We start from the raw sequence: 144,179 nt of genomic DNA, 5'->3' as shown, positions 1-144,179 counted from the left end.
TCAATCTTGTACCTGCCTTCCACTACATACTCCACCTCCATTTCCCTTTACTGCCTCGGGCCTCTGATCTAGTTCATGATTAAATAAAACATTCTTTCTATGGGGTCATGTAGTTTATTAAATTTCCTTCCCGTCTTCCACTGCTGTGTCACAATGTTTTCTAGATGTGCTATATTTCTTTAAACTGCCATTCATTTGTGCCGCTGCTCTGTCGCTTAGTTGAGCCAGCCAGCTCGCTGCAGACTATGGCCAATATTAGTGAACAATATTGTGACCTGTGAGATGGTCAAAATTGACTGAAAATTAACGTTATTGAGGTAAATAATACTGTAGGAACAAAAACAGGCCCAGATGACATTATTTTGGCTGTTTTCATAATTACAAAACAAAAAAAAATCCAATTCCAAAAACAAAACCAATGCACGATGATGATTTAGAACCAAAAACAAAACACGGGGGTCCGTGCACATCTCTAATATATTTCTGGCCTGTTATCCAGAGTCTAGTATGTTTGATCTTCTACTCGCCACCCGCGCCCCCTGGCCCCCTATGGACTGAGACAATATGAGGGGGACTCATGCATAGACAGCATGATTGTAGAATCAAGGAATTGTACAGGGGACCTCGGTAAGAGCAGAATGTTTTTGGTACAAGATCCCAAATGTTTGGATGCAGAGTAAAAAGCTGATGTTCCAGGCGATGTTGTTTATTTTGGAACCTGACATGTTTGAAAACACATAGAGGAATGTATTGAATCCGGAGCGCGCCCAGGGTTGGAAGTCGCTTTAGGAGGCTCAGGCTCACAAAGAGACTTTTATCCTGTATCAGCAGCAGAATGGGCCATCATGCCGAGATACAAGGGGACTTTATGCTGAAACTTTATTTATAGTGAATGCAGCATGCTGCACACAGCGGCCGACCATTGCAAATAGTTTTTCTTACTGAAGGAATCCTTCACAGACAAATTGCTATATTATAATTATTCTTTGGAAGTAAAAGTAGGTGGAAGAGAATGAATTAAGGAGGAGGGTTAGAAAGAGCTTTTATGTATCACTAAGGACATAGGAGGAGATGTATCAAGCCTTGGAAAGTGATAAAGTGGAGAATATGCACAAAGCAACCAATCAGCTTCTAACTGTCATTTATCTAGCACGGCAGTTGAAATGGCAGTTAGTCGCTGACTGGTTGCTTTGCCAACTACTCCACTTTATCTCTCTCCAAGGCTTGAAGCACCTCTCCTATGGACAAAGCTTTTATTGTGTGTGTGTGTATTATAACTGTGATGTCATCATTTTCTTCTGTCTTTTATTCTTAAGTCATTGGTGAACACAAAGACAGAATATAAGCTGCAACATCCAACTCATTTATTATATATTTTTAGTCTATTCTTATCTATAGAACTGACCTCGATGGACCGAGCTTTCCCGAGCTGTGGACTTCAATCAGAGGCATGAACTGGGAACTTCTCCTTTCGCTGGGTTAGATTGAATAGGCTGCAGCTTGATGTCCCCAAATCAAAGGGACCCCTACCACCAAAAAGCAGCAATGCATACTATTTTGCCATTGCAGGCTAATATTACATTACTTACACGATAGCTCCTGGCGGCACAAAGTTACACTTCCTTGCCGACATATCCTTGAGGGATCCAGCCAAAACACAGACCCACAATTTTATCTAGTGGCAATAATTGAAAAGGCAAAACTACACATGCTTTCCAATTTTGTTCACACAGAGTCACAGATAAAATGTAAATGCACAGCAGCAGAAATATAAGAGTCGTTTTTGAGCGGTGACTTGGAGGTAACGGGGGTGGCTAAAAAGATGCACGGAGACGCTTTCCATGGGCGTGTCGCGGGCGTTTTGCTGAAGGCGGTACTGTACATTGACACATAGCCGCTCACACAAAAAGCCATACTCAGCTGGTGATCCTGCACTGGGATACATTCAGTATCCCGACACATGGGATGCCAGTGCTTAGAGAATTAGCGCCGGAATCGCGACACCTGTCAGAAACCCGGCGCCGGCATCCCGCAGGTAAGTAGCAGGGTTGAGGGGAGGGTTACAGGTTAGGTACTAGGGGGGAGGTTAGGGTAAGGCAGCGGGGAGGGTTAGGGTAGGGATACCAACCAACAGGTGTCGGTATCCTAACGCTGTCGGGATCCTGGTGTCGGGATTTTGACTGCCGGGGTTCCAAGCATTCCGTACCCATCCCACTGCACCTGTTGCAGGTTTTAATGGTGCCAGAGATGCACCAGACAGTAATGCAGAGTCTTTGGACGCTAACAGTTGGCATCTCAGTCCTTGCACATTTGGACGCACAGATGCTTTGTGGCAGCATTGTCATTAAAGACCCAAGTATGGCTGCGACTTTGTCCAACTCCGAATCTGTCCCAAAGATTTAATGGTAAATTGCAGTGGCGGAAGATTTTGCTATCGCTTCAGTGAACAGTTTAACTATCGCTGATCTTTGTCAGGTAGACACCTAAGTTTCAAGCAGAGCGACCCTAGGCCGGAGGCTGTGGGGCCTTCCAGTAATTCAGGTCTGGGTGGTATCTGGGCCCTGCATGGACGTATGTGATATGATGTCTTCAACGTGTCAGGTGAACTTGTCCATTTCAGGCATTAATTTGCTGTTTGCTTTGAGTTAGTAGAAAGGCCCTTTTTGCAGACAGCCAGGCACCAATGCCATATGATTGCGATTACAATGATTGTGTGTCCGTGATCTCTCCCTGTCACCCCGGAGAGGGCAGGAAGTTCCTCCCGGTATGGAGAGATTTGTCTCAGGGGTTCAGCAAGATCAAAAGAAGAATAGGGCAACTGCCAACTAAACTGCACGATGCTGCTTAGCGGTGATAAATCACAGAAATCTAGTTATCTGTCTGGTGCAGTGAATGCTGGCCAGGTTATGCAATGAGGGAGCAGGGCTTAGGGAAGTGTTTAAAACTTTTCTTCTTTATCCCATGAAGGGAAGTTATATTACTGGAGCTGATAGCAACAGGAGACATGGTTACCAGTCACTTCAGTTTACTATTGAATAACATTGTTCATTATGCAGTTTCCACCAGTTTCTTTATGTCATCACTTGTAAACATATTTCTGTCATTCTTTCATACAACTGCTGGTGTCTTGTGCCTGTGGCGATAATTGTCCCACTTCTGTTCCTCACAATGCACTCTGTCGAATTGAACTCTGTAGCCTCCCTGCTCTAGGACACTGAAGATTTGTTCCAATTTCTGGTACATAAAATACTTTTAGGACTTCTGTGACTTTTGTTCTTGATCCAAGCCTCAAACACGCTTCAACTGACTCAACTTGTGTGGCTTTCAATGTTCGATTGCCAATTCCCTTGATGGTGATAGGGTCACACTCACTTCTGGTGAACCACTACTCATTGCAGCTGAAATGTTTTGTTGCACCCGAATCGATACACCAAGAATCTTTTCTTGTGGTTATCTGTGACACTTAGGGCCTACTGATCTCTGTTATCACATTTCTGTCTCTGCACAGGATTCACTCTTCATTGCAGAACTCGGATCTGCAATGCTGTCAGGTGTCTTTCCATAGCTCTGTCCACATATAAATTTAGCCTGCAGTTTACTGTCTGTTCCCAGGGACTACCGCTGTTAAGGGTGATGATACCATACTTACCAACTTCATGGCTGTCCCCTCCAGGTGGGGGCAGTCAGGCCAGCTATACGAGGGGCGCAAGGTGGCAAAGTGGGTGAAATGACAAAGTGGGCAGCACGTGGGGCGTGATGGTGCAAATGAACCATCATTGCCTCACCTTTCCACTTCACAGTGCCGCAATTACCTGCATTGCGAAGTGGGTGGTGGGGCCACAATGACGCTATTCAGGGCAATTGCATCATTGACCACCTGGACCACCCCATCACTCGGGAACTGGGTGGCTGCGAGCCGGAGGCCTCCGGGAGACTTGCCCACTCTTCTGGCTCCAGTAGAGCCACCTGAGATTTGGGAGCCTCCTGGACATTCCAGGAGAGTAGACAAGTGTGGAAAAACAATTTGTGGATGTGCATCAAAGTTGGGACCCTCTACCACCTTTACTCCTGATAGCTACAGGTAATAAACTTCTCAATGTATGTCTCAGTTAGGATAAAACATTGAAGCGGACAGTTAAACTGTTTATATGGTGCAGTAGGTGTACGTATTTAGCAGTAGCATGTTGTTTTTAGTGTGTGAACGTAGCATGTGGTGGTGTTATTGTGTGCAGACATAGTATACTGTAGTGATCATTATATTATTATTTGTGCAGTTGTTAGTAGTACATGGTGGTGGTGTCAGTCAATACGTGTGATGTGCAAGCGTTGCTGTTAGTGCAGAAGCGCAGTGTTTCCCATACTCGGTCCTCAAATACTGTAACAGTCCAGGGTTTAAGGATATCCATGCATAAGCAATTAGTACCACTGTCATTTTGTTTAACCACCTGTGCCAAAGGTCAGACTAAGCTAAACACTGCTGGACTGCATGATCAGAAAACTTCAAATGCCCTCCAGCAAATATCAATATTTTACCATTTCTAAAATGGGGGTGGTGAGACTGTAATGAGGGTGGTATTAAAAATAAATATGAGTAGGGGCAAAGAGTGTGGCAGATATATATGTGTTATGCTTTCATCAGAAGCACATACTGTATATGCAAACCCTTTTAGAAGTCCTGCCCGCTAGATTAATTTACCTAAACCTGAGATTGGAGGGTATTCCCCTGTGTCCAGTCCCAGAAGACTGTGGGGGGTATTTATCAAAGCTGAGAGAGAGATAAAATTGTGAGAGATAAAGTACTAACCAATCAGCTTCCAATTTACATTTTGCAGGCTGTATTTAAAAAATGATAGTTAGGAGCTGATTGGTTGGTAATTTATTTGTTACAATTTTATCTCTCTCCCAGCTTTGATAAATAACGCCCTGTGGCCTTGAATCCCTCCTAACTATGGGCCTGATTCAGCACGGATCTCAACTGCTAATACGCACGCAATTTGGCGATTGTTGAATACTGCACATGCGTATGCATCGCAGTGCCTACACAGACCCATCATCGAGTGTTTGACAGGAAGTGCCATTTCTGGGTGGTTACGGGGGGTGGTCGGCGAAACACAGGTGTCCCAGTGCGTTTGAACGCCATAGCATGGGCACGCATATATTATCCACTGCAAAGCCGTACTCAGTACTCACAGCGTGCGATGAAGTTAGCAATTTCTGAGTAAGGTCAGGGGCTTGTGCAACTATGCGTGAGGCTGCGATGGTACTCGATGTTACCGATGGTTTTGCAGTCTTCCTAAGATTACGGATGTGTGTAAGTAAAGTGGGCGTCTTGATTTTGTTCTGCGGCACCATAGCGATCGCAATGGATTAGCATACTACCGCAGTGAGACTGCGTGCGTAATCGCTATTGCAATAGCAGTTGCGATCCCTAGTGAATCAGGCCCTATGCCCCAGCCAATAATGCTATTTTTTTGGGGGTGGACGAATTTGGCAATTCCGTTTATTTGCAGCTGGGAAGAAGAAGCTCCGTTATCTAGTCACATGACACGCTCTTTAAAAAGTAGACAAAGCAGCCACATAAGTACAAATGTAGAACTCAATAAGGGGCACGTAATACAGTCTCACATAGGTGGTGATATCGTGCTAATTTACACATAGCTGAGCACAAATAAAAGGTTGTTGATTATGGCCCTCATTCAGAGCCACTCGCTATCGGCAGTACGCTCGTTCCGAGCGATGTTCGCACATCTGCGCATGCGTACGGTTTCTAGTACGCATGCGCGAACCAGTCAGTGCGGCCGAAAATCATTTGTATGCAATATAGCGAGGGCCTGCTATTTTGAGTGACAGAATGAGGCGTATGTGGGTGGTAACAGGGGAAGGTGCTTGAAAGCGGGGAGTGGAGATCCGAACGCAGGCGTGCTTAAAGGTCAAAACGGGCGTTTTATGGGTGTGCATAATTAATATAGCAGCGTCATTGACCACGTCACTTGGTTTTTTTAACTCAGAACTGCTCGCAAAATAGCGGTTGAAAAAACCAACCACAAGAATAGCGAGCAGTTCATATCCTGTTCGATGTACTCGATTAATCTAATAAATAGCGGACATGACGTATGGTGCGAGCGGCCAGGGGGCGTTTTTAAGAAATAAAAGAGCGTATGTTTTGCTCGCTCGTTCAGACTTAGAGGTGTGAACAGACTGCAATGTGCGAACGGATCATTTGCATAGCCACCCCTTGTTTTTGAACGAACGAACGCAAATAGCGAACGGCTCTGAATGAGGGCCAATGTCCCGAATAAAGAGTCTCTCTCCTCATTCAATAGCCCTTTATGCGGGAAACCTTGATCAACAACAGACTGGAACAAAATGCAGATTATATTATTGAAACCGTCAGACAAGTACGGATCATAAAACTGTTTAACTGCACAAAACAGATGTATTCTATTTGTTACATAAATTGCATCTTTCATTGACTCAATGGTTATAGTTGTGTTAAGAAAGCATTATAGACTTGTGACCTGAATGTAGCAATGAGGCTGGTGGTCATATGGGGCAGCTGTTTTTACGAAGAAAAAAAAATTAAATCAAGTTATTTTTATTGGCATTTTAAGAACAAAACCAAAAACAAAATATGTAGATAGGTGTGTACTATTTGTGGTGATATACAGGTTATAAATAGTAGGCACTTGCGGAATCCATACACAGCAGACAGTCCAGGTGTTTGGCTTATTGGAGTTCAGTAGAGGTGTTTGTACAGACGTACTCACTGTTATACACTCAGTGGATCTGGATGGAGTGGAGCTTGAACAGAACATACGGAGGAACAGCCGGTCATGTATGAGGGTAGTACAGTAATGTAGTTGCAGGATGGAGGATAATTGCAGGGTCACAGTGTAGGGGTAAGTGGAACACGTCCGTGTCTCACTGAGGGGCTCAAACACAGTAACAAAATGGTGCCGTGCTTGTGCAGAAGACCAAATGGTGGAAGCGGTGAAGGAGGATTCATGGAGACAGCGCAGTAGCACACTCCATGGGGTCTATTCATCATCACTTAATTTCTACAAAAGCAGGTGCAAATTAAAATTTTCACCTGCTTTTGTAGAAATTAAGTGTCCGGGCCATTTATCAAACAGGTAAAGCAGGAGATATCGCAGATATCTCCGGCTTACCTTTCTCGCCCGGAATGGCCCGCTGTCCCCATACACTAGTATCACAGATATCTCCTACTTACCTTCTTCTCCCGGAATGGCCCGCTGTCCCCATACACTAGTATCACAGATATCTCCTGCTTACCTTTCTCTCCCGGAATGGCCCGCTGTCCCCATACACTAGTATCACAGATATCTCCTGCTTACCTTTCTCTCCCGGAATGGCCCGCTGTCCACATACACTAGTATCACAGATATCTCCTACTTACCTTCTTCTCCCGGAATGGCCCGCTGTCCCCATACACTAGTATCACAGATATCTCCTGCTTACCTTTCTCTCCCGGAATGGCCCGCTGTCCCCATACACTAGTATCACAGATATCTCCTGCTTACCTTTCTCTCCCGGAATGGCCCGCTGTCCACATACACTAGTATCACAGATATCTCCTGCTTACCTTTCTCTCCCAGAATGGCCCTCTGTCCCCATACACTAGTATCACAGATATCTCCTGCTTACCTTTCTCTCCTGGAATGGCCCGCTGTCCCCATACACTAGTATCACAGATATCTCCTGCTTACCTTTCTCTCCCGGAATGGCCCGCTGTCCCCATACACTAGTATCACAGATATCTCCTGCTTACCTTCCTCTCCTGGAATGGCCCGCTGTCCCCATACACTAGTATCACAGATATCTCCTGCTTACCTTTCTCTCCCGGAATGGCCCGCTGTCCCCATACACTAGTATCGCAGATATCTTCTGCTTACCTTTCTCTCCCGGAATGGCCCGCTGTCCCCATACACTAGTATCACAGATATCTCCTGCTTACCTTCCTCTCCTGGAATGGCTCGCTTTCCCCATACACTAGTATCGCAGATATCTCCTGCTTACCTTTCTCTCCCGGAATGGCCCGCTGTCCCCATACACTAGTATCACAGATATCTCCTGCTTACCGTTCTCTCCCGGAAAGGCCCGCTGTCCCCATACACTAGTATCGCAGATATCTCCTGCTTACCTTTCTCTCCCGGAAAGGCCCGCTGTCCCCATACACTAGTATCACAGATATCTCCTGCTTACCTTCCTCTCCTGGAATGGCCCGCTGTCCCCATACACTAGTATCACAGATATCTCCTACTTGCCTTCTGTTTGCGGAATGGCCCGCTGTCCTCATATACTAGTATCACAGATATCTCCTGCTTACCTTTCTCTCCCGGAAAGGCCCGCTGTCCCCATACACTAGTATCGCAGATATCTCCTGCTTACCTTTCTCTCCAGGAATAGCCCGCAGTCCCCATACACTAGTATCACAGATATCTCCTGCTTACCTTCCTCTCCTGGAATGGCCCGCTGTCCCCATACACTAGTATCACAGATATCTCCTACTTGCCTTCTGTTTGCGGAATGGCCCGCTGTCCTCATATACTAGTATCACAGATATCTCCTGCTTACCTTTCTCTCCTGGGATGGCCCGCTGTCCCCATACACTAGTATCACAGATATCTCCTGCTTACCTTTCTCTCCTGTAATGGCCCGCTGTCCCCATACACTAGTATCACAGATATCTCCTGCTTACCTTTCTCTCCCGGAATGGCCCGCTGTCCCCATACACTAGTATCACAGATATGTCCTGCTTACCTTCCTCTCCTGGAATGGCCCGCTTTCCCCATACACTAGTATCACAGATATCTCCTGCTTACCTTTCTCTCCTGGAATGGCCCGCTGTCCCCATACACTAGTGTCACATATATCTCCTACTTACCTTCCTCTCCCGAAATGGCCCGCTGTCCCCATACACTAGTATCACAGATATCTCCTACTTACCTTCCTCTCCCAGAATGGCCCGCTGTCCCCATACACTAGTATCACAGATATCTCCTGCTTACCTTCCTCTCCCGAAATGGCCCGCTGTCCCCATACACTAGTATCACAGATATCTCCTACTTACCTTCCTCTCCTGGAATGGCCCGCTGTCCCCATACACTAGTATCACAGATATCTCCTGCTTACCTTTCTCTCCTGGAATGGCCCGCTGTCCCCATACACTAGTGTCACATATATCTCCTACTTACCTTCCTCTCCCGAAATGGCCCGCTGTCCCCATGCACTAGTATCACAGATATCTCCTACTTACCTTCCTCTACCGGAATGGCCCGCTGTCCCCATACACTAGTATCACAGATATCTCCTGCTTACCTTCCTCTCCCGAAATGGCCCGCTGTCCCCATACACCAGTATCACAGATATCTCCTACTTACCTTCCTCTCCTGGAATGGCCCGCTGTCCCCATACACTAGTATCACAGATATCTCCTGCTTACCTTTCTCTCCTTGAATGGCCCGCTGTCCCCATACACTAGTATCACAGATATCTCCTGCTTACCTTCCTCTCCCGGAATGGCCCGCTGTCCCCATACACTAGTATCACAGATAGCTCCTGCTTACCTTTCTCTCCCGAAATGGCCCGCTGTCCCTATACACTAGTATCACAGATATCTCCTGCTTACCTTTCTCTCCCGAATGGCCCGCTGTCCCCATACACTAGTATCACAGATATCTCCTGCTTACCTTTCTCTCCTGTAATGGCCCGCTGTCCCCATACACTAGTATCACAGATATCTCCTGCTTACCTTTCTCTCCCGGAATGGCCCGCTGTCCCCATACACTAGTATCACAGATATCTCCTGCTTACCTTCCTCTCCTGGAATGGCCCGCTTTCCCCATACACTAGTATCACAGATATCTCCTGCTTACCTTTCTCTCCTGGAATGGCCCGCTGTCCCCATACACTAGTGTCACATATATCTCCTACTTACCTTCCTCTCCCGAAATGGCCCGCTGTCCCCATACACTAGTATCACAGATATCTCCTACTTACCTTCCTCTCCCAGAATGGCCCGCTGTCCCCATACACTAGTATCACAGATATCTCCTGCTTACCTTCCTCTCCCGAAATGGCCCGCTGTCCCCATACACTAGTATCACAGATATCTCCTACTTACCTTCCTCTCCTGGAATGGCCCGCTGTCCCCATACACTAGTATCACAGATATCTCCTGCTTACCTTTCTCTCCTGGAATGGCCCGCTGTCCCCATACACTAGTGTCACATATATCTCCTACTTACCTTCCTCTCCCGAAATGGCCCGCTGTCCCCATACACTAGTATCACAGATATCTCCTACTTACCTTCCTCTACCGGAATGGCCCGCTGTCCCCATACACTAGTATCACAGATATCTCCTGCTTACCTTCCTCTCCCGAAATGGCCCGCTGTCCCCATACACCAGTATCACAGATATCTCCTACTTACCTTCCTCTCCTGGAATGGCCCGCTGTCCCCATACACTAGTATCACAGATATCTCCTGCTTACCTTTCTCTCCTTGAATGGCCCGCTGTCCCCATACACTAGTATCACAGATATCTCCTGCTTACCTTCCTCTCCCGGAATGGCCCGCTGTCCCCATACACTAGTATCACAGATAGCTCCTGCTTACCTTTCTCTCCCGAAATGGCCCGCTGTCCCTATACACTAGTATCACAGATATCTCCTGCTTACCTTTCTCTCCCGAATGGCCCGCTGTCCCCATACACTAGTATCACAGATATCTCCTGCTTACCTTTCTTTCCCGGAATGGCCCGCTGCCCCCATACACTAGTATCACAGATATCTCCTGCTTACCTTTCTCTCTCGATGTGGCCCACTGTCCCCATACACTGGTATGGGGACAGAAATTCAGATGGCATTTGCTCCCTCACACGACGTACACCCTGCTCCTTCCCTATGGATCCCTTCGCCCCTTTTGGATCCCTCCTCCCCTGTCCGGCTGATACTTTTACCCCTACACATGCAGTGTTCCTATGTATTTCCCTGTTGTCGCCAGTGTCTGTGCCCCCAACCCACAGTAGCAGCCCGTGTCTGTGCCCCCCGCTCTCTCCGCTGCTAGGTGTACCCCCTATCCTCTGTGTCCTCTCTCCTCCCCCTGCTGCTGTGTCCCGTCCCACCGCATCCTTTCACCGATGTTTGTTATATCTCCCCGTGTTCTCTCTCCTCCCCCTGCTATGGTCTCCCATCCCCACATACTTTCCCCGGTACAGTGGGCCTAATTCAGAGCTGGACGCTCTGACAGAGCGCTCGCTCTGAATCATTTTTTTTTTTTCAGAACGGCCTCCTGGCCGCTCGCACAGCTGTGGGTGACCACCCACAGCTATAGAGAGCGGCCATGATGATGGTCGCGATGGTCAAGACCATCACGACCATCGGGCTTGCGATGAGACCCTTGTGGTAGGGTCTCGTTGCCACAAGCCCCAGAGAGCTTTCAGCTCTAACAGAGCTGAAAGCTCTCCCACTGACATCACTTGTGATGTCAGTGGGGCCGGCCCCAGATGGTAGGCATTCCCATGGGAAGCCACACCCCCGGCCCGCCCACCAAAGGGGGCGTGCTGTCACTCAACATCGACAGCACGCCCCCTTTGGTACGACACCTGGAGTGACGGAGTGCCCGTCGCACTCCGGGTCTTGTGCATGCGCACTGGCCTACCATCGACCCGGTTACGAGCGCACAGCACTTGCGACTGGGTCTGAATCAGGCCCAGTGTCCACTCTGTCCCCCCATGTCATCTCCTTCACCTGCTACTATTCCTTCTCCCCCGCACTGTTCCCCCCGCAAAATGCACCCTAAAAAATGTTTTGGTTTTTGGTTTGGTAAAACCATCCTCAAATTGATAAAAACAGCTAAAATCATGTAATTTGGACCTATTTTTCATCCTACATAATTATTAACCTCAATAACATTCATTTCTAGTCAAATTTTGACCACCTCACAGCTCACAATATTGTTGTCGCCAATATTGGCCAAAGGCTGCAGTGAGCTGGCTGGCTAAACTAAGCGACAGAACAACAGCACAAACACACAGCAGTTTAAAAGTATACATGACATCTATGAAACAGAGTGGCACTGCAGTGGCAGACAGGATGGCAGTTTAATATAAATTATATGATGCTATAGAATGTTTTCATGTTTCAAAAAGTGGTGAACGATGGAATTGTTCTTGGGCCCTACTACTCACCCATTTGTTGTATATTAAAATGGACATGCACAGTTTAATAAACCAAGCACTTTGGCGACAGGGACTGCCATTTTTGTGACTGAAGTGCTTTGTTTGTTTGGGCCCCCACAAAACAAGCTACTAATGGGCTTAAGGCTGCTAACAGTGTTGTTAATCATCTCTAAAGTTGTAAGATATCATTGTCATCTTCATTCTCACTCTCTTCAGTGTTATTACCATCATCACACAATATTAGCTCATCCCTACTGGAATCCATAGTTACAGGAGTACTTTGTTGTAATTAGCGGCAAAGGTCTCCTCTACCCACTATATCATCCAATTTCTCCCCTGCTGTCTCCACTCCCTCCTCACTTCTCCTCTCTAACCTGCAGCACTTCTGGAATGATCCTTGCTTCTATCTCATACCCTGTCCCTTACAGGCCCGCCAAGAGCCGCGCCGGGCCCGGGTAAAAGGGGGGCATGGTCTAATCGCATGAGGCCCCCTCAGCCTGGCACATAACCAGTGGGGGTCACTATCAGCTTGATCGCTCTCCCCACAGGAATAGGAGACCGCTGTGGCTGCTTCTTAGCAGCCGTGAACAGTCTCCCAGTGCAGCCCAGCACACAGCAGCATGTGCTGGGCTGCTGTGATGTAAGAGGGGGGGGAGCTGTGCCAGACCCGGGCCTCCACCGAGCCCCTCCAGCAAGCCCGGGCCCGGGTAATTTGTACCCGCTCCCCCCCTCTCGACGCCCCTGGTCCCTTACTTACTCTCCCTCCTTACTCCCTACCCTACGCGTATCTACCTCTCTGCTTATGCTGCTCTTTGTGTTCCATTTTTGTTTCTTTTTACCATTGTCTGATTTCCTCTTCACTGCCCTATTTTAATTGTTTGAATTGCCGTTATACGCGTTATACCGGCGTTTAATTGAAGTGAAATGGAAGGGAAATGACCTATCTACACATTCAACAACATAATCTAGATTTGGACTAAATACCATCAACAAAGGTGATTCCACATCCTCACTGCTCAGGATCTTGCTGACTGCATAACCAGGACTTTCATCACTGGACTGTGTTTGGTTGCTACAAAAACTTTGCTCCTCACTTGCTACTATTTGTGCTGCCTCTGTGCTTAACAGATAATCTTAATGAATACGTTTAATGTTAGTTTACCTCTCTAATAATGTCTTTTTACCTTAGCTCTTTTGCATAGTCTTTTATCATCTAGCTACTACCATTGTCTACTCTCTACTCTAATATTCAATTTCAATGCCTTTCTAATCTCCACTTTACCTATACTGTACTCAATAATATATATATATATATATATATATATATATATATTTTTTTTTTTTTTCTAAACAATAATTTTTATTGAGGTTTTCTTTCTATTTTTTCCAAAAAATAAAGGGATACAGAAAAGGAAGAGGGGGAGAAAACACAGGGGAAGGGACAATTCAAAACATGCAAAAAAGAAATATAGTATCAATGTGCATTTACTGGAAGGCATGGGCCCTCCGCTATAAACTGATGCCAGCTAAACCACTTTATAATTGGTAGAAGAAGAATAAGAGCAGTTTAGAGTCTCCATCAAAAAACTATAATTAAGTGTGGACTTGGGGCCTGATTCAGAGCCGGATGCTATTTGCAGACGCTCGTTGAGAAAAAGGGGCTGGCTATTTAAATTGAGCGCTCGCTCTTTGCGGTCTGTTGACACCTCTATGTCTGAGCGAGCGAACGAAACATGCGCTCACTATTTTGTAAAGACGCCCCTTGGCCACTCGCATCATACGTCATCTCCGCTATTTATTAGATTAATCGAGTACATCGAAAGGCGTCTGAACTGCTCGCTATTCTTGTGGTAGCATTTTCCTACCGCAATCATGCGAGCAGTTCAGGCTAAAAGACAACCAAGTGACGTGGTCGATGACGCTGCTTTGTTAATTATGCACACCCTTAAAACGCCCGTTTTGACCGTTTGGCACGCCTGCGTTCGGATCTCCACTCCCCGTTTTCAAGCACCTTCCCCTGTTACCACCCACAAACGCCTCATTCTGTCACTCAAATTAGCAGGCATTCGCTATTTTGCGAGCACACGATTTCCGACTGCACTGACTGGTTGGCGCATGTGCATTGCAACCCATACACATGCGCAGATGTGCGAACATCGCTCGAGGCGAACGAGCAGCCGCTTACGAGCGGCTCTGAATCAGACCCTGAATCAACAGAAGGGGAGGGGGTTTATCCTGCTTCCAAAACTGAGCAAAATCGTTCCCGCATGTCAGATAACGATATCTGACATTGTCTGTGTTTGCAGTCAGATATTGACAATTTAAATCATTTTAATACTGTCTGAAATCGTTCAAATCGTTCAAATCGTTGGTAAAATCGTTCAAATCGTTAATCTTACAGATCTGACCGTGTGTATGCACCATAAGACTGGATAAAAGGTCTCCAAAAGTGGTTGGCGGTGAAAGGAGACACACAGGGGTAAGTTTACTAAAGCACCTTCTAGAAGATAATAGCTAGAATCTGATTGGTTGCTATGGGCAATATGGATACCTATTTAAGACCTCATGCGATTAGACCATGCCCCCCTTTTATCCTGCCTATAACCTCTAAACCTTATATGAGGCTAATTAGCGTTATGAATAGTCGCACACAGCAATAAACACTTTCAGACTTTGGTTGTGGTTCCGAAGCACAAAAAGTTATTATTCAGTATAAATGAAAAAGGTAGCTAAACGCACATGATCTAGACAATACATGCAAAGGTTACATTCAATATAGGTACAGTCGATATACATATACCAGTGCACCGGCTACTTACTGGGGCCGGGACGTAGGCTATATACCTTACAGATCATGATAACAACAATGTAGACAGACAAACATAGGCCCTGATTCAGAGCCGGTCGCTCGCTCTGAATCAGGGCCGGGCTATTTTTTTTTAGAGCGGCCTCATGGCCGCTCGCATAGCTGTGTGTCACCACCCACAGCTATAGCGAGCGGCCAGGAAGATGGTCGCGATGGTCAAGACCTTCGCGACCATCGGGCTTGCGACGAGACCCTTGTGGTAGGGACTCGTTGCCGCAAGCCCCAGAGAGATTTCGCAAGCCCCAGAGAGTGTCAGTGGGGCCGCCCCCAAACGGAGGCGTTCACATGGGAACGCCTCCGTTTGGGAAGCCATTCCCATGGCCCGCCCACCAAAGGGGGCGTGCTGTCACTCAACATCGACAGCACGCCCCCTTAGGTACGAGACCCGGAGCGAAAGCTTGCCCGTCGATATCCGGGTCTCGCGCATGCGCACGACGGAGCCGGCTCCATCGTGCGCATGCGCTCTGGGCCACCATCGACCCGGTTGCAAGCGCTCAGCGCTTGCGACCGGGTCTGAATCAGGCCCATAATTCCATTGGTTCTTCAAGGTGATCTTCTTATTGGGCAGTTCTAGGGGTATGTCCAATCTTCTCCAGATTGCATTGTCTTTCTTTAATTGATTTAAATTAACCACAGGCTCAGCATACAGAGTTTTATATTTCAACCAATAATTCACTATGGTCCACAGCTCCCGAACGCATGCTCCGATTCCCTTGCCAATATAACCGGAGATCTGCAAATAAACAGCGTATCAGAAACGCGCCAAACATGGTATGCTTATCATGTACTAAACCATAGATATCATATAACATGCACTTCACAACATTGCTGATATAAATAAAACCTTGAATATTAACCTACAATACTGCGGAACCTTTTAATGTAATTGTGTGTATGTTTATATCTGAAATAGCAACTGTATATATATATGCACGCATTGTGGGTACACATGCGATTGTCTATGTGCATGCATGTATTTATCATGAATTGATATATATATATATATTTATATATATATAATATATATAGATATATATTTATATATATATACATATATATATCTCTCTCTGGGCCTGATTCAGAGAAGGACGCTATTTGCGCTCGCTCGTTCTGAAAAAAGGGGTGGCTATTCAAATGAACCGTTCGCTCTTTGCGGTCTGTTCACGCCTCTAGGTCTGAACGAGTGAACAAAACTTGCGGTCGTTTTTTGGAAAACTACGCCCCCTGGCCGCTCGCATCCTACGTCATGTCCGCTATTTATTAGATTAATCGAGTACATTGACCAGCGTATGAACTGCTCGCTACTCTTGTGGTTGGTTTTTCCTACCGCAATCTTGCGAGCAGTTCTGACTATAAAATAACCCAGTGACGTGGTCAATGACGCTGCTGTATTAATTATGCACACTCATAAAACGCCCGTTTTGACCTTTAAGCACGCCTGCGTTCGAATCTCCACTCCCCGTTTTCAAGTACCTTCCCCTGTTACCACCCACATACGCCTCCTCATGTCACTCAAAATAGCAGGCATTCGCTATTTAGCGAACGATTTTTGGCAGCACTGACTGGTTTGCGCATGCGTATTACGATCCGTACGCATGCGCAGTTGTGCAAACATCGCTCGGAACGAACGAGCGGCCGCTTACGAGCGGCTCTGAATCAGGCCCACTATGCATTACTTGGTTTTGATATTACTGGGCTACAACAATGACAGGCAATGTGTTTACACATGTGATCAAAAGAGGCTTGATGAGATCACACAGGTAAGGCTAATTTGCTTAAGCCTCAGACTTAAATACAATGGTTTATTTAGCTTAACCCCATCAGATACCATTCCTACAATGGCTAACGATAGCTTAAATGCCTAACAATTGTTTTCAAATCACTCTGTCTGAGTATATCAGTGTTTTTGTGTATTCTTCAATTTTCATAGGCATACTGGGCCTGATTCAGACCCGCTCGCGAGTGCTGAGCGCTCGCAAGTGGGTCGATGTTGGCCAAGTGCGCATGCGCACGAGGGAGCCGGCTCCGTCATGTGCATGCGTGTGACCAGCATAGCGGCGGGCAAGCCGTCGCTATGGGTCTTGCTACAAAGGGGGCATGCTGTCGATGTTGAGTGACAGCACGCCCCCTTTGGTGGGCGTGCTGGGGGCGTTGCTGCCCAGATGGAGGCATTCCCATGGGAACGCCTACTGTCTGGGGCCGGCCCCACTGACATCACAAATGATGTCAGTGGGAGTGCTTTTGGCTCTGATAGAGCCAAAAGCACTCCAGGGCTTGCAGCAGATGAGACCCTACCACAAGGGTCTTGTCGCAAGCCCGATGGTCGCGATGGTCTTGACCATCACGACCATCTTTTTGGCCGCTCGCTGTAGCTGTGGGTGGTCACCCACAGCTATGCGAGCCGCCAGGAGGCCGCTCTAAAAAAAGAGAGGGAGGGCACTGATTCAGAGCGAGCGCTCTGAAAGAGCGTCCGGCTCTGAATCAGGCCCTCTGTTCTGTATGCAGAGCAAATGATTACCATACGTTTGTGTTTTCTTAATTATTTGTTGCAGACAAAACCTGTCTTGTCATCACTGATTATTTAATGTAATGGTTTTTTTTGGTTGTAGCTAAAATGGCGTTTTGCGACCAGTCACAAAATGGTGTTTTGCAGATCTTGATTTTAAACAGATTCTGTCTCAGCCAATCATCCGGCTTCGACAGTCCACCCTTTGATAGCCAATCAAACGCTATCACAACCTATTTTGAATCGATTTAATGAGAATGCATGAGAATATACAGCTTAATGTTATTATGGTATGACACAGGTTGGTCATTTGAACCATTTAGATAATGCGTCTCAAGGAGGGTATAACAACCCTTATACGCCATCTGCGGATCCTTAAGGGATCATTGGCAGGATGTGGGAATTCATCTAGCCTATAAAGGAAGTTTTGAGGGGGAATTGGGACAGTATAACCTAGGATGTTTTAAAATAACATTATCGATATATATTCATGCACAACCATACAAAATCTGGATCACATTATCATAGGGTACATTATAATTCAGGGTTGTAATACAGCTCTTCCTTAACCTTGGTATCCATATCTCCATCACTTACCACCACCATCTCAATTGCTTGGTTCGCCCTAGTACGTTTCCTGCACTTCAACACATTAGGAACACATCTGACACACAAGCCAATTACTAAGATGACAGTGATTATGAGGATCAGAAGTTTACCCACTGTAGCAACCAGTTTCTGGACCCACTCTCCTAGACCGGAGAACCATTTCACAGGGTTCAACCAAGTGAACCACTCTTCTACCTGTTCCTCAACTTCAGTCAATGAAGCATTATGGTTCTTTCGGAATTCCCACTTTAACTGCAGAATTTCGTCCATCTTCCAGTCTATCACCTCCTTGGGATCACTGGTGTTCATAATGTGTATGAAGATATGGAGATGGTGTGTTTTTATGGATACCAAGCATTTCACCATGTGTAAGGGTCATAATTTCTTGAAATATCCTTCCCAATAACATAATCCTTCAGAACTCGGGGAGAGCCACTTCACACTGTCTTCGAGTTCCAGGTATTACAAATCTCTTAACAATTACTGTACTAAGGCCCTCATTCAGAGCCGTACGCTCTGAGCAGAGCGCACGCTCTGCATGAGGGCCGGGCTCCTTTTTCATGGAGCGTCCTCCTGGACGCTCGTATAGCTGTGGGTCACCACCCACAGGCTATACGAGCGTGCATTTTGATGGCCGCGATGGTCGTGACCATCGCGACCATCGAAATTGCGAGCCGGAGCCTGCGGTTGAGGTTTTCAACCGCAAGCTCCGGAGTGATTTTGGCTCTATCAGAGTCAAAATCACTCCCACTGACATCACTAGTGATGTCAGTGGGCCGGCTTCTGACGGGAGGCGTTCCCGTGGGAACGCCCCCGTCAGGGAGGCACGCCCCCGGCACGCCCACCAAAGGGGGCGTGCTGTCAATCAACATTGACAGCACGCCCCCTTTGATCGGACACAACGAGCGAAGGAAAGTCCTTCGCTCGTCGTGTCTGGCGCATGCGCACGACGGAGCTCCCTCCGTCGTGCGCATGCTCAGTGCAGACCATCGACCCACTTGCGAGCGTACAGCCGCTCGCGAGTGGGTCTGAATCAGGCCCTAAGATTGTTCAGACACTCCCCTGATTGGCATAGCACTCCTCCTCTCGACTCCACTCCATCAATACTGCCATTAGCTCCCATCTCCTCTATCGGTCCCCCGTCACAGAAACCAGAAATCCCTGAACAAACCAGGATGATGGAAACTATTTTAATCCTCCTGGAACAGGTTCACAATGGACAGGTCCTCGTTATCTGCCTCGACTCCGCCCTGTATCTCCACCGGTTGGTTAACCTTCCTGCAGTGAGTGGAATGGACCCAGGTATCTCTCTCGGCCACCTTCAAGGATGTGGTACTCGTCAACAACACCTGATACGGACCTTCCCACCGGTCTATCAGACAACCTGAGCGTAAAAAAATTCTGATCATAACAAATTCTTCAGTTTTGACATCATTACAGTTTGCATCAGACATGTTAGATAATAACACTTTCAATTTCTGTTGTTCTTACTCATCTTCGTGAGACACTGCACAGTAACCTCATTATCATATTTTCACATGAGGCTGCCTGTCAAACAGTATCTCAAAGGGGGACAGATAAAAAGACAGTCTGGGGTGATCTTGATATTATTAATGCCCACCAACTTACACGTTTTTTTTAAAGACGTCACCTGTGAAATGAGTATCCCTATACTCTAGGGATACCGTATCTATATAGAACCTTCTGTACAATTAAACCCTGTTATTCATAGCTACTGCTCTAGGTAGTGTCTTAGCCCCTGGGTTTGGACAGTGGCCCTGATTCAGAGCCAAACGCTCTGAAAGAGCGCTCACTCTGAATCAGGGCAGACCCTTCTCCTTTTTGTCCCTCCTGTTTGTACCTAGGGATTCCCTGACCTACTTTACAAAACCTACTGATGTGACCCTCCCTGTTACATACCGTATCTGTATAGAACCTTCTGTACAATTAAACCCTGTTATTAATAGCTACTGCTCTAGGTAGTGTCTTAGCCCCTGAGTTTGGACAGTGGCCCTGATTCAGAGCCAGATGCTCTGACAGAGTGCTCACTCTGAATCAGGGCCGTCCTTTCTCCTTTTTGGAGCGGCCTCCTGGCCACTCGCATAGCTGTGGGTGACCACCCACAGCTATAGCGAGCGGCCAAAATGATGGTCGCGGTGGTCAAGACCATCGCTGCCATCGGGCTTGCGACGAGACCCTGCGGTAGGGTCTCGCTGCCGCAAGCCCTGGAGTGCTTTTGGCTCTATCAGAGCCAAAAGCACTCCCACTGACATCACTAGTCTGGGGCAGTCATGCCCCCGGCACGCCCACCAAAGAGGGCGTGCTGTCAATCACCATCGACAGCACGCCCCCTTTGGTGCGAGACCCATAACGACGGCTTGGCCTGGCCGTCGTTAGTCGCGGCTTGGCCGTCGTTATTCACGTCTCAGGCATGTGCACGACGGAGCTGCCTCCGTCGTGCGCATGAGCACTTGGGCAAAATCGACCAACTTGCAAGCGCTCAGCGCTTGCGAGCGGGTCTGAATCAGGCCCAGTATCCCAAGTACTTGACCTTAGCCTGGCATGGCTGCAATTTGTCCTTAGCAACCTTGTGTCCTGTGTGTGAGAGATGAAGCACAACAGTTTAGTATCATTTAAACATGGCATAAATTAATCAGGGCACAACAATAAATCGTCCACATATTGTATCAGAACAAATCCATTGGCAGGTTGAAAAGATTGTAAACAGTTGTATAAGGCCTGGGAGAAGATACTGGGGTTGTCTATGAAACCATTGGGTACTCGTGTCCATGTGTAGTGTACACCTCCCCCTATGTGAAAGCAAAGAGGTACTGACAGTCAGGGTGTTAAGGAACAGGGAAGAAGGCAGAACAGAGATTGGGTATCAGTTACATCAATTACCATTACCGGTTCTTCCCTAGTATCCCCAATTAACCTGGCTGACTGTAGACTACAGGTGTGACCTAACCCCTAGAGCTGACTGTCTTCTTCTAAGACAGCATTCATGGTCATGGTGTTAGCAGGTGACTGTTGTGGGTGTCCCTCCTGTTGGTACCTAGGGATTCCCTGACCTACTTTACAAAACCTACTTATGTGACCCTCCCTGTTACATCTAAAACACCTCCGTATGTGACGTGTGTTGACAGGTTGTTGTTGTGTGGGGGGAGAAGTATGAAAAGATTGAGGTTGAAAAGATTGAGGTTGAAAAGATTTAGGTTGAATATGAGGATATGAGTTTGGAGGTTGTGTGGGGTGTGTGTATTTGGCCGTGTGTGGTAGAAGCGTCGCGGTGGTTGTTGTATTACTTCTAGAGCTTGAATACTAACGGCCATTAGTTTCTCACTCTGGATTTCTCTCTTCTTAAGGATGTTTTTATCATGCTAAATTGCAGTCTTCCTGAGTGCATCCACAGTAATTCCCCTCCACCCAGGAAGTGAGGTCTGAACCCTGGTCTTAAGGATGTCTTTAGGACCGTCCATAAGCACTGTGACTGTCATTTCCCTGTAATGAGTGTTATCTTTTCTGCCTGTATATTGGGTAATATTTCCATACTTGCCTACTCTCCAGGAAATTGCGTTAGTCTTACAATTTTTCGGTTAGTCTACTGCACCCCCGGAAGAGTAGACGGATCTCCTGCATCCTGCCAGGATGGGGAGATTATACAGGGAATTCATGCAGAGGAATGGAGCTAACATGGCGCAAATTGCGTCATTTAGCCGCATCCCCTCATTGCACACCCGTAAATCACGGTACATTGCTGTGACGGGTCCTAATGATGATGGGAACCTGTCACCGCCCCCTGAAGCTGTCAGCTGCATCTCCTCTCCGGGCTTCTCTAGGAGAAGAATGAATTAAAAGTCGTCAAGTTTACCAATATCATGTGGATGTTGGATGTCTCCATCATTTTGGTCGTAGGAAAACCAAGAGGCGGCACCCTAGGCAGCTACCTAAAGTCTCAGACTATGGGAGCCGCTCCCCTTCCTCAGTAGCCACACTTTCTCCCTCCCACTCAGGTTGCGCACGTGCAGGAACCCAGAAGTGTATTCTTTCACTGCTGTGGTCAGCTGCTTATAGGAGGCATGGCCTACCCTCCAACATGACCCGTTCCATTAGGTACAAAATGCTCTGCTCCTGGACTTCCCACCTAATGTATGATTGCAGTCACCTGTGTTGAACTAGGTAATTGGTGAGAAAGGTGTTTCAGCACAGGTGACTGCAATCATACTTTAAGAGGAGAGTCCAGGAGCAGAGCATTTTGCACCTAATGGAATGGGTCATGTTGGAGGGTCTGAGCATGGTCTCAGCATATATATTCAGAGATGGGCTGGGTCGGAGGGCATGGTGCCATCTGCCAGTTTTAGTGATCCAGGGCCACATGGCTGCGGGAGGCAGACAGAGGATATGTAACTTCCTGGCACTACCGTCGTGCGCATGCGCGAGACCCGGATAGCGACAGGCACTCCGTCGCTCCAGGTCTCACACCAAAGGGGGCGTGCTGTCGATGTTGAGTGACTACACGCACCCTTTGGTGGGCGGGCCGGGGGAGTGGCTGCCCAAACGGAAGCGCTCCCATGTGAACACCTCCGTCTGCAGTGGCAAACGCAGGATTTCTAGAGGGGGGTTTCCAAATGCTTGATTCTAGAGTGAGTGTGGCCAGTCCATAAAGAGGGCAGAATTAGCACTTATCCAGCTTTAATATATTGTGTTGCATAATTCCAGCATATACAGGACCAGCGATCACAGTAAGCCATTAGATGCGGCAGTAAGGCCATCCTGCCTGAGCCAAATGTTTTTATTGAGATGTAGGCACCATTCCAGAGCATTGGAGCAAGTCCGGGAGTCTGGGGGAGCAGCAGAAGAACCTAGTACTGGCCTGTACATATGTACATATTGGTCTCATTATGTACTGGATAGTGTATTATTATACAATATTAATAATTAACCCTATTGATGGTCTATAGCAGTGCACCCCTAACAGTGCATGTTTTCCACATCTCCTAGTTGGTACAGAGGTATATTTATTACTGGCTGGCACATTTTAAAAGATCCACAGGTGGTGCTAATCATCTCATTTATGATACTGTGAAGAACATGCAGCACTAGTAACATTCTATTATATTACTATTTCTATTGGGGTCATGGTGTGTGCTGGGGAGGGGGGTTTCCAGGCAGATGGAAACCCCCCCTGCGTTTGCCTATGGTCTGGGGCCGGCCCCACTGACATCACGAGTGATGTCGGTGGGAGAGATTTCGGCTCTGTTAGAGCCGAAATCTCTCTGGGACTTGCGGCAACGAGACCCTACCACAAGGGTCTCGTCACAAGCCCAATGGTTGCGATGGTCTTGACCATCGCAACCATCTTCCTGGCCGCTCGCTATAGCTGTGCAAGCTATGCGACTAGCCAGGAGGCCGTTCCAAAAAAATAAATAGCCCGGCCCTGATTCAGAGCAAGTGCTCTGTCAGAGCGAGCGGCTCTGAATCAGGGATTCAGTTACAGACATGTCCCCTTCTGAGGCATGCCATAGACTATTATCTAGGCTACTTTCCCAAATATCACAATCTCAGTAACTACCTTGGTTCTGCCCCGCACACCATGCACCCATTATAGAAACGCCCCTGCTGCTCTATGACATAGTGGGCTGCTGGCAAATCAGAACCGAGGGGCGGGTCTTCACGGGTGCATCAGGGGGCGGAGCTAGTCTCCGAGCCCTGGCATTAAATTAAAAGAAAAAACATTTTGGGGCTCTCTGCCATTGATGGTTGGGAACCATTGGTTCTCTGCCACCAATAGCAAAACTATCAGACATCGGTTGTTTTGTAAACATCGATGGTCGACGGCAATTTCTAGGCTGGGGAGGTGCTGTGAGGTGGTTATAGTATATGGCTTCCTATATTTTATATCAGTCACTAGAATAGTCTCTGTAGGGGATGTAGGCATGTATGCTCTTGCGGCTTTTGCATATTTTAGCATGGCCGCTATGTACAAAGACAGACTGGCTCTGCTATAGCGTATATCTCTGAATCAGTGTTAGTTATTGGGGCAAACATGCGCTTTATTAATATATATGCTACTCAATATTTTTATTTTATTTTAAAACGTCAGTCATTGTAATGAAATGTACTGTCCATCCATAATACACTCGCTGACAACCAATCTGCAATCCAGAGATCATTATAACACAACTACCATGGTTTAACACCGTCTCCCAAGAATTTATTAAAAATATATATATTCTGGGACCAAAAAATGTGCCAGTCACATAGCTCCGTCCGATGCTCTCCTTTTTAGGAGAAATTTTATTGTCCCAGACTCTTACAAGACAGCGAGTCCCCCGGGATGTGATTTATATTTTGCTGAGGAGATATGACTGTGGAAAGAATGGAGACATCAAGTTCCGGATAATTAAATCAGAAATAATTACACTTATATAAAGAAAGCATTTTTATACAATTCAGATAGATGTGTAACGTTTTCCTCAGCTCAATAGGTGCGATTTATAAAGCGGCAATCATTTAAAAGCCAAAACCAACAAAGTTTTGCCTTTTAAATTATTGCCACTTTAAAAATGTGAGCTAACGTGCAGGACTCAGGGCCTGATTCAGAGCCGGACGCTCTGACCAGGGCCCTCCTACCTTTTTTTGGAGCGTCCTCATGGACGCTCGCATAGCTGTGGGTTACCACCCACAGCTTATGCGAGCGTCCATGATGATGGTCACGATGGTCTTGACCATCGCGACCATCGGGCTTGCGACGAGACCCTGCGGTAGGGTCTCGCTGCCGCAAGCCCTGGAGTGATTTTGGCTCTATCAGAGCCAAAATCACTCCCACTGACATCACTAGTGATGTTAGTGGGGCCGGCTTCAGACGGTAGGCGTTCCCATGGGAACGCCTCCGTCTGGCAGGCACGCCCCCGGCACGCCCACCAAAGGGGGCGTGCTGTCAATCAACATCAACAGCACGCCCCCTTTGGTGCGAGACCCGGAGCGATGGAGAGCCCGTTGCTCGCCGGGTCTCGCGCATGCGCAGTGGGGGAACATCGACACGCTTGCGAGCGTACTGCCGCTCACGAGCGCGTCTGAATGACCCCCTCAGTGCCGTTGATCGATTATCGGTGGTCTGCGCATGCGTCTGAGTTGCTCTGTGCATGCACCAACTTTCAATATCGATGGCGCTAGCAGTGAAGATTTATTCGCAAAGTGATTGACATTCAGGGACCGTTTTGTGAGTGGCAACGGGGGGTGGTGACTCAAACGCAGGCACGTCGTGAAAGGATGTGTCTCACCGGTATGCAATCGGGATGCCGGCTGACATTATACCGACAGCCGGCTTCCCGACTGTCATATCTCGGCGAGGGTGAAATGACCGGCGTCTAGATGTAGACGCCGCTCATTTTGCCGATGCCGGGAGACCGGTACCCCGATCGAAGTGATGCCGGGCGCCGCTGCGGAAAGCCGTGGGGGGGAGGGTAAGGTTTAGGGCTCCTGGGGGGGACTTAGGGTTAGGCACCCCCCTGGGAGGTTAGGGTTAGGCTAGCGGGAGGGAGGGTTAGGGTTAGGCACCCCCGGGGGGGACTTAGGGTTAGGCACCCCCGGGGGGGACTTAGGTTTAGGTGGCGGGGAAGGGGGGGTTAGGTTTAGGCACTTAGAGGGGCGATTAGGGTTAGGCACTGGGGGGAAGGTTAGGGCTAGGCACCCCTAAGGAGGGTTAGGGGGTTAGGTTAGGTTAGTTCATACTTACCTGGGGATGATTGGTATTTTCAGCCGTGTCGGCCTGCCGCTTTCTGGATTCGTATGTATTCCGTCTCAGCCTACGACTGATCCATACACAGTAAAAATGGCTCCAGGGTCATTGCATATCAGATCACCCCCCCCCCCAAAAAAAACAATGAAATGTCTACCATACATCACAGATTTTTTTTTAAAAAATTTAATGAGAGGATGTAAATAAAAACTATTTCTGTCAATATCTCGACTGTCTGACCGTTAGTTTCCGAAATATTGATTTTTCAATTTATTAAACTATTTACTCATTGCGGCTTATTCATTCAGTTTATTTGAAGTATTAAGGAATCACCACTAAATTTGGACCCCCTAAGGTCCTGTACCTTTTCCCCCCGAATCCAAAAATTCAAACAGAATGACTTCATCTGCCTTCCCTTTTGAGTTACAGCAAAATTTCAAGATTTTGGAACAGGATTAAAAAATGCATGGTTAAGTCAACATTAGATAATATGAGATATGGTAAGAACTTACCCTTGTTATCTCTATTTCTACGAAGTCCATAGGGTTCCACAGGATACCTTGGGGTATAGGTGTGACGTCAGTCGCTGGGCACCATAGAGTTAAGCTTTTCAGCCTCCCAGGATACACTAGGGTCCCCCTCCTATACCCCGCCCCCGAGCCAAGGCACCTCAGTTAGTTATCAAGCCATAGGCCGGAGGAGGAGAAGGAAGAGAGAGAAAAAAGATCTGGACACATACAAGAATCACATTCTCACCAGAGGGAGACGGAAAACCGGTGACCAGAGCAAAGCCCATCTGCAGCACAGGTGCGACAGGGTGGGAGTCCTGTGGAACCCTATGGACTTCGTAGAAATAGAGATAACAAGGGTAAGTTCTTACCATATCTCATATTTTCTACTTCAGGGTCCATAGGGTATCCACAGGATACCTTGGGGATGTCCCAAAGCAGTATCCTTTAAGGGTGGGGACGCTCCTGTGCAGAAAGAAGCATCCTGAGAGGCGAAGGTGTCAAACCTGTAATACCTCACGAAGGTATGGACAGAGGACCACGTAGCAGCCTTGCAGATCTGAACTGCCGAGGCACCACGTCGAGCTGCCCACGAAGGACCCACAGACCTAGTGGAATGAGCCTTCAGAGAAGGAGGGACCGGTAGGCCTTCATGAAGATAAGCTTCAGAAATAGCCATACGGATCCAGGCTGCCAAAGTTTGCTTTGAAGCAGGCCAACCCTTTTTACGGAAGCCATAGAGGACAAACAAAGCGTCCGACTTCCTAAACGAAGAAGTGCGGTCAACATAAGTCCTTAAGGCCCGCACAACATCCAAAGAGGCCCCACCCACGGAAAGACCCGGTGAGTTAAAGGCCGGAACAACTATTTCCTCGTTAACATGAAACTGGGAAACAACTTTGGGAAGAAACTCGGGCCGAGTGCGGAGCACTGCCCTGTTCCCATGAAAAACCAAGAAAGGGGGTCTACAAGAAAGAGCCCCTAACTCAGAAACACGTCTGGCCGAAGCAATGGCCAGAAGGAAAACAGTCTTAGCTGTTAGCCATTTAAGATCCACTGAGCCCAGTGGTTCAAACGGCGGTCCTTGGAGAGCCCTCAGGACCACAGCCAAATCCCAAGGCGCCACAGGTGGAACAAAGGGCGGCTGAATGCGGAGAACACCTTGCATAAAGGTGCGCACATCCGGGATTGTAGCAATCCTACGGTGAAACCAGACAGATAGGGCCGAAACCTGTACCTTCAAAGAAGCAAGGCGAAGCCCATGATCTAGTCCCGCTTGCAGGAAGGCGAGAATCCGAGACAGACGAAACGCCCGCGGTGCATAACCTCTCGGTCGACACCACTGGAAGAACGTATGCCACACGCGATGGTATATCCTCGCGGAAGACGGTTTCCGAGCTCGTAACATGGTACGCACCACAGAGCTGGAAAACCCCCGGGACCTCAGCATGGCCGTCTCAACAGCCACGCCGTCAAAGACAGCGGAGTCAGGTCCGGGTGAAGGCAAGGACCCTGAGACAGAAGGTCCGGTTGTAGCGGCAACCGCAGAGGACTGTCCACGGACAGACCCTGAAGGTCTGAGAACCAGTGCTGTCTGGGCCACGCGGGAGCTATCAACAGGAGCATCCCTCCTTCCTGTTTGAATTTCCGGATTACCCGTGGAAGAAGGGAGACCGGAGGGAACAGGTATGCGAACCGGAACGTCCACCGGACGGACAGAGCATCCACCAGAGACGCCCCTTCGTCTCTTGTGCGAGACCCGTACACCGGCAACTTGTTGTTGTGCCGGGACACCATGAGGTCGATTTCTGGAAGACCCCACCTGTCCACCAGTAGTTGAAAAACGTCCGGGTGCAGGGACCATTCCCCCGGATGAACGTCCTGGCAACTTAGAAAGTCCGCCTCCCAATTTAGCACTCCCGGGATGAAGACCGCTGATATGGCCGGAAGATTGCGCTCCGCCCAAACCAGGATCCGAGAGACCTCTACGAGAGCCGCCCGACTGCGAGTTCCTCCTTGCCTGTTTATGTAGGCCACGGTGGTAGCGTTGTCCGACTGGACCTGCACCGGGTGACCCTGGAGAAACCGCTGTGCCTGCTGGAGAGCATTGAAGACCGCACTGAGTTCCAAGATATTTATTGGAAGCTCCGCTTCTGTCGGCGTACACCTGCCCTGGAACAAGTGTGGACCCGAAACTGCTCCCCAGCCCCGAAGACTGGCGTCCGTTGTCAACAGGACCCAATTTGGAACCCAGAACGGACGTCCCTTGTTGAGGTGGGTCGTCTGTAACCACCACGCAAGTGACAGGCGAACCTCCGGGGTGAGCACAATCGTCTGGGACTTCAGAGACTGAGGCAGCCCGTTCCACTTGGACAGGATCAGGTGCTGCAGAGGTCTGGAGTGAAACTGGGCGTATTCCACCATGTCGAACACCGACACCATGGAGCCCAGTAACCTCATCGCCGAGTGTAAGGACACCCGGCGGCTGTGCAGACAACTGCGCACCCTTGACTGTAAAGCAGAGATCTTGTCCTCGGTCACGAAGATCCTTTGCTGTCCCGAGTCCAATAAGGCTCCAAGATGCAGAATCCTCCGAGACGGGATTAGAGTGGACTTCTGCCAGTTGATTAGCCAGCCGTGCCGTTGCAGCAGTGCAATGGTCAGGTCCAAAGTGGCGTAACAGGAGCTCTGGAGATCCTGCCACCAATAACAGGTCGTCCAAGTACGGCAACATGCGGACTCCCTGCAGCCGCAGAGAAGCCGCCATGACCGCTATCACCTTGGTGAAAACACGTGGTGCTGTCGCCAGGCCAAAAGGTAACGCCCGAAACTGGAAGTGGTCGCTGCGGATTGCAAACCTGAGGAACTGTTGATGGCGCAAAAGAATAGGGACATGCAGGTAAGCGTCCTGTATGGCCAATGACACCATGTAGTCCCCAGGTTCCAGCGCAAGAATGATGGACCGTAGGGTCTCCATCAAAAACTTCGGGACCCGCAAAGACTTGTTGAGTGCTTTGAGGTTGAGAATCGGACGATACGACCCATTGGGTTTCTGTACCAAAAATAGATTTGAATAGAAACCCTGGCCCCTCTGGGAGAATGGAACAGGCACTATAACTCCAGCCTGGAGCATAGTGTGCAATACCTTCCGCAGCTCCGTAGCCTTGTTCCGGTCTGATGGTAGACCCGTGGTGAAGAATCGAGCCGGGGGTCTGTGCCGGAAGGAGAGGGCGTATCCGTGGGAAACCACCTCCAGAACCCAAGTGTCTGTCGTAGTGGTCGACCAACACTGGGCGAACTGTAGCAGACGGCCTCCCACCCTGGGATCCCCCAAAGGGAGGCCCAGACCGTCAGGCCGCAGGCTTGTCATCTGGCTTGGGGGCCGGACGTCTGGTACTCCATGCCTGCTTCCGGGGCTTGGCCGATTTCTTAGGACCAGCCTGTCGAGGAAACGACAGGCTGGTCTTGGGCCTGGTTTGGGCCTGCCCTGGGCCCTAGATGACCGAAAGGACGATGGTCCAGAACCAGAAGGAGCAGCGGCCGACGGGAGACAAGCCGATTTGGCTGCCGCCAGCGTGGCCACAATCTTATCCAGATCCGGACCGAAGAGAACTTCTCCGGTAAACGGCAACGCCTCCAGACCCTTTTTGGAATCTGCGTCCGCCTTCCAGGATCGCAGCCACAAGGTGCGACGAGCAGCTACCGCTGCTGAAGAAATCCTAGACACCAGAGTGCTAATGTCTAGGGCTGCCTCGTTGATGTAGGTGGCCGAATCACGGAGATTGCCAATCAACTCCGCCTGTTCGGCCGGACAGTCGGAATCAAAAGAAGCCTCTAATGAATCCGCCCAGCGCTCCATCGCTCTGGCAACCCAGCAAATGGCCATAGCCGGCCGTGCTGCCCCCCCCGCAAGGGAATAAGCGGACTTCTGGCAGATTTCCACCTTGCGGTCCGTAGCATCCTTAAGGGAGGACATGGATGGCATCGACAATGTGGCACTACGGACAAGACGGGTCACGTGAGAATCCACCTGTGGAGGGGATTCCCACTTTGCAAAATAATTATCCGCGAATGGATAAGCCACCGCCAGGCGTCTCTGCGGCTGGTATCTTTTGCCAGGCTGTTTCCACGCCTCCTCTAAATGGTCCACCAACTGACCCGAAAGAGGAAAGACTGTGGCATCGCCCTTCACATCCTTGAAAAAGGCATACTTAGATTTAGCCACTGGGGGAACTTCGTCCTCAATCACCAAGGCTATGCGGACCGCCCGAATAAGTCCAGGAATATATACTTTGGACTTAGCATCAGCGTCCTTAGTATGGAGAGGTTCCTGATCGTAAGGATCCAGAATCTCCCCATCATCAGACGTCCCCTCGTCATCCTCATAAGGAGCCGACAGAGACGCCACCGGCCGTTTATGCGGCCGCATCACAGACTCCCCTTGCAACACATCCAACAAGTGCTGTACAGAACTCGTCAGGGAGTTAACCCACGCTGGCTCCTGAGAAACCGGGAGCGGGGAAATAGGGAGACTGTGGGGTACCACCAATTGTCGTGGGAAACCCTGCATGGGTGACGACACCACTGACTGCTGGGATAAACCCATCGGTGTAAACGCGGGCTGCGGAGCTAACTGGCCCACTAAGGCTGTAAGCGCCTGAGCGAAACAAGCCCAGGGCGGCTCCTGTACCGGTGCTGTAACCGTAAGAGGCCGCGCCATGGACAAACACTGCCGGCAAAGGCCCTCCGCGCTACCCTCCCCCTCCGCTAACGGTACTTTACACGTAGTACACTGTAGCCGGAGGGGAAAATCACTTTCGGACATGATGGCACCACGTATGTGACCTCTCTCACCAATTATAACTTAAATAGGCGAGAGACCACCCTGCAGCACCGCACCGCAAGGGCTTAGCAGAAAGAACAGGGACAGTAATAAAGCTGACAGTTTAGAGAAAAGTTACAGGCAGCAGCGCTAGCACAGTCACATACAATGCAAAGAAAATCAATTCCTGCACTAACAGCGCTGATCACTCAACTACGCAGACACAGGGCCTCGTAGGACACAGCGCTGCATACACAGACCTGACCACAGCGGAGGAGAGGTATGCGGGGGGACCCAGACCACGATGCTTCCGTCCAGCGCTTCCAGCAGCGTTCACCATGCGTTCTGGAGAAGATGGCAGCCGAGGAGCAGAGAGGAGGCTGGCCTGGGGGAGGAGCGCTGCCACAGGACCAGTCGGCAGCATGCAGAGAGGGCTGTGTGCAGCGGGGGAGGCGCCGGCTGTGAGACAGGGAAGGCGCGCTCCCCTGGCATGCATTTAACCCCTGGGACGCCGCAGCGACACGCTCTGCTGCGGTCCGCTGTCCCAGGGGGTAGTGGAAAGCGCAGGTTGGTCGCCTGGCTCCACGCTGCAGCCAGTCCCCAGGGAGCCCCCTGCCTGGGGACTTAGGACCATGTGACCAGCGGGGACCCACCGCGGGACCCCGCTGCTTACCTTTGTCCCCCTTGGATCCGGCCATAGTCCGGAACATCTGGGGTCACCGCTAGCTGTGACCCCAGATGCTCACCAGCATCACTGGATCGGTACCGGCGTTCTGGTACCGGCGGGGGTGTAGGGAAGACAGCATGGACGTCAGGACTGACTGTCCATGCTGTATATCCAGATGTGCAGCCACATTGCACTGAAGAAAGCTTCAGGGGCTCTTCTAGCCCCCACTCCGACAGGTGCACCCGACGCCGGCCGGGCACCAAACTAAACTGAGGTGCCTTGGCTCGGGGGCGGGGTATAGGAGGGGGACCCTAGTGCATCCTGGGAGGCTGAAAAGCTTAACTCTATGGTGCCCAGCGACTGACGTCACACCTATACCCCAAGGTATCCTGTGGATACCCTATGGACGCTGAAGTAGAAATCCCTTTTTTTTTTAGGTGTTTAACAAAGGTATACGTTACTACCACAAAAAAATCAGCATGGTACTGTGGAGCTGATTCAGACCTTCTCGCTAGGATGCGATCGCTCGTAGCTGGCCGATAGTCGCTTTCTGCGCATGTGTACGCATTGCAATGCGTGTGCGCAAACCAGTGCGATAGATCGGGATGCGTTCCGTCATTGCGCATACACTGCCCAGCAGAGGCAGGGGCTGACCACTGGAAACGGGGGCGTGGAGGCGCAACGCAGGCATGCCCGAGTGTCTCAACGCCGTTTCAGAGGCGTGCTTAATTAAAAGGCAGCGTCATAGTACACGTCACTTGGTGGGATTTCACTCTGAAGTGATCGCAGTGCTTGCGGCAGGGTATAGTCAACCTCAAGGGTTGCGATCGCATCCGAAGGTGCTCGATGTACCAATGTTTTCATGCACTTCCAGGAGATGACGTGCACAAGTGGGCGTCTTATGAATGGCTGGTGGGCGTCTGCATACACTAAGTGATCGCACGCCAGGATATAGTGGGCGTGCTAATGCCTTGCCGTGCGAGCGCCTGCCTTGATGGGCGTGTGCGCTGGATTTGCATACGCAGAGAGCGAGCGAATGCATCTAGCGAGCGGGTCTGAATGAGCTCCTCTGTTTCATAGTGGAGAAAAAAAAGTTGACGTTTGATTACTGTTGTACCGCATACATAATTTACACAAGAAACCATGAAATGTAAAAACTTTAAACATAACTGAAGTCAACAATAACATTATTTCCCCCTTGTTTGGACCCTGTTGTTGCGGTCTGTAATTTTCCGTAAAGTGACAGCAGACAGTGTATACTGCCTTCCAGTACTTCATTGGATAGTAGGCACTTCCGTCACACAAAGCACGTGATTAAAAGGAACAAAACACTTATCTCATGATGGCCAGAATAACACATTCGTTGATTGGTTTGGTGCTAGAGTTAATACTTGTATTCTTCTCGTGGTGCTTCTTTACGCTTTTCATACATGGGGTGATTCTAGTGATGGGCTTGGAAGAGACAATATTTCAGTAAGCTTCTCTTGTCTTAAAGCTTTTTTTAGTGCAGGCATATCAAACTCAAAAACCCAAGAGGGCCGAATTTTCAAGGTCTAAGAGTATGTGGGCCGCAAGGAAAAAAAAAAAGCTGTGTTATTCCCCCTCATATGTCACTGTACGGCCCCCCCTCCAGTCCAGCCATGTGCCGGTCCCCTCCACCACATATCAGTGTGTGCTGCCAAATCGGGTGGGATGAAGGGATGAAGACACTTTGTGAATAGTATCTTTGCAGATTGCCTTTTACCCCATAGAAGAGTGCAGGAAAATTGATAACGATTGTCTACCAAATATTGCAGTGATGTTCTCCTACGGCACATCTCCAGGAATTTAATGTGTCCGTGAAACATTGGAAGGAGCAGATACCCCGGCAACTCATATGGGGCCCATTTATCAAAGGGAATTTGAGGTAAATTCCCCGAAAACACCTGTTTTCGGGGGTTTACCTCAAATACTAAGTATCCCCCAGATGTATGAAGGAGGGACCGCAGCAGGTATCTCCGATACTTGCTGCGATCCCTCCATTGCCGCCGGCAGCCGCCTCCCCCATAGATTTCTATGAGGGATGCGATGCTGCAAAATGTATCAATATCGGGAATGCAAGCATTCCCGATATTGGCCCCAGCAGCTAACGCCACTGTAGCCTATGGGGACTTACCGCATATCAGCCGGCGGAGGGATCTGCCAGATCCCTCCGCCGGCAATGGGAGCCGCTCATGTGCAGTCCGCAGGACTGCGCATGCGCAAAAGCCCCGACTGCCCTCCGGAGACATCGCAGGGACGGGCTCTTTTCGGAGCCCGTCTCCCTACATGTCCCGGATAATACATCCGGCAGATAGGATCGCATTTTGCAATGTGATCAGGGGCGGTACTGCATGCCCTGATCGCATTGCAAAATGCGATCATTATGGACTGGGGGTCATGTGCCACTTGATCCAGACCCCTGTTTGAATGCTTTGGGCTGGTACCTGGCTGATCATCTATGACTATGTGAGCACACGTGAGCTGCCTGTGTGACACGTGTCATGTAGGAATTATATTAGTGTGAGCAGCGGCGAGGGGTGAGCAGTGGCCTGCCTGCAGTTGGCCTGTGGTCGCTAGATAGAGAACTTTATTGCACCTCGCCAGCCTATCGCCCCAGGGCCTTGCCACTACCGCCTCTTTGATGGCCCCTCCTCTTACTTCCTGGGTGAGTTGGGACCTGCATCCTGCACAGTAGCCATATTATGTGGGAGAAAGCAGATCAGCAATAGGTAAGTGACCCTCTGGGAGTGATGGGTAATGCTGGGGGATGGGAGTAAGGGGGTTAGTTACATTTACATTCGATTATGAGGGTGAATGGGAAGATGATCTCAATGGAAGTAATTAAGATCAAGGGGCTCTTTTGGTGAGACTGAGCAAGGCAATTAGGGGGTTAATGAATGTGAAGTGAAAAAATTAATGATATGGGTGTTAGTTACTGATGGAGTTTAAAGTAGTTTAATAATGGTAAATGGAGCTCTTTTAATGATGCTGAAGTTAATGATCTTTGAGGCGGGTTCATTAATGATGTATTATATGGTGGTCACTGGGATGTTCTCTGTATTACATGGTGGTCAATCTGAGTGTTTTTGGAGTCTAAGAATGTTAGATGTGGAAAGATGGGAATATACACAATTCTAAAATACATACAGTGTGCATTTCTGGTTGTACATACAGCGATTTGTGTTTCAGACACGATGTGTGTTAGGAAGCATGCACAATAGTCCAACTCAGGCTTATGAGTCCCTCATTTATTGTGGGCTCAGTAAGAAAGTGTAGCGTTCCCGCTAGGCTGTTTTAGTGGGTCGCGGCGCCCTGCCCTCCTTCTGGAAGGCAAAAAGCGCCCTGCCCTCCAGAAGGAGGGCAAAAAGCGCCCTGCCCTAACAGCCTGCGGGTGCCGTCTTGACTCGCGGGTCGCAGTTTCCCGCAGGTGAAAAAATGTGCGGTGACCCAGTCACCGCCGACGAATAGATGCCGGGCGCTATTCTCCCTGTCTGCAGCACTTGGCGGCTGCCCGGCGTGTCCGTAAGTGCCGGGCACGCCCCCAAGAGTGAAGAAAAGGGGACGCGTCTTATAGACACACCCCCTTTTCAATGGCCACGCCCCTTCTCGGTCGCGTGCGCGCACAAACGTGCCCTCTCTAGCTCCGGTGCCCTGCTTGCCGCCGGAGCTAGAGTGAACACTAAAAGTGTACTTGAGCCAAAACTGAAAATATAACAAAACATTATTAGGCCCTCGATGCAGTTTCTATGACCGTCTGGAGGTATTGTTGGGTTGTGGCCGTGTGGCACCAGCTGGATGTGTATCTTGGAGAGTGTGGTTGGTGTGTTCAACAGTTGAAGGTGCTAAAATATTTCTGGGCGCCATTATACGAATCGCGTTGTATCACATCAGCCCTTTGTCACTTCTTTCACACAAACCGTTCTCTTTAAACCTGGCTAGCTACAGTGGTGTCTGGTATATTTAACTTGTAGGGTTTTTTATACACAACTAAAAATGATTTAAATAGAACTACATTAAATAAAAGCGCTTTATATAAAGCATAAGGAATTTTCTCTTTCAGGAGCACCATCTGAATATGGGTAACCAGCTTGGTAAATAGGATCTGCCAATGGGGACTATCTGCAGCTTAGTTTATACTAATACCGCTACAAACTCAGGGCCTGATTCAGACCTGCTCGCGAGCGCTGAGCACTTGCAAGCGGGTCGATGTTGCCCAAGTGCGCATGCTCGAGAACCGAATAACAACGGCCAAGCCATCGTTATGGGTCTCGCACTAAAGGGGGCGTGCTGTCGATGGTGATTGACAGCACACCCCCTTTGGTGGGTGTGCCGGGGGCGTGGCTGCCCAGACGGAGGCGTTCCCATGGGGCCGGCCCCACTGACATCACTAGTGATGTCAGTGGGAGTGCTTTTGGCTCTGATAGAGCCAAAAGCACTCCAGGGCTTGCGGCAGCGAGACCCTACCACAAGGGTCTCGTCGCAAGCCCGATGGTCGCGATGGTCTTGACCATCGTGACCATCATTTTGGCCGCTCGCTATAGCTGTGGGTGGTCACCCACAGCTATGCGAGCGGCCGGGAGGCCGCTCCAAAAAGTAGGAGGGACGGCCCTGATTCAGAGCGAGCGCTCTGTCAGAGCGTCCGGCTCTGAATCAGGGCCTCATTCCCTTGTGTATATCCGTTCGGTCGAGGACTGAGACGCCCACATTTAGCGCCCGTGCACATTGTAATAACGATTTAGACGCCACCATTGCCTGCACTATAGACACTTGCATCAGCCCTATGATAGTTGCAGTTTCTCAGTCTGACCATGGCGTCTGTGGTTACGGCAATGCAACTGAGAACGCATCCGCTGTCACTGACACGCTCACCGCACTACCATAACACGCCCATGAGATGGATTCTTTTGCCTTCACTTCAGTCCACCTTCCAGTCACCGCCCAGAACAGCCAATACTCTGCTGCCACATTTCTGATACCGTCTGACCCGATCGCAACTGACGCCTTTGTGCGTACACTCTGGGTAACACATGTGCTCTAGGGTTTTTTTTAAAAAAATTTGCAAATGCGCAGTTGCTAAAAATCGCTCATCTATGTGAACATTGGCTTTGCGTGCAGATTGCGTACATATATATCAAATTGGCATCTAGTAAGCGCTATTGAAACCCCTAATCCCCTTATACTGCCCTGTATTGCTGCGCTGCGCACGTTGGACATACCGCCCAGCAACTGGACAGTCCATTTTCATTAATATTGTCCATTTGGGAGGTATGCACAATCGGAATCACCTCCTGTATATCCCAGCCACATGCAATAACAAATTAGGCCAGTATGGCGTTAGTCTAGACTCTAGACCAGTGGTTGCCAAACAGTGCGCTGTGGAACCCTGGGGTGCGTCGGGATACTTGCAGGGGTGACTCAGGTTAGTGGTCCAGCACCAAATCAAATTATTTATGGCCAATGGAATGTAAATATGTGGACAAACAGAAGCGCAAACCTGTCCCCACCACATAACTGACCCTAATGGTGCATACACACGTTCAGATCAGACAATGATAAAGATATTGTTGTCTGATTGTACTGCATGTGACGGATGATCGTTATCGAACATCCAGCACAGCACCAACCCCCAAACCACTAAACGACCCGCTATCAACGATGGCCGGTCCCTACAGTAACCTTCTCAATATCGATCAGGTTGGACTGCATGCACAGGCGATGGTCGTTATCGTTATCGACCATCCATGCCAGCGCATCGGCCGTCATATGGGGTTTGAAAGGCGCCAAAAACTGTACGATATTAACGATATAACGATAAACGATATTGTTATCGTTTATATTGTCCTACAAAATCTGACCATGTGTATGCACCCTTAGGATGACAGGTAAGCACATTGAATTTCTCAATAACAAACTTATACTTAGGGTGCCATGAAAACAATGCTGATACTCTAGGGCACCGTGATTCAAAAACGTTTGGGAACCACTTGTCTAGACTCTAGAGCTTGAACAATATCATCAGCTGCAACTTCACAGGTGGGTGATTTACCACAGGTGGGCGATTAACCACAGGTGCACATCCAGATGCCAATTAAGATAGGGAAAAAAATTCTTGTGAATTTTTTAAATTTTTACCAGCCTGATTTGTTTTGCTCACAGACACAGCAAGAGAAACATCAGGTAATTCACCCTCAGAGGGCAGAAGTAAAAATAAGGTCTATGGGCTCTATTTATTAACATTATTTTTACTAAAATAAAGTGAAATAGGGTGTTTTCACACCCTTTTCACATTATTTTAGTATCACCTATAGTTACTATAGGGCAATTGGAGTACAATTCATAAAATTCTACTCCAACCCCTAAGGGCTCTATTTATTATCCAGGCCTTATCCAGGGTCTCCCCCAGTTACCGGACTCCAGCCCTGCTCTAACGGGGAGAGCAGAGCTGGGAGTCGGTCCCTGTAATCAGCTGTGTGGTCTAAACAGACCGCAAGCTGATTACTGTAAAGAAAAAGAAAAAAAAAATTGTAAAAAAAAAAATTACTTACCTGACTCCAGGGACCAGTGATCGGGCCTCCGGTGATGACTCCCCTCCGGTCAGCTGGTCTCCCACAGTGCACTGCGGCCCGGTCATCAGGTGATCGGGCCCCAATGCAGTATGGGAGATCACCTGACCGGAGGAATGGAGAACATCACTGGAGGCCTGGAGCATGCAGGTAAGTGTAAGTAAGGGAGAGGAGGGTCGCGCGGGGGGGAGGGGGTGGTCGCGGGGGGTCCGCGATCGCGGGGGCGGGGCTTAGTGCCAGCGGCGGGGCTTAGTGCCGGAGGGGGGTTAGCAGCGGCGACCGGTCGGCGCATGCGCGGGCACTTAATCACGGTATTTTTTGCAAAAATACCGTGATAAGGCTCCGAAGGGGATTCGCAGGGACAGAGCTTTATCGCAAGCTCTGTCCCTGCAAGGGATTTGTAGTAAATCCCTGTGATATTGCCTGAATTCGCAATGCGAATTCAGTCGGTAATATCACACTACAATCTGCATTACCAATGCGGATTGTAGTAAATAGAGCCCTAAGGGTGGTGATTCAAATCTCCCCGAAGTGCCGCAGCGCACAGGAAGATGAGCAAAAGACCGCACACCATAATAAGCGCCAATGTGCGCAGATATCTGGAGGCACATCGCTGAGACCTGAATTTCACCCTAAGGGCCTGATTCACACATGCACACAGCTGCGACCACGGCTGCATCTGGTTCCGCAACAGTGTCTGCATCTTCATTCTAATGCCGCAACCGATTCTCATTCTACTGAGACGCCCACTGGCTGCAGCGCTATTCTAATTCACCATCCTTTGACTTGTGCAATTTTGGGCATCTCGACATGGCTTTCTATGTCAGCGCAACAGCGTTGCCACAGTTGCTGTCAACGATATACCTGCGTCACACCTGCGTCTGGCTGGTTACCCTTCTGTTACCTCCCAGAGAGACGTAACTGAAAATAAAACACTCTGCGCGCAATTTTCATCTGCGCCCTAGAGCGGTAACTATCAGGACTCATGTGCAGTGCAACACAGGAGCGTGCGCAGATGGCAAACATCGTCCGCTTGCGTGCGACATCGTCACTACATGCACCTCTGAATCAGTCCCAAAGACAAAACTTGAGAAAGAAAATGATTTAAAAAAAAAAAAACATTTTATATTTTTAGTTTTTCTCAAAACAAAATATTTTGTTTCAGCTTTTAGAATAAATTCTATAAAAATATAAAAACAAGTCAAACAAATTTACACTATACACAAACTATATACTTTTAAAAGAACTTTTTAAATGGCTATTTCTCTTTGAATCAATAATAAAAGAGTTGTTACTTAATTTGCCAAAAGCAGAACCGGTTTTGCCAATCATCTTCTTAACCAAACAACGGAGATTTGATCATCTTTAGTAATACCAACATTTGTTTCCGTATGCAGTGGCTAAGTGTTCAAGTAAAGTATGTAAAATGCGTAGGAAAAATGTTCTTTATTGCTTTCTTGGCACATTTTAAGGCACAAATAACAGTAAAAAAAATTAATTCTCATTATAACACCCGGGAATCGATAGTCATTATTGCCATATAAATACGAAATGATTGGAAAAGAGTCCTCCTAAAAAAAAAAACCATGTAGTTCACACGGCCAGGTCATCTGAGCGAGTTTTGCTGCTAGCACGGCTGGTCTTGCTCAAGCGACGACCATTATGGCAATACCCGTTGGGCATATGGTGGGAGGCAGAGTGGTTGCCCACTGGACCGTTCTGTGCATAGTTTATGTGGATGAATTGTCCTTGTCCGTCAATGTCCTCTTCACTTTTGACCATTTCGGTGGCAAAATTGACCGTATTTTGCTGAGATGCCATGGTGTTATTGAAAGGGCTACCGAACTTACTCTTGTTACTGCTTAAGCATTGGTTAAAATCTGGAGGGGGGGTGCAGCTCTGGGACCGGTCCTCCGGCTCTATTGTAACCACCCTTACCGCATTCGAGCTATTTGCCGAAGACTTAGATATTCTTTGCTTTAGTTTTTTCCATGACAAATAGTACAGCTCAACAAGACTAAGTAGAAGCGAGAGGGCAGCCACCGCCAACATAAATACAATGAAAACGTTCTTCTCCGTTGGCCGTGACACGTAGCAGTTCACAGGATGCGGGCAAGGACTTCTTTTGCATATATAGAGGGTTTCCAAAAAGATCCCGTAGAGCATGTATTGTCCAACGATAAAAGCTACTTCCATGACGGTGCGGATGAGGATGCTGCACACGTAGGTGTTCAACAGACTTCCCTGAAGCCTGATCTTCCCGCTCACCTCATCCCTATATGGAAGTTCTAGTTTAACGGCTGGGTATTTCTGCTGATGGAATGTGGTGTCTTCGCTCATATCCTGTTTCGACTTCATTTCCTCTTCCCTGAGTTTCTTTTTTTCCTCTATCCGGACGGTGTGCATGGCATGTCCCATGTAAAGTAGAGATGGGGTGGAGACAAAGATGATCTGGAGAACCCAAAATCGGATGTGGGAGATGGGGAACGCTTTATCGTAGCAGACGTTCTCGCAACCAGGTTGGGTGGTGTCGCACATGAAGTCCGATTGTTCGTCTCCCCAGGAGGATTCGGCTGCGGTGCCTAGCACCAGCATCCGGAAGATGAATAGGATGGTCAGCCATACTTTCCCCACCACCGTGGAATGCTTCTGTACTTCCTCTAAGAATTCCCCTAGGAAGGTCCAGTCGCCCATGGCGCCGTGTCTCGCTCAATCTGTGGAAAGGATAAGAAATCATTACTAGCGCTGTATTGCTGCACAAAATAGTTTCTGTGTATGGATTAAGGGCCTGATTAACCAAGTATCACTATTCTGCTACGTGCATTGCTATTGCAGCCTAACAGAAGGACACGCACTTCCCCTTACTCACATCCGTATACTTTAGCAATATAGCGAAATAATCGGTAACATCGGACCCATACGCACACTTGCACAAGCCCTGTCCACACTCAGAAATTGCTAACAACCACACACGCTATGAGACCTCAGGCTGCGTAGGCTGTCACAGTAGATGCACACCACTGAAACAGTGTGCGAACACACTGGCACGCCTGCGTTCCGCCGACCCTCCCCCATCACCACCCACAAAAGGCACTTCCTTTCAATCACTCTGCGATGAGTCTGCGTAGCCTCTGTGATTGCAGTGGCCGGTTCACGCACACGCATTGCAATGCGTGCCCATGCGCAGAACGCAACAATCGGCGGATTATGTGCGTATTAGCAACTGCGAATCAAGCTGAATCAGGCCCTAAATTCATATCAATTAAATTATGGACAAAAAAGACCTTTATAGATGTAAAAGAGGATAGGATTATTGAGCAGATAGTATATCTAAAACAATGCAGTTATGTTAACAATACTATATGTACAATATATATATAATAACTTTGGCAATTTGCAAACATTGCCGTCATTTGTACGCAGCTGTGATGTTCATAAACAACTCATCAGCTTCTAGTCTTCATTCTAGCACCCTGCACCTGTCACAATCCGTGTAGTTCCTCTTTCCTGTCTGAGGTATCGCTCTCTGCTCTGGTGCTTCTAGCACACTCTGGCCTGTATCTCAGAAGTTTGTTGCAGCAGCTGAGTGTGCTAGAAGCACTAGAGCAGAGAGCGACACCCCAGGCAGGAGAGAGGAACTCCACGAATTGTGACAGGTGCGGGGAGATGTACTAAACTCTGAAAAGTGATAATCTGGTGGGTGATAGCTCCCAACTGTCATGTTACAGGCTGTGTTTGAAGAATAACAGTTGGGAGCTGATTGGCTGGTTGGTTATCACTCTCCAGTTTATCAATTTTCAGAGCTTAGTACATCTGGCCCTAAGGGGTTCATTTACTAAAGTGAGAGTTTTTAGAAGTGGAGATGTTGCCCATAGCAACCAATCAGATTCTAGCTATTATCTTCTAGCAGGTGCTAGGTACATGTTAAGTAGAATCCGATTGGTTGCTATGGGCAACATTCTAAAAACTAATGGCTGCACTGTACAAAATTTATGCATAGAATAACATGTGTGACTATGGACCTCATCCAGAGTCGCTCCTTGCGGCAGCTCGGTCGTAAGGGAAAAGGGGCCGGACATGCAAATGAAGCGCTCGCAAGTTGCGTCGTTAAGATGGGATCGTTAGCTGGACGAGCGAGGGGAGGATGCGGCCGTAAGACTAAAAACACGCCCCCTTCTCATCCGCAATACACGTCATCTCCGGGCATATAAGGATTAATCGAGACCATCGGGAACCATCGGAGCTGGTCGTAGAGCTTAAGGTTGACCATACCCTCTCTTAAGCACTACGATCATGTCAGTGTAAAAACCTCCAATGTCACATTTATTTATTAACAGTTTCTTATATAGCGCAGCAAATTCCGTTGCGCTTTACAATTTGAATCAAGATTAACATTATACTGGGTTGTAAAAGACATACATACATACATAAGGGTAAAAGGGCCCTGCTCGCAAGCTTACAATCTATAGGGAAATAGGTGTTGATACACAAGGAGAGGTGCTATTGCAAATTGGTCCAGCCCGATTGCAGAGGTTATTGGTGGGCTGTATAATCCAATCACACTGGAAAGTTGGCCTAGGGTTAGGAGGATCCACACACCAAACCAATGATCCCGGCGCTAATCTGGAAGTCCAAATTTCACCAAATAGATGTGCAACAACCAGTTACTAAAAACAGCAAGTCTAAAGTGATGGGATATGTGAACACCCATAAAAAACCAAGAATGCAATTTGTATCAGACTGCGCTAATATAAAGAAATCTACTGCAAGATAGCAGACGTCACATGCATACATACATCAGTCATGGCTCCAAAATAGGAAATTTGTACTAATTTGTTAATATATTAATTTTTAATCTGATATTTGTTCACAATTAAAAATACACATAATCTACAAATACAACTCACATTAGTCAATATATACAATACACAAAACAATAAACCTCTATTGAGCATATATATCTACACTAAAAACCACTTTGCTACTTGTGCATAATATGGCATGACGAAGTAGATGACGAAACGCGTTGGGACGTGGTTTGGCGTTGCTTTCCGTTACTGGTCGAATAGCCGACGGAGTCCCCGGAGACGTTCGGGTGATATTCAGGCTTCTTCATTTTTATTACTTGCGGTGGTATCTGACCGCTGATTGTGGTACGCATATTCATTGAACAAGTTTTATGTCCGCTGTCTGCAATAAAATCTGTTTTACAGTTTCATGCACTATGTGGCGCCCCTTCTTTCTTGCTCTTAATTCCAGATATATATATATACTTTTATTTATATATTATTAATAGCAGTCTGTGGAAACAAGTTAAGGGAAAATGGTAGTTATCATGCTTCTTCTTATAGCCTGCCCACAGTGATTTATGATTAAGTAAATAAACCTCATTTTAATGACACTGCTGCTGTAGTAATAATAAGTTGTAAATAATTTGATCATTTCTGAAATGGGACTATGTCTATGTACAGTGCCGTCACTAGGGAGGTGCGGGCTACAATGGGTGACACTATCCGAGGGGGTTACACTGTCTGTGTATTGGTTTGGTAGTTGTTTATTCATGTTTAAGTCTGATCTCCTATATTGCTGAATTCTAACTTAGGGCCTGATTCAGAGCCGTTCGCTATTTGTGGTCGTTCGTTCAAAAACAAGGGGTGGCTATTCAAATGATCCGTTCGCAAATTGCAGTCTGTTCCCACCTCTAAGTCTGAACGAGCGAGCAAAACATACACTAGTTTTTTTGATAAAAACGCCCCCTGGCCGCACGCACCATACGTCATGTCCGCTATTTATTAGATTAATCGAGTACATCGTACAGCGTATGAACTGCTCGCTATTCTTGTGGTTGGTGTTTTCAACCACTATTTTGCGAGCAGTTCTGAGTTTAAAAAAACCAAGTGACGTGGTCAATGACGCTGCTGTATTAAATATGCACTCCCTTAAAACGCCCGTTTTGACCTTTAAGCACGCCTGCGTTCGGATCTCCACTCCCCGTTTTCAAGCACCTTCCCCTGTTACCACCCACATACGCCTCATTCTGTCACTCAAAATAGCAGGCCCTCGCTATATTGCGTACCAACGATTTTCGGCCGCACTGACTGGTTCGCGCATGCGTACTAAAAACCGTACGCATGCGCAGATGTGCGAACATCGCTCGGAACTAGCGTACTGCCGCTAGCGAGTGGCTCTGAATGAGGGCCTTAGTCAGAGATATCTTTGTTGCATCTTACATGGCAACTCTCTGTACCTGAAAGGCTTGTTTAAACAAAGAAGAAAATATATACAGTATATATATATATATATATATATATATATATATATATATACTAAACGAAGCTCGAGTTTCTTTCAGCATGTCAGAAAAAGCAACATTTGAAGTTTTATTACAAATGTGTTAAATTTGAGCTGTTGAAGAAAAAGGTCCCGGCTGCCGCTGGAAGATTATCTGTAAGAGGCCGGCTCTACAATAGGGTGCTAAACGGCGCTCCGACTAATCTCTCATTTATTTTAATGGCATCTTAATGACAGCTAAGTAGGACTTGGCAAGCCCTTGTAAATAAGGCAGTAAATTTTAATGATAGCCCTTTAATCGCAGTCCTTGCTTATAACTCAGTAAATGAGCCACTCTGCCTCACGGTCAGCTCCCATTCCCAATAACAGTGGGCAACATGTACAGTATATCATTAGCAGGGAGTTTAGGTTCTGATAAATTGTATCCCCCACCCCCATATAGTATGTGTACCCCACCGGGCAATTAGGTTAGCTTCAAAAGGGTCTTTACTAATAACTATCTGGGGTATTTTTGTATAAATGTATAGCAAAGGGCTTAGGGGTCCATTCCTTATGCTAATTATCAGGGGGGTCAGGCAACCCTGATAATTAGGTATCCAATTTGCTGCAAATAGCTTTGGTGGATACAAAGTCACCGCAGCAATTCAACATTCATTGCTCCAATGTGGAGACAGCTGATCTGAAAATCAGCTGTTTCCACGATGTCCTTCACTGCTGCTTCCCGCAGACTCAACAGCGCTACTGCGCATGCGTGACCTACGGCGGAAGGAACCAGATGGGGCGGAGGGAAACAAATGGACCCCTCTTCGCAACCCAGGAATCCTTCCCATTGGAAGGAGCTGCGGTCTGAAGTTGGCGTAAGTTTCAGCAGTCAAACTCCAAAAAAATATATTATTTTCAGAGTTTGATGAATTTAGGTCCCCATACTAGTGTATGGGGACAGCGGGTCACATCGGGGCTAAAAAGTCTATATATACACAATGTAAATAATCTTTGATATCTCCTTCGTTACCTTTATAATAAATGTCTCTCACTCCTAATTTATACAAAAGTAGGTGGATTAGGGTGTTACTCAACGGGGTGTAGTTATGAGACCGCCAGCCGTGATGCCGCCAGTCTCAATACCGACTGAGAAATCCTGACAATGGACTTAAGATAGGCATCGAAAGACCGCCTATACCGAACGAGGTAAGTCTGGGGTGCCATAGGCAAACGCAGGGAGGGTTTCCGTCTGCCTGGAAACCCCCCTCCCAAGCCCACACCATGACCACAATAGAAATAGTAGTATATTAGAATTTTACTAGTGCTGTATGTTCTTCTTAGTAATACAATTGAAATAATTAGCACCACCTGTGGATCTTTTAACATGTATCAGCCAGTAATAAATACACCTGTGTACCAACTAGGAGATCTGGAAAACATTCACTGTTAGGGATGTGCTGCTATAGAGCCCAATATGTACATATATGTCGAGGGCAGTGCTAGGTTCTTCTGCTGCTCCCCCAGACTCCCGGACTTGCTCGAATGCTCTGGAATGGTGCCCACATCTAAATTAAAACCATTCAGCTCAGGCAGGATGGCCCTACTGCCGCATTTAATGGCTTACTGCGATCGCTGGTCCTGTATATGCTGGAATTATGACACACAATATACTTTGTATGATGCATATTAAAGCTGGTTAAGTGCTAATTCTACCCTCTTCATGGAATGGCCACACTCACTCTAAAATCAGGCATTTGGAAACCCCCCTCTAGAAATCCTGCATTTGCCACTGGGTGCCCTTAGCGTTAGCCGCCGGGGGAGAGGGTTAGGTTTAGGGAGCGTAGCAGGGTTAGGTACCCCTAGAGGGGAGGTTTAGGGTTAGGCACCAATAAGGGGTGGGGGGGGGGGTTAGGTTAAGGCATGAAGAGGGGTTAGGTTTAGGCACTAACTGGGAGGGTTAGGGTGTGAGGTGGGGAGGGTTAGGGAGTGGGGCCGGGAGGGTATGTATACTTACCCGACCCCTGTCGGTATACCAACCATAGGGATGCCGCTGTCTGTATTCTGACAGGAGGCATCCCGACAGCTGGCATATCATACCAATTCCTTACTCAACACTCTAATCCACCCAGCTTCAGCCCGCTCCTCACATCAGTGGAAAACATTTGCGCCACCATGGTGATGTACAGATCCATGCACTTATGGTAAAGTCAGACGCATTTGCTTCAAGACAGGAGCAGGACATCACAAAATGTATGACAAATTTATTCCACTTCAGGTTGACTTCAATTGAGCCACTAAGGAACCTGCCACAAATCACGAAGTGAATCACCAAGTCCTGAGCCATCAAACTGGACCAATTCAATCGATAGTTCTAACTTGTTTGGAATGTACTGTACCCGTTGCCTCCACCCCATCATGGCCATTTCAGTATCTCATCCCGATAAATGGAATCTTGTTCTTACAGATCAGGGCTGTAGTCTGGGCCAGTAGTTGTAAAATTCATAGTAGCCAATCAGACACGGGCTTTCATTGTTTATCTCGCACTAGAAAAGTAAAAGATAATTGCTGGTTGGCCGCTGTTTCACTGCAAATTTTGCACCTAGAGACCATGATAATGAGTCCTAGCCGCAGATTCAGTTATTCGCGGCTTGACTAGCGCAGTTTCCTTGAGTAAAGTGGCCTGTGATCAGCCCTGAGGCTGCAGGTACAGTAATGCTCATTTATGCTCACATTGGCTGAAAATGCAGGCGTTTCTCGACTGTTTCGGGGGCGTCACATCCTGCGCCTGCGATTCTGTACGCAAGGAACAGGTCTCCGGTGTTTTACGGCGGCCATTCTGAGTAACCATAGGTTGACTCAAGAAGTCAATGTTTTGCATGATCTGCATCTGGTGCTGCGTCTGTTTTTGCAGTTACGGGCAGCTGCGAGGGCTCTGATGGGCCTCTCTGTACAAGTCCCGGCCACTGTTCTATTGGTATATTTTCGCAAATTCTCAGCTGAAAAAATATCTAGTGTGGTTGCGGGGAGAGTGGGTAAAGGCACAATCGCAGGGGACACGTGGAAGGGACATATATATGTACTAGTTGTGGGCAGGGTGCGATCACACTCCAGTCTTTGTTCTAAAATGACAAACTGGAAATTAAATAAAAGAAGCGATAGGCAGGGAATTAGGACACAGCTGGGGCCAGTGTAGCCCTTTGGGGATCCCCCACCACCCCGGACAAATGAGAACAGTAGTAGATACAAGAAGCTAAGCTTTTCAGAGAGGGGCGTATCTGTAATGGGTGCAGGGCCCCTGGGTCCAGGGGGCCCCTGCACTACACACCCTGCACCCATAGTATTACTTAACTCTCCGGAGTCCCACTTTGGAGCGGGAGTCAGTCGCTGTTAAAACGACTGAAAAATGTCTGCAGCGGCCATTTTCCCAGTGACCTGTGCATACTGTATAGACTCTGGGCGCACTCTAGGGCCCAGAGTCTATAACTCCGGCGCTGGCCGCACACAGCTCAGTGCGCTGCCGGCCGCCGGACAGAGAGGAGGGGGCCCGTGTCGGGGGAACGCCCCTGTTTTCAGATCTTAGTAAACATGCCTCTATCACACTCACCATAGACAAGTATGGGGACTGCTTTTGTGACTGATAGAATAGGGACCACAGCAGATATTTCCGCGTTATCTTAGTAATAAATATCAGTATTACATAAAATGCCGTAAACGTCTGTTTTTATAGGATAGGCCCGAAAATGTTGTTTAATAAACAACATTAAACTAGCAACTAGCTAACTAGGTGGGCCAGAAGTGACACAGGGCGGACTTGGGGAGACACAAGGTTAACCTGGAGTGATACATGGGGAGCCTGGAGAAACAAAGAGTAGGCCTGAAGTGACACAGGGGGAGCCTAGAGAGAACCTGGAATGACCCAGGGGGTACCTGGAATGAAACAGGGTGGGCCTAGAGTGACGCAAGGGGAGTCTGTAGAGTCACAGAGGAGGCCTGGACTGGCACAGAGAGAACATAGAGTGACACAAGGGGGGCCTGGAGTGACACGGATGGGGGGGGAGGGAGTCCCTTACTTTGCCAGGAGCGCTTGGACCCCTATATACACCCCTGGTTCCTTACAGTAAATGTGTGCATGCAGAAATACCTTTATTGTACACAGTGCAGTGAAACCAATCTTGCAGTATGAAGTAGCAGTCATAAGACAAGAATGAGCAATATAAATTACTGATGGAAGTTTGCAAGTAAAATCCATTTATTATTATTTCATGTTATTGACCGGTCATTAGTGGAGCAACCATAGAGGATGAGGTCTACCCTGAACTGGCTCTGACAGTCATGGCGATTCTTCTGCTGAATCTGATTCCCATGGCTGATCCACACAACTATCTCTCTCTCTCTCTCTCAAATCTATCTATCTATCTCATATCTATCTATCTATCTATCTATCTATCTATCTATCTATCTATCTCTAATCTACCTATCTATTTATCTATCTATCTCATATTTATCATTCTTCTCTTATTTATCTATCATTCTATCTCATATATTTCTTTCTATCTATCTATCTATCTATCTATCTATCTATCTATCTCATATCTATCTATCTATCTATCTATCTATATCTATCTATCTCATATGTATCTATCTCATATCTATCTATCTCTCTATCTCATATCTATCTATCTATCTATCTATCTATCTATCTATCTATCCAGGGGCGGATTGAGCATTACATTTTGCGGGGAAAATCCCGGTGAGCCGATTGGTTGTGGGGCCGCTTGTTATTTGAGGCCCCGCCCCCCAATTCGCGTCACTGAGCCGGCTCCTATGTGTTTTACACAAGGAGCCCGGCTGCCTATCAGTACTGCCTGGCTGCGCGTCTGAGCCTCTCTCGCGAGAAGAGAGGCCAGCGTATAGTCGGCGTCAACAAGGAGGAGTGAGGTGAAGTGGCGCGGGACCGCGGGTGACAGCGTGGCTGCGGTGAGGGTAAGTTGCGGCGGGGATGGGGGGCCGGTCAGAGCAGTCTGTCAGCCTGATCACATCCTCTCCACTCTCCCCTCCCCAGGCTGTGAAATGTCATGTTTAAGTTTCATTTCACAGCCTGGGGAAGGGGCAGAGTGGAGAGGAGACAATCGGGTTTGGCTGCAGTCTAGGGGGTGATAATCTGTCTGTGGAGGAGGGGGGGGTCTGATATACTAGGGGTGGAGATGATGATCTGTCTGTGGGGGAGGGGGGTCTGCTGTATTAGGGGCGGGGGAGATGATGATCTGTCTGGGGGAGGGGGGGTCTGCTATACTAAGGACGGGGGAGATGATCTATCTGGGGGAGGGGGCTCTGCTATACTAAGGGCTGGGGAGATGATCTGTCTGGGGATGGGGGTCTGCTATACTAAGGGCGGGGGAGATGATGATCTGTCTGGGGATGGGGGTCTGCTATACTAGGGGTGGGGGAGATGATCTGTCTGGGGGAGGGGGGTCTGCTATACTAAGGGCGGGGGAAATGATGATCTGCCTGAGGAGACGAGGCGGTTTGATCTCTCTGGGGAGGGAGGGTATTCTTTGTGTGAGAAAGAAGGGCTATTCTGTGCTAGGGCAGGAGGATGCCACTGAGGAGACGCAGGATGATGGCGCTCGGGAGACACAGGAGGATGGCACTGTGGGTGGATGGTGCCGGAGAGAATTGGGGGTGGCACTGGAGAGGCGCAGGGTGATAGTGTTGAATAAACACACGAGAGGGGTGGTGCTGGAGACACACATATAGGATGGTATTAAAGCTGATACTATTAGAAGAAAACACTGGGGCACAGTAATCTTCAGTAAGATTACAATTCTAATGAAACCATATTCTGATGTAAATGGAACCAAAGGAGCAAATATATTTTATTAATATAAAATTGTTTGATATGGGAAACCCACATTTATTATCTGGTTGAACCTCTGTTGCATGATAATAACATTGGTTTTATTGGGACACATACAGATGGCTTCTAGACCATGGGATCTCGTGCATGAATAGCAAATACCAACTCAAGCCTGTCCAGGGAGGATCAAATTCTTCAGAGATTCCCCGTTGCAGAGAAATCATATAGGTAAGAAAATACTCATTCACATGCTTGATGTTCTTAGTCACTGGAGAGAGGGACTGTGGGCATGGCTATCAGCTCCTGGAGCGGTAGGCATGCCCCCAGTATGACTATGACTGAAACAGGGGGAGTGGCTTGCGAGCATGGTGTTTCGCATTAGGTCGCACCCCTTTTCACGAGGCCACACCCACTTTTTCGGCGCGCACACCGAGGGCCACTTTCACAGATTTTTCCAGGGCCACTTTCAATTCCCAATCCACCCCTGTATCTATCTATCTCTCTCTCTCTCTATCTCATATGTATCTATCTATCTATCTATCTATCTATCTATCTATCTATCTATCTATCTATCTATCTATCACATATCTATCTATATATCTATTTCATATATATAAATTCAAACGGATGCACTCACTGTTCATTCAAACACATGTGGGGACCAACGCATAGAAGAGGATTGAATGGGCACTCACCAGTCAGTAGAAAAAGCAAGTTTAATTACTCACAAATCACATAATTGACTGGCTTTATGTGATTTTTGAGTAATTAAACTGCTTTTTCTACTGACTGGTGAGTGCCCATTCAATCCTCTTCTATTTCATATATATATATATCATGTGTTTCTATCTCATATCTACAGTATCTCACATCTCACGGTAGTCCCTGGGTGCAGGGTGTGCAGTGTGGGGTCCTCCTAGACTCATGGGCACTGCACACCCTGCACCCGTGATTGAATTACTGGGTGAGATGGGTACAGGATGCCGGCGCTCGGAATTCCGACACCGGCATCCCAACCAGGTTACAATCCCAATACCTCCAGGTAAGTAAGCAGCCTAAACCTAAGCCTCCCCCTAGTGTCGATTCGCCGGGATTCCGGCGTCGGCATTCTGGACACCAGAATCCCAGCTGTCGGGATTATGGCCGCATCCCGCCAGAGTTTTGTGGGACCCATAGCAACATTTGAAGGGCCCCCTACCCCAATGCTTCTAGAAAGACACCTCTCTCCACATGGGTTATTCATTTTATGCCCCATAGAAGTGTCCTAGTTAATTTTAGACCCCAATAGAAGTGCCCTTGTGTACCCACAGTTTACAATATGCCACATTGTAGTACTGCCAAAACATTGTGCAATGCTAAATCAGGCCCTGAGATTAATACATATGAGATATACATATAGAGATAGATAGAGAGAGAGAGAGAGATAGAGAGATATGAGATAGATAGACAGATAGATAGAGACATATGAGATAGATAGATAGATATGAGATAGATAGATAGATTGATGCATAGATAGATAGATAGATAGATAGATATATATGAGATAGATAGATAGATATGAGATAGAGAGAGAGAGACAGATGATATAGATCAGTGATTCTCAAACTCGGTCCTCAGGACCAGGGCCGCAACTAGGGGGGGCTAGAGGTGCACGTGCACCGGGAGGGAATTGCGGGGGGGGTGAAAATGCAGACTCTGCCATCTGAAAATGGGCGCCGCCGAAGAGGAGACTAATGCTAGAGGTCCTTACTGGACCTCTAGCGTCTGTCTCTTCCTTGGCGGCGGCCATTTTTGGATGGCCGTTTTCAGCAGATTCCATGCGGACTAGCCGTCCGTATGGACTCTGCTGAAAACGGCCATCAAAAAATGGCCGCCGCCAAGGAAGAGACAGGTGCTAGAGGTCCTACTGGACCTCTAGTGTCTGTTAGCAGAGCGCAATGCACACAGCGTTCCCGGAAGTGCCGGGAACGCTGGCGCTGCAGGGAGAGGATGCTGAGAGCTGCATCTTCTCCCTTCAAACCCCCCTGGCAACGAGCATAAACCCCCCTGGAAACGAGCATGGAACCCCATGGCAACGAGCATGGAACCAGGGACGTCTGAGTAATGCACTACCTTATGGAGGAGCAAGGACAAAATCCAGGTACGGGAAGGGAGGGGGGCGCAAAATTGCTGCCTTGCACCGGGTGACAGATATCCTAGTTTCGGCCCTGCTCAGGACCCCCACACAGTTCACGTTTTGCATGTCACCCAGCAGGTGCACAGGTGTAATCATTACTCAATGACACATTTTAAAAGGCCCACAGGTGGAGCTATTTATTTCACTTGATTCAGTGCAGAGACATGGAAAACATGCACTGTTTGAGGTCCTGAGGACTGAGTTTGAGAACCTGTGATATAGATAGAGAGAGATAGATATATATGAGAGAGAGAGAGATGAGATAGATAGATAGATATGAGAGAGAGAGATATGAGATAGATATGAGATAGATGGGATGTAGCTCCCCGACTGTCAAATCCCGGCAAGGTACTAATGACAGGCGTTGAAAACCCGACGCCTGTCATTAGACCTATGCCGGGAGCCCGACGCCCGGCATACCGAACGAAGGTAAGCTGGGCGCGGACAGCTGTGTTTTTTAGGTGTCAGGGCTCCCTGTGGCACCCCCCTGGGAAGGTTAGGTATAAGGTTAGGTTTAGGCTAGGGGAAAGGGGGGGTTAGGGTTAGGCACCCCCTTGGGAGACTTAGGTTTAGGCTGCGGGAACGTGTGGGGTTAGGTTTAGGCACTTAGAGGGGGGTTAGGGCGGTAATACCTACTACACCCATAGATATTAGATAGATAGATAGATGTGAGATAGATAGATATATAGATAGATATGAGATAGATAGATAGATATGAGATAGATAGATAGATGTGAGATAGATAGATATTAGATAGATATGATATAGATAGATAGATAATTAGATATATAGATAGATATGAGATAGATATAACAGATAGATAGATAGATAGATAGATATGAGATAGATATGGATTGATAGATATGAAATAGATAGGAGATAGACAGACATATATGAGATAGATATAAGATAGATAGATAAATATAATATATATATATATATGAGATAGATATGATATAAATAGATATGATATACTGTAGATAGATAAATACATACATATTATATAGACAGATACATATGATATAGATAGATATTGATTGATAGATATGAGATAGATAAATATAAGATAGATATTAGCTAAATATGTATATACTGTATGAGACAGATAGATAGATATGCGACAGATAGAGATAGATATGAGATAGATAGATGTAAAGATATGAGATAGATAGAATGATAGATATATATGAGATAGATAGATATGAGATAGATAGATACATAGATATGAGATAGATAGATAGAGAGATAGATAGATAGATATGAGATCTATAGATATAATTATAGATATATATGAGATAGATAGATAAATAGATAGTTAGATATGAGATAGATAGATAAATAGATAGATATATAGATATGAGATAGATAGATACATAGATATGAGAGATAGATAGATAGATAGATAGATAGATAGAGATGAGATAGATAGACAGATAGATAGATAGATAGATAGATAGATAGATAAGAGATAGACAGAGAAATATGAGATAGATAGATTAGATATGAGATAGATAAATATGAGATAGATAGATGATACATAGAAAGATAGATATGAGATAGATATATTAGATATGAGATAGACAGATATGAGATAGATAGATTAGATATGAGATAGATAGATAGATAGATATATTAGATATGAGATAGATAAATATGAGATAGACAGATAGATAGATATATAAGCAGGGCCGGTTCTATGGTTACGCATGGTACGCGGCCGCGTAAGGCGCCACGTAGTGAAGGGCGCCGCGGCCGCGACCATGCAGAATTACCGCGGTGCAGACTGTGTCTCTGTGACACAGCTGCACCGCGCGTGTAGCGCTGACCGGACGGAGTTCGGTCAGCGCTACACAGTGCCAAACACACAGCCGCCGGAGCCGGCAACTGTGTGTTTGTTTCAGCAGCTGATGAGAGTCTGTCAGACTCTCATCGGCTGCTGTAGCTCCCACTGCGGGAGCCATCTTCCGGCTCCCGCAGTGGGTAATGAGAGAGACGTCGTCATGACGACGTCTCTCCCATAATGCAAAGCGGCCCTGGAGAATGGTCGGGAGTAGCGGAAATCGGCGGCGGGAGCAGGAGCGGGGGGTTCAGGTAAGTGTTTTTTTTTTGTTTTGTTTTTTATAACGTGTGTCTCTACTGGGGGGGGCTACAAGGGGGGATTACTACTGGGGGGGGCTACAAGGGGGGATTACTACTGGGGGCACTTGAAGGGGGGATTACTACTGGGGGCACTTGAAGGGGGGGACTACTACTGGGGGCACTTGAAGGGGGATTACTACTGGGGCACTTGAAGGGGGGACTACTACTGGGGGCACTGTATAAGCTTACTAATGGGGGCACTGCACAGGGGGGACCACTAACGCGGGCACTGCATAGGGGGGGCGCCAAAAAACCTACTCGCTTACCAAAAAATTTGGGCTAGGGCCGGCCCTGTATATAAGATATGAGATAGACAGATAGATAGATATGAGATAGATAGGATTTAGGATGCACCCAGCCTGCGTGTGATGAAATACTTGAGCTTGGGTGTGGGCCCTCTAATACAAGAAGAAACATGCACTGGATTTGACCTGTCAAAATATTGTCTCCACATGTGATCTCTTACAGAAAGTGTCCATGTGCAGTTTGGGCTATGGTTGTCATGGGGAGTCTGACCTAGGCCGACATGAATCAAGCATTGTAAACTCTGCCCAGCAAGAGAAAAACTCTTCTGTGTTATTTTATGGGGCCCGAAGTGCGGGCGTAGAGGTTCATCAGACACTTGGGTTATATAAACAGTATCTAATGCTTTCACAGCCTCAGACCTTACATGTCCTAACACTCGCATCCTGCGTGCAGATTATATGTGTGAAACAATTGTAGGTTTAGGAACTTTATAGGTTTTGCAGGTTACCTGGTCCTAAATCAGCCCCCAAACTAAAATGTCCTAAAATGTAACAAATGTATGTTAATAGCGTCTTTGTTTAATGTTTAAAACAGAAAAAAAAATCAGCTTTGTGCAGTGAAGAGCGACCTGTCGTCCCAATGCCACGAATGAGTTGGCAAAATCAACCACAGGAATATTCTCAGGTCTAATCTCATTGTTTGGTGATTTTTCATAGGGTTTGGGTTAATATTATGTAGTGTGGGCTACATGCATTGTGTTTGTGTTTAAATTGTGTATTTTGGCATATATACACTACAGTAATGCATACTTGCTGACATTCTGGGCGGGCGGCTACATGAGGGGGTGTGGCGCAGATGGCATGCTTTATTAGGGGTGGAATGGGGGGTGTGGCCGCACGATCGTGCCATCATGGCCACGCCCCTTGCTACACAATGCTGAGATTGGCGGTATTGTGAAGCAGAGGGCGGGGCTACCTTGACGCGATACAGGGCGAATTGCGGCATCGGCCCTTCCGCTGCTGGTGTGTTTGAGTTATGTTGTGGGGGTGTCCGGTGTTGGTGCAGGGGGAGGTGGGGGGTCCGAGGTAGGCGGCTGGCCGGGAGACTTTTCCACCTTTCCGGGTGGCCTGGGAGTGCCACCCTATTTTCGGCCATTTCGGGAGGGTGGGCTAGTATGCAGTGATGTGTATTTTATCTATATACTGTGTGACTTGTGCTACACACCTGACGTGTTATTCAAACCAGCGGTGGTTGGATTGTTTAAGTAATCAGACAGAACAGCTGAGTTGTTGTCAAACTTCAGAGATTTTCCCTGTTCTTCCCTGTGCGCTCGGCCATTGCTGGATGGGTTTTCCATAATTAAATTAATTTCCATCTCACGCTTTCCTTACAGTGTATACACGGTGACACAACATCTCTCATTCACGTGTTGTCTCCTCCTACTGGGGCTTATTCTGAGTTGGGCGAAGCCAGGTCCGTGTGCGCATCTCGTGACGGTTGCTCATCTGGGACTTTATGCAAATACCGCTACAAATTCCGTCTCTGGTGTAAATCCGTGCCTATAAATGCGCCAGGACCGAGACGCCCACTATGAGCATGTGTAGGTGCTGTATAATGCCGCCTGCTGCGTCTTTACACGCCGCCTTCGGACGCACCATCAAAACGTTCACCAGCTCTATGGCAGGTGCAGCTTTTACGTCTGAGTACGGCCTACTATGTGCGCAATTAGGTGTCTGTGTGCGCAAACACTACAACTCCGTGAGTATCGGTAATGCATATGGCTCTAAATCAGGCCTATTATGTGGTGATATAGAGTATTCAACCGGAGTATCTGTGGCCCATTAATCTACATTCTAGACCCACTTCCTGTTGCCCCTTTACCTCCTCAATGTCACATCACTGTACGTTTATTACGTATTACATCTTCCTATGTTATATAGTGCTGTGATGTATGCTAGCACTTTATAACTGAATACACTATTAGGTTCAGTAGCGCATGCAGGGGGGTTTCTGAGTATCCAGAAACCCCCCAGACAGCCTCAAGAGCAGGCACCATGTCGGTAAGCCCTGCCTCCTCGATGGAAAATGCCACAATTTACTGGCTAATAGGGAGGAGGCGGAGCTAATATAAAACGATTCTATTAGAATTGCGTCATTTGGCTCTGCCCACTACCGTTTGACCAGAGAATCGCAGCATTTTGCCGCTAAGGAGAGGGGCCTAATGACATGCTGCCAGCCTGTTAGGTCCTGACTCTGCAGCTGCTGCAAGGTAAGTGGTGTGTAATGTATGTGTGACATATGTGTGTGTGTATGTGTACTGTATGTGTGTAAGGTATGTGTGACATATGTATGTTTGTGTACATATGTATGTGTATATCTATATGTATGTATATAATGTGTGTGGAAACCCCCCTGTAAAAATCCTGCATTTGCCCCTGAGGTTTGTTATTGTCAGTAACCGATAAACATTGCTAGGGGGATATTTAAAATAAAAAATGATTTAGAATAAATGTATGCTGTATTCAATGTTTTTATTCTGCAAAAAAAAAGACAGAAACTTTTTGCTACTAAAAAAATTCAAACAATTAGTGAAATTATCAAATGATTTTACTGATTAAAAAATGTTGTTCATGGTTAAAAAAAAGGGCATCTACAGTACTTACAAATACTTTCATCACTTAAATACGTACGTCATTTAGACATTAATTTAATTTGATGTCCATGGCAGAATGATAGAAACCTCCCATAGAGAAAGATCCTTTTCATACACTGTCTACAGAAAATTATGTCAAGAAATCTCCATTCTGCCCTTAGGGGTCGATCCGATTAGCCACGAAGGGTGCGAATTGCTGTTGTAACGGCGTTAAAACGCTAGCAATGGACCGGCACCTCGCACCCTTAGCGGACCTGCTCTGAGCCGGAATTCGCAGAATTGTGCTCGCAGCTCTATGGGGTTGCGAATCCAGGCTGCCATAAAGTGCGGCCATTGCCGCGATAACTGGCGCCGGCGAGAATGTAGTAGAGCAGGTGCACTGATGCTGGTACTGTGAGTATCTATCTTCATATCGCAAACTGTTTACAAACCTTGAGACCTTGTATCAAAACAACTAAAGTTAGGGATGGCCAATTGGCATTCCGGCATCGAAAATGGGACTTTCCAAGGAGAAACCTGAAGGAGGCCAACATGTGTGTGTGAGGGGGAAGGGGGTTATGGTGGAGGCACGGACACAATTATAGATATCATATTAGAAAGATAGACAAACATTAGATAGATAGATATGAGATAGATAGATAGATAGATAGATATGAGATAGATAGATAGATAGATAGATAGATAAATATGAGATAGATAGATAGATAGATAAATAAATATGAGATAGATAGATAGATAGATAGATAGATAGATAGATAGATAGATAGATAGATAGATAGATAGATATGAGATAGATAGATGACAGATAGATAGATATGAAATAGATAAATATGAGATAAAAGATAGATAGATAGATAGATAGATAGATAGATAGATAGATAGATAGATAGATAGATAGATAGATATGAAACAGATATGAGATAATATGAAATAGATAAATATGAGATAAAAGATAGATAGATAGATAGATATGAAATAGATATGAGATAATATGAAATAGATAAATATGAGATAAAAGATAGATAGATAGATAGATAGATAGATAGATATGAAATAGATATGAGATAATATGAAATAGATAAATATGAGATAAAAGATAGATAGATAGATATGAAATAGATATGAGATAATATGAAATAGATAAATATGAGATATAAGACAGATAGATATGAGATAGATAAATATGAGATAGATATGAGATAGATAGATATGCGATAGATACATAGATATGCGATAGATAAATATGAGATAGATAGATATAAGATAGATATGAGATAGATATAAGATAGATATGAGATAGATAGATATAATATCGATAGATATGAATAAAATAGATATTCGATAGATAGATATTCGACAGATAAATAGATATATATAAGATAGATAGATAAGAGATAGATAGATATGAGATAGAATGATAGATAGATGAGATAGATAGATATGAGATAGATAGATATATAGATAGATAGATATGAGAGAGAGAGATAGTTGTGTGGATCAGCCATGGGAATCAGAGTCAGCAGAAGAATTGCCATGGCTATCAGAGCCAGCATAACAGTTAAGGTGCGTACACACTGGGCGATAAAGTGGACGACTGAACGATAACGATATCGTTATCGTTCAGTCGTCCACTTTATCGTCCATTTTTAAGCCCAAAAAGATGAACGATGACGACGACGCGCGTCGGGCTGACATGCAGGCCAACCTGACGATCTCGTCAGGTTGCTGCATGTCAGGGAATGGGGGAGAGAGCCCGGCCCTGAACGATATCGTTAATGATATCGTTCAGCGGCTGTGCTCAATGTCATAAACGACATTGAGCACACCCTGCCGGGGACACACTAGACGATATCGCTCAGGGAGCATATCGTCTAGTGTGTATGCACCTTAAAGCATCATGTGTAAAGGTATACTGCCGAAACTTTTGAAATGTTTGAATTATCACTAGTACCATCTCGGCATAATGCTGACCACATTCTGTGGACATTGTGAGACAAAACAACTACTGTCCGACAGATAGATGTGTACCAGAGGAGGATGGGGGTATGAGACTGAGCTTGGTACTTGCTGGAATGGGACATGTTGGCGGCTCTGCTTCTGTCAGCCACCAGCTGTCATACCTATGTAATACCCCTTTCACACTGCCATCAAGTAACCCTGGTTGCTGCGCAGTGTGAAGGGGCCCAGTTGAAATGCCGGGTCGAGCAACCCGGCATTTCAACTCGGGTATAAGCAGGGTTGAACACAAGTTCAACCCGGCTTGCGGTGCGGTGTGAATGGGTAACCCGGGTCGAGGCGACCCGGGTCACTGCATAGGGAGAGCCGGCGCTTGGAGATGATCTCATCTCCAAGCGCCGGCTCAGCAGCGATGGCAGTGACATCATCGACCCGGCATTAGTGCCGGGTAGGGCCGCCAGTCTAAAGGCGTCTCAGGCGGGTCGCACCCGGGATCGACACGTGCACAAATCCCGCCATTAGTGATGTGAAAAGGGTCTGACTCATTGCAGAGCTTGTGCGCAGGGCTTTCTCATCGGTACAGTGACCCTTCCAGTGATTGCAGTCTGCTGCCTTATAGTGGTGAGATTCCGACGCTGATTCTGAGCAGCACGCAGCAGCGGCGTCTATTGGTGGTTACCCGCCTGCGACTTTTTACAACTGCAGCTACAAACCCATTCCCTGGTGTGCATCCGTGTTACAGGGTGTGCAAGGACTGAGACACCCAGAGTCAGTACATGCAGCAATACTGATTGGCGCGTCTTTATACGCCACCATCGGTCGCACCATCGTAAATTGCACCAGCCCTGTGGCAGATGTAGCCTGACCACGGCTTCCTATGCCTGAATCTGTGAATGCAGCTGCTTGCATTGACAGTCCCACGACGCTCCCATAACACGCCCACAGAAGGGACCACGTTTGTGTGCACCACCAGCCACCTCCCAGTAACCACCCAGGAAAGCGCTTATCACTCTTCCGACATTTCCGATACCGTCTGAATTGATCGCAGCAGCACCTTCATGCGCAGACTGTGTAACGCATGCGCCGTCGGGGTTTTCCGAAATTGTTGCGCATGCGCTGTTGCAAAAAAATTGCTCAACTACATGAACGTCAGCACTGCGTGTGGACTGTGTGCGGCTCTGAATCAGACCCTCAGCATCTGCGTTAAATCCTGGCTCACAGATACATTAGTATCTGCCCTGCCGCCGGTTGTATGAAGTTGTTTGGACTGATGCTACAATGTGTATAACTACATCGCGTACAAGGGCGAGTCGTTGTGCACACAGAGATGATTTAGGTATGGGAGAAGATCCAGCTATCAGGTGTAAACGTACAGCCAGAGAATCCATTATAGAAAGAGGAATGGGTGGGGAGGGGGGTTTCAATTATACAATTGTAGTGTTGTACGGGGCACGGTCAAGCCCATCTTTAAAATGCAGTGTGTATATAGCTGTCCAGTATATATATGACGCATCTATTAACAGCAAGTGACCTGCACAAATACACTTTGGGACAGTTTTTGAATTGCGCGCAAGTCCTAATGTGTCCACATCTCATTATTTTAATCTAGCTGTGCAGCAGAGGCGTCACCGGGTCTGGTGACACCCGGTGCGCACTCTAACTGCCCAAGTGTCTCTGCGTGCAGAATGCATGCCTGAAAAGGGGCGTGGCCTAAAGCAAAGGGTCTTGGCCTCGCGGGGATTCCGATGACGTCACTTCGGGGGCAGCCCAGCATCATCGAGGATTCTGGGCTGTCGGCTCCTCTTCTAGAGCCGGGTGCTGCCGGAGAATGTCACCCTGCAGCACCCGGCTCCTCTCACTACAGAGGAGCTGGCATTTTGGTGTCACCCCCTGAGAGGGTGCCACCTGGGTGCGGCCCGCACTCCCCCTCATGACGCCACTGCTGTGCAGGCATTGCTGGGGGGCATGCGCAACTTAGAGCAGCTAGGAGCAATTCTGTGCGATACGTATGTCTGTCCCTTCTCACCGATGAGGGAATGGGCGCTACTGGGTGGCAAGATGGCATTTTCATATGAGAAGTGTCCCGTGGGAGTGCCATGGGCGCGTAGTTCGAGTCGTAACCTGTGCTGAGTTGAGTGTATGCAGAGCGCACGCCCTGTTCAGTGGCATCTACTGCACCATGCATGAGGTAGGTGTAGGCGCCACTACTAGTGATGACGGCTGCTCTAGTGCCTAGAGGGTGGTGCTGGCGCATAGATGCATATGGAATTGCCAGGGCTTTACATGCGACTCGAGATCGTGCTTTTTATGATCCCCTTGCAAGGCAATATGGCTTAGTCGGTTGCATGTTTTGTACCAATGCGAGATTTTCTATGAAGGTGCAATCAGGGAGATTGCTAGGCTCTTCAGGGAGTCAGGGAGATTGCGACTATTTCAGAGAGCCTCCCTGACAATCAGGGAGAGTTGGCATGTATAATTTACCTACAGAGCGTAAACTTTGCAAAAATAATATATCACACAGCCTCCATTGACTGTCACCATACATTTACCCCCAGACCTCTTTAGACCAGAAGAGGGGCACAAGAATCAAGGCCGCTCCTCTGATGGAGTCCTGCAACATTGGGCAATAGGCACATACAGTAGATGGAGATGACGCCTGTTGGTGTAGGGGGTAACAATGTTACTGTGGCAGGGCTTCCTACTGACATCTTGCACGACGAGAAAATAGGGGGACAGGGGTATATTTTTGGTAAACGAGGGGTCTGAAAATGCTTTCTGCTCCTTTAGAGGTAGGAAAGTTAGGTTTTTCTGCTGCTGGAAGGTGCTTTGCAGGTGCGGTCTGGATAATACATAACTGTTACATGAGTATATTGTATAGCTTCGTTGTTTGGATAACAATTTGCATACAATGTATTGCGTGTTACAGTTGGAGCTGCAGCTATCTTTTACCATAGCGTCTCTCTCTTCACGTCACTGGCTGCCGCTGTCACTGTGCTGCAGACACAGGGCTTGATTCTGAATTGCGCGCTACGGCGATATGCACGCAGCTGGCTGGTGTTTTAAGTACCACGATCGTTACCGCACCAAGGCAGAGAATTCATTTAGATGCAGGGATGTGGGTTTTTAGTGGGCGATCAACAGTGGGGCGGCTAGGCGGACGCAGGCGTGATGTGGGCGCGTTGCTGACAGCGGCTGCTCTCAAGTCATACTCAGACGGAGATACTGCATCTGCCAAATGGGTTGGTGCAAGTTTCCTCGGTGCGTCCGACGGTGCAATGAGAAGAATTTGCACCGCCGCAACATGCTGCAAGTGGGCGTATTGTATTCACGCAGCTGGGCGCGACTTAGAATCAGGTCCAGTCGATGCTAGTTAACTAATGGTGCTGTCCAATATCCATAGTCTAGTTATCCTGTGTCCGGCTGTATGGACAAATGGAGCCAGTTCTATTTAAGGCGGGGTCTGGCTACTCTTGTAGATGCACCGTGGACCTGTACACACAGACTGATGTAGAGTGTGGCTGCTGCGTCCTATGATATTTGCAATCATTTGATGGCAGAAAAGCAGATTGGCACTGACCTTCTTAGTCTATCTCTATATTAGGACCACTATCTTTAGCTCATGAATTATGACTATGCTTTTAATTTTAGACCATTGGGGCACCCCCTGTTTTAAGTGCCCACCAAACCCTTAATCCAGCTCTGGGCAGGAGATCCCCACGCTGTGTGTCTCCCTGCTATGGCATTATACCCCTGGCTGGTTCAGCCCGGTGTTGGTTATTGGAGAATAGGGAGAGCCCGGTGGCATTTTGTCACCATATTTTCCAATAACAGCTCAGGCTGAGAGGTCTGGGGCGGGTTATTGATTTGGGAAAGGGACCCCACGCATTTTTTTACATTTTAACTCATTCTAGCCTTTTACAACTAATGAAGTCTGCACAGATTGTGGTGATCTGTGCAGTGCTTCTGTTTGGCCGGTTTTCTGTTGATTTTCATTTACTTTTATTTTTCTTTGCCGTCGGCTTTGAACTGAAAGTTCAAAACTGACGGACTTTAGAGCTGCAAAAAATTGCAGACATCGCCATAGGGTTTTCATTAAAGCTGAAACCAGTTGGATGATAAATAGTCCTATTTTTAGACATCTAAATGCCGACAAATTCTGTCAGCAACTGTCTGTTTTAGTTTAGAACCAAAACCGACCGTTAGTAAATTTACTCCTAGGTCTTTCCGTTGGTTTGGAGAAGGAGAATCATTATGTTCCGTTAGAGTCGGACAGGCTAGGATTTATTTTATGTTCTGTTTATTTCTTATCTCAAATAAAACTAGCTGTGGATACTTGTACCAAGGCCCTGGACTGGTGTGCTACTAATTGGCTGCTGCATGTAAAGTATATATATATATATATATATATATATGTATATTAGAAATATATATCGTGTGTGTGTGTATATATATATATTATATATATTTATAGATATTTTTTATATATATATATATATATATATATATATTTTATTAGGGTTGGCACTTGGCAGAGGCATAAGGTGATGAGATAGACACCCTCAGACAAGTTTTCTGGTGCTGGTGATTTGATCCCTGTCCTGTTTTTATGCGTTGCCTCCTTTTGCTATTGGAAATGTAATAAATCCAGTCTTTTATTTATTTTATCTTCGCACAGGTTCCTTGTAGTTTTAGGAGTTTAAGATCTTGGCAGCCCATCTAGTTAGACTTCAGAAACCACGAGGAACAGCCTAAAAAGGGCAACTTAAAAAGGGAAACAAAATATCTGCAGGCGTCAACCCAGAGCTTTTATTCAGCATTTGGCTATCTCATACCTCGCCCGGGGATGTCTATTGTTACAGCTGATGAGATGTCCCAGCTTTATCGCACACTGGGAGCCTTCACTGCTGGGAAATATCATTATCATTATGTGTTATGGAAACAGTCTTATGACCAGGGTTACATAAGCCGATGGACGTGGGGGTCATTTGTGAACCTCATACATTAATAGGCCCCCACCACACATTTTATATTCCACAAATGCCCACTTTGCAGATACAGACGCACATACACATACCGATCTGCCACCTACGTTTTTGGGCATTTCATGTCCAAATGGAAATGGTCACACCAATCAGCTACTGTCATGGCACAGGCTGTGTTTGATAGTTAGGAGCTGATTGGTTGGTACTTTATCTCCCTTCACTTTATCACTCTCCAAGGTTTGGTGCATCTCCCCTGTACAGAGAAATGAGGAAAGTGCTGGGAATTAACTGTGTCTAAGTTTTGCTTATTGACATTTTAATTGTTGAAATTTTTTCATTGTCGACATATTGACTGCGTCTACATTTTAACTGTCATCCTAATCACTCTGTCGACTTTGTGTCCTTGTTGACATTTTGTTTGTTTACATTTTGACCATTTCCACAATGTCAGTCGACATTTTGGTGTCGACCTTATAATAGTGTAGATTTTCATTGTCGACATTTTGACTACATGCGATATGGAATTGTTTATTTTATTACAAAACTATAGTATCACTTACAGTCGGCGGCTGGGCCACATTAATGTCGGCATGCCGGTGCACTGCTTACCCTTGGGGAAAACGCATTATGGGGTCACCCTGCCAAAAGATTCACCAGCCCCAAACTGGTCAGCCCAGGGCTGGCGATCCTCGGAAAGTGGGGACCCCAACAATAAAATGGAGTCTCCCCTCCCGAGGACCAACCAGCCCTGGGCTCTGCCCTGCACCCTGTGAGGTGGTGGGTGCAGGTTTAATAGGTTAAATATAGAAATCATATTGTTCTTCACAGTGGGACTACAGGTCCCAGCAAGCCTGCCCTGTGGAACTTGTAGAACACACTGATCTGTTCAGTGCTTTTGCGGGACACAAGGAGGTGGTCTATTTTCTTCTTCTCTTTTGGCCCCAGTTTGCTCCATGTTCGTGTTTTCAAAGTTCAAACATGGGGCCTGATTCAGAGCCGGACGCAATTAGCGCTCGCTCGTCCAGAAAATAGGGGTGGCTATTCAAATCAACCGTTCGCTCTTTGCGGTCTGTTCACGCCTCTAGGTCTGAACGAGCGAACAAAACTTGCGGTCGTTTTTTGAATAAAATCCGCCCTCTGGCCGCTCGCATCCTACGTCATGTCCGCTATTTATTAGATTAATCGAGTACATAGACCAGGGTATGAACTGCTCGCTATTCTTGTGGTTGGTTTTTCCTACCACAATCTTGCGAGCAGTTCTGGCTATAAAATAACCCAGTGACGTGGTCAATGACGCTGCTGTATTAATTATGCACACCCATAAAACGCCCGTTTTGACCTTTAAGCACGCCTGCGTTCTGATCTCCACTCCCCGTTTGCAAGCACCTTCCCCCATTACCACCCACATACGCCTCCTCCTGTCACTCAAATTATCAGGCATTCGCTATTTTGCGAGCACATGAATTTCGGCCGCACTGACTGGTTCGCGCATGCGTATAACGATCCGTACGCATGCGCAGTTGGGCAAGCATCGCTCGGAGCGAACGAGCGGCCGCTTACGAGCGGCTCTGAATCAGGCCCATGATTCTTAGTAAATCCCAGTGTTGCATTCCTGTCTATGGAAAGTACTTGCGATTGGTTCGATGCCGTATTGACTTTTGTGTGTTCCGCCGTGTTTTGCAGATCGAATCATGTTTTTTACACCAGTGTTTGCCTTTAGTAAATCTTCGTGATTGAAACTCAGGGCAAACTCGCATGAGAATGCAATCTCGGCCAAACATGATTCTTAGTAATATACCCCTTTCAGGGAATGCAATCATTCATACCAATCCTTGCCCCAGCGGAGCTTAGAGCTTACGGTCTACAATACGCAAACTAACCTCCACCTATCAGCATGATTCTGTACTGTGGTGCGCAACAAAAACAAGTGTGGGGGTAACAACCAAACTCCACACAGATAGGGTCCTGGTTGGAATAGAATTTATGGCCACAGGGCCTGATTCAGAGCCGGACGCTCTGACCAGAGCGCTCGCTCTGAATCAGGGCCCTCCTCCATGAAAATGGAGCGGCCTCCTGTCCGCTCGCATAGCTGTGGGTGACCACCCACAGCATATGCGAGCGTCCATGATGATGGTCGCGATGGTCTTGACCATCGCGACCATCGGGCTTGCGACGGAGACCCTGCGGTAGGGTCTCGCTGCCGCAAGCCCTGGAGTGATTTTGGCTCTATCAGAGCCAAAATCACTCCCACTGACATCACTAGTAATGTCAGTGGGGCCGGCTTCAGACGGTAGGCGTTCCCATGGGAACGCCTCCGTCTGGCAGGCACGCCCACCAAAGGGGGCGTGCTGTCAATCAACATCGACAGCACGCCCCCTTTGGTGCGAGACCCGGAGCGATGGAGAGCCCGTCGCTCGCCGGGTCTCGCGCATGCACACGACGGAGCTCCCTCCGTCATGAGCATGCGCAGTGGGGAAACATCGACCCGCTTGCGAGCGGGTCTGAATGACCCCCGCAGTTCTGTGAGACAGCAGTGCTATCCACTGTGCTACTGTGCTTCCAACCTCTCTGTGAACAGGGCCGTCGAGAGCTCTGACAGGCCCGGATACTGGGGGCGTGGCCAAATCAGGTAGGTGTGGCCATGGGGATGTACAGATGTGTCCTCATACACCTTTCCTTTTTTGCTTCATTTGGCACGAGATGCCAGCACGGCTAAGATGCACCACGACAAGTGGCAATTAGATAGATCCTAATTTTTTTTTTTCCTGCAAAAGTATTTGTATAAAGTATAAAGAATCAGATTAAAGCAGCAAATTTTAAGAAAAATCACAAGGTGTGGCTAATTCGCAGATTTAAAGGCAGGGCACATTTGGCCAGGAAAGGTGTATGTGGACACATCTGTAGTCAGAATACCGACGCCCGGGAAGCCGTCTGACAGAATCCCTCCGTCTAAATCCCGACGCCTGTCTTTAGCCCGGCAACGGAATCCCGACAGACGGCTTCCTGAACGAAAGGAAAGCGGGGACAGGATTAGTGTTAGCCACGGGGGGAGGGTTAGGTTTAGGGAACCCCGGGGTGACTTAGGGTTAGGCACCCCCTGGGGAGGGTTAGGGTTAGGCTAGGCACTGGCGTCACAAGGGGGGTGATACCAAGGTGCAGACTCCCCCTCAGTGACAGGAGCCAGGTGCTGCACTGTAGCATTAAGGGGGTCATTCAGACCCGGTCGTTAGCGCCGATGCGCTCGGACCGGGTCGATGGCCCCCCACAGAGCATGCGCACGACGGCGCCGGCGCCTTCGTGCGCATGCGTGAGACCCGCTACGACCGACAGCGCCGGTCGTAGCGGGTCTCGATCCAAAGGGGGCGAGCTGTCGATGTTGATTGACAGCTCGCCCCGTTTGGAAGACGGGCCGGGGGGGTGGCAGCCCAAACGGAGGCGTTCCCATGGGATCGTCTACCGTTTGGGGGAGGCCCCACTGACATCACTAGTGATGTCAGTGGAGAGCTTCCGACTCTGACAGAGCCAGAAGCTCTCCGGGGCTTACGACAAGTGAGACCCTACCCTAGGGTCTCGTCGTAAGCCCCGATGGTCGCGATGGTCTCTGACCATCGCGACCATCACCGGAGCGGTCGTTAGAGCTGTGGGTGTTAACCCACAGCCTAACGACTGCAACAGAGGCGGGCGGTCAGGATGCAAGCGGCCGCCCAGTTTCTGAGCGACCGCTTGCATCCTCCGACCGCCTCTGAATGAAGCCCTAAGTGCAGCACTCGGCTCCTGACACTGTGAGGGAGCCGACACTGTACACAGGGCAGTCCACACCTCCTGCAGCCCCCTGGCCCTCCCAGTAAAAAGCACGTGAATCGGGACTACAGGGTTCTGGCCGTGTGGCCATGCCCCTTCCTGCGTGGCCACACCCCCTGTCCACATGGCCACGCCCCCTTTTCGGCAGTGTTGCGAGCACAGCATCCCTCCCCACACTATGTTACACTGCGGGGAGGGACGCCACTGAGGCTAGGAAAAGGGGGGGCTAGGGTGAGGCCCCCCCCGGGAGGGTTAGGTTTAGGGTGCGGGAAGGGGGGTTAGGTTTAGGCGCCCCCGGGGGACTTAGGGTTAGGCACCACCCTGGGAGTTTTAGGGTTAGGCACTCCTAAGGGAGGGCTAGTGGGGGGGGGGGGGGAGAGAAGGATTAGCTTACTTACCTTAGCCGTCGGGATTCTGCTAGTTCGGGCTTCCGGCGTTGGCATTTCACCCAGTGGCTATTCAGCTGGTGGCTATTCACAGGTTGGCTATTTCATACCAAACCTGTGGCCATGCACAATCCCACAGGGGGTAAGGCACCAGGGGAGGGGGGCGATCAGTGCAATCGCCCACACTTGTAACACTTCTCCTCTCTGCCCACTAGCGATGGCCGCTCCTGTTTATCTCCGATCTTTCACTGCCCTATCTGCATTTGCAACTGTGCTTCTATGCAAGCGCGGCTAGTGGTAGTGGGCAGGGCAGTGGGGGGCGGTCGCTGACCCAGGTCCTTCCAACCAGCCCCTGATGAGTAAGTATCCTGCTCCCCATGGGAAATACTTATCAGCACAGCAATTCAGCATTACTCTGGTGCGGGGACAGCAGCTAGTCCGTAACACTGCTCGTTAGTAACACTGCTCGTTAGTAACACTGCTAGTTAGTAACACTGCTCGTTAGTAACACTGCTAGTTAGTAACACTGCTCGTTAGTAACACTGCTAGTTAGTAACACTGCTCGTTAGTAACACTGCTAGTTAGTAACACTGCTCGTTAGTAACACTGCTAGTTAGTAACACTGCTCGTTAGTAACACTGCTAGTTAGTAACACTGCTCGTTAGTAACACTGCTAGTTAGTAACACTGCTCGTTAGTAACACTACTACTTCAGTAGCTGGCCGCTGCGCATAAGTGACCTGAGATTACGCGAATGCGCAAAGCCGCTGGGGAGGCAGCGCAGAGGCAGAGGAAAGATCCTCTCGGACCTCTTATCGCAACCCCAGACCTCCGCAAACCAGCTCCATCGGAAGATAGCGTTTGTTCTAGCAAGAAAACTCTGAAACTTAAAAGTTTTCTGAGTATGCTGAATATTAGGCGGCCCTATCGGACCCCTAATAAAGAATAGCCCATTACATAGAATATGCGGAAACGCCATTTATGTGATGGTGAATAGGCCCCTATGTCTGTTTGGACCTATGCTAATATTTGCGAGATACAATTAAAAAAAAAACAACAGAATTTGGGTACTAGGACTAGTTGTTCAGATATGTTTTGAAAAAGTCCAGCCTGGGAGATAATGACCCTTATCTCGGCCCCAGCTACATCGCTGCGCTGGACCCATGCCAGCTCTCCTCGGAGGACAAGATATGAAAATGTTGCACGTGATTAGAACTCATATTGGCTGCCTTCCGCGTGCCGTCAGCCAACAAGAGCTCAGCATTGATTTTGATCACGTTATGCTGGCCCATATATAATATTACTAATTCATCTCTATGCATCTACGCCATGTAACCTCCAACGTCCTAATTACTAAACATTTATAGAACCAAACTTATGTGCATGCCATGACCACAAGAACGCTCTGTCTAATGTTTCCATAATCCTGAACTGAAAAACCCGGGACACATATCTGACCTGAGGTTTGCTCAGGCCATGGAAAGGGCATCTCACTTCTTTTTAGGTCTCAAGTAAGGTAAAACAGTTACTGGAAACTATCCCATTTATCCGATTAATTTGAACAGTAGTATGTATATAGGACAGCAGGATTGTCACACAGTCACTCACTGCTTTCTAGGAATGGCCCCAGATGCCTCCGTTCTGGAGGGGGCAGCCGTTAGCATGCTTACCCACGTCCCTCTTGGCTTCCCAGCTGAGAAAACTTCGATGGCCAAAAATAAAAGTTGTGTGAAGTGAAGATGAGATAAACACGTCAGTCAGCGGCTCTTCATCATTGTTTTAGGCTATATTTGGCCAGTTATGTCACCAAATATCAGAACAATCTAAAAGATTAACGGACCCAAACACCTGGCAAAGCCTCGGGTACAATATTAGAAGTCTCCCAGCATTAGTAGGGACAGAATTGCACATTTTGATCTATTCATTTGCAGCTGTTGTTTATACAGGAACATGGAAATACTGCAGCAACTGTTTTATTGCGCAACTAATTCCCAGAATATATATGAGGTGATTATTACTGTGTTCTAGAGGACGCCTGTATGTATAGGGTACCCACTGCCTGTACAAAGCGGAGGTTATTTACCAAGTCCAAAACGTGCTCCCCTTTGTACGAAAGTACCTTTGGATGCATCGTGGGCCTAAATTTGCACCAGGGTGCCGACATTTCAGCCGTGACGCTTAGTTTTGCTAGGCAAGCCACGTATATGGACGAGAGGCAGTTCCTGGTGGACAAGGAGCGCTCTGGCGTTGTCTCCATCCATGCAGGAAACAGGTAACTGGAGCTCAGCAAGAGGTCTGACCTCTTACAAGCGCTACTGCTTATGCGCGGAACCTCCGCGCATCTTTCTCCCTGGTGACCCTCATAGACAGACGCAACCCTGAGACTCTCCACCTGTTTGCTGTGTGCAGAGCTTGTACAGCGGCCTCAAGTATACTACACCACCACCGCTATAGTGAGGGAGCATAGTGGCAACCTCCACTGGTACTTTTACAACCCAGGCGCCCGGCGAACTACATGGTGATGTCACGGAGTGATGCAGAGCAGTCACACAGCCTATGTAGCAGGTTAGTCTGTGATTGGATGGTGATGTCACAGAGTGAGCGCAGTGCAGTCACACAGCCTATGTAGCAGGTTAGTGTGTGATTGGATGGTGATGTCACAGAGTGAGCGCAGTGCAGTCACACAGCCTATGTAGCAGGTTAGTGTGTGATTGGATGGTGATGTCACGGAGTGATGCAGTGCAGTCACACAGCCTATGTAGCAGGTTAGTGTGTGATTGGATGGTGATGTCACAGAGTGAGCGCAGTGCAGTCACACAGCCTATGTAGCAGGTTAGTGTGTGATTGGATGGTGATGTCACAGAGTGATGCAGAGCAGTCATACAGCCTATGTAGCAGGTTAGTGTGTGATTGGATGGTGATGTCACAGAGTGAGCGCAGGGCAGTCACACAGCCTATGTAGCAGGTTAGTGTGTGATTGGATGGTGATGTCACGGAGTGATGCAGAGCAGTCACACAGCCTATGTAGCAGGTTAGTGTGTGATTGGATGGTGATGTCACAGAGTGAGTGCAGAGCAGTCACACAGCCTATGTAGCAGGTTAGTCTGTGATTGGATGGTGATGTCACAGAGTGAGTGCAGAGCAGTCACACAGCCTATGTGGCAGGTTAGTGTGTGATTGGATGGTGATGTCACGGAGTGATGCAGTGCAGTCACACAGCCTATGTAGCAGGTTAGTGTGTGATTGGATGGTGATGTCACAGAGTGATGCAGAGCAGTCACACAGCCTATGTAGCAGGTTAGTGTGTGATTGGATGGTGATGTCACAGAGTGAGCGCAGTGCAGTCACACAGCCTATGTAGCAGGTTAGTGTGTGATTGGATGGTGATGTCACAGAGTGAGCGCAGTGCAGTCACACAGCCTATGTAGCAGGTTAGTGTGTGATTGGATGGTGATGTCACGGAGTGATGCAGAGCAGTCACACAGCCTATGTAGCAGGTTAGTGTGTGATTGGATGGTGATGTCACAGAGTGAGCGCAGTGCAGTCACACAGCCTATGTAGCAGGTTAGTGTGTGATTGGATGGTGATGTCACGGAGTGATGCAGAGCAGTCACACAGCCTATGTAGCAGGTTAGTGTGTGATTGGATGGTGATGTCACAGAGTGAGCGCAGTGCAGTCACACAGCCTATGTAGCAGGTTAGTGTGTGATTGGATGGTGATGTCACGGAGTGATGCAGAGCAGTCACACAGCCTATGTAGCAGGTTAGTGTGTGATTGGATGGTGATGTCACAGAGTGAGCGCAGTGCAGTCACACAGCCTATGTAGCAGGTTAGTGTGTGATTGGATGGTGATGTCACAGAGTGATGCAGAGCAGTCACACAGCCTATGTAGCAGGTTAGTGTGTGATTGGATGGTGATGTCACAGAGTGAGCGCAGTGCAGTCACACAGCCTATGTAGCAGGTTAGTGTGTGATTGGATGGTAATGTCACAGAGTGAGCGCAGTGCAGTCACACAGCCTATGTAGCAGGTTAGTGTGTGATTGGATGGTGATGTCACGGAGTGATGCAGAGCAGTCACACAGCCTATGTAGCAGGTTAGTGTGTGATTGGATGGTGATGTCACAGAGTGAGCGCAGTGCAGTCACACAGCCTATGTAGCAGGTTAGTGTGTGATTGGATGGTGATGTCACGGAGTGATGCAGAGCAGTCACACAGCCTATGTAGCAGGTTAGTGTGTGATTGGATGGTGATGTCACAGAGTGAGCGCAGTGCAGTCACACAGCCTATGTAGCAGGTTAGTGTGTGATTGGATGGTGATGTCACGGAGTGATGCAGAGCAGTCACACAGCCTATGTAGCAGGTTAGTGTGTGATTGGATGGTGATGTCACAGAGTGAGCGCAGTGCAGTCACACAGCCTATGTAGCAGGTTAGTGTGTGATTGGATGGTGATGTCACAGAGTGATGCAGAGCAGTCACACAGCCTATGTAGCAGGTTAGTGTGTGATTGGATGGTGATGTCACAGAGTGAGCGCAGTGCAGTCACACAGCCTATGTAGCAGGTTAGTGTGTGATTGGATGGTGATGTCACAGAGTGAGCGCAGTGCAGTCACACAGCCTATGTAGCAGGTTAGTGTGTGATTGGATGGTGATGTCACGGAGTGATGCAGAGCAGTCACACAGCCTATGTAGCAGGTTAGTGTGTGATTGGATGGTGATGTCACAGAGTGAGCGCAGTGCAGTCACACAGCCTATGTAGCAGGTTAGTGTGTGATTGGATGGTGATGTCACGGAGTGATGCAGAGCAGTCACACAGCCTATGTAGCAGGTTAGTGTGTGATTGGATGGTGATGTCACAGAGTGAGCGCAGTGCAGTCACACAGCCTATGTAGCAGGTTAGTGTGTGATTGGATGGTGATGTCACGGAGTGATGCAGAGCAGTCACACAGCCTATGTAGCAGGTTAGTGTGTGATTGGATGGTGATGTCACAGAGTGAGCGCAGTGCAGTCACACAGCCTATGTAACAGGTTAGTGTGTGATTGGATGGTGATGTCACAGAGTGATGCAGAGCAGTCACACAGCCTATGTAGCAGGTTAGTGTGTGATTGGATGGTGATGTCACAGAGTGAGCGCAGTGCAGTCACACAGCCTATGTAGCAGGTTAGTGTGTGATTGGATGGTGATGTCACAGAGTGAGCGCAGTGCAGTCACACAGCCTATGTAGCAGGTTAGTGTGTGATTGGATGGTGATGTCACGGAGTGATGCAGAGCAGTCACACAGCCTATGTAGCAGGTTAGTGTGTGATTGGATGGTGATGTCACAGAGTGAGCGCAGTGCAGTCACACAGCCTATGTAGCAGGTTAGTGTGTGATTGGATGGTGATGTCACGGAGTGATGCAGAGCAGTCACACAGCCTATGTAGCAGGTTAGTGTGTGATTGGATGGTGATGTCACAGAGTGAGCGCAGTGCAGTCACACAGCCTATGTAGCAGGTTAGTGTGTGATTGGATGGTGATGTCACAGAGTGAGCGCAGTGCAGTCACACAGCCTATGTAGCAGGTTAGTGTGTGATTGGATGGTGATGTCACAGAGTGAGCGCAGTGCAGTCACACAGCCTATGTAGCAGGTTAGTGTGTGATTGGATGGTGATGTCACGGAGTGATGCAGAGCAGTCATACAGCCTATGTAGCAGGTTAGTGTGTGATTGGATGGTGATGTCACGGAGTGATGCAGAGCAGTCACACAGCCTATGTAGCAGGTTAGTGTGTGATTGGATGGTGATGTCACGGAGTGATGCAGTGCAGTCACACAGCCTATGTAGCAGGTTAGTGTGTGATTGGATGGTGATATAAACAGCAGCCTCAGTCTTTCCCGGTTCAACCCCAGAGTCTGAAAGGACAATATACTATAACACAGAGGAAATACCATTGACGCTAATACCAGAATAAAGTGGTTACAATAGTAACTATAAATGAAAATCTCATTAAAAAAACAGTAAAGTATATAGAATACAATGCCTTCCCTTGATTCATGTTATTTCTATTGTCATTCAATGGGGTTATTTACTGGCTATTTTATAAAAGACCTTTGTGCGCTTCCAAGAAAGGGGAGTGGCCTCACAACAAGGGGCGTGGCCTCAAAGAAAAAGACTAACTTACACGGTTATACCCTAGTTTTGCACCCTGCACCCCCACAGATTGGCCCCACACAGCCCGCCCACTGCTAGAAACGGCCCTGACAATAGGAAGACCCTGTTATTACCATTTACGCATGGTCAGCATCAGGCTCCATATACTGTTCCCAGATTATAATAAATGAAATGGGGGAGCTCTATGGTAAAATGGCATTTGGGTGCGTGCTGCAAACACTACAAATGCACCATCCTGTGCTGGGAGCCTCCTATACAAAATCTAATAGTATATAGCAGCTGCTGTTACTGACATCAGACCATGCTATGTGCCCTTCTTGCACATGGCAGCTGTAGCTATAATGACTGCACATGGATAACACAGAGACTGGGAGGAACACAGTATCATCAGTATAACGGGTACCAGGGCCAGATTAAGGCTTATGGGGACCCTGGGACAACTAAGTTGTGGGTTGCCCAGACCAAGCCACAGAGAGCCTACCCCCCTCCCCCGCCACACGTTAAACTCGCACACACACATAAAATATATATGCAAACATATCATACATGCCTACTCTCCCGATTTGGCCGGGAGCCTCCCGAAAATCGGGTGCCGCTCCCGGCCCCCCGGAAAAGTAGGCAGTTCTCCCGACTTCTTCAGTCCCCCCACAATGTAGCGCTAAACCCCCGCTGCGGAGGGGCTGACGCATTTTGTGTCATCATAACCCCGCCCCCTGCCTTGCAATGCCGGAAATATCGGCATTGTGTTGCGGGGGCGGAGCCTAAATGACGTGATCGCGTGGCTCCGCCCCAACCCCGCCCCTAAGCACTGGTAAGGTGTCCGGCCACGCCCCCTCTATACAGGCCCCGCCCCCTGCTAAACCGACCTGGCTGCTTCCTCCCGGAGGAAGCAACCAGGATGTAGGCAAGTATGAAACATATATATTTTATATAACATACACACTAACACACAAATATACAGTATACACACACTAGCACATATATACACACTAACACATGCATACACACTAACACATACACAGTATACACACAGTAACACATACTGTATATACAGTAACATACACATATATACACATAAACATATATAAATAATAAAACAGTACACATACAGTACACTTACTGTACATTCTATGCAGCTGCTGCGCACTTCATTAGGCCCCGCCCCCTCGTGCTGTACTGCCACGATTCGCAGGTCATATGGGGTGGGGCTCGTCATGTTGGCCACGCCCCCATTTTGGCACCGGTAGAAGGGGGAATTGGTCCGTCGGGGGGGGGGTTTCTAGGTAACCCCCCCTTTTGTGCTCTATTGGTGGGGCCCCCTCTGTGTGTGGGGGCCCTGGGACAACTGCCTGTCGCCCTCCCCTTAATCCAGCCCTGATGGGTACTCACATTCGTCCACTCCCCGGAGACTCACAGGTAGCAGCAGCCCTCATCTGTACAATACACACCGGCAGCAGTATGTGAGCAGTTCCATGCATGGTCCTCCTGCTCATGCAGGAGCTGGCGCACCCCGTGCGATTGTGCTCCTCACCCACCCCTAGGAATGGCACTGGAGGAAGGGGGGGGGATTGGTGACTCGAACGCAGGCAAGTCGCAACTATTTCGGGGACATGTCTGTGTCTGTGACTGAAAATTTGATCGCAGTGGTCAAGGCTCCGGCGGCTTACTTAAGACGGACATTCTGAGCGACCATAGTGCTGCTTAGAACGTCAATGCTGCGACCGATGTGCAACTGATGGTGCGTCCGTGTATGCAAGCGGCAGACTGCCACTACTGGGCATTTTATATATACAAATATAGCCCAGCGGCTGCGAGATTTGCATATTTTCACACAACAGCTGCATATGGGAAAGCAGCCGCAATGGGAGTGGCCTACTCCGAATCAGGCCCAAGGTGCCTTATCACCCAGGCATCTCTCCTTTCTATCCTCGTTCTGTGTGCCCCATTCCTCCTCTCTCCCATTGCAGCTGCCTTTTTTTTTTTTACCTTACCCTTGTATGTAAATGAGCTGATGGCTGTTTAAGCACAACGCAATATAAAAGGCCTCATTTTTTGTAATTGGTTAGAGGTTAGGAAATTGTTGCTAGGTAGATTCTTTTGTTCGTTTATATTGATTGGTCAAAAGAGTTAGCCTACGGGTATGGTTTGGGGCGTATACCTTTTAAGGGGGCTATTTAAGGAGAGATTTGAATTTGGTCCAGCCTCTTTTCAGTTTGGAAGTCTCACCCACCCACCCAAATATATTGATTTTATCTGTTTGTCTGTCTTACTAACCTTTTAGTAAAGTTAAGCGGTGTCAGAAGGTGGGAAGGCGCTACTAGCCAGCGGCCACATGTGGCATAAGTGGTCGTTGTGAGGCACTTGCCCTTTTGAAATACGGCGGGTGTGTCCTACCCCTGCGGGAGGACAGAGGGGTAGGACACACCTTGGAGAGTCTGTTCTGTGATATAGTAAAGGGTGGTGAGTCCTTCACAGCGTGGGTTATGCCTTTGTAAAGGGGGGGCGTTATAGTTGCGCCCCCCCCCCCCCAATTTTTTAAGAGAGTCAATTGGCCGGAGCTGGTTCTTGGTATCGTCTTTCTTTGCCGCCCTTATTGAATTAAAACTTGGTCACTACAATTAATAAATACAGAAACGTTGATCTTTAATCCATTTATTTGTAAAAATATTCTATGAATAATCACATGAACTGTGATCATTTTCCTTTAGGCTATTAAAGTTTTTTCTTTTTTAAAGAGTATATTGTAGGATGAAAACAGTGCGGGGTCATTGTCTGTTGTTTATGGCAGTTCTCTTGCTAAAATATTTTCAGTACATGAAGTTTTGATGAACAAGGTCCACCCTGCAGCGCCATAGGCAGGGAATGGTGCAGCCACGCTGAGTGTGGACAGGGAGCTATTGTTACTGTCCAGCTTGTGGCTGAGAAAAGATTCTTATATAATCCTTACAGCTCCTGGAAATGAGGCAAAAGTCAGCGAATTGTCATCATTTCTACATGAAAAAAAGCAACAAGGAAAAACTATGTGTGCAAAGAGCCGTCTTGGGGTCTGACGCAAAGCTGTGTGCTATGACGATGTTTTCACCATTGAGCAATAATCGTCAATCTGCGCATGCGTCAAGGCCCATTACCGTAGTCATTCACAGCGACCTCTTTATTTGCAGCGTGATTGAGTCAGGGAGCGTTTGAGGGAGGGAGCGGGGAGTGCGACTCACACGGATGTGACAATCACCGATAATTGCTCAACTGTGGGAAAATCAGCATTGCATCTATCTCTGAATGAGGCCCATTATATAGCTGTCTACACAAGATAGCAATGTGTAGTGTCAACAACCACTGTCTCATGAATATTAATCAGGCTCATGAATATTAGTCAAACTCTTGAATATTATTCAGACTACTGAGTATAATTCAGGCTCATGAGTATTAGTCAGGCTCATGAATAGTAGTAAGACTCATGAGTATTAGTCAGGCTCATGAATAATAGTAAGGATCATGAGTATTAGTCAGGCTTATGAATAGTAGTTAGACTCATGAGTATTAGTCAGGCTCATGAATAGTAATAAGGATCATGAGTATTAGTCAGGCTCATGAATAGTAATAAGGATCATGAGTATTAGTCAGGCTCATGAGTATTAGTCAGGCTCATGAATAGTAGTAAGGATCATGAGTATTAGTCAGGCTCATGAATAGTAATAAGGATCATGAGTATTAGTCAGGCTCATGAATAGTAATAAGGATCATGAGTATTAGTCAGGCTCATGAATAGTAATAAGGATCATGAGTATTAGTCAGGCTCATGAATAGTGGTAAGGCTCATGAGTATTAGTCAGGCTTATAAATAGTAGAAAGGTTCATGAGTATTAGTCAGGCTCATGAATAGTGGTAAGACTTATGAGTATTAGTCAGGCTCATGAATAGTAGTTAGACTCATGAGTATTAGTCAGGCTCATGAATAGTAGTAAGGATCATGAGTATTAGTCAGGCTCATGAATATTAATAAGGATCATGAGTATTAGTCAGGCTCATGAGTATTAGTCAGGCTCATGAATAGTAGTAAGGCTCATGAGTATTAGGCTTATGAATAGTAGTCAGGCTCATGAATAGTAGTAAGGATCATGAGTATTAGTCAGGCTCATGAATAGTAGTAAGGATCATGACTATTAGTCAGGCTTATAAATAGTAGAAAGGCTCATGAGTATTAGTCAGGCTCATGAATAGTGGTAAGGCTCATGAGTATTAGTCAGGCTTATGAATAGGAGTTATACTCATGAGTATTAGTCAGGCTCATGAATAGTAGTAAGGCTTATGAGTATTAGTCAGGTTCATGAATAGTAGTTAGACTCATGAGTATTAGTCAGGCTCATGAATAGTAGTAAGGCTCATGAGTATTAGTCAGGCTTATGAATAGTAGTAAGGCTCATGAATAGTAGTAAGGCTTATGAGTATTAGTCAGGCTCATGAATAGTAGTTAGACTCATGAGTATTAGTCAGGCTCATGAATAGTAGTAAGGCTCATGAGTATTAGTCAGGCTTATGAATAGTGGTAAGGCTCATGAGTATTAGTCAGGCTTATGAATAGGAGTTATACTCATGAGTATTAGTCAGGCTCATGAATAGTAGTAAGGCTTATGAGTATTAGTCAGGCTCATGAATAGTAGTTAGACTCATGAGTATTAGTCAGGCTTATAAATAGTAGTAAGGCTCATGAGTATTAGTCAGGCTTATGAATAGTAGTAAGGCTCATGAGTATTAGTCAGGCTCATGAATAGTAGTAAGGCTCATGAGTATTAGGCTTATGAATAGTAGTAAGGCTCATGAGTATTAGTCAGGCTCATGAATAGTAGTTAGACTCATGAGTATTAGTCAGGCTCATGAATAGTAGTAAGGCTCATGAGTATTAGTCAGGCTCATGAATAGTAGTAAGGATCATGAGTATTAGTCAGGCTTATGAATAGGAGTTATACTCATGAGTATTAGTCAGGCTCATGAATAGTAGTAAGGCTCATGAGTATTAGTCAGGCTTATGAATAGTAGTAAGGCTCATGAGTATTAGTCAGGCTCATGAATAGTAGTAAGGCTCATGAGTATTAGGCTTATGAATAGTAGTAAGGCTCATGAGTATTAGTCAGGCTCATGAATAGTAGTTAGACTCATGAGTATTAGTCAGGCTCATGAATAGTAGTAAGGCTCATGAGTATTAGTCAGGCTTATGAATAGTAGTAAGGATCATGAGTATTAGTCAGGCTCATGAATAGTAGTAAGGCTCATGAGTATTAGTCAGGCTCATGAATAGTAGTAAGGATCATGAGTATTAGTCAGGCTCATGAATAGTAGTAAGGATCATGAGTATTAGTCAGGCTCATGAATAGTAGTAAGGCTCATGAGTATTAGTCAGGCTCATGAATAGTAGTAAGGATCATGAGTATTAGTCAGGCTCATGAATAGTGGTAAGGATCATGAGTATTAGTCAGGCTTATGAATAGTGGTAAGGATCATGAGTATTAGTCAGGCTTATGAATAGGAGTAAGACTTATGAATATTAGTCAGGCTCATGAATAGTAGTAAGGCTCATGAGTATTAGTCAGGCTTATAAATAGTAGTAAGGATCATGAGTATTAGTTAGGCTCATGAATAGTAGTAAGGATCATGAGTATTAGTCAGGCTTATAAATAGTAGTAAGGATCATGAGTATTAGTCAGGCTCAGGAATAGTAGTAAGGATCATGAGTATTAGTCAGGCTCATGAATAGTAGTAAGGCTCATGAGTATTAGTTGCCTGCACTGTCTTTAACATGTTGGCTTTATCGTGTAAAACTATTTACGGCACAAAATAAAAGTTATTTTCTAAATGCAAAAATCTAAAACTAAATATAACGTACAAAGTAATATTTATATGGAGAGTATGTTTACTGCCTGCCTTTATCAGTGTGCTCTTTTTGTGTTATTGTTATATCATTTATGTAAAGGGCTATTTATGCCACTGGCGCTACACACATGTAAATACACAGAGCCGTTATATATCTATGCTAAGCATGGTCTGGAGAGGGTATTAACCCCCGAGGCCTCTCATGGCTCAGGACTTTACAATAGATTATACAAAATGTATTTATGCCTCTGGTTATAATCAGAGGGAGACAGGCTCTCATGGAGAACGCAAGTTTGTGAATAAAAAACTGGAGGGGAATTAGTTTCCTAAGTAGAGCTTAAAGTGTGTTTAGGTGGCTTCTGTTCCTCTGTATAGTGTGATATTGTGTTATGGACCAATGTATCAGTGTTATTATGATATATAAGCCGTGCAGACCACGTGTTGATCTCAGCCAGCACCCAGCAACACTCCTCTGGCTGAAACATTTATGCAGCAGACACCTTGTAACACTGCTAAATATAAACTCTGCCCTATGGTAATCCTAAACACTGGTCCTCCCTACAAGTAAATTATTCCTGGACAGAGCAATGCTAACAATATGGAAAAAATAGAAGGTGTAGCATAGGCACCCCACCTCCCAAGTCCACACAGTGATCACAATAGAAATTGTAATATAATGTAAGATAATAGAATTTTACTAGTGCTGCATGTTCTTCTCAGGATCACAAATTAAATAATTAGCACCACCTGTGGATCTTTTAACTTGTGTCAACCAGTAATAAATACACATGTGCACCAACTAGGAGAACTGGAAAACATGCACTGTTAGGGGTGCACTGCTATAGGCCAACAATAGGTTTAATTATTAATACTGTATAATAAATAATCCAGTCCATAAGGAGACCAATATGTACATATATGACCAGGACAGTGCTAGGTTCTTCTGCTGTTACCCCAGACTCCCGGACTTGCTCCCATGCCCTGGAATGGTGCCCACATCTAAAATAATAACATTCAGCTCGGGCAGGATGGTCCTCCTGCTGCATCTAATGGCTTACTGTGATCGCTGGTCCTGTATATGTTGGAATTATGACACACAATACACTTTGTATGACGCATATTACAGCTGGGTAAGTGCTAATTCTGCCCTCTTCATGGACTGGCCACACTCACTCTAAAATCAGGCATTTGGAAACCCCCCTCTAGAAATCCTGCGTTTGCCACTGTGTAGCAGACACTGTATACAGATTCTCATTGCGCAGAGTGTAAAGGCTCATACACACTAGACGATAAATTGAACGATATGGATGATAACGATATTATTATCGTTCATATCGTTTAAGATCATCCAGTGTGTATGCACAATATCGTTAACGATGCGCGCTCCCGCGGATAGTTATGGATGTCTTTCATCGCCCGAACTTGCAAGTCAACCTGACGATATCGTCAGGTACTGCAAGTAAGGGGATGTGGCAGGTGACGTCACTGAACGATATATCGTTAACGATATTGTTCAGTGTGCTCCCGACTTTGAGCCCGGCAGTTCAAGGGATAACACTTAGCAATATCGCTCATGGAGCATATCGTTAAGTGTGTATGAGCCTTAATATTTCCTTTAGGTTGTGACAATAAATACATCGGGGCTGAAACAAAATGGGTGAAAGTCCTGACTGAATATTTGAACAAATACACTGAGCTCAAAATGCCTTACAGTCAATAACAGCGTCACATGCGTTTGGTTTTCGCCAGGCTCAGGTCACATGACAGTTACGCCCCCCGAGCGCTCGTGTTGGAATATTTTGGGCTGGTTCTGAGTCAGATGCAAGTGTAGATGCGGATGTCTGCATTCTGCGGCTGCGCCAAAGTAAGTAATCAGGGACTATACATGTGTTGGAGCAGGCATGTGCACGGGTACGGAGATCGCTAGTGATCCGTCCATTGAAGTGCCACGCGTTCCATGAAATGGGCATTTCTGTGCGGAACTGGGTGTAAGTGTTCGGTCCCACGACAGTGTCATGGGACTGATGCTGTGCATGTAAGCCAACTACTGAGCGCGATCGTACCGTGCGTAGGGAAATTGGACACCTGTTTCAGATGGATCTTTTCCAGCGAACACGGGGCGGGTGAAATCCTGATACTATGGAGAGGGCAGCTGTGGGTGAGATGACTTCCGCACGCAGACGCACAGATCTTTGGCATATACTGGCATTCATATCAGGAAGTAAGTAGGCCACCACAGACGTATGGAGAAGTTTCTGCATGTGCCTCCGACTCGCATTCATTCACTATTAGGCATCAATTTAATGACAAAAACATCTCTAAGACAGCAGAAACAACTCTATCTCTTACACAAAAACAAAATAATGTACAAGACAAAAAACATACAAATTAGACATGGGTGAACAACAACCCAATTACAAACACCCCCCCCACCTGGCCCGCTTTGGATGGATGGTCCTGCCGTCCCACCCACCGGCACACCCACAGGATGAGGAAAATGGGAGCGTGTCATGAGGCCGCATCCCTTCCCACAAGGTCACAGATGTGCAATTTTCATTTGTTCAGTTTTCAAATAAGAAGAAGCTGCAGAGATACAATGTACAATGATGATATAACGATGAATAATATTAGTTCTTAATCCATTGTGTTTGCAACTTAATACCTAGGTTGTGACAGCCGCAGGATAAACGCCATAACCCAACTTGTAGTGAGCGTGTATATAAAGCTGTGTGTTACTCTGAGGGGCATATCCACTTCACCTCAAGGTTTTGTCCGCAAAAAATTGCACGGTCCTCGCTACCCATTTTTGAATAGCGCTGGCATGTGCGCTCCCAATACCCGCAGTATCCAATTACAAAAAATGGGTTGCGGGGTTTTTTTTCCTGGCAAAATCCCACAGGATTATTTCCTCAACCTGTGGACGGCAGCATGTGAGGAGCAGGTGTAGTGTAGTGTAGTGTAACAAGTGTGGGGAGCGGCTGCAGTATAGTGTAGTGTAACAAGTGTGGGGAGCAGGTGTAGTGTAGTGTAGTGTAACAAGTGTGGGGAGCAGGTGTAGTGTAGTGTAGTGTAACAAGTGTGGGGAGCGGTTGCATGTAGTGTAGTGTAACAAGTGTGGGGAGCAGGTGCAGTGTAGTGTAGTGTAACAAGTGTGGGGAACAGGTGCAGAGTAGTGTAGTGTAACAAGTGTGGGGAGCGGTTGCATGTAGTGTAGTGTAACAAGTGTGGGGAACAGGTGCAGTGTAGTGTAGTGTAACAAGTGTGGGGAGCAGGTGCAGTGTGGGCTAGTGTAACAAGTGTGGGGAGCAGGTGCAGTGTAGTGTAGTGTAACAAGTGTGGGGAGCGGCTGCAGTATAGTGTAGTGTAACAAGTGTGGGGAGCAGGTGCAGTGTAGTGTAGTGTAACAAGTGTGGGGAGCAGGTGCAGTGTAGTGAAGTGTAACAAGTGTGGGGAGCGGGTGCAGTGTAGTAGTGTAGTGTAACAAGTGTGGGGAGCAGGTGCAGTGTAGTGTAACAAGTGTGGGGAGCGGGTGCAGTGTAGTGTAGTGTAACAAGTGTGGGGAGCAGGTGCAGTGTAGTGTAACAAGTGTGGGGAACAGGTGCAGTGTAGTATAGTGTAACAAGTGTGAGGAGCAGGTGCAGTGTAGTGTAGTGTAACAAGTGTGGGGAGCAGGTGCAGTGTAGTGTAGTGTAACAAGTGTGGGGAGCAGGTGCAGTGTACTGTAGTATAACAAGTGTGAGGAGCGGGTGTAGTGTAGTGTAACAAGTGTGGGGAACAGGTGCAGTGTAGTGAAGTGTAACAAGTGTGGGGAGCGGGTGCAGTGTAGTGTAGTGTAACAAGTGTGGGGAGCAGGTGCAGTGTAGTGTAGTGTAACAAGTGTGAGGAACAGGTGCAGTGTAGTGTAGTGTAACAAGTGTGAGGAACAGGTGCAGTGTAGTGTAGTGTAACATGTGTGGGGAGCAGGTGCAGTGTAGTGTAGTGTAGTGTAACAAGTGTGGGGAGCGGGTGCAGTGTAGTGTAGTCTAACAAGTTTGGGGCACAGGTGTAGTGTAGTGTAACAAGTGTGGGGAGCAGGTGCAATGTAGTGTAGTATAACAAGTGTGAGGAACAGGTGCAGTGTAGTATAGTGTAACAAGTGTGGGGAACGGGTGCAGTGTAGTGTAGTGTAACAAGTGTGAGGAGCAGGTGCAGTGTAGTGTAGTGTAACAAGTGTGAGGAGCGGGTGCAGTGTAGTGTAGTGTAACAAGTGTGAGGAGCGGGTGCAGTATAGTGTAGTGTAACAAGTGTGGGGAGCAGGTGCAGTGTAGTGTAGTGTAACAAGTGTGAGGAGCGGGTGCAGTGTAGTGTAGTGTAACAAGTGTGGGGAGCAGGTGCAGTGTAGTGTAGTGTAACAAGTGTGAGGTGCGGGTGCAGTGTAGTGTAGTGTAACAAGTGTGAGGTGCGGGTGTAGTGTAGTGTAACAAGTGTGGGGAACAGGTGCAGTGTAGTGTAGTGTAACAAGTGTGGGGAACAGGTGCAGTATAGTGTAGTGTAACAAGTGTGGGGAGCAGGTGCAGTATAGTGTAGTGTAACAAGTGTGGAGAGCAGGTGCAATGTAGTGTAGTGTAACAAGTGTGAGGTGCGGGTGTAGTGTAGTGTAACAAGTGTGGGGAACAGGTGCAGTGTAGTGTAGTGTAACAAGTGTGGGGAGTGGGTGCAGTGTCATGTAGTGGAACAAGTGTGGGGAGCTGGTGCAGTGTAGTGTAGTGTAACAAGGGTGGGGAGCACGTGCAGTATAGTGTAGTGTAACAAGTGTGTGGAGCAGGTGCAGTATAGTGTAGTGTAACAAGTGTGGGGAGCGGGTGCAGTGCAGTGTAGTGTAGTGTAACAAGTGTGGGGAGCGGGTGCAGTGTAGTGTAGTGTAACAAGTGTGGGGAGCAGGTGCAGTGTAGTATAGTGTAACAAGTGTGGGGAGCGGGTGTAGTGCAGTGTAGTGTAACAAGTGTGGGGAGCGGGTGCAGTGTAGTGTAGTGTAACAAGTGTGGGGAGCAGGTGCAGTGTAGTATAGTGTAACAAGTGTGGGGAGCGGGTGTAGTGTAGTGTAGCGTAACAAGTGTGGGGAGCGGGTGCAGTGTAGTGTAGTGTGACAAGTGTGGGGAGCAGGTGCAGTGTAGTGTAGTGTAATAAGTGTGAGGAGCAGGTGCAGTGTAGTATAGTGTGACAAGTGTGGGGAGCAGGTGCAGTGTAGTGTAATAAGTGTGAGGAGCAGGTGCAGTGTAGTGTAACAAGTGTGTGGAGCAGGTGCAGTGTAGTGTAGTGTAACATGTGTGTGGAGCGGGTGCACTGTAGTGTAGTGTAACAAGTGTGAGGAGCAGGTGCAGTGTTGAGTAGTGTAACAAGTGTGGGGAGCAGGTGCAGTGTAGTGTAACAAGAGTGGGGAGCGGTTGCATGTAGTGTAGTGTAACAAGTGTGGGGAGCAGGTGTAGTGTAGTGTAGTGTAACAAGTGTGGGGAGCAGGTGTAGTGTAGTGTAGTGTAACAAGTGTGGGGAGCGGTTGCATGTAGTGTAGTGTAACAAGTGTGGGGAGCGGGTGCAGTGTAGTGTAGTGTAACAAGTGTGGGGAGCAGGTGCAGTGTAGTGTAACAAGTGTGGGGAACAGGTGCAGAGTAGTGTAGTGTAACAAGTGTGGGGAGCGGTTGCATGTAGTGTAGTGTAACAAGTGTGGGGAACAGGTGCAGTGTAGTGTAGTGTAACAAGTGTGGGGAGCAGGTGCAGTGTGGGCTAGTGTAACAAGTGTGGGGAGCAGGTGCAGTGTAGTGTAGTGTAACAAGTGTGGGGAGTGGGTGCAGTGTCATGTAGTGGAACAAGTGTGGGGAGCTGGTGCAGTGTAGTGTAGTGTAACAAGGGTGGGGAGCACGTGCAGTATAGTGTAGTGTAACAAGTGTGTGGAGCAGGTGCAGTATAGTGTAGTGTAACAAGTGTGGGGAGCGGGTGCAGTGCAGTGTAGTGTAACAAGTGTGGGGAGCGGGTGCAGTGTAGTGTAGTGTAACAAGTGTGGGGAGCAGGTGCAGTGTAGTATAGTGTAACAAGTGTGGGGAGCGGGTGTAGTGCAGTGTAGTGTAACAAGTGTGGGGAGCGGGTGCAGTGTAGTGTAGTGTAACAAGTGTGGGGAGCAGGTGCAGTGTAGTATAGTGTAACAAGTGTGGGGAGCGGGTGTAGTGTAGTGTAGCGTAACAAGTGTGGGGAGCGGGTGCAGTGTAGTGTAGTGTGACAAGTGTGGGGAGCAGGTGCAGTGTAGTGTAGTGTAATAAGTGTGAGGAGCAGGTGCAGTGTAGTATAGTGTGACAAGTGTGGGGAGCAGGTGCAGTGTAGTGTAGTGTAATAAGTGTGAGGAGCAGGTGCAGTGTAGTGTAACAAGTGTGTGGAGCGGGTGCACTGTAGTGTAGTGTAACAAGTGTGAGGAGCAGGTGCAGTGTTGAGTAGTGTAACAAGTGTGGGGAGCAGGTGCAGTGTAGTGTAACAAGAGTGGGGAGCGGTTGCATGTAGTGTAGTGTAACAAGTGTGGGGAGCAGGTGTAGTGTAGTGTAACAAGTGTGGGGAGCAGGTGTAGTGTAGTGTAGTGTAACAAGTGTGGGGAGCGGTTGCATGTAGTGTAGTGTAACAAGTGTGGGGAGCGGGTGCAGTGTAGTGTAACAAGTGTGGGGAGCAGGTGCAGTGTAGTGTAGTGTAACAAGTGTGGGGAACAGGTGCAGAGTAGTGTAGTGTAACAAGTGTGGGGAGCGGTTGCATGTAGTGTAGTGTAACAAGTGTGGGGAACAGGTGCAGTGTAGTGTAGTGTAACAAGTGTGGGGAGCAGGTGCAGTGTGGGCTAGTGTAACAAGTGTGGGGAGCAGGTGCAGTGTAGTGTAGTGTAACAAGTGTGGGGAGCAGGTGCAGTGTAGTGTAACAAGTGTGAGGTGCGGGTGCAGTGTAGTGTAGTGTAACAAGTGTGAGGTGCGGGTGTAGTGTAGTGTAACAAGTGTGGGGAACAGGTGCAGTGTAGTGTAGTGTAACAAGTGTGTGGAACAGGTGCAGTATAGTGTAGTGTAACAAGTGTGGGGAGCAGGTGCAGTATAGTGTAGTGTAACAAGTGTGGAGAGCAGGTGCAATGTAGTGTAGTGTAACAAGTGTGAGGTGCGGGTGTAGTGTAGTGTAACAAGTGTGGGGAACAGGTGCAGTGTAGTGTAGTGTAACAAGTGTGGGGAGTGGGTGCAGTGTAGTGTAGTGTAACAAGTGTGGGGAGCTGGTGCAGTGTAGTGTAACAAGTGTGGGGAGCAGGTGCAGTATAGTGTAGTGTAACAAGTGTGTGGAGCAGGTGCAGTATAGTGTAGTGTAACAAGTGTGGGGAGCGGGTGCAGTGCAGTGTAGTGTAGTGTAACAAGTGTGGGGAGCGGGTGCAGTGTAGTGTAGTGTAACAAGTGTGGGTAGCAGGTGCAGTGTAGTATAGTGTAACAAGTGTGGGGAGCGGGTGTAGTGTAGTGTAACAAGTGTGGGGAGCGGGTGCAGTGTAGTGTAGTGTAACAAGTGTGGGGAGCAGGTGCAGTGTAGTATAGTGTAACTAGTGTGGGGAGCGGGTGTAGTGTAGTGTAGTGTAACAAGTGTGGGGAGCGGGTGCAGTGTAGTGTAGTGTAACAAGTGTGGGGAGCAGGTGCAGTGTAGTGTAGTGTAATAAGTGTGAGGAGCAGGTGCAGTGTAGTATAGTGTGACAAGTGTGGGGAGCAGGTGCAGTGAAGTGTAGTGTAACAAGAGTGGGGAGCAGGTGCAGTGTAGTGTAGTGCAATAAGTGTGAGGAGCAGGTGCAGTGTAGTGTAACAAGTGTGTGGAGCAGGTGCAGTGTAGTGTAGTGTAACATGTGTGTGGAGCGGGTGCACTGCAGTGTAGTGTAACAAGTGTGAGGAGCAGGTGCAGTGTTGTGTAGTGTAACAAGTGTGGGGAGCAGGTGCAGTGTAGTGTAACAAGTGTGGGGAGCGGTTGCATGTAGTGTAGTGTAACAAGTGTGGGGAGCAGGTGTAGTGTAGTGTAGTGTAACAAGTGTGGGGAGCAGGTGTAGTGTAGTGTAGTGTAACAAGTGTGGGGAGCGGTTGCATGTAGTGTAGTGTAACAAGTGTGGGGAGCAGGTGCAGTGTAGTGTAGTGTAACAAGTGTGGGGAACAGGTGCAGAGTAGTGTAGTGTAACAAGTGTGGGGAGCGGTTGCATGTAGTGTAGTGTAACAAGTGTGGGGAACAGGTGCAGTGTAGTGTAGTGTAACAAGTGTGGGGAGCAGGTGCAGTGTGGGCTAGTGTAACAAGTGTGGGGAGCAGGTGCAGTGTAGTGTAGTGTAACAAGTGTGGGGAGCGGGTGCATGTAGTGTAGTGTAACAAGTGTGGGGAACAGGTGCAGTGTAGTGTAGTGTAACAAGTGTGGGGAACAGGTGCAGTGTAGTGTAGTGTAACAAGTGTGGGGAGCGGGTGCAGTGTAGTGTAACAAGTGTGGGGAGCAGGTGCAGTGTAGTGTAACAAGTGTGGGGAGCGGGTGCAATGTAGTGTAACAAGTGTGGGGAGCAGGTGCATGTAGTGTAGTGTAACAAGTGTGTGGAACAGGTACAGTGTAGTGTAGTGTAACAAGTGTGGGGAGCGGGTGCAGTGTAGTGTAACAAGTGTGGGGAGCGGGTGCATGTAGTGTAGTGTAACAAGTGTGGGGAACAGGTGCAGTGTAGTGTAGTGTAACAAGTGTGTGGAACAGGTACAGTGTAGTGTAGTGTAACAAGTGTGGGGAGCGGGTGCAGTGTACTGTAACAAGTGTGGGGAGCGGGTGCATGTAGTGTAGTGTAACAAGTGTGGGGAGCGGGTGCAGGGTTAGCGGCAGTACTGTAGGTAGTGTCTGCGGGGAGCAGGTGTAAGATTAGGGGTGGTGTAGAGTAGTTAGTGTGGGGGGAGTGTGTGCAGGTATCAGGTGTAAGGTTAGGAGTGGTGTAGGCAGTGTGTGCGGGGAGCAGGGTTAGGGGTAGTGTAGATTAGTTAGTTTGCGGGGAGCAGGTGCATGGATAGCGGCAGTAGTGTAGAGTAGGTAGTGTGTGCGGGGGATGGGTGTAAGGTTAGGTGTGGCGTAGGTAGTGTGTGCGGGGAGCAGGGTTAGGGGTAGTGTAGAGTAGTTAGTGTGCGGGGAGCGGGTTAGGGATAGTGGCAGTAGTGTAGAGTAGGTAGTGTGTGCGGGGAGCGGGTGTAAGGTTAGGTGTGGCGTAGGTAGTGTGTGCGGGGAGCAGGGTTAGGGGTAGTGTAGAGTAGTTAGTGTGCGGGGAGCATGTGCAGGGATAGCGGCAGAGTATAGAGTAGGTAGTGTGTGCGGGGAGCGGGTGTAAGGTTAGGTGTGGTGTAGGTAGTGTGTGCGGGGGAGCAGGGTTAGGGGTAATGTAGAGTAGTTAGTGTGCGGGGAGCGGGTGTAAGGTTAGGTGTGGTGTAGGTAGTGTGTGTGGTTGGCAGGGTTACGGGTAGTGTAGAGTAGTTAGTGTGGGGAGCGGGTGCATGGATAGCGGCAGTAGTGTAGAGTAGGTAGTGTGTGCGGGGGATGGGTGTAAGGTTAGGTGTGGTGTAGGTAGTGTGTGCGGGGAGCAGGGTTAGGGGCGGTGTAGAGTAGTTAGTGTGCGGGGAGCGGGTGCAGGGATAGTGGCAGTAGTGTAGAGTAGGTAGAGTGTGCGGGGAGCGGGTGTAAGGTTAGGATTGGTGTAGGTAGTGTGTGGAGCAGGGTTAGGGGTGGTGTAGAGTAGTTAGTGTGCGGGGAGCGGGTGCAGGGATAGTGGCAGTAGTGTAGAGTAGGCAATATGTGCGGGGAGAGGGTGTAAGGTTAGGAGTGGTCTAGGTAGTGTGTGCGGGGAGCAGGGTTAGGGGTGGTGTAGAGTAGTTAGTGTGGGGAGCGGGTGCAGGGATAGTGGCAGTAGTGTAGAGTAGGTAGTGTGTGCGGGGAATGGGTGTAAGGTTAGGAGTGGTGTAGGTAGTGTGTGCGGGGAGCAGGGTTAGGGGTGGTGTAGAGTAGTTAGTGTGTGGGGAGCGGGTTAGGGATAGTGGCAGTAGTGTAGAGTAGGTAGTGTGTGCGGGGAGCGGGTGTAAGGTTAGGTGTGGTGTAGGTAGTCTGTGCGGGGAGCAGGGTTAGGGGTGGTGTAGAGTAGTTAGTGTGTGGGGAGCGGATTAGGGATAGTGGCAGTAGTGTAGAGTAGGTACTGTGTGCGGGGAATGGGTGTAATGTTAGGTGTGGTGTAGGTAGTGTGTGCGGGGGAGCAGGGTTAGGGGTGGTGTAGAGTAGTTAGTTTGCGGGGAGCGGGTGCAGGGATAGTGGCAGTAGTGTAGAGTAGGTAGTGTGTGCAGGGAGCGGGTGTAAGGTTAGGTGTGGTATAGTAAGTTTGTGCGGGGGAGCAGGGTTAGGGGTGGTGTAGAGTAGTTAGTTTGCGGGGAGTGGGTGCAGGGATAATGGCAGTAGTGTAGAGTAGGTAGTGTGTGCGGGGAATGGGTGTAAGGTTAGGTGTAGTGTAGGTAGTGTGTGGGGGAGCAGGGTTAGGGGTGGTGTAGAGTAGTTTGTGTGCGGGGAGCGGGTGCAGGGATAGTGGCAGTAGTGTAGAGTAGGTAGGTTGTGCGGGGAATGGGTGTAAGGTTAGGTGTAGTGTAGGTAGTGTGTGCGGGGGAGCAGAGTTAGGTGTAGTGTAGAGTAGTTAGTGTGCAGGGAGCGGGTGCAGGGATAGAGGCAGTAGTGTAGAGTAGGTAGTGTGTGCAGGGAATGGGTGTAAGGTTAGGTGTGGTGTAGGTATTGTGTGCGGGCGGCATGGTTAGGGGTAGTGTAGAGTAGTTAGTGTGCGGGGAGCGGGTGCAGGGATAGCGGCAGTAGTGTACAGTAGGTAGTGTGTGCGGGGAATGGGTGTAAGGTTAGGTGTGGTGTAGGTAGTGTGTGCGGGGAGCAGGGTTAGGGGTAGTGTAGAGTAGTTTGTGTGCGGGGAGCGGGTGCAGGGATAGTGGCAGTAGCGTAGTGTAGGTAGTGTGTGCAGGGAGCGGGTGTAAGGTTAGGATTGGTGTAGGTAGTGGGTGCGGGGAGCAGGGTTAGGGGTAGTGTAGAGTATTTAGTGTGCGGGGAGCGGGTGCAGGGATAGCATCAGTAGCGTAGTGTAGGTAGTATGTGCGTGGAGCGGGTGTAAGGTTAGGAGTGGTGTAGGTAGTGTGTGCGGGGAGCGGGTGCAGGGATAGCGGCAGTAGCGTAGTGTAGGTAGTATGTGCGGGGAGCGGGTGTAAGGTTAGGAGTAGTGTAGATAGTGTGTGCGGGGAGCGGGTGTAAAGTTTGGAGTGGTGTAGGTAGTGTGTGCGGGGGAGCAGGGATAGGGGTAGTGTATAGTAGGTAGTGTGTGCGGGGAGCTGGTGTAAGGTTAGGTGTGGTGTAGGTAGTGTGTGCGGGGAGCAGGGTTAGGGCTAGTGTAGAGTAGTTAGTGTGCGGGGAGCGGGTGCAGGGATAGCGGCAGTAGCCTAGTGTAGGTATTGTGTGCGGGGAGCGGGTGTAAGGTTAGGTGTGGTGTAGGTACTGTGTGCGGGGGAGCAGGGTTAGGGGTAATGTAGAGTAGTTAGTGTGCGGGGAGCGGGTGCAGGGATGGTGGCAGTAGTGTAGAGTAGGTAGTGTGTGCGGGGAGCGGGTGTAAGGTTAGGTGTGGTGTAGGTAGTGTGTGCAGGGGAGCAGGGTTAGGGGTAATGTAGAGTAGTTAGTGTGGGGAGTGGGTGCAGGGATAGTGGCAGTAGTGTAGAGTAGGTAGTGTGTGCGGGGAGCGGGTGTAAGGTTAGGAGTGGTGTAGGTAGTGTGTGCGGGGAGCGGGTGTCAGGTTATGAGTGGTGTAGGTAGTGTCTTCGGGGAGCAGGGTTAGGTGTGGTGTCGGTAGTGTCTTCGGGGAGCAGGGTTAGGTGTGGTGTCGGTAGTGTCTTCGGGGAACAGGATTAGGGGTGGTGTAGAGTAGTTAGTGTGCAGGGAGTGGGTGTAAAGTTAGGTGTAGTGTAGGTAGTGTGTGCGGGGGAGCAGGGTTAGGGGTAGTGTAGAGTCGTTAGTGTGCGGGGAGCATGTGCAGGGATAGCGGCAGAGTGTAGAGTAGGTAGTGTGCGAGGAGCGGGTGTAAGGTTAGGGGTGGTGTAGGTAGTCTGTGCGGCGGAGTGGGGTTAGGAGTAGTGTAGAGTCGTTAGTGTGGAGGGAGCGGGTGCAGAGACAGCGGCAGTAGTGTAGAGTAGGTAGTTTAAGCATGTGCAGGGTGAGGTGTGGTGAAGTTAGTGTGTGCAGGGAGCGGGTGTAAGGTTTGGTGTGGCGTAGGTAGTGTGTGCGGGGGGCAGGGTTAGTGTAGAGTAGTTAGTGTGCGGGGAGCGGGTGTAAGGTTAGGTGTAGTGGTGTAGGTAGTGTTTGCGGGGGGGCAGGGTTAGGGGTAGTGTAGAGTAGGTACTGTGCAGGGAGCGGGTGCAGGGATAGCGGCAGTAGTGTAGAGTAGGTAGTGTGTGCGCGGAGCGGGTGCAAAGTTAGAAGTGGTGTAGGTAGTGTGTGCGGGGGAGTAGGATTAAGGGTGGTGTAGGTAGTGTGTGCGGGGGAGCAGGGTTAGGGGTAGTGTAAAGTAGTTAGTGTGTGGGGAGCGGGTGTAAGGTTAGGAGTGGTGAAGGTAGTGTCTGCGGGGAGCAGGGTTAGGGGTGGTGTAGAGTAGTTAGTGTTTGGGGAGCGGGTTAGGGATAGTGGCAGTAGTGTAGAGTAGGTAGTGTGTGCGGGGAGCGGGTTTAAGGTTAGGTGTGGTGTAAGTAGTGTGTGCGGGGAGCAGGGTTAGGTGTGGTGTAGAGTAGTTAGTGTTTGGGGAGCGGGTGCAGGGATAGTGGCAGTAGTGTAGAGTAGATAATGTGTGCGGGGAATGGGTGTAAGGTTAGGTGTGGTGTAGGTAGTGTGTGCAGGGAGCGGGTGTAAGGTTAGGTGTGGTGTAGGTAGTGTGTGCAGGGGAGCAGGGTTAGGGGTGGTGTAGACAAGTTAGTGTGTGGGGAGCGGGTGCAGGGATAGCGGCAGTAGTGTAGAGTAGGTAGTGTGTGCGGGGAGCGGGTGTAAAGTTAGGTGTAGTGTAGGTAGTGTGTGCGGGGGAGCAGGGTTAGGGGTAGTGTAGAGTCGTTAATGTGCGGGGAGCAGGTGCAGGGATAGCGGCAGTAGTGTAGAGTAGGTAGTGTGCGAGGAGCGGGTGTAAGGTTAGGGGTGGTGTAGGTAGTCTGTGCGGCGGAGCGGGGTTAGGAGTAGTGTAGAGTCGTTAGTGTGGAGGGAGCGGGTGCAGAGACAGCGGCAGTAGTGTAGAGTAGGTAGTGTAAGCAGGTGCATGGTTAGGTGTGGTGTAGGTAGTGTGTGCAGGGGAGCAGGGTTAGGGGTGGCGTAGAGTAGTTAGTGTGTGGGGAGCGGGTGCAGGGATAGTGGCAGTAGTGTAGAGTAGGTAGTGTGCGGGGAGCGGGTGTAAGGTTAGGTGTGGTGTATGTAGTGTTTGCGGGGGAGCAGGGTTAGGGGTGGTGTAGAGAAGTTAGTGTGTGGGGAGCGGGTGCAGGGATAGCGGCAGTAGTGTAGAGTAGGTAGTGTGTGCGGGGAGCGGGTGTAAAGTTAGGTGTAGTGTAGGTAGTGTGTGCGGGGGAGCAGGGTTAGGGGTAGTGTAGAGACGTTAGTGTGCGGGGAGCAGGTGCAGGGATAGCGGCAGTAGTGTAGAGTAGGTAGTGTGCGAGGAGCGGGTGTAAGGTTAGGGGTGGTGTAGGTAGTCTGTGCGGCGGAGCGGGGTTAGGAGTAGTGTAGAGTCGTTAGTGTGGAGGGAGCGGGTGCAGAGACAGCGGCAGTAGTGTAGAGTAGATAGTGTAAGCAGGTGCAGGGTTAGGTTTGGTGTAGGTAGTGTGTGCAGGGAGCGGATGTAAGGTTAGGTGTAGTGTAGGTAGTGTGTGCGGGGGAGCAGGGATAGGGCTAGTGTAGAGTAGTTAGTGTGCGGGGAGCGGGTGCAGGGTTAGCGGCAGTAGCCTGGTGTAGGTAGTGTGTGCAGGGAGCGGGTGTAAGGTTAGGTGTGCTGTAGGTAGTGTGTGCGGGAGAGCAGGGTTAGGGGTAATGTAGAGTAGTTAGTGTGTGGGGAGCGGGTGTAAGGTTAGGGGTGGTGTAGGTAGTGTGTGCGGGGGAGTGGGGTTAGGAGTAGTGTAGAGTAGTGTGTGCGTGGGAGCAGGGTTAGGGGTGGTGTAGAGTAGGTAGTGTGCAGGGAGCGGGTGCAGGGATAGCGGCAGTAGTGTAGAGTAGGTAGTGTGTGCGCGGAGCGGGTGTTAGGTTAGGTGTAGTGGTGTAGGTAGTATTTGCCGGGGGGCAGGGTTAGGGGTAGTGTAGAGTAGTTAGTGTGCGGGGAGCGGGTGTAAGGTTAGTTGTGGTGTAGGTAGTGTGTGCGGGGGAGCAGGGTTAGGGGTGGTGTAGGTAGTGTGTGCGTGGGAGCAGGGTTAGGGGTGGTGTAGGTAGTGTGTGCAGGGAGCGGGTGTAAGGTTAGGTGTGGTGTAGGTAGTGTGTGCAGGGGAGCAGGGTTAGGGGTGGTGTAGAGTAGGTAGTGTGCAGGGAGCGGGTGTAGGGATAGCGGCAGTAGTGTAGAGTAGGTAGTGTGTGTGCGGAGCGGGTGCAAATTTAGAAGTGGTGTAGGTAGTGTGTGCAGGGGAGCAGGGTTAGGTGTGGTGTAGGTAGTGTGTGCAGGGAGCGGGTGTAAGGTTAGGTGTGGTGTAGGTAGTGTGTGCAGGGGAGCAGGGTTAGGGGTGGTGTAGAGTAGTTAGTGTGTGGGGAGCGGGTGCAGGGATAGTGGCAGTAGTGTAGTGTAGGTAGTGTGTGCGGGGAATGGGTGTAACGCTAGGTGTATTGTGTGCGGCGGAGCAGGGTTAGGGGTAGTGTAGAGTAGTTAGTGTGCGCGGAGCGGGTGTAAGGTTAGGTGTGGTGTAGGTAGTGTGTGCGGGGAGCAGGGTTAGGGGTGGTGTAGACAAGTTAGTGTGTGGGGAGCGGGTGCAGGGATAGCGGCAGTAGTGTAGAGTAGGTAGTGTGTGCGGGGAGCGGGTGTAAAGTTAGGTGTAGTGTAGGTAGTGTGTGCGGGGGAGCAGGGTTAGGGGTAGTGTAGAGTCGTTAATGTGCGGGGAGCAGGTGCAGGGATAGCGGCAGTAGTGTAGAGTAGGTAGTGTGCGAGGAGCGGGTGTAAGGTTAGGGGTGGTGTAGGTAGTCTGTGCGGCGGAGCGGGGTTAGGAGTAGTGTAGAGTCGTTAGTGTGGAGGGAGCGGGTGCAGAGACAGCGGCAGTAGTGTAGAGTAGGTAGTGTAAGCAGGTGCATGGTTAGGTGTGGTGTAGGTAGTGTGTGCAGGGGAGCAGGGTTAGGGGTGGCGTAGAGTAGTTAGTGTGTGGGGAGCGGGTGCAGGGATAGTGGCAGTAGTGTAGAGTAGGTAGTGTGCGGGGAGCGGGTGTAAGGTTAGGTGTGGTGTATGTAGTGTTTGCGGGGGAGCAGGGTTAGGGGTGGTGTAGAGAAGTTAGTGTGTGGGGAGCGGGTGCAGGGATAGCGGCAGTAGTGTAGAGTAGGTAGTGTGTGCGGGGAGCGGGTGTAAAGTTAGGTGTAGTGTAGGTAGTGTGTGCGGGGGAGCAGGGTTAGGGGTAGTGTAGAGACGTTAGTGTGCGGGGAGCAGGTGCAGGGATAGCGGCAGTAGTGTAGAGTAGGTAGTGTGCGAGGAGCGGGTGTAAGGTTAGGGGTGGTGTAGGTAGTCTGTGCGGCGGAGCGGGGTTAGGAGTAGTGTAGAGTCGTTAGTGTGGAGGGAGCGGGTGCAGAGACAGCGGCAGTAGTGTAGAGTAGGTAGTGTAAGCAGGTGCATGGTTAGGTGTGGTGTAGGTAGTGTGTGCAGGAAGCGGGTGTAAGGTTAGGTGTGGTGTAGGTAGTGTGTGCGGGGAGCAGGGATAGGGCTAGTGTAGAGTAGTTAGTGTGCGGGGAGCGGGTGCAGGGTTAGCGGCAGTAGTGTAGAGTAGGTAGTGTGTGCGGGGAGCGGGTGTACGGTTAGGAGTGGTGTAGGTAGTGTGTGCGGGGAGCAGGGATAGGGCTAGTGTAGAGTAGTTAGTGTGCGGGGAGCGGGTGCAGGGTTAGCGGCAGTAGCCTGGTGTAGGTAGTGTGTGCAGGGAGCGGGTGTAAGGTTAGGTGTGCTGTAGGTAGTGTGTGCGGGAGAGCAGGGTTAGGGGTAATGTAGAGTAGTTAGTGTGTGGGGAGCGGGTGTAAGGTTAGGGGTGGTGTAGGTAGTGTGTGCTGGGGAGTGGGGTTAGGAGTAGTGTAGAGTAGTTAGTGTGGAGGGAGCGGGTGCAGAGACAGCGGCAGTAGTGTAGAGTAGATAGTGTAAGCAGGTGCAGGGTTAGGTTTGGTGTAGGTAGTGTGTGCAGGGAGCGGATGTAAGGTTAGGTGTGGTGTAGGTAGTGTGTGCGGGGAGCAGGGTTAGGGGCACTGTAGAGTAGTTAGTGTGCGGGGAGCGGGTGCCGGGAGAGCAGCAGTAGTGTAGAGTAGTTAGTGTGCGGGGAGCGGGTGTAAGGTTAGTTGTGGTGTAGGTAGTGTGTGCGGGGGAGCAGGGTTAGGGGTGGTGTAGGTAGTGTGTGCGTGGGAGCAGGGTTAGGGGTGGTGTAGAGTAGGTAGTGTGCAGGGAGCGGGTGCAGGGATAGCGGCAGTAGTGTAGAGTAGGTAGTGTGTGCGCGGAGCGGGTGTTAGGTGTAGTGGTGTAGGTAGTATTTGCCGGGGGGCAGGGTTAGGGGTAGTGTAGAGTAGGTAGTGTGCAGGGAGCGGGTGTAGGGATAGCGGCAGTAGTGTAGAGTAGGTAGTGTGTGCGGGGAGCGGGTGTAAGGTTAGGAGTGGTGTAGGTAGTGTGTGCGGGGAGCGGGTGTCAGGTTATGAGTGGTGTAGGTAGTGTCTTCGGGGAGCAGGGTTAGGTGTGGTGTCGGTAGTGTCTTCGGGGAGCAGGGTTAGGTGTGGTGTCGGTAGTGTCTTCGGGGAACAGGATTAGGGGTGGTGTAGAGTAGTTAGTGTGCAGGGAGTGGGTGTAAAGTTAGGTGTAGTGTAGGTAGTGTGTGCGGGGGAGCAGGGTTAGGGGTAGTGTAGAGTCGTTAGTGTGCGGGGAGCATGTGCAGGGATAGCGGCAGAGTGTAGAGTAGGTAGTGTGCGAGGAGCGGGTGTAAGGTTAGGGGTGGTGTAGGTAGTCTGTGCGGCGGAGTGGGGTTAGGAGTAGTGTAGAGTCGTTAGTGTGGAGGGAGCGGGTGCAGAGACAGCGGCAGTAGTGTAGAGTAGGTAGTTTAAGCATGTGCAGGGTGAGGTGTGGTGAAGTTAGTGTGTGCAGGGAGCGGGTGTAAGGTTTGGTGTGGCGTAGGTAGTGTGTGCGGGGGGCAGGGTTAGTGTAGAGTAGTTAGTGTGCGGGGAGCGGGTGTAAGGTTAGGTGTAGTGGTGTAGGTAGTGTTTGCGGGGGGGCAGGGTTAGGGGTAGTGTAGAGTAGGTACTGTGCAGGGAGCGGGTGCAGGGATAGCGGCAGTAGTGTAGAGTAGGTAGTGTGTGCGCGGAGCGGGTGCAAAGTTAGAAGTGGTGTAGGTAGTGTGTGCGGGGGAGTAGGATTAAGGGTGGTGTAGGTAGTGTGTGCGGGGGAGCAGGGTTAGGGGTAGTGTAAAGTAGTTAGTGTGTGGGGAGCGGGTGTAAGGTTAGGAGTGGTGAAGGTAGTGTCTGCGGGGAGCAGGGTTAGGGGTGGTGTAGAGTAGTTAGTGTTTGGGGAGCGGGTTAGGGATAGTGGCAGTAGTGTAGAGTAGGTAGTGTGTGCGGGGAGCGGGTTTAAGGTTAGGTGTGGTGTAAGTAGTGTGTGCGGGGAGCAGGGTTAGGTGTGGTGTAGAGTAGTTAGTGTTTGGGGAGCGGGTGCAGGGATAGTGGCAGTAGTGTAGAGTAGATAATGTGTGCGGGGAATGGGTGTAAGGTTAGGTGTGGTGTAGGTAGTGTGTGCAGGGAGCGGGTGTAAGGTTAGGTGTGGTGTAGGTAGTGTGTGCAGGGGAGCAGGGTTAGGGGTGGTGTAGACAAGTTAGTGTGTGGGGAGCGGGTGCAGGGATAGCGGCAGTAGTGTAGAGTAGGTAGTGTGTGCGGGGAGCGGGTGTAAAGTTAGGTGTAGTGTAGGTAGTGTGTGCGGGGGAGCAGGGTTAGGGGTAGTGTAGAGTCGTTAATGTGCGGGGAGCAGGTGCAGGGATAGCGGCAGTAGTGTAGAGTAGGTAGTGTGCGAGGAGCGGGTGTAAGGTTAGGGGTGGTGTAGGTAGTCTGTGCGGCGGAGCGGGGTTAGGAGTAGTGTAGAGTCGTTAGTGTGGAGGGAGCGGGTGCAGAGACAGCGGCAGTAGTGTAGAGTAGGTAGTGTAAGCAGGTGCATGGTTAGGTGTGGTGTAGGTAGTGTGTGCAGGGGAGCAGGGTTAGGGGTGGCGTAGAGTAGTTAGTGTGTGGGGAGCGGGTGCAGGGATAGTGGCAGTAGTGTAGAGTAGGTAGTGTGCGGGGAGCGGGTGTAAGGTTAGGTGTGGTGTATGTAGTGTTTGCGGGGGAGCAGGGTTAGGGGTGGTGTAGAGAAGTTAGTGTGTGGGGAGCGGGTGCAGGGATAGCGGCAGTAGTGTAGAGTAGGTAGTGTGTGCGGGGAGCGGGTGTAAAGTTAGGTGTAGTGTAGGTAGTGTGTGCGGGGGAGCAGGGTTAGGGGTAGTGTAGAGACGTTAGTGTGCGGGGAGCAGGTGCAGGGATAGCGGCAGTAGTGTAGAGTAGGTAGTGTGCGAGGAGCGGGTGTAAGGTTAGGGGTGGTGTAGGTAGTCTGTGCGTCGGAGCGGGGTTAGGAGTAGTGTAGAGTCGTTAGTGTGGAGGGAGCGGGTGCAGAGACAGCGGCAGTAGTGTAGAGTAGATAGTGTAAGCAGGTGCAGGGTTAGGTTTGGTGTAGGTAGTGTGTGCAGGGAGCGGATGTAAGGTTAGGTGTAGTGTAGGTAGTGTGTGCGGGGGAGCAGGGATAGGGCTAGTGTAGAGTAGTTAGTGTGCGGGGAGCGGGTGCAGGGTTAGCGGCAGTAGCCTGGTGTAGGTAGTGTGTGCAGGGAGCGGGTGTAAGGTTAGGTGTGCTGTAGGTAGTGTGTGCGGGAGAGCAGGGTTAGGGGTAATGTAGAGTAGTTAGTGTGTGGGGAGCGGGTGTAAGGTTAGGGGTGGTGTAGGTAGTGTGTGCGGGGGAGTGGGGTTAGGAGTAGTGTAGAGTAGTGTGTGCGTGGGAGCAGGGTTAGGGGTGGTGTAGAGTAGGTAGTGTGCAGGGAGCGGGTGCAGGGATAGCGGCAGTAGTGTAGAGTAGGTAGTGTGTGCGCGGAGCGGGTGTTAGGTTAGGTGTAGTGGTGTAGGTAGTATTTGCCGGGGGGCAGGGTTAGGGGTAGTGTAGAGTAGTTAGTGTGCGGGGAGCGGGTGTAAGGTTAGTTGTGGTGTAGGTAGTGTGTGCGGGGGAGCAGGGTTAGGGGTGGTGTAGGTAGTGTGTGCGTGGGAGCAGGGTTAGGGGTGGTGTAGGTAGTGTGTGCAGGGAGCGGGTGTAAGGTTAGGTGTGGTGTAGGTAGTGTGTGCAGGGGAGCAGGGTTAGGGGTGGTGTAGAGTAGGTAGTGTGCAGGGAGCGGGTGTAGGGATAGCGGCAGTAGTGTAGAGTAGGTAGTGTGTGTGCGGAGCGGGTGCAAATTTAGAAGTGGTGTAGGTAGTGTGTGCAGGGGAGCAGGGTTAGGTGTGGTGTAGGTAGTGTGTGCAGGGAGCGGGTGTAAGGTTAGGTGTGGTGTAGGTAGTGTGTGCAGGGGAGCAGGGTTAGGGGTGGTGTAGAGTAGTTAGTGTGTGGGGAGCGGGTGCAGGGATAGTGGCAGTAGTGTAGTGTAGGTAGTGTGTGCGGGGAATGGGTGTAACGCTAGGTGTATTGTGTGCGGCGGAGCAGGGTTAGGGGTAGTGTAGAGTAGTTAGTGTGCGCGGAGCGGGTGTAAGGTTAGGTGTGGTGTAGGTAGTGTGTGCGGGGAGCAGGGTTAGGGGTGGTGTAGACAAGTTAGTGTGTGGGGAGCGGGTGCAGGGATAGCGGCAGTAGTGTAGAGTAGGTAGTGTGTGCGGGGAGCGGGTGTAAAGTTAGGTGTAGTGTAGGTAGTGTGTGCGGGGGAGCAGGGTTAGGGGTAGTGTAGAGTCGTTAATGTGCGGGGAGCAGGTGCAGGGATAGCGGCAGTAGTGTAGAGTAGGTAGTGTGCGAGGAGCGGGTGTAAGGTTAGGGGTGGTGTAGGTAGTCTGTGCGGCGGAGCGGGGTTAGGAGTAGTGTAGAGTCGTTAGTGTGGAGGGAGCGGGTGCAGAGACAGCGGCAGTAGTGTAGAGTAGGTAGTGTAAGCAGGTGCATGGTTAGGTGTGGTGTAGGTAGTGTGTGCAGGGGAGCAGGGTTAGGGGTGGCGTAGAGTAGTTAGTGTGTGGGGAGCGGGTGCAGGGATAGTGGCAGTAGTGTAGAGTAGGTAGTGTGCGGGGAGCGGGTGTAAGGTTAGGTGTGGTGTATGTAGTGTTTGCGGGGGAGCAGGGTTAGGGGTGGTGTAGAGAAGTTAGTGTGTGGGGAGCGGGTGCAGGGATAGCGGCAGTAGTGTAGAGTAGGTAGTGTGTGCGGGGAGCGGGTGTAAAGTTAGGTGTAGTGTAGGTAGTGTGTGCGGGGGAGCAGGGTTAGGGGTAGTGTAGAGACGTTAGTGTGCGGGGAGCAGGTGCAGGGATAGCGGCAGTAGTGTAGAGTAGGTAGTGTGCGAGGAGCGGGTGTAAGGTTAGGGGTGGTGTAGGTAGTCTGTGCGGCGGAGCGGGGTTAGGAGTAGTGTAGAGTCGTTAGTGTGGAGGGAGCGGGTGCAGAGACAGCGGCAGTAGTGTAGAGTAGGTAGTGTAAGCAGGTGCATGGTTAGGTGTGGTGTAGGTAGTGTGTGCAGGAAGCGGGTGTAAGGTTAGGTGTGGTGTAGGTAGTGTGTGCGGGGAGCAGGGATAGGGCTAGTGTAGAGTAGTTAGTGTGCGGGGAGCGGGTGCAGGGTTAGCGGCAGTAGTGTAGAGTAGGTAGTGTGTGCGGGGAGCGGGTGTACGGTTAGGAGTGGTGTAGGTAGTGTGTGCGGGGAGCAGGGATAGGGCTAGTGTAGAGTAGTTAGTGTGCGGGGAGCGGGTGCAGGGTTAGCGGCAGTAGCCTGGTGTAGGTAGTGTGTGCAGGGAGCGGGTGTAAGGTTAGGTGTGCTGTAGGTAGTGTGTGCGGGAGAGCAGGGTTAGGGGTAATGTAGAGTAGTTAGTGTGTGGGGAGCGGGTGTAAGGTTAGGGGTGGTGTAGGTAGTGTGTGCTGGGGAGTGGGGTTAGGAGTAGTGTAGAGTAGTTAGTGTGGAGGGAGCGGGTGCAGAGACAGCGGCAGTAGTGTAGAGTAGATAGTGTAAGCAGGTGCAGGGTTAGGTTTGGTGTAGGTAGTGTGTGCAGGGAGCGGATGTAAGGTTAGGTGTGGTGTAGGTAGTGTGTGCGGGGAGCAGGGTTAGGGGCACTGTAGAGTAGTTAGTGTGCGGGGAGCGGGTGCCGGGAGAGCAGCAGTAGTGTAGAGTAGTTAGTGTGCGGGGAGCGGGTGTAAGGTTAGTTGTGGTGTAGGTAGTGTGTGCGGGGGAGCAGGGTTAGGGGTGGTGTAGGTAGTGTGTGCGTGGGAGCAGGGTTAGGGGTGGTGTAGAGTAGGTAGTGTGCAGGGAGCGGGTGCAGGGATAGCGGCAGTAGTGTAGAGTAGGTAGTGTGTGCGCGGAGCGGGTGTTAGGTGTAGTGGTGTAGGTAGTATTTGCCGGGGGGCAGGGTTAGGGGTAGTGTAGAGTAGGTAGTGTGCAGGGAGCGGGTGTAGGGATAGCGGCAGTAGTGTAGAGTAGGTAGTGTGTGTGCGGAGCGGGTGCAAATTTAGAAGTGGTGTAGGTAGTGTGTGCAGGGGAGCAGGGTTAGGTGTGGTGTATGTAGTGTGTGCAGGGAGCGGGTGTAAGGTTAGGTGTGGTGTAGGTAGTGTGTGCAGGGGAGCAGGGTTAGGGGTGGTGTAGAGTAGTTAGTGTGTGGGGAGCGGGTGCAGGGATAGTGGCAGTAGTGTAGTGTAGGTAGTGTGTGCGGGGAATGGGTGTAACGCTAGGTGTATTGTGTGCGGCGGAGCAGGGTTAGGGGTAGTGTAGAGTAGTTAGTGTGCGCGGAGCGGGTGTAAGGTTAGGTGTGGTGTAGGTAGTGTGTGCGGGGAGCAGGGTTAGGGGTGGTGTAGAGTAGTTTGTGTGTGGGGAGCGGGTGCAGGGATAGCGGCAGTAGTGTAGAGTAGGTAGTGTGTGCGGGGAGCGGGTGTAAAGTTAGGTGTAGTGTAGGTAGTGTGTGCGGGGGAGCAGGGTTAGGGGTAGTGTAGAGTCGTTAGTGTGCGGGGAGCAGGTGCAGGGATAGCGGCAGTAGTGTAGAGTAGGTAGTGTGCGAGGAGCGGGTGTAAGGTTAGGGGTGGTGTAGGTAGTCTGTGCGGCGGAGCGGGGTTAGGAGTAGTGTAGAGTCGTTAGTGTGGAGGGAGCGGGTGCAGAGACAGCGGCAGTAGTGTAGAGTAGGTAGTGTAAGCAGGTGCATGGTTAGGTGTGGTGTAGGTAGTGTGTGCAGGGGAGCAGGGTTAGGGGTGGCGTAGAGTAGTTAGTGTGTGGGGAGCGGGTGCAGGGATAGTGGCAGTAGTGTAGAGTAGGTAGTGTGCGGGGAGCGGGTGTAAGGTTAGGTGTGGTGTATGTAGTGTTTGCGGGGGAGCAGGGTTAGGGGTGGTGTAGAGAAGTTAGTGTGTGGGGAGCGGGTGCAGGGATAGCGGCAGTAGTGTAGAGTAGGTAGTGTGTGCGGGGAGCGGGTGTAAAGTTAGGTGTAGTGTAGGTAGTGTGTGCGGGGGAGCAGGGTTAGGGGTAGTGTAGAGACGTTAGTGTGCGGGGAGCAGGTGCAGGGATAGCGGCAGTAGTGTAGAGTAGGTAGTGTGCGAGGAGCGGGTGTAAGGTTAGGGGTGGTGTAGGTAGTCTGTGCGGCGGAGCGGGGTTAGGAGTAGTGTAGAGTCGTTAGTGTGGAGGGAGCGGGTGCAGAGACAGCGGCAGTAGTGTAGAGTAGATAGTGTAAGCAGGTGCAGGGTTAGGTTTGGTGTAGGTAGTGTGTGCAGGGAGCGGATGTAAGGTTAGGTGTAGTGTAGGTAGTGTGTGCGGGGGAGCAGGGATAGGGCTAGTGTAGAGTAGTTAGTGTGCGGGGAGCGGGTGCAGGGTTAGCGGCAGTAGCCTGGTGTAGGTAGTGTGTGCAGGGAGCGGGTGTAAGGTTAGGTGTGCTGTAGGTAGTGTGTGCGGGAGAGCAGGGTTAGGGGTAATGTAGAGTAGTTAGTGTGTGGGGAGCGGGTGTAAGGTTAGGGGTGGTGTAGGTAGTGTGTGCGGGGGAGTGGGGTTAGGAGTAGTGTAGAGTAGTGTGTGCGTGGGAGCAGGGTTAGGGGTGGTGTAGAGTAGGTAGTGTGCGGGGAGCGGGTGCAGGGATAGCGGCAGTAGTGTAGAGTAGGTAGTGTGTGCGCGGAGCGGGTGTTAGGTTAGGTGTAGTGGTGTAGGTAGTATTTGCCGGGGGGCAGGGTTAGGGGTAGTGTAGAGTAGTTAGTGTGCGGGGAGCGGGTGTAAGGTTAGTTGTGGTGTAGGTAGTGTGTGCGGGGGAGCAGGGTTAGGGGTGGTGTAGGTAGTGTGTGCGTGGGAGCAGGGTTAGGGGTGGTGTAGGTAGTGTGTGCAGGGAGCGGGTGTAAGGTTAGGTGTGGTGTAGGTAGTGTGTGCAGGGGAGCAGGGTTAGGGGTGGTGTAGAGTAGGTAGTGTGCAGGGAGCGGGTGTAGGGATAGCGGCAGTAGTGTAGAGTAGGTAGTGTGTGTGCGGAGCGGGTGCAAATTTAGAAGTGGTGTAGGTAGTGTGTGCAGGGGAGCAGGGTTAGGTGTGGTGTAGGTAGTGTGTGCAGGGAGCGGGTGTAAGGTTAGGTGTGGTGTAGGTAGTGTGTGCAGGGGAGCAGGGTTAGGGGTGGTGTAGAGTAGTTAGTGTGTGGGGAGCGGGTGCAGGGATAGTGGCAGTAGTGTAGTGTAGGTAGTGTGTGCGGGGAATGGGTGTAACGCTAGGTGTATTGTGTGCGGCGGAGCAGGGTTAGGGGTAGTGTAGAGTAGTTAGTGTGCGCGGAGCGGGTGTAAGGTTAGGTGTGGTGTAGGTAGTGTGTGCGGGGAGCAGGGTTAGGGGTGGTGTAGACAAGTTAGTGTGTGGGGAGCGGGTGCAGGGATAGCGGCAGTAGTGTAGAGTAGGTAGTGTGTGCGGGGAGCGGGTGTAAAGTTAGGTGTAGTGTAGGTAGTGTGTGCGGGGGAGCAGGGTTAGGGGTAGTGTAGAGTCGTTAATGTGCGGGGAGCAGGTGCAGGGATAGCGGCAGTAGTGTAGAGTAGGTAGTGTGCGAGGAGCGGGTGTAAGGTTAGGGGTGGTGTAGGTAGTCTGTGCGTCGGAGCGGGGTTAGGAGTAGTGTAGAGTCGTTAGTGTGGAGGGAGCGGGTGCAGAGACAGCGGCAGTAGTGTAGAGTAGGTAGTGTAAGCAGGTGCATGGTTAGGTGTGGTGTAGGTAGTGTGTGCAGGGGAGCAGGGTTAGGGGTGGCGTAGAGTAGTTAGTGTGTGGGGAGCGGGTGCAGGGATAGTGGCAGTAGTGTAGAGTAGGTAGTGTGCGGGGAGCGGGTGTAAGGTTAGGTGTGGTGTATGTAGTGTTTGCGGGGGAGCAGGGTTAGGGGTGGTGTAGAGAAGTTAGTGTGTGGGGAGCGGGTGCAGGGATAGCGGCAGTAGTGTAGAGTAGGTAGTGTGTGCGGGGAGCGGGTGTAAAGTTAGGTGTAGTGTAGGTAGTGTGTGCGGGGGAGCAGGGTTAGGGGTAGTGTAGAGACGTTAGTGTGCGGGGAGCAGGTGCAGGGATAGCGGCAGTAGTGTAGAGTAGGTAGTGTGCGAGGAGCGGGTGTAAGGTTAGGGGTGGTGTAGGTAGTCTGTGCGGCGGAGCGGGGTTAGGAGTAGTGTAGAGTCGTTAGTGTGGAGGGAGCGGGTGCAGAGACAGCGGCAGTAGTGTAGAGTAGGTAGTGTAAGCAGGTGCATGGTTAGGTGTGGTGTAGGTAGTGTGTGCAGGAAGCGGGTGTAAGGTTAGGTGTGGTGTAGGTAGTGTGTGCGGGGAGCAGGGATAGGGCTAGTGTAGAGTAGTTAGTGTGCGGGGAGCGGGTGCAGGGATAGCGGCAGTAGTGTAGAGTAGGTAGTGTGTGCGGGGAGCGGGTGTAAAGTTAGGTGTAGTGTAGGTAGTGTGTGCGGGGGAGCAGGGTTAGGGGTAGTGTAGAGACGTTAGTGTGCGGGGAGCAGGTGCAGGGATAGCGGCAGTAGTGTAGAGTAGGTAGTGTGCGAGGAGCGGGTGTAAGGTTAGGGGTGGTGTAGGTAGTCTGTGCGGCGGAGCGGGGTTAGGAGTAGTGTAGAGTCGTTAGTGTGGAGGGAGCGGGTGCAGAGACAGCGGCAGTAGTGTAGAGTAGGTAGTGTAAGCAGGTGCATGGTTAGGTGTGGTGTAGGTAGTGTGTGCAGGAAGCGGGTGTAAGGTTAGGTGTGGTGTAGGTAGTGTGTGCGGGGAGCAGGGATAGGGCTAGTGTAGAGTAGTTAGTGTGCGGGGAGCGGGTGCAGGGTTAGCGGCAGTAGTGTAGAGTAGGTAGTGTGTGCGGGGAGCGGGTGTACGGTTAGGAGTGGTGTAGGTAGTGTGTGCGGGGAGCAGGGATAGGGCTAGTGTAGAGTAGTTAGTGTGCGGGGAGCGGGTGCAGGGTTAGCGGCAGTAGCCTGGTGTAGGTAGTGTGTGCAGGGAGCGGGTGTAAGGTTAGGTGTGCTGTAGGTAGTGTGTGCGGGAGAGCAGGGTTAGGGGTAATGTAGAGTAGTTAGTGTGTGGGGAGCGGGTGTAAGGTTAGGGGTGGTGTAGGTAGTGTGTGCTGGGGAGTGGGGTTAGGAGTAGTGTAGAGTAGTTAGTGTGGAGGGAGCGGGTGCAGAGACAGCGGCAGTAGTGTAGAGTAGATAGTGTAAGCAGGTGCAGGGTTAGGTTTGGTGTAGGTAGTGTGTGCAGGGAGCGGATGTAAGGTTAGGTGTGGTGTAGGTAGTGTGTGCGGGGAGCAGGGTTAGGGGCACTGTAGAGTAGTTAGTGTGCGGGGAGCGGGTGCCGGGAGAGCAGCAGTAGTGTAGAGTAGTTAGTGTGCGGGGAGCGGGTGTAAGGTTAGTTGTGGTGTAGGTAGTGTGTGCGGGGGAGCAGGGTTAGGGGTGGTGTAGGTAGTGTGTGCGTGGGAGCAGGGTTAGGGGTGGTGTAGAGTAGGTAGTGTGCAGGGAGCGGGTGCAGGGATAGCGGCAGTAGTGTAGAGTAGGTAGTGTGTGCGCGGAGCGGGTGTTAGGTGTAGTGGTGTAGGTAGTATTTGCCGGGGGGCAGGGTTAGGGGTAGTGTAGAGTAGGTAGTGTGCAGGGAGCGGGTGTAGGGATAGCGGCAGTAGTGTAGAGTAGGTAGTGTGTGTGCGGAGCGGGTGCAAATTTAGAAGTGGTGTAGGTAGTGTGTGCAGGGGAGCAGGGTTAGGTGTGGTGTATGTAGTGTGTGCAGGGAGCGGGTGTAAGGTTAGGTGTGGTGTAGGTAGTGTGTGCAGGGGAGCAGGGTTAGGGGTGGTGTAGAGTAGTTAGTGTGTGGGGAGCGGGTGCAGGGATAGTGGCAGTAGTGTAGTGTAGGTAGTGTGTGCGGGGAATGGGTGTAACGCTAGGTGTATTGTGTGCGGCGGAGCAGGGTTAGGGGTAGTGTAGAGTAGTTAGTGTGCGCGGAGCGGGTGTAAGGTTAGGTGTGGTGTAGGTAGTGTGTGCGGGGAGCAGGGTTAGGGGTGCTGTAGACAAGTTAGTGTGTGGGGAGCGGGTGCAGGGATAGCGGCAGTAGTGTAGAGTAGGTAGTGTGTGCGGGGAGCGGGTGTAAAGTTAGGTGTAGTGTAGGTAGTGTGTGCGGGGGAGCAGGGTTAGGGGTAGTGTAGAGTCGTTAGTGTGCAGGGAGCAGGTGCAGGGATAGCGGCAGTAGTGTAGAGTAGGTAGTGTGCGAGGAGCGGGTGTAAGGTTAGGGGTGGTGTAGGTAGTCTGTGCGGCGGAGCGGGGTTAGGAGTAGTGTAGAGTCGTTAGTGTGGAGGGAGCGGGTGCAGAGACAGCGGCAGTAGTGTAGAGTAGGTAGTGTAAGCAGGTGCATGGTTAGGTGTGGTGTAGGTAGTGTGTGCAGGGGAGCAGGGTTAGGGGTGGCGTAGAGTAGTTAGTGTGTGGGGAGCGGGTGCAGGGATAGTGGCAGTAGTGTAGAGTAGGTAGTGTGCGGGGAGCGGGTGTAAGGTTAGGTGTGGTGTATGTAGTGTTTGCGGGGGAGCAGGGTTAGGGGTGGTGTAGAGAAGTTAGTGTGTGGGGAGCGGGTGCAGGGATAGCGGCAGTAGTGTAGAGTAGGTAGTGTGTGCGGGGAGCGGGTGTAAAGTTAGGTGTAGTGTAGGTAGTGTGTGCGGGGGAGCAGGGTTAGGGGTAGTGTAGAGTCGTTAGTGTGCGGGGAGCAGGTGCAGGGATAGCGGCAGTAGTGTAGAGTAGGTAGTGTGCGAGGAGCGGGTGTAAGGTTAGGGGTGGTGTAGGTAGTCTGTGCGGCGGAGCGGGGTTAGGAGTAGTGTAGAGTCGTTAGTGTGGAGGGAGCGGGTGCAGAGACAGCGGCAGTAGTGTAGAGTAGGTAGTGTAAGCAGGTGCATGGTTAGGTGTGGTGTAGGTAGTGTGTGCAGGAAGCGGGTGTAAGGTTAGGTGTGGTGTAGGTAGTGTGTGCGGGGAGCAGGGTTAGGGCTAGTGTAGAGTAGTTAGTGTGCGGGGAGCGGGTGCAGGGATAGCGGCAGTAGCCTAGTGTAGATAATGTGTGCGGGGAGCGGGTGTAAGGTTAGGAGTGGTGTAGGTAGTGTGTGCGGGGAGCAGGGATAGGGCTAGTATAGAGTAGTTAGCGTGCGGGGAGCGGGTGCAGGGTTAGCGGCAGTAGCCTAGTGTAGATAGTGTGTGCGGGGAGCGGGTGTATGGTTAGGAGTGGTGTAGGTAGTGTGTGCGGGGAGCAGGGATAGGGCTAGTGTAGAGTAGTTAGTGTGCGGGGAGCGGGTGCAGGGATAGCGGCAGTAGCCTAGTGTAGACAGTGTGTGCGGGGAGCGGGTGTATGGTTAGGAGTGGTGTAGGTGTGTGCGGGGAGCAGGGATAGGGCTAGTGTAGAGTAGTTAGTGTGCGGGGAGCGGGTGCAGGGTTAGCGGCAGTAGCCTAGTGTAGATAGTGTGTGCGGGGAGCGGGTGTAAGGTTAGGTGTGGTGTAGGTAGTGTGTGCGGGGAGCAGGGATAGGGCTAGTGTAGAGTAGTTAGTGTGCGGGGAGCGGGTGCAGGGTTAGCGGCAGTAGTGTAGAGTAGGTAGTGTGTGCGGGGAGCGGGTGTACGGTTAGGAGTGGTGTAGGTAGTGTGTGTGCGGGGAGCAGGGATAGGGCTAGTGTAGAGTAGTTAGTGTGCGGGGAGCGGGTGCAGGGTTAGCGGCAGTAGCCTGGTGTAGGTAGTGTGTGCAGGGAGCGGGTGTAAGGTTAGGTGTGCTGTAGGTAGTGTGTGCGGGGGAGCAGGGTTAGGGGTAATGTAGAGTAGTTAGTGTGCGGGGAGCGGGTGTAAGGTTAGGAATGGTGTAGGTATTGTGTGCGGGGAGCGGGTGTAAGGTTAGGAGTGGTGTAGGTAGTGTGTGCGGGGGAGTTAAGGGTAATGTAGAGTAGTTAGTGTGGGGGGAGCGGGTTAGGGATAGCGGCAATAGTGTAGAGTAGGTAGTGTGCGCGGGGAGCGAGTGTAAGGTTTGGTGTGGTGTAGGTAGTGTGGGCCTGATTCAGAGCCACTCGTAAGCGGCCGCTCGCTCGTTCCGACCGATGTTCGCACAACTGCGCATGCGTACAGATTTTAATACGCATGCGCGAACCAGTCAGTGCGGCCGCAAATCGTGTGCTCGCTAAATAGCGAATGCCTGCTATTTGGAGTGACAGAATGAGGCGTATGTGGGTGGTAACAGGGGAAGGTGCTTGAAAACGGGGAGTGGAGATCAGAACGCAGGCGTGCCTAAAGGTCAAAACGGGCGTTTTAAGGGTGTGCATAATTACTAAAGTAGCGTCATCGACCACGTCACTTGGTTGTTTTATAGTTAGAACTGCTCGCATGATTGTGGTAGGAAAAACCAACCACAAGAATAGCGAGCAGTTCATACGCCATCCGATGTACTCGATTAATCTAATATATAGCAGACATGACGTATGATGCGAGCGGCCAGGGGGCGTTTTTTTCAAAATTACATTCGCATGTTTTGTTCGCTCGTTCAGACATAGAGGCGTCAACAGACTGCAAAGAGCGAACGGTTAATTTAAATAGCCAGCCTCTTTTTCTGGACAAGCGAGCGCAAATAGCGTCCGGCTCTGAATCAGGCCCTGTGTGCGGAGGAGCAGGGTTAGGGGTAGTGTAGAGTAGTTAGTGTGGCTAATAGCTGGCCGGAGGCCCGGAGCCGTCCACCATCGTGACTATCAGCCATACCGAAGGTCGCGATGGTGGTCCCAGCCTGTGACCTCCATTGCAGTGTAGGGATCGCAAATGCAGCAGGGGTGTCATACTCTTCCTGTTACATATGCATAATAGGAAGGACGGAATCGATCCTTGCTGAATCAGGCCCAAAGGCCGTAACATATATTTCCAGGCAGAACTCTGGCCAACGGGCCGACATATCGTATCCGCGGAACACATCAGAACGATGTAATGAAGGACAGAATGATCCCTCGTTCCGGCCTTCATTACCTTGCATGGCGCGCATGTGATATTGTCTGACCGGATGATATCGCTAACAACCACGGGAATGCAATGAACGATCTGGCCGTTATGATGTTCCAATTCAGCCGGAAACTACGTATCAGCCCGATATCGCTCTAAGACCTAGGACTGTTGACAAGTATTGGCTTCTTCATATATTATTAACGCAAATACATAGACATTTGTGCAGTGCAGGTTTTCTTCTGCTCGGTTTGCAGCCAGCACATGCTGGGATTTGTAGTTCCACAGTAGCTGGAGAGCCAGAGTGAGAACATATGACAAGGCATTGTAATTATGCCAGCAGAGGGTCGTTAATATGTTGTGCAATGAAACAGAACTGCCAGTGCCCAGCGTCCCAGGGAACCTGAATAGTGACTGGCCGAGGAGCGTCCGTCTGTCTTCATTTAACACTTTCCCCGGAGCAGAGCAGATCCCGGAGTCCTGACATTTCTAGTGCAGCACACATTCCCCAGCTAATCCACTTCCACTTGTCAGCACCTGTCACTGATTCCTTGTTCCCCTGCTACGGATCTCTGTTACCTCGCCCTGTGATTCCACTTGTGGGCTGGTGATATCCCTGCACAGCGACACAATATTCATTGCATGGGCTACAGGAGATAGCTGCCGCCTCCTGTTGCCTGCGATGTCTAGGAGTGAGCATTCTGAGGACGTCAACATTTCAGAAGGCCACATTCTAAAGGTGTCGATATGGTGCCTGTCGACACGTTGAACCGCGTCGACATTCTAGAGTACATTATGAATGTTGTGTTGTGGTAAATGCCGACCATGTGACCACCGACCGGATACCGCTTTAGACGACATTGGTAAATAAATAATTTAATTATGTAAAGGAGGACAAATATTAAGTGCCAATTGCACCGACACTGATCATCAAGCATCCCCAACAGGTCATGTTTTCAGGATATCTGTCTGTGAAAGCCGAGTCGATCATTTCTGACTTACAGTAACAAAATAGATCAATTCACCTGTGCATAAAAAACAAAAACAAGACCTGCTGGGGGTACATGAGGATTAGAGTCGAGATCCCCTGATCAATTCTAAAAGGATTCTAATCTAAAGCCGCATACACACTACTAGATGATTTTTATGAACTATATGGACGATAAAGATATTGTTCAACGATATATCGTTCATATTGTTCAGTGTGTATGCAGTGAACGACCAACGATGCGCGCTCCTGCGGGTTGTTAACGATGTCTTTTGTTGTCCGTACATGCAGGCCAATCTGACGATATCGTTAAGACTGACCTGTTCAGAGATGTGGCAGGATTTATATTTAAAGATATCTCTCAGTGTGTGCACCAAATATCGTTTGTCCTGCACTACAGAAAGTTCAAGGGAACTCTTTCACCAATATCGTTCATACAGCACATCGGGGGTCATTCAGACCTGGTTGTTAGCGCCGATGCGCTCGGACCGGGTCGATGGCCCCCCACAGAGCATGCGCACGACGGCGCATGCGTGAGACCCGCTACGACCGACAGCGCCGGTCGTAGCGGGTCTCGATCCAAAGGGGGCGAGCTGTCGATGTTGATTGACAGCTCGCCCCGTTTGGAAGGCGGGCCGGGGGGGGGTGGCAGCCCAAACGGAGGCGTTCCCATGGGAATGTCAGTGGAATGCCTCCCATGGGAATGTCAGTGGAGAGCTAGCGGCTCTGACAGAGCCAGAAGCTCTCCGGGGCTTACGACAAGGGAGACCCTACCCTAGGGTCTCGTCGTAAGCCCCGATGGTTGCGATGGTCTTGACCATCGCGACCATCACCTTAGGCGGTCGTAAGGCTGTGGGTGTTAACCCACAACCTTACCACCGCAAAGGAGGACGTCTCGAAAATTCAAGACGTCCTCCCCTCATTCAGACCGACCGCACGCTCTGTGCGACCGGCTCTGAATGAGGTCCATCGTCCCGTGTGTATACGGCTTTAGAGTTAAATCTAGATCTTGCACTTCCGGGTCTGAATGTCTTACTAAGGCGACTGTCAATGAAACATCTTGAAAAGCACAATGCTGTATAAACATTTCTTGTTCCGTTGCAAAGTACAAGTAACATCTACTCCATGAAAAAAGCAATTGAAATAGCAGAAGACTAGAGTGAGCTCGCTTTCAGCAGGTCCGGGAACCTCCGATCATCAGGTATTACAGTTACAGTGAGGACTTTACCAGGGCTAAAGTTAGATACAGGTAAAGAACAAAAGCATAGTGAGCCCCCCAACTACCAGTAACGGTACCCGGCAATCCCAGCAACAACAAAAACAATATATAAAAACCAACAGGGACCCATATCAATATTTTGAACACAGAACCATGTGCACAAAAGATGGAGACCAAGGTACACAATAAACTCTGAAAACAGTCCTTTGAATACAATGCCTTTATAACATGGACATCATCTAATTATAAAGTAGTTCTTTATAACATAGAAATAGAATTGATTTTATTTATTTATTTTACACATAGGCCCGTATTCAATTTGAGGCAAAAAGCCGTTTTCACGTGTTTTTGGCGGAAACTTTTCGCCGATGACGTCATTTTCGCCTGTTTTGATTTTACTCCGTATTCAATTTGGAAGACTTTTCGACTAGGCGGAAAGTCAATTCAATGTAATAGGCGGAAAAGTTTTGCCTATGAATAGCAGGCGGAAAAAAGTGCAGAATTGGGGTTTTGGGGTGCAACATTGCGGGAACCCCCGTGCAGCCTTCAGACAGTCCCCCAAAGGTAATCTGTGTCAACATTTTTTTTAAAAAGACTTAAGAACACCCCAAAAAATCACTTTGAATTTGGGGGCGAAAAAAAATATATTGGGGGACAAAGTTAAAACTAGCAAACTTGACTCTGGGGGGGTCCCCAAGTATGCCCCAAGTGTTTTTTTCATTGCAGGGGCTTGCGGCAAGTGGATTTTTCACGATTTTTTAAACTTTACTTTAGCAACTTTAAAATATGCAGACCCCCATTTTCAAGTAGCCCAAATTTGCTGGGTTAAGTTATTTTCTGCAAAAAAACCTCCTGAATACTATTCTTCACCACTTATACAAAAACGCTATTTAGCAGCTATTGAGCCCGTTTAAAAACAACAAATACCTTCAGCAAGCCAAATCGGGGGCTACCATAGCTAACCCCCATGTCAGAGCATCTTTTGGGGGGTGTCAGGCTGATTTACCCAAAACTGACAGTACTTTCCGCTCTTTTAAGTTTCGCCGGGTCCCGTTTTCGCCTACTTTCAAATTGAATATGGCGATATGCGGGCACGCACGCGATACTTTTCCGCCTGCAAAACAGGCGAAGTAGGCAAAAAAGTATTGCGGGTCCGCTCAAATTGAATACGGGCCATAGAGTAGTACCATGTATTTGAGTTATTAGAATGATGTAGCTGTAATATAATTGCGTCTAAAAAGTATTTTACTGCCAGGCCCCAGACTTACAAATGGTAACCTACTGTAGTGTTACTTTATATGAGCCCAGAACTTTGTACTGAATGTACAATATTCAGCTATTCATGTCTGCCTTACAGTACGCCTCATTCCACACTTTTCTGCTCCTTTTTAGAACAGTTTAAAAAAGTTTGATATTATTATAATTATTAACAGTTTCTTATATAGCGCAGCATATTCCTTTGCGCTTTACAATTGGAACCATTATTAGAACAAAACTGTGTAATAACAGACAGATATATAGGTAGGAAGGCCCTGCTCGCAAGCTTACAATCTATAGTTATCAATTTCTCAATAAAGCTTTAAATCCAGATTTTACAACCACGCTCTTTGTAGTATATATTAGCATGGGGGCAGCCACAATACTCTCAATATATACCGTACGTCTCAGAGTGGTAAGCCGTCTCTTACCTGGGCGTCTATAAAAACCTGGCCGGGTTGAGACCGCTTAAAGCATCGTGGCTCCATGCAAACATCCCATCTATTATAACAGTACTGCAGCTTTATCATCATTGATATACTGTACATGATGGGAAGGAGATGGGAGGGACGGGGGTCATTTCATGGGAGCAGGGTAGGTGGGGATAAGCCATGAACAAACAAAGACCATGATTTATAAATCCTGTGATGCTTTCCATCAATACACATTGAAATATTTCTAGATCAAGATAAACTCCTTCTTGGCAAATAAAAGTACAGTAATAAGGGACATATAAATGGGATGCGTTTACAGGGAGGGTTAGGCACTAAAGGGGGAGGGTTAGTTTAGGGTGCGGGGAGAGGGGGGTGAGGATTAGGCACCAGGAAGGGAGGGTTACGGGTAGGGAGAGGGGAGGCATAGGATACCGACTGACGGGTGTCGGTATCCTAATCCCTGTCGGAATGCCAGCATCTGAATTCTGACCGCCGGGATCTCAAACACAGGCACCCCGTACCCAACCCATTAAAATGGATCACTACAAGTATCTACCAGGGCATTCTGACGTAACCTCATTTTGTCATAACGGCACTGGCGTCACTAGGGAGGTGCGGAGGGTGCTGGTCGCTCTGCTATTTTGGTATCACCCCATCGGATGGTGTCACCGAGAAGCCAGAACGCGGAGAGAGGCAGAGGAGAGACTGTGGGCTGCGGGAGCGCTGGTAACTGCTGCCTTTGCCATAATAAGTATAATAATTGTGTTTCTCGTTGTCTGAGAACAATATAGCAGTAGTGCATGCAAGGGGGGTGGGGGGGGTCTGAGTACCTAGAAACTCCCCCATGACAGAGGGGAGAGCGGGCACCATGTTATTAAGCCCCGCCCCCTCATGGCAATGGGAGGAGGCGGAGCCAATATGATGCAATTCCATTGGAATTGTGTCATTTGACCTGCGAATCTCAGCACTTTGCAGCGCGGGGGTGGGGCTTAATGACATGGTGCCTGGTCCAGTGGCGTAGGGAGGGCGGTTCCACTGCAGCGTGAGCTCCAGGTGCCTTACTTACCAGAGGGCGCCCTACAGTCGGACTCCGGAGCAGCTGTCAAGTAGCTGACAGCCTGCCGGGTCCGCAGCAGCAACAGCAGCTCCTGCCCTGCCTTCCTGCTCTAGTGAGAGACTCCTGGTCACTAGAGGAGCTTGTGCTGAGCCCTGATTGGTGGAGCTCAGCACATGTTCATCTAACCCCAGCAGGGGGCGGGGCTACAGCGGCATGTCGAGGAAGAAGCTGCAGGGTCCACATTAAGGTAAGAGAGGTTATACCCCAGTTATGTCTATCACTCTCCCTGCCTGTATGTACTGTATCATGTGTGACCCTCCCTGCCTGTATGTACTGTATCATGTGTGACCCTCCCTGCCTGTATGTAGTGTATGTGTGACCCTCCCTGCCTGTATGTAGTGTATGTGTGACCCTTCCTGCCTGTATGTACTGTATGTATGTGTGTATGTGTGACCCTCCCTGCCTGTATGTACTGTATCATGTGTGACCCTCCCTGCCTGTATGTACTGTATCATGTGTGACCCTCCCTGCCTGTATGTACTGTATATGTGTATGTGTGACCCTCCCTGCCTGTATGTACCGTATGTGTGTATGTGTGACCCTTCCTGCCTGTATGTACTGTATGTGTGTATGTGTGACCCTTCCTGCCTGTATGTACAGTATGTACTGTATGTATGACCCTTCCTGCCTGTATGTACTGTATGTGTGTATGTGTGACCCTCCCTGCCTGTATGTACCGTATGTGTGTATGTGTGACCCTTCCTGCCTGTATGTACTGTATGTGTGTATGTGTGACCCTTCCTGCCTGTATGTACAGTATGTACTGTATGTATGACCCTTCCTGCCTGTATGTACTGTATGTGTGTATGTGTGACCCTCCCTGCCTGTATGTACTGTATGTGTGTATGTGTGACCCTTCCTGCCTGTATGTACTGTATGTGTGTATGTGTGACCCTCCCTGCCTGTATGTACTGTATGTGTGTATGTGTGACCCTTCCTGCCTGTATGTACTGTATGTGTGTATGTGTGACCCTTCCTGCCTGTATGTACCGTATGTGTGTATGTGTGACCCTTCCTGCCTGTATGTACTGTATGTGTGTATGTGTGACCCTTCCTGCCTGTATGTACTGTATGTATGACTCTTCCTGCCTGTATGTACTGTATGTGTGTATGTGTGACCCTTCCTGCCTGTATGTACTGTATGTATGACTCTTCCTGCCTGTATGTACTGTATGTGTGTATGTGTGACCCTCCCTGCCTGTAAGTATGCATGTATGTATGTGTGACCCTCCCTGCCTGTATGTATGCATGTATGTGTGACCCTCCCTGCCTGTATGTACTGTATGTGTGTATGTGTGACCCTCCCTGCCTGTATGTACTGTATGTGTGTATGTGTGACCCTTCCTGCCTGTATGTACTGTATGTATGACTCTTCCTGCCTGTATGTACTGTATGTGTGTATGTGTGACCCTCCCTGCCTGTATGTACTGTATGTGTGTATGTGTGACCCTCCCTGCCTGTATGTACTGTATGTGTGTATGTGTGACGCTTCCTGCCTGTATGTACTGTATGTATGACCCTTCCTGCCTGTATGTACTGTATGTGTGACCCTTCCTGCCTGTATGTACTGTATGTGTGACCCTTCCTGCCTGTATGTACTGTATGTGTGTATGTGTGACCCTCCCTGCCTGTATGTACTGTATGTGTGTATGTATGACCCTTCCTGCCTGTATGTACTGTATGTGTGTTTGTACTGTATGTGTGTATGTGTGACCCTCCCTGCCTGTATGTACTGTATGTGTGACCCTCCCTGTCTGTATGTACTGTATGTGTGTATGTGTGACCCTTCCTGCCTGTATGTACTGTATGTGTGTATGTGTGACCCTCCCTGCCTGTATGTACTGTATGTGTGTATGTATGACCCTTCCTGCCTGTATGTACTGTATGTATGACCCTTCCTGCCTGCATGTACTGTATGTGTGTATGTACTGTATGTGTGTATGTGTGACCCTCCCTGCCTGTATGTATTGTATGTGTGACCCTCCCTGTCTGTATGTACTGTATGTGTGTATGTGTGACCCTTCCTGCCTGTATGTACTGTATGTGTGACCCTCCCTGCCTGTATGTACTGTATGTGTGTATGTATGACCCTTCCTGCCTGTATGTACTGTATGTGTGTATGTACTGTATGTGTGTATGTGTGACCCTCCCTGCCTGTATGTACTGTGTGTGTGACCCTCCCTGTCTGTATGGACTGTATGTGTGTATGTGTGACCCTTCCTGCCTGTATGTACTGTATGTGTGTATGTGTGACCCTCCCTGCCTGTATGTACTGTATGTGTGTATGTATGACCCTTCCTGCCTGTATGTACTGTATGTATGACCCTTCCTGCCTGTATGTACTGTATGTGTGTATGTACTGTATGTGTGTATGTGTGACCCTCCCTGCCTGTATGTACTGTATGTGTGACCCTCCCTGTCTGTATGTACTGTATGTGTGACCCTCCCTGTCTGTATGTACTGTATGTGTGTATGTGTGACCCTTCCTGCCTGTATATACTGTATGTGTGTACAGTGGTGGTTCTAGGGGCGGGCTAACAGGGCCGTCGCCCGGAGCGCCGGCCCCTAGAGGGCGCCACTGAGTCCCCGGGAGGCAAAAAAACAACAACAACCCAGCGCCACTTCCACCCCGCTAGCCGCCACCACAGGGAGGCTGCATTTGCCGGGCGCCCGCTGATATTATTTGTTATCAGCAGGCACTCGGCTCCCTCCCTGCAGCGACAGCCGAAAGCCAGAGCTCATTCCTGAGCTCCGGCTTCCGGCAGAGAGCACTATGGAAGGGACGTAATGAAGTCTCTCCCATAGATACGTGGTGGAGCCGCGGTCGGACCGGACAGCAGCGGACGCAGGAGCGGGGCTTAAGGCAAGTATTGTGTTTGTATTTTAATTGTTTGGGGTTTTTTTCAGCACCAGCACAGGGGCATGGCTATAGGGGGGCATTACCACGGGCATTACTACTGGGGGCATGGCTATAGGGGGGCATTACTACTGGGGGCATGGCTATAAGGGGCATTGCTATAAGGGGCATTACTGCTGGGGCATGGCTATAGGGGGGCATTACTACTGGGGGCATGGCTATAAGGGGCATTACTACTGGTGGCATGGCTATAGGGGGCATTACTACTGGGGACATGGCTATAGGGGGTCATTACTACTGGGGGCATGGCTATGGTGGGTCATTACTACTGGGGGCATGGCTATAAGGGGCATGGCTATAGGGGGGCATGGCTATAAGGGGCATTACTACTGGGGGCATAGCTATAGGGGGCATTACTACTGGGGGCATGGCTACTGGGGGCATTACTACTGGGGGCATGGCTATAAGCGGCATTACTACTGGGGGCATGACTACAAGGGGCATTACTACTGAGGGCATGGCTATAAGCGGCATTACTACTGGGGGCATGACTATAGGGGGCATTACTACTGGGGGCATGGCTATAGGGGGCATTACTACTGAGGGAAATGGCTATAGGGGGCATTACTACTGGGGGCATGGCTATAGGGGGCATTACTACTGGGGGCATGGCTATAGGGGGCATTACTACTGAGGGAAATGGCTATAGGGGGCATTACAACAGGGGGCATTACTACTGGGGGCATTACAACAGGGGGCACTACTACTGGAGGCACATCTATAGGGGGGGCACTACTATATGGGACATTACCATTGGGGGCATTAACACTGTGGGCATTACCACTGCGGGCACTACTAATGAATGCACTGCATGGGGGGCACCACTAATGACCCCATTGTGTAAGGGGCACTACTACTGTGGGCATTGTATTAGGGGCAATACTACTGTGAGCCTTGTGTATAAGGGGCACTAATTTGGGCATTGTGTAAAAGGGGCACCACTGTGTGTCATAACATGAATAAGGGACTTCTGTGTGGCGTAATTCGAATTGGGGATAATGGCCCTCATTCAGAGCCGTACGCTCTGAGCAGAGCGCACGCTCTGAATGAGGGCCGGGCTCCATTTTCATGGAGCGTCCTCCTGGACGCTCGTATAGCTGTGGGTCACCACCCACAGGCTATACGAGCGTGCTTTGTGATGGCCGCGATGGTCGAGACCATCGCGACCATCGAAATTGCGAGCCGGAGCCTGCGGTTGAGGTTTTCAACCGCAAGCTCCGGAGTGATTTTGGCTCTATCAGAGCCAAAATCACTCCCACTGACATCACTAGTGATGTCAGTGGGCCGGCTTCTGACGGGAGGCGTTCCCGTGGGTACGCCCCCGTCAGGGAGGCACGCCCACCAAAGGGGGCGTGCTGTCAATCAACATTGACAGCACGCCCCCTTTGATCGGACACAACGAGCGAAGGACTTTCCTTCGCTCGTCGCGTCTGGCGCATGCGCACGACGGAGCTCCCTCCGTCGTGCGCATGCTCAGTGCATAACATCGACCCACTTGCGAGCGGACAGCCGCTCGCGAGTGGGTCTGAATCAGGCCCAATGTATTATAAAGGGAATTACTGTGTGTGGCACAATGTATTATACAGGACATTACTGCGTGTGGTATAATGTATTATACAGGTTATTACTGCGTGTGGCATAATGTGTTATACAGGGCATTACTGCGTGTGGCATAATGTGTTATAAAGGGCATTACTGTATGTGGCATAATGTGTTATACAGGGCATTACTACATGTGGCATAATGTGTTATAAAGGGCATTACTGTGTGTGGCATAATGTGTTATAAAGGCCATTACTGTGTGTGGCATAATGTGTTATAAAGGGCATTACTGCATGTGGCATAATGTGTTATAAAGGGCATTACTGTGTGTGGCATAATGTGTTATACAGGGCATTACTACATGTGGCATAATGTGTTATAAAGGGCATTACTGCGTGTGGCATAATGTGTTATAAAGGGCATTACTGTGTAAGGTGCATTACTGCACATGGCAATTATTCGCCACGAGGGGAGAGCTTGGGGGAAGCCCAGCACCTTTGTAAGTGCTGGGCACGCCCCACAGTGTGATGAATTGGGGGTGTTCCACAAGGACACGCCCCCTTTCCGGAAGCGCTCGCGCTTTCAGCACGCGCAGAGGAACGCCATCTTATAAAAGTAATTTTTTTTGGGGGGGGGGGGCGCAAATGGGAACTTTCGCGCTGAGCTCCACAATGTCTAGAACCGGCCCTGTGTGTGTATGTGTGATCCTCCCTGCCTGTATGTACTGTATGTGTGTATAATTTGTGTCCCTTCCTGCCTGTATGTACTGTATGTGTGATCCTTCCTGCCTGTATGTAGTGTATGTGTGACCCTCCCTGCCTGTATGTACTGTATGTGTGACCCTTCCTGCCTGTATGTACTGTATGTGTGTATAATATGTGTCCCTTCCTGCCTGTATGTACTGTATGTGTGATCCTTCCTGTCTGTATGTACTGTATGTGTGACCCTTCCTGCCTGTATGTACTGTATGTGTGTATGTGTGACCCTCCCTGCCTGTATGTACTGTATGTGTGACCCTTCCTGCCTGTATGTACTGTATGTGTGTATGTGTGACCCTCCCTGCCTGTATGTACTGTATGTGTGACCCTCCCTGCCTGTATGTACTGTATGTGTGACCCTTCCTGCCTGTATGTACTGTATGTGTGTATGTGTGACCCTTCCTGCCTGTATGTACTGTATGTGTGTATGTGTGACCCTCCCTGCCTGTATGTACTGTATGTGTGACCCTTCCTGCCTGTATGTACTGTATGTGTGACCCTCCCTGCCTGTATGTACTGTATGTGTGACCCTTCCTGCCTGTATGTACTGTATGTGTGTATGTGTGACCCTTCCTGCCTGTATGTACTGTATGTGTGTATGTGTGACCCTTCCTGCCTGTATGTACTGTATGTGTGTATGTGTGACCCTTCCTGCCTGTATGTACTGTATGTGTGTATGTGTGACCCTCCCTGCCTGTATGTACTGTATGTGTGACCCTTCCTGCCTGTATGTACTGTATGTGTGTATGTGTGACCCTCCCTGCCTGTATGTACTGTATGTGTGACCCTTCCTGCCTGTATGTACTGTATGTGTGTATGTGTGACCCTCCCTGTCTATGTGTGTATATGTGTGACCCTTCCTGTGTGTGTATGTATGTATGTATGTGACCCTGTCTGTATGTGTGTCTATGTATGTATGAATGTGTGACCCTGCCTGTATGTGTGTCTATGTATTGTAAGCTTACGAGCAGGGCCTTCCTACCTATATACTGTCTGTTATTACCCAGTTTTGTTCTATTTATGTTTCCAATTGTAAAGCGCAACGGAATATGCTATATAAGAAACTGTTATTACATAAATAAATAAAATGTATGTATGAATGTGTGACCATTCGTGTATGTGTATATGTTTGTATGTATGTGTGACCCTGCCTTGTATGTATGTGTATACTGTATACTGTATAGCGATTACATTATATAGCACACACTCTTTTTTTTGGGGGGGGGGGGGGCGCGGTAGCACACTCGTGCTCCAGGCGCCCTGGCCACATGCTACACCTCTGGCCTGGTCCCGTCACTATCTACAGGCTGCAGTAAGTGTGTGTGTGTATGTGATGTATGTGTGACATATGTGTGTATGTATACATGCAAGTGTGTGTATATATATATACTGTATATATATATATATATATATATGTGTGTACACTGTATACTAGAAACCCCCTGTAGAAACCCTGCATTTACCCCTGTGTAGGAATGTACATAGCAGTATACATTGGTCTATGTGAGCACCAGGAGTGTATTACAGATGCACGAGCTGAATTATTGTCAGTGCTGGGAATTAATGTCAAAGCATAATATATATAGGCTCTGCCCTGAAATTCCTCTAATCTTGGAGCATATTGTATAAAGGGGAGTAAATCTCCCAGCTATACCGGCCGGCCAGGGGAGCCAGGCAGCAGCTATTAAACAGCTTCCACTTAAGTGCTTTAAACTCTGCTGATCTCTGCACCCTGTAGGTCTCACATCAGCTCTGATGTCACAGGGGGGGGGGGGGGGTGCGGCGGTGCTAAAATTATTTCATATTGTAAGTCAGTGACATTTACCACAATGTGACAGAGCCGCTTCCCCCCCCCCTGGAGCTCCCTGGTGCACTAATCTGTCCCTCTGATACTGACTCCTAGCTGGGGGAAGACACAGGGGATACAGTGTGAAGAGTGTGACAATAGGAGTATAAATAAGGTGCTGTGCGTGTGCTGCAGAAATACTTTCCATTGACTTACATTCCCCCTGGCAGCTTCCAGCCTCTCGCTGCACTGCCAGGCTGGCACAGTGTCATCGCTGGCAGCAAGCGCTGCCACTTGGGAGAGGGACTGGCTATTACAGGCTATGAGCATCTATGGGACTTTGATATTACTTTGCTTTGCACTTGATGCCCGAAGACAGAACACACACACGGCAATGCCGTAATGCCGGGCGGAGGAGGGCAGCCTAGCAATATGGGAACTAAATGACCACAGGCAATGGCAGAAACAGGGGCAGAAGTATGGGAGACAAAGGAGGCACCTGCCGCCAGGTGCCAGCACTGAAGGGGCACCTATCTCCATCACCCACAATATATTCACCCCATTTAGGGCTGTAAATATGGGGGGTAGGGGGGCACTAAATGATCACTTGCCTCCGGGCGTCTGGGATGAACTTACGCCACTGGGCAAAAATAATATAAGTCATATAAATCCCTTTCTACTTCAGGGTCCATAGGGTTTCCACAGGATACCTTGGGGTATAGGCGATGGCGGCAGACATCCAGGCACCACAGAGTTAAATTTTCAGCCTCCCAGGATGCACTGGGGTCCCTCTCCTATACCCCACCCCCGAGCTTCAGGCCACTCAGTTTTCGTAGGTGCCTGGCCGGACCAGTCGCACCGTACAGAGGGGGGTCTTTTTAAGGCCCCTGAATATTTCTTCGCAGCTGTGGCTGCACAACTAGAGTGCTCCAGCATAGGACAGTCAGTATTGACGTCCATGCTGTCACTCCTACACCCCGCCGGTACCAGAACGCCGGTACCGATCCGGGGATGCTGGTAGGTAGCTGGGGTCACAGCTAGCGGTGATCCCCGGCTACCTGGACTGTGGCCGGATGCACGGGGAACAAGGTAAGCGGCGGGGTCCCGCGGTGGGCACCCGCCGGTAACACAGTCCTGTTTGGTCCCCAGGCAGGGGGCTCCCTGGGGACCGGCTGCGCGTGGGGCCAGGTACTGATCCTGCGCCTTCCACTAGACCACCAGGGACAGCGGGCCGCAGCATGTGCGGTACAGCGCGGCGTCCCAGGGGTTGATAGCACGCCAGGGGAGAACGCCCTCCCTGTCTCACAGCCGGCGTCTCCCCCGCTGCACAGTGCCATTCCACAGCGGTCTGAGCGGGCTGTGTCAGCGCTCCTCCCCCGGGCCCTGCCTTCTCTCTGCTCCTCGGTGGCCATTTTCTCACTACATGTGCTGGGGATGGCAAACGCTGCTGGAAGCTGATACAGATGCCATTGCGGTCCGGGTCCCCCGCATACCTCTCCTTCAATTAAGGTCAGTGTATGCAGCACTGTTTCCTACCAGGCTCTGGTCTGTGTAGTTGATCGCAGTGCCTGTAATGCAGGATGTTATCTGTGCATTGTATGTGACTTAAATGCTAGCGCTGTTTGCCTGTACTTTCATTTCTGACTGTCAGCCTTTTCCTATCCCTTTTCTTCTGCTACAGCCCTTGCGTTGCGGTGTTGCAGGGTGTTTATTACCTCACAGTAAACGTGTTTTTTCTGTGTGGGAAGTCACATACGCTCCGTTCACACTCCTCATGTCGGAAAGTGAACGAGGATATCCTCTTCCAGCTATAATGTACTGATATCATGTGCAGTTAGCGGAGGGATATGTAGACGCTGAGGGTTTATGGAGGGCATGTTGTATTATATATCACGCCCCATTTCTGTCACTGTGCCTGCACAAAAAAGGGGACCGCCCTCGGCTGGCTAAAATGCTTACAGCCTTTGTGGGCAACGCCCCCTGCGTTTCCCCAAGGGGTTATCGCAGCCTGTGGTGGTCTCATCACATGCAGGGGTCCCTGGACAGTTGATTGTACCCCAGTGTATCCTGTTTTTCGCCCCCCCAGGTCTCGCAGGAGCCTGTGTGGGTGAATTTATTGTCCAAATGGTATAGCACCTGATGGACGTTTTACAGGGGGAGTCACCATTTCGGCCTTCTAAACGGCCTTTCGGGTCTCAGACGGGTAAAGACATGACGTCTGATGACGGTGACATTATTTACTTTTTCAGACACGAGCCCCTTAGTGCAAAGGAGGCGTAGTCTGGGTCTAAAGTCTATATACCTGGCCTTCTACGGGCAGTCCGTGCGGCTTTGGTTATTACATATCCCCCATGGCTAAATCCAAATATGCCTTCTTTAAGGATAAGGGTGTTGCCACTGTAATTCCTCTATTTGGTCAGGTGGATCATTTAGAGGAGGCGTGGAAAATCCGGGTAAGCGGTTCCAGCCTCAAAAACGGTTGACCTTTTGCATACCCCTTTTGCGGATAATTACAATTCCGAATGGGAGTTACCTTTACGGGTAGATTCTCATGTTACACGCCTAGTGAGGAGTGCTACGTTGCCCATGCCCTCCAGGTCCTCTTTGAAGGAGGTTCCAGATTGCAAGGTGCAAATATATCTAAAATCCAATATTCCCTTGCTGGAGGGGCTTCCAGGCCGGCTATGGCCGTGTGCTGGGGGGCCAGAGCCATGGAACACTGAGTAGGTAACTGGATCTCTGCACACTGACTCTCCAGCAGAGCAGGTGGATAGTGGCAAATTCTCAGAGACTTTGCCACGTTCATAATGAGATGGTCTTACATATAGCCTACTCCTTTCCAGAATCTCCTCGGCAGCAGTAGCGGCTTGACGCTCCCTGTGGTTGCGCTCTTGGAAAGCGGACGCAGATTCCATTTGGAATGCTTTGCCTTTTACGGGACAAGTCCTGTTTGGCCCTCATCTGGACGCAATTGTGGCCCTGCAGGCAGCAGCTACGTCTGCGTGTCTGCCATCGGCTACAGTCCCATCAGGGTCTGGGACTTTGTCTTTTCGGCCCTGTGAGGCCAGGGTAAGTCTAAAATACAGCTTTCCAAGACAGTCAGTAGCCAGGAAATCTGCTCAGCCATAAGAACAGGCTTGGAGTACAAGACGTCCTACTCCCAAGTTGGACTATAAGCCTTCAGCCTCACGGGACGGGCCTCCTCTCGGGAGCCCCCAGAGTTGGAGGCCGGCTTCTCCAGTTCGCCCAGTGCTGGTGTCTGACCACCATGGACACTGGGGTAAGAGAAGTATTTTCTTGAAGGTATGTCCTTTACCTCCCGGTAAAAGCCTCCCAGAAGGTTTTTCGTTACAGGTCTTCTGTCAATTCAGGACAAGGCCCTGTAATTTTTGAGGGTGTTACACTCTATGCTCCAGGCAGGATAGTACCTATTCCGTTGCCCCAAAGGGGAACGAGGTATTACTCCATCCTCTTTCTGGTACAGACACCCAATGGGTCTTACCAGGACATTCTCAACCTCGAATCCTTCAACAAATTCTTAAGGGTTCCTCGGTTCGGGAGAGGGACCCTGCATTCCATCATTCAATGGAGCCTGGGAATTTTGTGGTGTCGTTGGATATATTCAGGGTGACTACCTGAATATCCCTCTTTTCTTAGCACACCAGTGTTTTCCTCAGGTTTGCAGTGGTCGATAAGCATTTCCAGTTTCTGGCATTGCCCCTTGGTCTGGCCTCCGCGCCTCACGGTTTACCAGGGTCATGGTAGTTATGGCAGCCAACCTGCGGATGCAGGGGGTCCGCTTGTTACCCTATCCGAGTGACCTCCTGTTGTTACCACGGTCTCCAGAGATACTTCAGTGCCATATGCAACGGACAATATCTGTGTTGCTACGTTAGGGCTGACTGATAAACTGGAAATGGTCCTCTCTGATTCTTCACAGAGGATGCTCCATATCCCAACATCTGAGGATCTTTGTGATTGAGGAAAAGATCTCTGCATTACAGGCAGAGGTACGCAGTTGCCTGCAGAGTCGCCGAGTGTCTATTCACTTGGCAATGTGGTTCCTGGGTTCCAGGATGTCGCTGTTCGACATGGTGGAGAGTACCCAGCTTCACTCTAAAGAACTTGATCCTCTCCGGATGGGATGGGTTGCCCCATAGGATAAAGTCAATAGGCTTTCCCCGGAGGTTTGTCTCTCTCTGGCCTGGTGGCTGCAGAAAGCTCACCTAAACAAGGGGCACCCCCTTTGGGATTGCGGACAGGGTCCTTCTGACGACGGACGCCAGTATCCGTGGCTGGGAAGCATGACGGGTCCACACTTGTTCCAGGGCAGGTGAACACCAGTAGTTTTTGCGCTTCCCATAAACATCTGAGAACTCTGAGCAGTATTCAGGGTTCTCCAGCATGCAGGACAGGTCCTCCACGGAAATACCGTGCAGGTACAGTCTGACAACGCCATCATGATGGCTTATGTAAACCACCTAGGAGGTTCCCGAAGTCAGGCGACACTAACAGTGGTGTCCCGAATTCTGGCTTGGGTGGAAGGCTATATCCCTGCCGTCATCGGCAGTGTTCATTCAGGAATCCTCAGATGGAAAGCAGGCTTTCTCAGCCGTCAAGACGTGCATTCAGGGAAATGTCCTCTTTATCAGGAGGTGTTCAATCATCTGGTGAACAAGTGGAGCCTTTCAGAGATGAGACTCTTCTGATAGACGTAGGTAGGTCCAGTGGACCTTCCAAGTTGTGTACCTCGTCCCTCCGTTATCCCTTCTTCCTCCAGTAATAGCAAGAAGGAGGCACGCTCCTGCTGATAGCTCCAGCGTAGGCCAGATGGCACTATTACTCAGATCTTCGGAGCCTCTCAGTTAACACTCCGAAGCTGTTGCCTCTACGCCCGGACCTGTTGTCTCAGGATCCTGGCTGATACCCAGACCTGGGTTGTCTGTGGTGGAGACTGCCCTCTTAAGGTCTAGGAGTTTTTTCCAGCTCTATAGTTAACAGGGGCTGTGTCCATGCTAAGAGCTCGGAAGTTTTTATCTGCAAGAATTTACCATTAGGTATGGTATACTTTCTTTCAGGTGTCGTCCTAGAGGCTAGGCTCCTCGGGTATTCCGGATATCCAGAGGTTGGCTTTCCTACAGGTGGGCTTAGATAACGGTCTACGCCTTGCTTACCTCAAGGTGCAGGTTTCTGCCCTGTTAGTATGGTTTCAGTGTAGGATTGCTACTCTTCCTGATGTCCGCACCTTTGTGCAGGGTGTACGTTATATTCAGCATCCCTTTGTTCCACCTGTGGCTCCTTGGGATTTGGCTGTGGTCCTTAGGGCTCTCTGAGGACCGCCATTTGATCCACTGGGCTCAGTGGATTTCAAATGGCTTACGGCTAGGACTGTATTCCTTCTGGCTCTTAATTTGGCCAGTAGGATCTCAGAATGGGAGGCTCTGTCATGTAGACCTCCCTTTTTCTCATCTTTCCTAGGAACAGGGCAGTGCTTGCCTTTACTTCCCCAGTCCTGTCTGCTGGTGAGGCCTATTTGGCTGTGGTACGGGCGCTAAGAATTTAAGTTGACCGTACCAGTCCATTTAGGAAATCATACTCTCGGTTTTGTCTTTTCTGGTTTCCATAAAAAGGGTTGGCCTGCCACTACGCTAACTTTGGTAGGATGGATTCACAGGTCTTCCTGTTCCATCCTCTATTAAAGCTCTTCCACTAGGTCTGTGGGTCCTTCGTGGACAGCTCGACGTGGCGCTTCAGCGGTGATTGGCAGCCACGTGGTCATCTGTCCATATTTTTGGTAAGGTATTATGCTTTTGATACCTTCGCCTCTCAGGATGCTTCCTTTCGGCGGCGGATTCTCCTTACAGCACAGGAGCGTCCCCACCCTTAAAGGATACTGCTTTGGGACATCCCCAAGGTATCCTGTGGATACCCTATGGACCCTGAAGTAGAAAATATGAGATATGGTAAGAACTTACCCTTGTTATCTCTATTTCTACGAAGTCCATAGGGTTCCACAGGACTCCCGCCCTGTCGCACCTGTACTGCAGATGGGCTTTGATCTGGTCACCGGTTTCTCCGTCTCCTTCTGGTGAGAATGTGATTCTTGTGTGTTCCAGACTGTCTTCTCTCTCTCTCTGAGGCTCGGGGGCGGGGTATAGGAGAGGGACCCCAGTGCATCCTGGGAGGCTGAAAATTTAACTCTGTGGTGCCTGGATGTCTGCCGCCATCGCCTATACCCCAAGGTATCCTGTGGAACCCTATGGACTTCGTAGAAATAGAGATAACAAGGGTAAGTTCTTACCATATCTCATATTTTTTGCTGACATGTTAAAATACAGTAGTTTCCAATTATCTACGATATACGACACCACGGATAATTATGGGAGAGCAATATGGCTGGTATGTGCGAGGGTAAACGTGGCCGCGATGCGCCAGCGCCATTCTAGCGTTGCATGGCCAGCATCGCTCACTACCCGCTCTGCAGCTGATTTGCATGTTAGCATATGACGTGCGATATTGTCTCACCCGGGGCTGGAGGTATCAAGCGTCGCCTATCGCATGCGGTACTTCCCGCCACTTATCGCATGCAGACAGAGCAGCGTTTATTAACGCCGTATGAATGAATAAATGCAATTAAAAAAAGCAAAGGACAGCTCCTTCGATAAGAGCTATACATTGTGTTGTGAGGACCTCTAGGTTTATGACCTGGGAGTCCTACTGCACTTTCTGGAGCTTAATGCATACCGGCAGGATGTAGTCGGCATCCCAGCGCCTAGAATCCCGGCTCCAGAATCCAGACAGCAGCGATCACAGCGGTAAGTGTTAGGGGTTAGGGTTAGGCACTAGGCTGAGAGTTAGGCTGTGGAAGGGAAGGGATAGGATTAGGCTGTGGGGGAAGGGTTAGGGATAGGCTGTGGGATGGAAGGAATAGGATTAGGCTGCGGGGGAAGGGTTAGGGATAGGCTGTGGGATGGAAGGGATAGGATTAGGCTGCGGGGGAAGGGTTAGGGATAGGCTGTGGGATGGAAGGGATAGGATTAGGCTGCGGGGGGAGGTATAGGATTAGGCTGCGGGGGGAGAGTTAGGGATAGGCTGTGGGAGGGGAGGGATAGGATTAGGCTGCAGGGGGAGAGTTAGGGTGTCGGAGGGGAGGGTTAGGAGGGGAGGGTTAGGCTGTGGGAGGGGAGGTTTAGGGTTAGGCTGCGGGGAGCAGGGTTAGGGTTAGGCCGTGGGAGAGGATAGTTAGGCCGTGGGAGGGGAGGGTTAGGCTCTGGGAGGGGAGGGATAGGATTAGGCTGCAGGGGGAGGGATAGGATTAGGCTGTGGGGGGAGAGTTAGGCTGCGGGGGGAAGGTTAGGCCATGGGAGGGAAGGGTTAAATTGTGGGAGGGGAGGGATAGGATTAGGCTGCGGGGGGAGGCATAGGTTTAGGCTGTGGGAGGGGAGGATTAGGGTTAGGCTGCGGGTGGAGGGTTAGGCTGTGGGAGGGGAGGGTTAGGCCCTATGTTTAGGGTTGATACATCCTGCCCCCAGAGAAGAAATGTTAGCGCCTGGGGCAAGAAGGAAATTTGACGGCCCCCAGTTGTAATGAAATTCACCTCCGATATTTATTCCCTTGCCCTCCCCCTTTACATGTGTGCCTCTGTAGCAGAGAGTAAGTTATGGCCCTGGTCTCACCAGGCGTGGCAGCACTACAACTCCCGTGACGTTGTGTTTACGGAAATTGATTATAACCTGATTTTTCCATTTAGCATACCCCTCTTCTATAGATATTACCATATACAGACCAGAGAAGTTAAACGGAAGCTAAGAACTGCATCTAACATGGAAAATAACTCATTTTGTCTGCATTGAGAACAGGGAATCTCATTGGGACAAAAAACTTTATTCTTTAAAACCTGATGCTGTCTCTGAAAGCTGTAGACAGCTGGCAATTGGCTACTGCTGACCAGACAGCTTTGGCGATCAACAATGGCAATCAGTGATTGGAACATATTAAAAATTCCTGACTGTCCGATTTCGACCATTTTCGGGGATGGAATCGGGGAAATAAGATTTCTCCGATCCCCCCGACTCCGTCATTGGCAGAACAGGGAATTACTCTGAGATGTATGGGCCCCATTACACAGACTTTCTCCACCAGCAGCCAGAGAGGAGGGTGTTATTATTATTATTATCCTTTATTTATATGGCGCCACAAAGGTTCCGCAGCGCCTTGCACAGTAAATAAATGAGCACACAAGAAAACAGTTAATAGTAATACAAAACAATGTAGGACAAGGACATGGTTTATAAACATAGCTGCATAACACAAGCAGCAGGACATGAGCAACCAGGTGTTAGGTGTCATTGTGGGGAGTTAGGAGTAAATTATACTATAAGTAGGGGGAGGAGAAGCACATGAGGGACGAGGGCCCTGCCCGTTAGAGCTTACATTCTAAAGGGGAAGGGCAGACAGACAGGGGCGACACAGAGGGGTAGATAGTGAGGAAGGAGCATGGAGCAGTGGGTTAGGATATGTACTGCAGTATGTGTGTGTTTAAGATAACCTGATATTATGTCAAGATTAAGTCCTTCATACATCTATCCCTATGACAGAAAATAGATTTTGTTTATGTGTTATTCACATGAGAGATGTACAAAATAAAGTTGTAGCACTATAATTATTGTGTGTTACATTTTAGCATCTACATACATCCTGATAAAAAATGGATATATTATGGGACTGTCCCGCCATCCTAATACAGTAGTGACTACTTTAATCCCAGCTGCTGGATGCTATGCCACGCTCCAGTGAGTGGGTGCATCTCACATGCTAGGCCTACCCACAAATGGGTGCAGCCATGCCCAACATGCTGTGGTCTCACAGGATGTTGCAGTACCCGGGCTCAGAATTTCTTTTGGTAGCCCTGGAGGCAGAACCAGGTGGGCATAGTGGTGGGATAGCAAGGCTGTTGTTGTGTTGTGTGTGGTCTCCCAGCAGGGCCCTTGTGCAGGTGGATTCCGCAGTGTAGACTTTTGAGCTGTGCCAGATCCTCGCAGGTGCATATCTCCTGGAAAATGGGTACAGGCACCAGTAACTATATTCAATAGGTGAGGGGTGTGCAGTGTGGGGCCCCCTAGGCCCAGTATAACATCTGGGAAGGCTGATGGTTACATGCACAGACCTCAGTAGGTGGGTATACTGCACATAGATTAAAGATGGATCATTGGTACAGTACGGAGGGGTGAATCCTGTGGTGAGGACGTGATGTGGCGCCCGGGGACTTGTTCTTATTATCAGGTATGCAATACATTCTAATGGGAAACACCGATATATAGATCCAAGAACATGTCACACATTCTGTACTCACTCATGGGGTCTCCTGCCTTCAGTCACCCAGTGCTCCCTACCATTAGTTACCCAGTACTCCTTACCATTAGTTACCCAGTGCTCCCTACCTTTGGGTACCCAGTGCTCCCTACCTTTGGGTACCCAGTGCTCCCAACCATTTATTATCCAGTGCTCCCTACCATTTATTACCCACTGCTCCCTATCATTAGTTACCAAGTGCTCTTTACCATTAGATACCCAATGCTTCCTACCATTAGTTACCCAGTGCTCCCAACCATTTATTACCCAGTGCTCCCTATCATTAGTTACCAAGTGCTCCCAACCATTTATTACCCAGTGCTTCCTACCATCAGTTACCCAGTGCTCCTTACCATTAGTTACCCAGTGCTTCCTACCATCAGTTACCCAGTGCTCCTTACCATTAGTTACCCAGTGCTTCCTACCATCAGTTACCCAGTGCTCCTTACCATCAGTTACCCAGTGCTTCCTACCATCAGTTACACAGTGCTCCTTACCATTAGTTATCCAGTGCTCCCTACATTTGGGTACCCAGTGCTCCCAACCATTTATTATCCAGTGCTCCCTACCATTTATTACCCACTGCTCACTATCATTAGTTACCAAGTGCTCTTTACCATTAGCTACCCAATGCTTCCTACCATTAGTTACCAAATGCTTCCTACCATTAGTTACCCAATGCTCCCTATCATTAGTTACCAAGTGCTCTTTACCATTAGTTACCCAATGCTCTTTATCATTAGATAATTAGTGCTCCATACCATTAATTACCCAGTGCTCCCTATCACTACTTACCCAGTGCTCCCTACCATTAGTTACACAGTGCTACCTACCATTGGTTACCCAGTGCTCTCTACCATTAGTTGCCCAGTGCTTCCTACCATCAGTTACCCAGTGCTCCCTACCATTTATTAGCCAGTACTCCCTATCATTAGTTACCAAGTGCTCTTTACCATTAGCTACCCAAAGCTTCCTACCATTAGTTACCAAATGCTCCCTACCATTAGTTACCGAATGCTCCCTACCATTAGTTACCCAATGCTCACTACCATTAGTTACCGAATGCTCCCTACCATTAGTTACCGAATGCTCCCTACCATTAGTTACCCAATGCTCACTACCATTAGTTACCCAATGCTCCCTACCATTAGTTACCCAATGCTCACTACCATTAGTTATCCAATGCTCACTACCCTGTGCAGTGATTGGAATCTAAAGAAGTCTTTATCTCAGTCCTCAGAGCCCCCTAACAGTCTTGTTTTAATGATAGCCATGCTTGAGCACAGGTGACTTAAGTAGTACCTCAGACATTTTAATGTAACAATCTGTGCTCAAGCATAATTATCCTTTCACCCTGGACTGAAAGGCGACATTGAGGACCAATTTTTGGAAACAATGATAAAGGAATTAGACTGAAATGTAAACTTTAGAGGGGGGTTCTGGGCTGATACAATACAGAATACAAAATACAGGTATTTTAAGTCTATGTGATGGAATATGATATATGCAGTAATAATACATGTGACAGATAAAAGGACATTTATTCCAGCAGATAGGACAGTGAGCAGGTCTGTCCCTAACAAAATGTGTGATTATCATTTCTGTTAGTATCTGTATTGTGCTCTCAGACAGTCATTTGTATGAGAGTTATCACTGAGACATCAAAGGGGGTATATAAGAAGATGCTACAGGACCTGACCGACTATAGTGGCTCCGGGATTGTGCTGAGAATGTTTCCCGTCACCATGGGAGTGATGCACTATGCAGGAAAATGCGGACACATCTTTACATCAGTGATTCCCAACCTCGGTCCTCAAGGCACACTAACAGTCCTGGTTTTGGTGATATATATGCTAAAGCACAGATGGTTTAATCAAAATAACTGAGGTACTAATTAAGGCCCTCATTCAGAGCCGTACGCTCTGAGCAGAGCGCACGCTCTGAATGAGGGCCGGCCTCCATGAAAATGGAGCGTCCTTCTGGACGCTCGTATACCTGTGGGTCACCACCCACAGGCTATACGAGCGTGCATTTTGATGGCCGCGATGGTCGAGACCATCGCGACCATCGAAATTGCGAGCCGGAGCCTGCGGTTGAGGTTTTCAACCGCAAGCTCCGGAGTGATTTTGGCTCTATCAGAGCCAAAATCACTCCCACTGACATCACTAGTGATGTCAGTGGGCCGGCTTTTGACGGGAGGCGTTCCCGTGGGAACGCCCCCGTCAGGGAGGCACGCCTACCAAAGGGGGCGTGCTGTCAATCAACATTGACAGCACGCCCCCTTTGATCGGACACAACAAGCGAAGGACTTTCCTTCGCTCGTCGCGTCTGGCGCATGCGCACGACGGAGCTCCCTCTGTCGTGCGCATGCTCAGTCCAGAACATCGACCCACTTGCGAGCGGACAGCCGCTCGCGAGTGGGTCTGAATCAGGCCCTAAGTTGCCTGTGCTCCAGTGGCTATCCTTAAAACCTGGACTGTTAAGCTGCATACAAACACAACGATTTTGTTACCAACGATTTTAAGAACGATTTTTATGAACGATTATCTGTCAGATTTTTAAAAGTGTAATGAACGATTTTTATGAACTACAAACGGTTTTTGCATATTCCCTTAATGAAAATCGTTCAGTTGACAAGTCTGACTGAACTACAAACGTGAACTCGCATGAACGATAATCGTTCATCGTTTGACTCAGAAAGTGAACGATTTTTTCAAACGATTATCGTTAAACGATATCGTTAAACGATAATCGTTCAAAAAATAGTTGTGTGTGTATGCACCTATAGTGTGCCTTGAAGACCGTGGCTGGGAATCCCTGCTTTACATGGTGTTGCCTAATAGAAGCCTATGAGGGGAATTCAATTAGAGGCAAAGTTTTCGCCTGTCCGACTTTTCGCTTCATTCGCCTGTTTCAGAGGCGAATTCATTCCGTGCGCGTCCCCACTTTTCACCTAATTCAATTGCAAAACAACCGAAAACGAAAATAGGCGAATGCGGAACAGGTGAAACGTACGGAAAGAATTGGGGAAATCAGTCTGTACAACAGAAAAAGATACATTAACATAGGGAATCAATATAGATATGTACTAATAGCGTTAATAAGACTACTTTGGGTACTTAAGTTGTGTAAATTGCTTGCCATTAGCGTCTTTGTAAAAGTGGTGAAGAATGGCATAAAGCTGTATTTTTTGGTGAAAATAAGTATTCCTGTCAAATTTGGGGTGCTTGAGAATGGGTGCTAGCATATTTTTATGTCTCTAAAGTGAACTTTTTAAAAACAGGAAAAACCTGACCCATAATCGGGGACCCCCAAGAAGTCTATTTCGCTACTTTTTATGTTTATCCCCCCACTTTTATTAAATATTCACCCCAAAAATGACATGTCTTTTTTGGGGTGTTCTTAGGTTTTTGTTTTTTTGCAGATTTGTCCTTTGGGGGGCTGTCCCAAGGGTTCTGAGTCGTTTCCCCACGTTTGCACCCCAAAAATAAAGATTTTGCATTTCTTTTCACCAGCTATTGATTGGAGAATCTGTTTTGGAGAATTGTTTCCGCTTAGGCGAAATTGCCCTGGAATTGAATTTGGCGAATTTTTTTAGGCCGAAATTTTCGCCAAAAAAATGGCGAAAATGGCTTTTCGTCTCTAATTGATTATGGCTCTATCTGCTTCTGAGTTTTCCCAGAGAGGGATCCAATAGGACCCCTCCCGAGGTCTCCCCGCATGCGCTAGCTGATGGCCGCACATGCACAGAGGGACCCCTGGGACATAAACCGGGAAGTCCGCACACTGCAAAGGACAGCGCTTATTGGCAGAGCTGTCCTTTGCTAAAGTCATCATGCATACAGTACATCGTTACTAAACGCCGGTATGCATGCGATGATGATTGGCAGGTTGCATTGCATACAAAATTTGACGCTTGATTCATCCCGCCCCATGCAAGATACTTATTGTGTCATCAGCTGACTCCTCTCCGGTTGTTAGAGGTAAATCCGATTCTACTGCAATATAGTAAATAGGCTTCAGGGTAAATTCTGTGTATCAGGTAGAAATAAATGGCTGGACGGCAGTAGGTTACATAGCAGCAGTACATACGCAGCCACATTTCCATTAAACCTGACTTGAAAGATATTTGTGCAAAGGAGAACACTCTCCCCCTCAGCAGTTGACCCCCCTCCAGGTTACAATTCTGAGTGGTAGAGTAGGACCGACCAGACGAGGAAGGCTTTGGCGCAGTCGGTCAACTTAACAAATGTTGCATCTCTTGAAACTAACATTCCCAATTTATATAATATACAGAATACAGCTTAGAGTGTCTATAATATATATGGTCTATGATACTGTATATGTATACTTTTGTGTTCTAGATAGCACATTTCACATATTGATATAAGATTATCTCCAATGACTGGTATAGGGGTCCCCAGAATGACCTGTCATCCTGGACAAGGTTCTTCGCCTTCACATTTGGGCTTCAGTTAGACAGCAAATATAAATGAAAATACAGTATAAACCCTCACTGCGAAATCTGTGCACATGTCCTTTTATTCACAGAAGTTTTGTCACATTTAGAAATGACACCAATAACTGCTGTTATTATTACATGACGTTACATACTGTCTATTATACAGAAAATAACAATGTAACTAACATATATCAAAGTAAAGATATGTATATAGCGTTACACCTCCTAACCTGCAGCTATCCTTGTGCCATAGAGGACGAAATCCTTGCTACAATGATGACACTGACTTTCAGCTAATGTACCATTATAGCCACAAATGTTACCAATGGGATACACATAATTATAGGGTATTCATTATTTGTACTGCGAGGAGATATGCAAACAAGGGGTCTCCAAACTATTCACTATATTATCTCATTTATTGGAATTCCTATATTCTGGGACACACAAGGATGCTAGCAGATGTTTCTGTTATTTCAGTATCTTTATTTACCATAAAGACTTCTCTGCCACTAACAGAATGTTTTTCATTATCATTAGTTATCTCTCTGTGTTGTCTATGGATCACAGAGTCCGCAGCATACTGCTAGACTGAATGGAGCTATCACAATGTGGGCCCGGGTCTCCCCTACATAGGGGCAGTTCTCACATTTCTCTTGTCCCTATAGTTATTAATATCTAACGATCATTTGTAATGTTCTTCCAGTATATATTACACATTTTTGAGCTACACTTCTGTTTTAACTTTAAACTCAGCTCTGGGCAATACCATATACTAGAGGGGTTAGGTATGGGAGACCGGCAGTCGGGATGTCGGCTGTCATAAAGACCGACAGTGGCATCCTGATGCTGAGAATCCCGACAGGGGCTCAGTTAGTATACTGACCCTCCCCCTTTCACCCCTTAACCCTACTCCTCCCGTCTTGCATCCTAACACCAGGGCCGGCTCTAGGGGCTTTCGACCAGTGCGGTTGCACAGGGGCGCCACCCGTAGAGGGCGCACCCCTCCCCAGCGTCCCGATTTCAGCGGGACAGTACTTTCCCGCTGTTCCACCCACGGGCTGAAGTGGCCCGCGAGTGGCCAAATCGGGAGGTGCCGGACCCCCGGAGTGTGAATGGATGCCGCGTGCATGCGTGCGGCAACCATTCACTGACGGGAGAGGGATGGGGGAAGTCCAGCCAGTGACGGAGTGCTGGGCTTTACCCCCAGCCTGACGTTATTTGGAAGCGTGCTATGCGGGGCCTATGGTAATTAGGTCACACCCCCAAATTCGGTCGAGCGTCTAAGGGCGCCCTCTCAAGGGCCGGCACAGAGTGCTCCGACCCCTGGAGCCGTCCCTGCCTAACCCGCTCCCCTCCCCACACCCTAACCCTCCCCCTAAACCTAACCCTCGAATTGTTAGTCCCTAAACCTAACCCTCCCCCCTTGGTGCCTAACCCTAACCCCCCACGGTGGTGCCTAAACCTAACCCCCCAGCCCGTAGCCTGACCCTAACCTCCCCCCCTCCCGCAGCCTATCCCTAACCCCCCTTCCATGTGGTGCCTAAACCTATGCAGGCTCCCCCCCCCCCCATGGCTACAAGCTAACCCAGCCCACCATACTTACGTTCGGGATACCGGCTGTGGGGATTCCGTGCAGCTGTACACTGACTACATCCCATACTAGAGATGAGCGGTACTGTTCTCCAGAAATCCGAATCCACCCGAATTTTGTGAATCCAGACAGATCTGAGTCAATGTTATAATCTCCTGAGGAGATCTGGATAAATCCGAGTCGCGATTCTGATCTTCCAGCGGTTCGGAAATCCAGATTTTAAATCCGAATTTCGGGTTTTGGATTGCAAAAATTACATGATTTGAGCTGTTTTTTAAAAAAACTTTTATCATTTTTTTTCTTAAATAAATCCAGATTCAAAACCAAAACACTGGAGGGTGGTTTTGCAAAACCAAAACACGAAGATAAATCCAGATCCAAAACCAACACGTGGGGGTCAGCGCACATCTCTACCATATACCAACTACGGAATATTTAATATGACTTAACCAACAAATCATTTGCTCTTTTGCATGTTTGTCATCATGAACTGATGGAGGTGGCAAGGACAGTTCCAAAACCACTTTGGATAAAATAATCTTTATTTGCACTAATCTAGGGGTGGGCAATTAGCGCCCCCCCCCCCCCCCAGCTGTTGCAGAACGACACATCCCAGCGTTCCTTGCCACTGTTTTGCTATTTGGCCATGCTAAAACTCCTGCAAAGCATGCTGGGAATTGTAGTTCAGCAACAGCTGGAGGGCCTCTTATGGCCCATCCCTGCAATCCCACTGCAACCAATCATCGGCCAGCTTCAACCGTACAAGTTTTGCGATTTGTTAGCACGCAGTGACGCAGCCACCAATGACGTGGCTTGATTTTGAAAGCTTCATATTAATCTGAATATATAACAAATCAAGAGGGAGACATACAAAGATATACTGTATAGGAGAGGATGGAAAATACCTAGCAGCTATCAATAGCAATTCTCCAGCCTGAGCTGTGGGCTTCAGCTGCTGATACCATGACTTATTGCCGCGTGCCCCCCTCTGTGTATATTACTGTGACTTCTGTGTACACTAATGAAATTGAATAGTACACCTACAGTGTTTGGACAATCTCTTGTCCCTGTGCATCTGCCTGTAAACATTTATAAAACCGATAGCGAACTTTAATCCTGTGCCGTCACCGTGCCATGGCTGCAAAGCAGGCCTGACAGCTCCGATGCTTACGGTGCAAAGCGTTGGCAGCAGGATAGGAATGTGATCCCTGTGGTCATGCAGTAAGGCTGCTGCCGGCTATAGGCTGTATAGTCTCCGTACAGCGCTGCGTAATATGCTGGTGCTATTTAAATAAATGATAATAATGTGAATAAATAGGGGATCAAATATATAGCAACTTTGTGAGTGCAGGCAAGGCCAGGATAAATATACCCCTCTCCCCACCCAACAACAATTCTATCAATTATCCTAAGACGATCTGTTTATTGAACAACTTGTACTTACGCAGAGCAGCCTTAATCTGATAAATATGATTTAGGGGTCTATGTACTAAGCCGTGGAGAGAGATAAATTGGACGGAGATAAAATACCAACCAATCAGCTCCTAACTGTCACTTTTCAAACACAGCCTGTAACGTGACAGATAGGAATTGAGCGGTTAGTACTTTATCTCTTTTTCCACTCTATCTCTACTCCAGGCTTAGTACATAGACCCCCCATGTTTGAAAAATGACAGTAAGGAGCTGATTGGTTGGTCCTTTATCTCAATGCACTTTGTCTCTGTCCAAGGCTTAGTACATAGACCCCATAGTCAGCACGTACAGAAAAGGGATTGCTTAATTGTGACCGTTCATTCTGCTCCACACGTTATCAATTCAACTGTGTCTTAAGTTTAAACTTTGATCATTCCTGGGAACAAACTTCTCAATCATGTTCTTTCAATGAAGAGCTTTCGTGATACAAATAACTGTAATATATCTGACAAAAATCTGCGTTATCAGCAATCTGACTATAAGAAAGCATATTCAGGAGTTACAGGTCGTCAAGTCATGGGGTCAAAGGAAAATGGTCCTGATATCTAAGGGCGACCTAACCTGCACAATAGATCAATATAAATCTGACTGGGCGGTTAGACAGCGCATTGCTCTGCAGTTTCCCAGTGATTTAAGTAAAGAAAAAATGATAATCTGCAAATTATTTCTCAACAAGATTCTCTCATAATAAAAGAGGAACTTTTAAAGTTCTGGATGGTTCCAGTGAGAGACCTTAAGCCCCTATAAGACCAAACATTTCTACCTGTGTCTAACAAACTGTCAGCACTATATAAATAAAATGATCAGCGCTATATAAATAAAATGATCGGCGCTATATAAATAAAATGATCAGCACTATATAAATAAAATGATCAGCACTATATAAATAAAATGATCAGCGCTATATAAATAAAATGATCAGCGCTATATAAATAAAATGATCAGCACTATATAAATAAAATGATCAGCGCTATATAAATAAAACGATCAGCGCTATATAAATAAAACGATCAGCGCTATATAAATAAAATGATCAGCGCTATATAAATAAAATGATCAGCGCTATATAAATAAAACGATCAGCGCTATATAAATAAAATGATCAGCGCTATATAAATAAAATGATCAGCGCTATATAAATAAAACGATCAGCGCTATATAAATAAAACGATCAGCGCTATATAAATAAAACGATCATTATTATTTTTTAAGACGATCAATTGGATGAGGGAAGATCGACCGAATAAACCCCAAATTAAAAATACACAGAAGACAGCCTGATAACAAAATGAAATAAGCTCTTCTCACTGATCTCCAGTTCCTCAAATGTCATGTGAAATAAAAATGATTATAATAATAATAAGAAAGTTTTTACCTCTTGTGAGATTACTGCAGCCTCAAAGCGACATCAGAGAAGTGGTGCCGAATAGGTGACGGGTTTCCAGCTGTTGTCACACCAGCGGTGTGTGGCATGCTGGAAGCCTTGGCGAGCGCAGAAAGCTCTCCCCAGGAGCACCCAGTGGAATGAGAGCCGGTCCCTGAGCCTCAGAGTGTCCTGGGAGTCAGCGTGGATCTGTCCTGATCTCTCCTGTGACTAAGCAGCAGTGCTCAGACCCTTCGCCTGGCATGGGAACAGCAGCTGACTGCTGCTCATCCTTTCAAAGGGCTGCCTTAAATTGGGATATTATAGACGTGATGCTGCACAGGCTGGAGTGTGAGACTCTTGGCCCGGGTTCAGGACTTCCTCTCACTCTATTTATAATAAAGGCATCTCAGAGCTATCGGAAAGGAAGTCAAATTGTTGTGAGGAAAACAATAGTATTACAAGTGAAAACCTATTGACTTCCCCTGGAAAGGGCCTGAGAGCTGCTCGTCACATTGACCGAGAGGCTATAACTTATCACAGGAGACAGCTTTATGAAATGATGGGGGAGGGGTGGGGGGGCTGATCTGGATGAATATGACTGGAAAGTGCCATGCATAGACTTTGTTACTGGGGGCACAAATACTGGGGGCACCCACAGAGCTGGCACCTAGATTACCTATTATCAGTGTTCCAGGACACGGAGACCTCGGTGATATGACTGCAATGCAGCTTTCAGTTACACCACCAGGGTCAGATTAACAGAAGTTCTGGAGGCCTTCCTGCTCCAGGCCCCTCTCCATAAATAGGCCCAACAGATTCCACTAACAGGCCCGGGTACATGGTTAGGTATGAAAGGTCATAAGGGGACTTTGATCAATCTTGAATGTCCTCCGCCATCCCCATCTGCTAACTTATCGGTTGTAGGACTGGATTCATTCCTTATAAAATAATACACATTTACAATTTTCATGTGTTATTATCAATCCATATATAGAGCTTTTCTTCCGTGGAACTATGGGGTCTATTTACTAAGCAGTGTTAGGAGACAGAGTGCAAAGTGATAAGGTGCCAGCCAATCAGCTCCCAACTGTCATCTCCCAGGCTGTGTTTGAAAAATGACAGTTGGGAGCTGATTGGCTGGTACCTTATCACTTTCACTCTGTCTCCTAACACTGCTTAGTAACTAGACCCCTAAGGGGCATATTTAGGTTTCAGAGCCGATAATTAGAATTTCTTATCGCAGCAATAAAATAATTCACATTCGCATGTAGTAAAAATCACGTGACAGGAGCCCGGTCCCTGTGATGTGTAAAGAAGTGAAATGATCGCTAAAGCAAAGCTTTCCTGTATATATCTATAGCGAGAGCCGGGGGCGGGGGGCGTTCTGTGCATGCACGGTTAGCAGACCACGTATGTGTGGCGGCCATTGCCAGGGAGGGTTTGGAGGAATCCTCTCCCGGTAATTTTTGCGAAATAGAAGCTCATAGGCTACTATAGGGTAACGCCATTTGGAGATATGACGTTATCCTATCGGGGCAAAGCTCCGGAATGATTCGCACCTACGAATCATATGCGGGCTGCAGCTGTTGTCAGAAAGGTTCCTCCTTCATACATTCGGGGGGGCTTTAATATTTTCGTGTACCCCCAGAAAACGGGTGTTTTTTCAGGGGAAATCCAGCACATGTTATTTGATAAATAGGCTCTTTAAAGTGCTTTACATTATATAAGCAGACTCACCTAATACAAAGTGAAATTAATAAATGATATCAATTTCCGATGAGCTGTGTTGAGCCTTTTTAATACGTTGCAAAATGTGGGTGCAGGGTGGCTCTGAGCTCCGTAAGCTAAGTGCGACCCAGCGCCTTGGACAAAACCCTAACAGGGCTAAATAGTACCTGACGTCATGATGCCGCATGGAGGGGGCAGGGCCAGCAGCACCGGTAAGTGCAGTGCGGACTGGAGCATTATTGGCACTGCCGAAACGCCCAAATGCTCCCTGTGCTGGCACTGGTAAATGCAGTGCTAACCGGAACGTCCTGAGGATGCTCCGATCGGCTGGAAGAGGGACTGAGGGCCTGATTCAGCAAGGAACGCACGGATGCAGACGCACGCATCCGTCCGCTGCGAGAATATGCAAATCAGTGCATACGCACGGAGACCGCAGGACAATTTGCAGACGCCCAGCCTCGTACTAAGCCGCCCATCTCCCTTTACTCACAGCCTGATCAGCACGGAAGATAGTGTAAACATCGGTAACATCGAGAACCATCGGTTCCATTAGCATAATAGAGGTTGACCTGCTGCAGGATTTTGACCGCTTCCTGTGTAGAGCTTACGGTATGGCAGCATGTGCCGCCGCACTGCCTTAATTATGCACGCCCCTATAACGCCGTTATAACGCCTGCGTTCGCCTGACCAACCCCCGTCACCACCCACAAACGGCCCTGCCTGTCAATCAATTTCGGAAGGGTCTACGTACACACTCCATGTAGTCTGCGTACCATAACCCGATCGCACTGGCTAGTTCGCGCACGCACATTGCGATGCATACGCATGCGCAGTGCAAAAACATCGGCCGAGTGCGTGCGTTCTCTCCTGCGCGTTCCTTGCTGAATCAGGCCCTGAGACATAAAGGATAAACTAGTAATTGTAAAAACCTTAAGACAGTCAGCTGCTGGGAACATGACTGTCCATCAACATTTACATGAACCAACCCCCCCCCCCCTCCTTCCCATTCTGGTTCTGGAGACGGCTTTTGTATACATTCGTACACAGGGACCGAAGTGTTTAGATTTTGTTCTGCTCATTTCCACTTTAAGTTTTCTCCCAGGCAAAGCAAAACGATTAGTGATACATTAGACGCACGTAGCTATGGAATCTGGATGTATTGTAAACACAGATGCGATGACAGGGCGGCCACAAACACTGCGACTAATTAATTTGACGTAAGTTCCCAAGTAGTAGAATCCATCAGGTCAGCTGAGATGCGCAGCTATGATACGAGAGGTGATGGAAGGTTGGGTCGCCCATTGCTTCCTGTTCTTGAGTTGATCTTTGTCCG

General features: G+C 48.9%; 1 protein-coding gene across 2 annotated transcripts; it reads right to left on the bottom strand.

The window, feature by feature from the left end:
• Positions 1–39,935: 39,935 nt before the first annotated feature.
• Positions 39,936–141,569, bottom strand: GJA5 (gap junction protein alpha 5). Of its 2 annotated transcripts, none has more exons than XM_088472576.1 (2): positions 141,128–141,569; positions 39,936–41,222 (listed from the first exon to the last, which is right to left on the bottom strand). In XM_088472576.1, exon 2 carries the CDS (start codon positions 41,200–41,202, stop codon positions 40,102–40,104), a length of 1,101 nt encoding a protein of 366 aa, XP_088328702.1. In that variant the 5' UTR covers positions 41,203–41,222; positions 141,128–141,569; the 3' UTR covers positions 39,936–40,101. The 2 variants fall into 2 exon arrangements, with proteins under 2 accessions (XP_088328702.1, XP_088328703.1); XM_088472577.1 differs by lacking the exon at positions 141,128–141,569 and adding an exon at positions 70,647–70,703.
• Positions 141,570–144,179: the final 2,610 nt, after the last annotated feature.

This window comes from Taudactylus pleione, unplaced genomic scaffold, assembly GCF_031769625.1.
Source record: "Taudactylus pleione unplaced genomic scaffold, aTauple2 ptg000126l, whole genome shotgun sequence".
NCBI lineage: Eukaryota > Metazoa > Chordata > Amphibia > Anura > Myobatrachidae > Taudactylus > Taudactylus pleione.
This window is presented reverse-complemented; position numbering and strand designations above follow the sequence as displayed.

Coding starts and splice junctions, on each gene's coding strand:
- GJA5 (XM_088472576.1), bottom strand. CDS start 41,202: ATGGGCGACTGGACCTTCCTAGGGGAATTCTTAGAGGAAGTACAGAAG.